The 144,179-nt window shown below is 39.9% G+C and overlaps 2 protein-coding genes and 1 pseudogene across 2 annotated transcripts; 2 read left to right on the top strand and 1 right to left on the bottom strand.

Annotated features, from left to right (window-relative positions):
* Positions 1–18,050: 18,050 nt before the first annotated feature.
* On the bottom strand, positions 18,051–21,724 carry LOC122747218 (annotated as a pseudogene).
* A 7,663-nt stretch (positions 21,725–29,387) lies between these two features.
* On the top strand, positions 29,388–71,285 carry OBI1 (ORC ubiquitin ligase 1). Its single transcript, XM_043998245.1, has 6 exons — positions 29,388–29,562; positions 39,525–39,660; positions 42,149–42,240; positions 44,517–44,759; positions 51,714–51,802; positions 68,102–71,285. Exons 1-6 carry the CDS (start codon positions 29,491–29,493, stop codon positions 69,645–69,647), a joined length of 2,178 nt encoding a protein of 725 aa, XP_043854180.1. The 5' UTR covers positions 29,388–29,490; the 3' UTR covers positions 69,648–71,285.
* A 10,799-nt stretch (positions 71,286–82,084) lies between these two features.
* Positions 82,085–84,403, top strand: POU4F1 (POU class 4 homeobox 1). Its single transcript, XM_043997915.1, has 2 exons — positions 82,085–82,634; positions 83,279–84,403. The coding sequence occupies exons 1-2, from the start codon at positions 82,512–82,514 to the stop codon at positions 84,401–84,403; spliced, it is 1,248 nt and encodes a 415-aa protein (XP_043853850.1). The 5' UTR covers positions 82,085–82,511.
* Positions 84,404–144,179: the final 59,776 nt, after the last annotated feature.

Here is a 144,179-nt window from a genome sequence, read left to right as displayed (position 1 = left end):
CAATCAATCAATAAACAATTATGAAACTCCTATTATGTGGCAAGTACTCTACTGAATTCTGGGGATACAAAAAGAGGCAAAAATACAGTCCCTGCCCTCAAAGGGTTTATAATCTGATGCAGGAGATAGCATGCAAACAAATTTATGCAAAGCAAGCTATTGCCAGGATAAAAGGTTTGTCCTTCGTTCTTGAAGAGGACCGTGACGTCAGGGGTGATGTCATGACTTGCAGTGAATTGGATTTAAATGAGGGAGGGCTGTGCAAAGTCACCAACCTCACTCTCTCCTCCATAGCCATCTGGGTCCAGTGGCAAGATATTATATATCAGAACAACTGGAGATGGCCCCGGATGTTTTAAGGCAGTTGGGGGTTAAGTGGCTTGCCCAGGGTTACACAGATAGTAAGTGTCTGAGGTGAGCTTTGAACCAGGTCCTCCCAACTTCAGGGCCAGTGCTGTATCCACTGTGCTACTTAGCTGCCCCCTGCCAGGAGAAATCGGAAATAATTAGCAGAGGAAAGGCAATGGAATTAAGAGGGTTTAGAGACATAGGATTTTAGTTGGGACTTGAAGCCAGGGAGGTCAATACTCAGAGTGGAGGAGGAAGAGCACAGGGGAGAGCCAGAGAAAAAGCCTAGAGTTGAGAGAAGTCTCTTGTTGGTGACCAGCCAGTATCCCTGGATTGAAGACTAAGTGGAGGGGTTTTAAATGGAAGAAGACTGGGAAGGTAGGAGAGGGCTTTGGATACCAAACAGCATTTTATATTTGCTCCTGAAGACAACAAAAGGCACTGGAGTAGGGGAGTGCCGTGATCGGGCCTGAGCTTTGGGAAAATCACTTTTGGGGTGACTGTACCTTAAGGTTTTTTTAATAGAATTTTATTTTCCAAAATATATGTAAAAACAAAATTTTAACATCAATTTTAAAAAAACTTTGTGTTCCAACTTCTCTTCCCCCCTCCATTCCCACCCCCCACCCACAAGAACTCAAGCAATTCAAAATAAGCTATACATGAGTAGTCATGGAAAACTTTTGACTGTTTTCTCTCACAACTACCTTGTTTTTAATTGAACCTGCAGAAATTAGTTGTCATGGATAGCTTTAAATTTCTAATTCGCCACATTGTTCGCACACAATATCCAAAACGTTCCATTTCACTGGCCCATCCAGAGGTATTTTCATTACCCCTCCCTCAGAGAAGGCAGCTCCGTCATTCATTCAGTCATTTTTCAGTCTCGTCTAATTCTTCATGACCCCATTGGGAGTTTTCTTGGTAAAGATACAGGAGCAGTTTGCCATTTCCTTCTCCGGCTCATTTTACAGATGGAGAAACTGAGCCAAAAAATAACTTGCCCAAAGTCACACAGTTAGTAAGTGTCTGAGGCCAGATTTGAATTCAGGATGATGAGACTTTCTGACTCCAGGCCAACCACTCTATCCACAGAACCACCTAGCTGCCCTGTATGATTTAGTGGCCCCTATTTCTTTTTGAGTTGGACTCTACTGTTTTGGACAATTAGTACTATAAGTTCAGGAGAGTGAGAAATCATGATGGACTAGGAAGTACAGGAAAAGCTTCACTGGGGAGGTGGGGTTTGGAATGGCCCTTTAAAATATGCATAGAATTTCCATGAAGGAAAAGACCAGGGACCAGACATACCAAGGAGGTACAATCCATGGGTAGGAAATCAGAAAAGCACACAGCGAAAGAGACAGAGAGACAGGGAGAAAGAGAGGATAATTGAAATCACCAATTTGGGAGAAAAAGTAGGTTAGGACCAGGCCATGGAAAGCCAGAAAAATTTAAGGATTTAATCAGGTAAGCAAAATTGTAAACATTGGGGTTACTTTTTCCACTGCCCATTACCTTTTAGGATTAACCCTTTATCTCTCAGGTCTGTGCTAATGTATCTACTCTTCTAAATCATCAAAAATATAAAAAGACTTGAACTTTATTATAACATTTTGTTTGTTTGTTTTTTCTGGGCAGTTGGGGTTAGGTGACTTGCCCAGGGTCACACAGCTAGTAAGTGTTAAGTGTCTGGGGCCAGATTTGAACTCAAGTCCTCCTGACTCCAGGGCCAGTGCTCTATCCATTGTGCCACCTAGCTGCCCCTTATTACAACATTTTGAAACAAGCCATTCTTCAACTACACTCTAAGTCAATCATCAAGCATTTAATAAGCACTTACTATGGGCCAGATATTGTGGATACAAAGACAAAGCTGTCTTCAAGGACAGTTTCCTAATGGAAACAACATATTAACACATACAAACATATATGTGTATATAGATATACATCTAGATGTATACACGTGGATGTATATACATAGTACTTACATGCACAGATGTGCATATTGTGTAGGCATATGTGTGTGTGTGTTTATGTAGGTTCAAAATAGTCTTCCCATCAAGGATGGAAGTGAAGTGAACTTGGTCTACTCAATATCTATCCATCCTGTGTAGGGACTCACCAATCAGAGAGCATGAGGACTTCCCTTGGTTCCCCAATCTGATAGCTCATTCCCTCCTAAGGATACCTTGTCTGTTGTACATTCATGCATACATACACACATACATACATACATGCATACACACAGATGATGGCCTGTTGCTGAGGAGCCCAATCTCACTTCACTTCTAACTCCATTTTTTGATCCCTCCTTCCTGCCTCTTTCCTTCCTTCCTACTTTTCTTCCTCCCTCTCTCCTTTCTTTTCTCCCTTACTTTCATCCACCCTTCTTCCCTCCCTCTTTTTTACTTTCCTTTCTCCCTCCCTCCCTTCCTTCTCTCCTTCCTGCCTTCCTTCCTACTAGCCACAAGATGGTGTGCACGTGATTTAACCTCTCCAAGCCTCCATTTCTTCATGTGGAGGATGAAGTACCTACCTCGTAAGGTTGTTATAAAGCTCAAATGAATAGTCTGCATAAAATACTTTTCAACCTAAAAGTGCCATGTAAATGTTACATATTATAATTTGTTTTCAATCCTTTCTAAAAATTAACAACAACAACAACAAAAGAAAACCAAAGAAAATTGCATTTGTGTCCTATGACTAAGCATCAGAGAAAACCTTCACAGGACCTTGAAACCCACAAACCACAAATGACTTTGGGGAGGGACTATAGATTTGGAGCTAGGAGAGACCTTAGAGGTCATATAGTCCAACTGCCTCATTTTTTTTTGTTTTGGTTTTGGTTTTTTGCAGGGCAATGGGGGTTAAATGACTTGCCCAGGGTCACACAGCTAGTAAGTGTCAAGTGTCTGAGCCCGGATTTGAACTCAGGTACTCCTGAATCCAGGGCCGGTGCTTTATCCACTGTGCCACCTAGCCACCCCTCCAACTGCCTCATTTTACAGAGAGGAAATTGAGGACTACCTGGTAAAAGTTATTTTCCTAAAGTCACTCAGGTAGCAAGTAGCAGAACTGGGATTTGAACTGAGGTCCCTGGATTCTAAAACCAGCATTATTTCCACTATGCTGTGCTGTAATAGTAATTACCCTCTCTGACGCCCCTCCCCTGGCACAGAACACTAGAAGAAGATTTCTCTTGTGAAAAGAAAGCCTAATAAGTTTGGGTTGTATAACTATACCAGGACTCAGCTTTTCTCTACTTGGTGTGGATAATTACTGCTGCTGGGCTAATCTAATAAATGATGGGGCTTGGCTGTTTAGATTCAGGCCAAGTGAATGCCCAACCACCTGGACATGTCATCTAATTGTCACCTGCTGCCTGGGAGTTCCCTTTGGCTCATACTCTCAGAGCTTGGGCAGCTTCCAGAGAGCCATGGTACCATGTAAGAGCCCACCTCAGAGATTGGCAGTCATAGCCAGAAAGGGTCAAAAATAAGGGGAAACAAGAAATCAAATGCAGGTGTGACTCAGGGTTGACCAATGCTTAAGCCCTGGAGAACTGTAAGACTGTAATTGAAAGCTACTGCACCCCCAAGAAAGAGGGGAAGAGCAGAAAATGACAAATGAGGGACAAAAAATAAGAGAATTTCCATGTAGATAGAACGTTTCAGCTAAAATTCCTAAATTTTTACCTAGCCATAGCCCTTTGTGAACAAAGGTGATGCTCCCTGTTGGTACACTGGTCCCTAGGAGAATGGCTGTAGCAAAACTAATCTATTTGCCACACTGCTTTTTTGAGTGAAGCAGCCTTATGTCGCTGTGCATGCTCCTGTCTGGGAGGCCAGATGCTACTCAGGACTCTGTTGTTTAGATAGAATGTCACTTTCACTTGTACTGAGCCGGCCTGTCCCTGACAGCAGTGTGCCAGCAGGGTCTGTCAGATGCAGCTGTTTTCCAGCTGTTTACAGCCATGCTGCATAGCTTCAGGCTGAGCGTAAGTATATCCTGGAAGTGGTTTTGTCTGTCTACATGGGCTGACTTCTTCCATTCACCATTTTTTTTTAAATAGAATTTTTTTAAATGTTGGGAGTATTAAGGATCTAACATTCTCCATATAGTTGTGTAACATTTTTGGTGACCCTCTGGGGTGCTCTTGGGGATCTAGAAGGCCAAGTGAATGCCCTCCTATCTGGACTTGCCCTCTAATTGTCACCTGCTGACTAAGAGGTACCTACCTTTGGCGAATACTCTAAGACCCTGGGCAGCTCCCGAGAGCCTCTGCACAACTGGCCTCACCCAGCAAGTCCTCCTCATTTGTACTTCCCCTCCTCTGTTTGGATTGGGCATAAAGGCCGTCTTCTGCCCCAATCTGCTCAGTAGTCCCAACCATACTATCTACTCTAACCTCCAACTAGAGTATGATTTTACTACACTATGCCTGGTAAGTACTCAATATCTACTTGCTGAAATGGATAGAGTAGAAGATAGATTATTTCATAGGTTAAACAGAGAAGTCAATGGAAATAATGAATGTTATTCAACAAAAGTAATATCATTTTCAATTTTGGTAGCATAGGGAAATTATGGCACAATTATTTTATGGAAGCCACGTGGTAAATTTTTGACAAAATGAAATCTTTTTTGACAAAATTAGGTCTACAACGTTGATTCCCTACTAATCTGTTCGTTTCAATTCAACAATCCAACAAAGATTCACAAAGAGACGACTAAATGCAAGGCAACATTATAGGTATGAAGAATACAGAAATATGATACAGTACTTGATGTCAAGGTGCACTCTAAGAGAGGCAAGGGTAGATATGTGGCCAACCTTAGGACCCTTTAAAATTATTTATACATTGTATTTCAACACAATAGATATTTCCCAATGAAAACCCAAATAAGTCCCTCTATTAAGTACTTCCCTGGGAGGATCTAGTGGAGAGGTAGGGAGGGAAGATAGTAATAAGAAAAATTAATTGACAGCATTATTGTAACTGACAGAACATTTTCTACTTTAGTCATTTACTAATCATTAATTTAAAAAATAATATGAGGGGCAGCTAGGTGGCGCAGTGGATAGAGCACCAGCCCTGGAGTCAGGCGTACCTGAGTTCAAATCCGGCCTCAGACACTTAACACTTACTAGCTGTGTGACCCTGGGCAAGTCACTTGGCCCCAATTGCCTCACTAAAAAAAAAACAAAATGAACTTTAACTTTGGCAGTATAGTCCCAATATTGTCCCTTATATTCAACCCCTTTTGATATTAGTCTTGTTCTTATATACATTGTTGTAGTCACCGCATATACTGTTCTTTTACTCAGAATCATTTATGATGCATCAGTTTGTAATCTTCCCAATTTATCTGAATTGTTCATATTTATCTTTCTTTATGTCTCATTACATTCATCACCATAGTTTGGTCATTTATTTCCCAATCATTGGGTACATACATTGTTTTTAATTGTTTGTTACCACAAATAATGCTGTATGAATATTTTTTGTATGTGCATATATATAAAATATATATGTAATTTCTTGATTTTAATAAACTTCTTTCAATATAACCCCAATTGTGCGATCTTTTTAGATGAAAGGATATGAACAATTTAGTAACAATTTTTGTGTGATTCCAAGCTTTTCAGGATTTGAATGTATTGCTCCATTAGAAGTAAATTAGAGCACCAGTCTTCCCGCTGCCCTTTCAACATTGAATTTTCCCACTTTTGTTATCTTGATGGATGTAAAGGAGGGAGGGAAGAAGGGAGAAAAGGGAAAAGGGAAAAAACGTGTATTAAACACTTATTTTAGATCAGGCACTCGAGTAACCACTGGGAATTCAAAAAAACAAACAAATGAACATGACAGAACTGAATACATGGTGGGAGGGGAGTTGGAGGAAAGGGCAAAAGTATAGTGTGGAGGGGGCAACATGTCATGAAGATGAAGAGGTTGGTTTGAACAATTCACCATTCCACCAGCAGTGCATGATTGTGACTATTTTCTTGAATGCTTGCCAACATTGATTGACCTTTTTCTATTTTCTATCATCTCTGACAACTTAATAGGTGTAAAAGTGATAGTTGAGTTGCTTTAATTTGCCTTTCTCTGATTATTAGCAATTTTGAGAGTTCGTTAAAGAAAACTGTTGATGGTTTGTTTCTTCTTTTGAGAACTAGTTATACCCTTAGACTTGGGGATAGCTCTTACATCTTACACATCTGAATTTAGTCATATAGTCTTTTGTCAAATTTTATCAGAAACATTTCATTAGTTTCCTTCCCCGAGTTCATATTCTTATTCTAATTTAATTTAATCTATTTGCTCAAAAGCTTTAAAAAAATTATATCCTCAAAATAGGAATGCAATTTAACATAGTAGAAAGAGGGCTTCACATCACAGTTCCCTGAAACACATCATTTGCTTGAGGGGACAGGTGGCTATTCAGACTTCCCCTTAGGGAACAAAGAGTTTCCTCAACTAGTTTACCTCTGTCAAACCTCTCGGCTCAAAAAATGTTAAGCAAAGGGAACCAATTAGCTAAAATAGCATGTGGGAACTCTGTATTATATATGACTGTCTTCCTATCTAGATATCTAGCTAGCCATCTCTTTGCATAAAAATAAATGTGCATATAGCAAACTCATTATGGGGTCACAATTACCTAGGCAATCAATCACTCAGCAAGGATTTATTGATCCTCAGCATGTGCTCAGCATCAAATCCTGATTAAGGGAAGTATTATGGGAGTTAAAGAAGGTTAAGACATAGTCTCCACCTTTGAGGAGCTTCTATATCAGCTGGGGAGGCAATACCTATTAAACCATGAGAACAGGGCAAAAAAAAATTCCATGATTTTATATATGTACATTGTGTATTTATGTGTGTGTTAATATATACATATGTAAAATCACAATTATAAATATACAATTTTGTATATATGTATCCATAATCATCTATAATGTTATTTCTCTTCTCTGGGCTTCCTTGGCCATGCCCACTTCTAACATGGAGATGCCTCTGAAGGGCATTTTTGAGCATGTCCAGTTTGACTAACATGGATCCCACTGTGTCCCCTATCCCATGGATGTGGGTAGCCTCCTTTGATTGACTGCATCTTTAAAATGGGAAAGATTGAGCCATTCATTGGCCCCTTTCTGCCACCTCCTTTTTCACTATGCTCTTTCAATTCTTTTTTTAATTTATTTTTTGTGAGGCAATGAGGGTTAAGTGACTTGCCCAGGGTCACACAGTTAGTAAAGGTCAAGTGTCTGAGGTCGGATTTGAACTCAGGTCCTCCTGAATCCAAGGCCGGTGCTGTATCCACTGTGCCACCTAGCTGCCCCTCACTATGCTCTTTTTCTGCCATCTTTTCAGTGACTCCTATCTGCTATGCCCAATGTAGATGCCATGAACTGAACTAGTGAAAGGGGAAGGACTTGCCTTCCTTGGCATCCTTCTTTTACTCCAGAGACTTTGCGAAATGGGCTCAGAGATATTTATTTTTGTTCTGTGTTGTTTATCCTCAGTTTCAGGTGCTGGAGGTGATCTTCATATTACTCAGAACTTTGCATCATGGTAACCTTGGAGTGGGATTACAGGTGGGGTAGTGCAGCCACCCAGCCCAGGATGGAAGCCCTGAGAAGTCAGGGTGAGTGGGATGTGAGTGTGAGTGGGATTTTGGATTTGCTATTAGGATTGGGCTCTATAGGAATTGACCTAATGTATGAATCTAATACCCTTCCCCTCTCCAGAGACTGTGGTAATGCAGAGAGGGAGAAGGATTATGTCTCTTGGATATTTGAGGAGTATATTTGTGATTATACTCTTTGAAGTAAATATCTTTTGTAAAAGTAAATCTAATTGTTAGTGGCTAAATGAAACTGGGGTGCAGAAGACCACTCCCTGCAATTGATTGAACAACATCAGTTGGGGCTGGAGCCAATGACACAGAGCCTAGACCTCCCAAATCTCCTTAAGGATACTAGAGAATGGGGGGGGGCAGGAAGAGGGGAGAATTGTGAAATTTAACATAGCTGGCTAAGAGGGAGTAGAAGCCAGAGTGGTCTGTGGTTACATATACACAGGTATATGCATATATGCATACATATATTCACATACATGTAATTAATGACAGGTATAAAAAATCCATCCTTACCCTAATGAATTATTCAATAGTAAACTAGGAATTAAGGAACATATAACCTTAGCACAATTAATAAGTTCTTAGTCAATTTGAAAGGACCATAAACTTTGGACTGTTGGATGAAGGTTACTTAAGAAACATCATATTTATGGTTGAGAAGATCAAGTCATAGCTCTTGGGTCATATATAAAAACAACAAGTCAGATAAGCATCAAGTCAGGCAAACAGTGAAGCACAAAACTGGAACAAAGTCCCTGGGGAAAGGGGATAGGGAGAAAAACTTTTTCTCTCTCTCTCTCTCCTTTCCCCTAAATCACAATGGCCATGTTATTAAATGCATCCAGGCAGGAGTAGAAGGAGGAAGGTAAAAGAAAGGTCTCCAGAGAAAAAAGAGAGGCAGAACCTCTTCTTACCTTTCAACTGAGTGGAAAGTGATGAACCTCTGGGCTTATTACCTAAGGAAGCTAAAGGGGAAGGACAGCTGCCCTGCTAGTGCCCAGTCCCAAGATCCTGTATCTGTAAGGACATGGAACCTCTACTTTTTTTTGCATTTATTCTTTCTCAATCTTAAGTGGATGGGTATTCTGAGATGGCAGTTGTGAGGCAGCCTAGTGGTTCAGAGATCCAGAGGTCCCATCACAGGATCACAACTGGAGGCAGTATCAACGAATACTTCAGAAGCAGATGACAAAAGATGCATCAGAAGAAGGATGTGGAAAGAGAATCACCCAAGGTTGGTGACAGCTTGCTATGAACTCTAGAAGGCATTGATACTCAAAGCACAGAAGAGAGCCATACCTAAGTGAGACTTGATAAAGACTCCACAAAAGGGGGAAAAGACTTCCAGTGCCAGGACTTGCAAGGTCCCATTTGGCTATATGTGTTCCCATTATATGGACCTCATGAACTTTAAGTTTTAGTCCAGTCTTCCAAGGGATTGTGTGTGCATAGGAAAGTGATCTCCTAGTTTTGTACCGACTTTTCTTACTAGGGTACCTCAATAGATGCCTTTTTCTAAAAATTCTAATGAACCTTGATTGGTTATTAGTGGGAAGCACACTGATAAGTGCTGTGTACTACTGGGTGAGGCTCTTTGATGTCAAATATTCTGGCCAGTGAAGGGGAAGAGAGAAACTTCCCACTTCCCTCTTTCTACTAACAAAGTTTCTATTAAGGAACTGTTGGCCATAAGTTAACAATCAGTAAGCATTAGAGTGCTGACTATGGACCAGGCACTGTGCTAGATTTTGAAAAGGCAAAGGCAAAAGCAAAAAAAAAAAAGGAATTCTTGCTCTCAAGGAGTTTACTTTCTATCATAGGCAACATCTATCATCTATCTGTCTATGAGTCAATCTGTCTATGTATATATACATATAGATGTGTGTGTATATATATATATATATATACACATATGCATGTATAGAAAAAAGGAATTCCTGCTCTCAAGATTACCATCTATTAGGGAAGACATCTATCATCTATCTATCTATCTACATATCTATCATTTACCTCTAGTTAGCTAGCCATATGTATATCTACCTATATATGCATATAGATACATATGTGTATATATATATATATACATGTGAGTATAGAATAAATATAAAACAAGTACAAGATAGATAAATACAAATGCAGAGCAGGTACCAATCTGCATTGATAGTGTTTCCTCACTAGAAGTTCACTAGACCATTAAAATCACAAACCAGTCAAAAAGAAAACTGTGGTAGAATGAGACATGATGTAAGTGTTCAGAGGAAAGGAGTTCAGAGGAAAACAGATGATAACTGGCATAATTAGGAAAGACTGCCTGAAGAAGATAATATGAGCTTAACATTGAGAAATAGATGGCATTTGAATCAGAGGAAGGGACAATGTAAGCAATGTCACTGAGGTAGGAATACAGTTGCAGAGTCAAAATTGTATTATGAAAATAAGGTTACATTTTATAACAAGGCAGAGGGGATTTGGTCTCCCTTTCAACTCAGTTGATAGTCACAAGATATATTCATAGATGAATAGGGTTAACAAGGTGTTACTACCCTGTGTTTCCTCCCCACCCCCACCCCCACCCCCCCAAACCTCTTTCTGTTATGTGGCAAGTCTTAGAGTGGACCAGCTGCCTATGGAATCCTTTAAAATGCTAATCCTGAAATTAATCAACACAGTGATAACTCAAGGTAGTCCAAGCTCTGAACAGTTGTGGCCCTTTTATCTATGTTAGAAAGCATCTGGGAGGTGAGGGGACAGGGAGGGTCATTTTCTCTCCTCTCCCCACATTGTCTGGTCTAGTAGAAGAGATATCCTCCCCTCCAGTCACTGAAGAGTCTGTATGAAATTCAGTGTTTGAGTTTGAGAGAGCATAACTGAGGGATCAAAGAGACACACTCTCCAGATAGATATTGATATAGAGGCAGTCACTAAAGACCAGAAGCAGCCTTGAGAAACTGGACCTCTGGCTTCAGAAAAAAGAAATCTGCCTAAGGACTCAAGAGCAAGCTGGCCCTGGCAATTGAGAATGACGTTTTAGAGAAGAGGAAGGACTTTGAAGGCCTACAGTCTGGAGTTTTAAGTTGCCTTGGCCACATATGTTTTCTTTATATACCTCACTAGTATTGTCTTCTAAGTCTGTGTCCACACTTGCCAAGATTTTTTTATGTTTTTGTACTGTGTATTGTTTTATCTATGGTTCTCTTACTAAATGACTTTGTTGAAAGCTAATTGTGTCTATTGGCTGACTGTTAATGGGAAGGAAACCAATGGAGGCTTCTGAGTTTTAGTTTTAGGATTGGGTGCCCTTAAGGTACTCCTTGAACCTGAGAATGTCAACTGCTCTCCAGGACCCCAACCAGGGAGTTTGTGTGCAAGTCAACAGTGTACCCAAGAAGAGTTGCTACACTATTAAACGATATTCTTAGAAAATAATTCAAATGATAAAATAATGACTACTAAAAGAAAGAGGTGCTGGGCCCATCCCTAGATAAAACCAAATAGAATCCTATAAACATGGGATTGGCATGTCTTCAGCCTGCTGTTCAAGGGCTCCATGTGGTTCAGATGCAGGATGCTGTTGTGGGCAATGGTGGCCACACATAGGATGTAATTATTTGTCTTGCTTCACTACCAAGGATGATTAAAACATGTGCTTTATTTAAATAACCCTCATTTGGATTCCTATGTCATATCACTGTGGTATACTTGCTCTAGCCCAACAGAAAACTAGAAGACAAATGAATGTGTTTGTTTTGATAAATTAAAGAAAAATGTAAGTCAGGATTTCTGAGCTCGATTCTCAGCTCTGATCCTTAGACAAGTTTAATTTTCAGTATCTAAAATAACTTTTAAAATCCTCTCTGTAGATGCAGAATGATATATAGTAGTAGATAATACCTAACATCTATATAGCAGCTATTATGTGTTGATCTGCATCGATAAAGGGTGTTTTACAAATGTTATTTCATCTGATCCTCACAATAGCCCTGGGATGTAGGTGCTATTATTATCCTTAATTTAGTGTTTACAAAACTGAAGCAGAGAGCAGTTAAGTGACTTGCCCAGGGTCACACAGCTAGTGTCTGAGGCCACATTTGAATTCTGGTCTTCTCTTCTCCAGGCCCAGTGCTCCATCCACTTCACCACCTGGCTGTCCCTAAATAGATAGAGGGTAGACCTTTTAATCAGAAAGACCTTTGTTCCAATCTTATCTCTGCTACCTACCTGTGTTACCTTGCAAAGTCATTTAATCTTCAGGGCACCAGGTAATTAAGACTTGGTTACACATAAGTTGCTGATATATTTCTGTGGGGCAGAGAGACTTTCTACCCAGAAATTCCTCTACACTGATGAAATCACAGGCCTATATACCTCAACTTCCACCACAAAGAAATTTTCTCAGGGATGTTATTTTATATATTCAGTCAATCAACAAGTATTTAACAGTCTACATTGTGCTAGGTACTGAGGATACAGAGACAAAAATGAATTGTTTCTGAGAAGTTTACATTCCATTAGGTAAATTATACTCTAGACAGACATATAATACATTTATCAAGTACATAATACTTGTATTGAATGCCACTTTGCTTTCCTTGGCACCAGCATATTTCCATATTTCAAGGAGCTGACAATCACATTGGTGTGGTAGTCCATTAAGGCATATTCTTCACCAACCAAACCATATCATTTTTGGCATTGTCTACATCTTCCTGCAAATCCTCTTTAAAGAATACATCAAAAATGTTGGAGACTTTCTTCTAAATCTTTTAATATTTGGGAAGGGGGAGAGAGGTTTACCAGTTCAGCACTGAGGTTGTCTTTCTATTAACCCATCATTCTCACTAACATTGTTGAATATGGGTTTTTTTACATTTCATATCATACATTGTAACTCACTAAGTAAGGAGGAGTTTAAAAGATAATAACAACATCAAGCACATGTATTATTTTTAGACAAGACAGATTTCATTGGCATAGTTATCCCTTCCACATCTAAGGGATTAAGGGTACAGGGCCTCCTTGATCTGGAAAATCCCAGTAAAATGTTTCGGCCCTCCCTTCATACCAGAAAAGAAGTCTGAATTATTATGATATTAGATGATAAAATATGTTGATATTATACACTATCATACATATATTTTATGCATTTCTGGATTTCTAAACTTTTTCTGTGTCATCTGTTGGCCTTTGCATGTCATTTGCAGTTTTTGCAAAACACAAAAATTTCCATTTAATTTCTTATGCTAACCCTGTGATATATCAAACCTTCCAATGGGAAAAGTTGCAATGTGGAAGGGATAACTGTATAGGAAAATCCCAATATGAAAACTCCTTCTACCAATGCCAAATTACACCAGCTTTGAAATTTATAGTCTCTTAGATAATTAGCCTGGAGGCCTAAGAGGTTAAATGACATGCCTGAAGTTCACAAAGCCAGTATTTATTAGAGATGAGACTTGAACCCAAGTCTTCCTAACTCAAAGGTTTGCTTGATGTCCACCAAACCACAATGCGATTCTAATCTAATAGACATGCAACAAATTAACTGCACTCATTTGGTCCACCAGAAAATAAAAAGTGTTAGTGATTGTAATTAATTCATGGATTCTGTAAATTTTACACTTCATGACTGACAACCTCTGTTCTCTAAGCTAAGAATTAACAATAGTTAAAAATAAATTCAAGTTCTGATGCCAACATTAAATAAAACATTTCAAGTCATAGACACCAATTGCTTTAGACCAATCATTTCTTCTAAATTCTTCCTGACAGAGTGGCACCATGTATGATGGTCAACTCTTCCAATTAATTTTTAATAGGACTTTATGAGGTTTTTTCAGTATAAGCACAATGCAGGTGGGGGAGTGTAAATAAAGAGAGAGAGGAGAGAGAGAGAGAGAGAGAGAGAGAGAGAGAGAGAGAGAGAGAGAGAGAGAGAGAGAAAGAGAGAGAGATTGTCTTTCTTTTAGGAATGAAAAATAAATGCAATTTGAGATCAATATTTATGAAGTTGTGATTAATTGACTGATGACCAAATGATTACAAAACGTCTGTCTGAAACATCTACTCAAATTTATTAGCTTTGACCAAAAAATTAAAAAACAATCTGAACTCGGTCAATGAAAGAATAATGCATTCCTAATCAATTTTTAATAGCACTTAAGATTTTATATTTTTTAACTTGCTTTTAAATAATTTATCATAAAAATGAATCTGATTTAAACAAGGGGTAAGAGGTGTTCCATGGCTACTTGATAGGTTTCTTAAAAAAGGAATTCAATTAAGACTGACTTTTTATTATAAAAGTATTTTATTAATAATAATAATAATACATTTTGTACTTACAAGAAGGCTTTGAGTCAACCATATCAAAGTACTTGTCAAGACCCAAATTCTCACCCAGGCTCTGCCATTAATTAATTCTTTTTTCACTTCATTTCTCTGGGCCTCATTTTCTGAATGTGGGAAACAAGGAGGGTAGACTAGGTGATTTCTAAGGTCGCTAAAAAATATCCCAGATTCTAAGGGAATCAGGAACACCTGTTTTCCTCATTCTGTGGTAGAGATCATCTGATCATAACTTCCCTGATGGGGGATGAACAGGAAGTCTCGGAGCCATATAGAAAATTATCTGTATGTATAATCCTCCTGTTTTCTAATGCAAAATGCATTCATGTGCAAAATTTTGTTCTTTAATTTTGCAGAAAGAGAAGAAATGGTTTCCCCAAAAGCTTGTATTTTATGAAGGAAGATTAACTAAGATGAATTTTCATTTTTCCTAAACATTATTTGCCTTTAATACATTCATTATTGCACATTACGTTTATTCATTAATTTACAAACAGTCATAGGATTCAGGGTGGGATGAGACCTTAAGTGATCTCCTAATCCAACTTTATCACTTTACGGAAGAGGACATTAGAGCCCAGAGAATTAGCTGGCTTGTCTAAGATTGCACAGGAAGGGAGTGTGGAGTAGTGGAATAAAATGATGGACAGGGAGCCAGGAACCTGGGTGAAGATCCCAGTTCTAACACTTAATAGCTGTGTGACTTTTAGAAAATCACTTAATCTCTGTGTCATCCCATTCCCTCTACCATGTGGAAGAGGGATTAGGCTTTATATACATATACATATATATGGTCCCAACAGCAACAATGGGTGGAAGTTGAAAAGATGCAAATTTAGGCTTTATGTCAAAAATAAAATTTCCTATCAAATAGTTGTTCTTGTTTGATCAAATTAGTTGCGTTGGCCTCTCCATGACTCCATTTGCAGTTTTCATGGAGAGGATACTAGACTGGTTCGCCATTCCTTCTCCAGCTCATTTTGCATATGAGGAAACCAGGTCAAACAGGGTTAGGTGTCTTTCTCAGGGTCACACAGCTAGTAAGTGTCTGAGGCTAGATTTGAACTTAGATCTTCCTGACTAGAGGGCCACTTCACCACCTAGCTGCCAAAAAAATTGATTCCTGTGTGCAGACAGAATGAATTATCTCAGGGAGGGAGGTAGTAGATCATTTCTCTTGAAGGTCTTCAAGCAGAAGCTGGATAACCACTTTAGGGGCATATTGTAGTGGGAGGTTTGGGGTTTTGTTTAGGTACTGGTTGGACTGCTGAGGCCCCTTCCACCTCCGAATTTCTCTGAATTTGTAATCTGTAAATACTTGTGCTACTTATCTCATAAGATTGCTTTTAAGGAAATTTTATAAATGCTGAATCACTATATGACTAGTATTAAGTAGCAGAGTCCAGATTTAAACTTATATCCTCTGGCTCCAAATCAATTCATTCATTTAACAACCACTCATTAAGGACCTACCATGAATAAAATAGTGGTTAGGCACTGGGAGAGATACAGAAACTATATGATTCAGCAGGGATGGAGTTTACAATCCTGCCACATACTCAAACTATGCAAAACTAATGCATAGAATAGGTTGGAATGGAATATAACACAATAGAGTAGAGAATAGGATGGAATGGGATAGGATGAGATAGAATAGAATAGACTGGGAAGGGAAAGGATGGGATGAGACAAGATAGAATGGGATGGGATGAGATGGGATGGGATGGAATGGGATAGGACAGAACAAAATGGAACAGGGTAGTTGCTATATAAGAATTGAAGCAGAAAAAAATCATATGAGTTGAGAGAAAGGAAAAGGGAGATTAGCAAATATTCCACAGAAAAGTTACATTTGGGCAGGATTTCAATGACTGAATGGGAAGGGGGTCACACAAAGGAAATAGTGTGAATAAAGGTGAGTTAGCATGGAAGCAATGGACATGTGCAAAAATTGGGGAATGGTTTAATTTGGTTGTGTAGTATAATTAGTGCAGCTAGAGGGAAGTCATTTGAAATTGGTCTAGAACGATAGTGTAGGGCTTTGAGTGCCAGCATAAGGAATTTGTCATTTGTTTAGTAAACAATAGGGAGCTATTTAAAGGTTCTGCAGAGTGACCCAATCAGATCTATGCATAATGAAGATGAATGTGGAAGCAAAGATGAATTGGAGTGGGGGGAAGTGGAGAAAAGGAGAGTTTGAATGTCGTGGCAATCATCTAGGCCAGTAGCATCAAATTCAAATAGACATGGGAGTCACTAATCCATACACAAGGATCTCTATAGGCTGCGAGTGGCCTCTTCATGTTTGACACCTCTGATCTTGGCAGGGAGTAAGTTGGATCTGTACTAGGGTAGTAGAGATGAGGATAGGGACAAAATGGCATTAATACTAGTGATTTTGAGGATATGTGATCCAGAAGATCCACTTGTCAGTATAGTATAGTACAGGCTGCAGAGGGAGAAGAAATCACCTTCCACTATGCAGGCGAGATTAATCTGAGAGGCAGAATAGTATAGTGGAAAAGAAGATTTATATTTGGATTTGGAGTGAGGATGAGAGTTCAAATTCTAGCTCTATCACTTATATGAGTTCTTTGCCAATATTCTGACTACCTGACATCTACCCTTTTGACTCTGTAAAGAGACAGAAGTCAGGGCTGAGAGGCAGATCCCTAAGGAGAAAGTACAGAGATGCTGAGACAACAGGGGGCAAGTTGACAGCACGGACAGGCTGGCACTTCTATCTCTGGTTCCAAGGACACTTCAAGCAGCATCCCTTTCCTAGGAAGGGATACCTTGGATCAGTCAGACTGATCCTGTGTTGTAGTGTGCTCTGGCTCAGCCTCCCAGATCCAGAGTGGCTATATCTGCCCCTTAGAGATCTACGATACTCTGAAGGGCTTGAGGATCACTCTCTCCACTACAATCTTTGGTTTGGGGCCTCACTGGCTCTGTTTCCTTCCCCTCCCCACCCCAAGCCTGTGATTAATACCTCAGCACCATTTAACCATCTGTCATCAATTACTTCATAGATATAGCAAGAACAAATGCACAAACATCTTCCCCAATATTTGGGGGGCACATTCTCCCCTTAATCTCTTTAGGAAAGAGGCTCAAAACTTATCTCAGTTGCTAGAAGCATTGTTTTCACTGAGTTCATGGCACAAAGTGGCATTTCTGCCACATGAGTCCTTGTCTTAGCTTCAGCAGGACAAGGATCACTCAAAGTCACTCCCAAAGATCACTCCTTGTTCCACTGGCATTGATGTCTTGCTTACTTGCAAAGGAAGTAAGACAAATATAGGAACTTTTAACATCTACCAATATCTTCAACCTTTAGAGAAAATTTTGTTTTGTCTACTGTAATTCATATGGAGTTCTTGTTCAACTGGGCTTTCATTTATTTGGTAAAAGTGTGATAGGGTCTTTTTAATTTGTCCATTTCAGTATTTTGGACTATTTTAAAAATGTCAAGCTTTTCAATGTTTTATTCACTTTTTTGGATGTACTATAAATGAAGTGTTTCCACTATGGAAAAGAATGTTATGAGCACAACACATGTGACTGGGAATAGATTTGCTGTAGACACCTTTGAAAGGGTAAAAGTTTAGAAAACAACCTGGAAGCTGGAATTCAGTTCTTTATATAAAGTCCCTTTTTAAAAAAATGAAACAAAAAGAAAGAAGGCAAGGCCCAAAGATGATTTATTGCAGCAATGAGTCCTGGTCCTGGGTCTTGCTTTCAGGCTCCTGGAGCTTTAGGCTGCCTTCCTTCTCCCCCACCCCCAGCTCTAAGAACTTCGACACTTTTTTAGCTCTGCTCTCTTTGCCTGCTCCTGCCCTCTTTTCTCTTTCTTCTACCTCATTCATGCATTCTTCAGATTTTGCCTTAAACTTCTGGGTATTTTCTGCATTTAGGAATCAAATCCCCAGAAGTTTAGGCTTAGAGCTTTCATCAGCAAAGTCAGTATGTGTGTGTGTTCCAGACCTAGGCCCATGTGTTGCCTGCTTTGGGCTTCGACTCCATCTGGGGTATAGTGATTTGCAGAGTTTTGTCCCTTCTCATGAGGAGGAAAATCTTCCCTTTCTCCTTGTGTTTCATCAGTCTCATGTCACCTGTCCCTTGCCTCCTTCCCTTCTAGAAGGACATGCTAATATGAACAGCTTGGCTCCAATCTTAAAGAGCTCTTCTTCAAGGGTCTTAATCTCCTGCTCAGGAAGAGACATTGTGGGCTCAAACTGGATCATGGTTTCAGTCATCCACATTCTTACTGGAGGTGGCGTGCTCCTCATGAGCTTCTTTGGGCAAACATAGACTCTCTGGGCCTCATTTTCTTCTTTTTAGAAAAATTTGTTAAGATTTTATTTTCCAAAATACAAATTTTGACATCAATTTTTTAAAACTTTGTGTTCCGATTTCTCTTGCTCCCTCCCTTCCTACCCCCCACCCCCAATAACTCAAGCAATTCAATATAAGTTATACATGAGTAGTCGTGGAAAACATCTCCACATTAGCTAGGTTGTGAGAGAAAACAGATAAAAACAAAACTTCAGATTAAGGAACTATCAAAAAAATTATGCTTCAATCTGTTTTCACATACCATGTTCTTTCTCTGTAGATGGATTGCAATTTCCATAAGTCCTTCAGAGTTATATTGGATCATTGCATTGCTGAAAATAACCACATCCTTCCCAGCAGATCATCTTATACTATTGTTATTATTTTGTATACAGTACATTTCACTCTGCTTCGGTTCATGTAGGTCTTTCCAGGTTTTTCTGATAGCATCCTGCTCATCATAACCTTTATATATTACTTTAAACTTAATGAAGAATTTTCTTCACAATGGCCCAGCAAAGTAGGTACCATATGTTTTCCCATTATAATCCATCATCATAATTGTTTCCCTCCATCCTATTTCCTTCCCATGATATTTGCTCTATTTCCTATCTTTTACCCTATTCACCCTATTCCTCCTCAAAAGTGTTTTGCTTCTGACTGCCCCCTCCCCCTGCTCTGCCCTCCCTTCTTTCACCCTGCCTTCCTTATCCTTTTCCTCTCCTACTTTCCTGTATGGTTCGATAGAATACTCCTCCCAATTGGGTGTGTATGTTATTCCCTTCTTGAGCCAACTCTTATGAGATTAAGGTCTTCGACCTAATTCTGTGTTTTAAATTTTCTTCCTCCCTCCCTCCTCAAAATGAAATCAAGCAATTCAATATAAGTCATACATGGGCAGTTATGCAGAACATCTTCACCTTCCTCGAAAGTGTTTTGCTTTTTACTGCTCCTTCCCCCAATCTGCTCTTCCTTCCTTCCCCTCTCCCCCCACCCCCGCTCCCGCCCCCTTATCTCCTTCCTCTCCCACTTTCCCTCGGGGCAAAATATATTGTTATACCCACTTGAGTATGTATATTATTTCCTCTTTGAGACAATTCTGATGATAGTAAAGTTCACTCACTCCCCAACTCCTTCCCCCTCTTCCCCTCCCCTCCACAAGCTTTTTCTTGTTTCTTTTATGTGAGCTACTTTTCCCCAGTCTACCTCTTCCTTTCCCTTTCTTCCAGTGCATTCCTCTTACCCTTTAACTTTATTTTAAAGATGTCATGATGGGTTAGCTAGGTGCCACAGTGGACAAAGCTCCAGCCCTGGACCCAGGAGGCCCCGAGCCCAAATCCCATCCCAGACATAAGCCATCTCACCCTGCCTGCCCCACAAAAAAACAAGGATAAACAAAAATTAAATGTTTTACAGATAGCATCCCTTCATATTCAGTTCAGACCCGTGTTCTATGTATAAGTGCATTCCTTTAAGCTACCCTAATAATGAGAAAGTTCTTAGGAGTTGGAAGTATTATCTTCCCATATTGGAATGTAAACAGTTTAATTTTTTAATATTCCTCATGATTTCTTTTTCCTGTTTACCTTTTTATGCTTCTCTAGGGTCTTGTATTTGAAAGTCAAATTTTCTATTCAGTTCAGGCCTTTTCATCACAAATGCCTGAAAGTCTTCTTTTTTATTGAAGTTCCATTTTTTCCTCTGAAAGATTATACTCAGTTTTGCTGGGTCGGTGATTTTTGGCTGTAGTCCCAGTTCCTTTGCCCTCTGGAATATCATATTCCATGCCCTCTAGTCCTTTAATGTAGATGCTGCTAGTTCTAGTTTTATCCTTATTGTAGCTCCACAGTATTTGAATTCCTTTTTTCTAGCTGCTTGCAATATTTTCTCCTTGACCTGGGATCTCTGGAATTTGGCTATAATATTCCTGGAGGTTTTCCTTTTGGGATGTCTTTCAGGAGATGATTGGAAGATTCTTTCAATTTCTATGTTATCTTCTTCTAGAATATCAGGGCATTTTTTCCTGACAATTTCTTGGAAGATTCTGTCTAAACTCTTATTTTGGTCATGGTTTTCAGGTAGTCCAATGACTTTTAAATTATCTCTCCCGGATCTATTTTCCATGTCAGCTGTTTTATCTAGAAGATATTTCATACTGTCCTCTATTTTTTTATTCATTTGGATTTGCTTTACTGTGTCTTAGTTTCTCATAAAGTCACTAGCTTCCATTTGTTCGATCCTAATTCTTAGGCAATTATTTTCTTCTGAGAGCTTTTGTACCTCCTTTTCCATTTGGCTTTTCAAGGTGTTGACTTTTTTCTCATGTCTCTCCTTCATTGCTCTCTTTTCTCTTTCCATTCTTTCCTCCACCTCTCTAAATCTTCCTTCTGTCTCTCCCACTTTTCTCTTCAAAGTCCCTTTTGAGTGCTTCCATGGCCTGAGATCAATTCATATTTTTCTTGGAAGCTTTGGATGTACGGGCCCTGAGGTTGTTATCCTCTTCTCAGGGTGCACCTCGATCTTCCTTGTTGCTGAAGAAACTTTCCATAGTTCTCAACTTTCTTTGCTTACTCATCTTTCCATCTCTTACTTGACTTTACCTCCCTCTTACAGTGGGGACCTACTTCCAAGCTACACTGTCCCAAGCTTCAGAGGGTCCCAGGTGTTTTGGTTTGAGGGAGGGCAGGTTTTTCTCTTGTTGGCCTATTCTGTGGTTTGAAGATAACCTCAAACCAACTTGCTAATTAACCAGCCAGCAAAATTTTGCATGCTCTGGTGGTTCTTAGCTTGGAGGAGCCTGTGCCCCTCCCCCACCTGGGCCTCCCACCACTCAAGAATTTTTCCTGGTTCCCTGATAGGGTGGGATAGCCTAATTCCTCCTTAGGTCCCGCAGACACCCCTGTATTTTCTCCCCTGGCCAGCCTTTCCACCCTCTCACCCACCCATAAGCTTAGTTCCAGAAGACACTGGTGCTGCAGGTGATTTGGAGGCTTGGGGATAAGTTTCTCTGGTGCAGCCTACCTGGGGACCATGTCAGCATGATCGCAGGGTTGGACTCTTCTTGCAGCCCAGCACAGCCCCCTCTAAGCTGTCTTTGGCTGGAAAAATAAGTGGGTTTTGCTGCTCCAGGGGTTGTTTTATTGCCGTTTTGGGGATAATTGTGTCAGGATCTCTGTGCATTTAATGTCTTTCCTCTGCCATCTTGGCTCCACCACCAGAAGTCTCCAGACCTCATTTTCTTAATCTGTGAATTAGAATGAAATCAATCCGGTAAACTCTGATGATCTGCCAGCTATGTGCTGGGTACAGGACAAACAAGGGGTTAGTCCCTGTGTAGTGCTTTTTCTGGATCCCCATCTGGCAGTCCCCCCTACTACAAAGCTTTGTGGGGGAAGACTCTGCAAACTACTTCTTGAGTGACCTTGAGCAAGTCTCCCAGCATCTCAGGTTCTTTAGTCCTCAGTATATGAGGTGATTTGAATGATAGGAGAGAGTGGGCCCAGGAGCCAAGTTTGGGAGTAGGATTCCTCAGGTGGTCCTGCCACTTCTCTCAAGCCAGGCTGGGAGGTCAAGGAGGCCCCACTGCTGGCCTGCTCATGTGTCCTGGCTTCCCTATTAAAATTTTTCAAATTTTTATGAAACATTAAATAAAAATATCCCAAAGATCACTGCTTCTTGAGGCATTGATGCCTCGCGGACCACAGAATATGAACTGTACCAAGTCTGGATGCCAGAGGGCCTTTCTGATCTTTTGAACTCATAAGATCATAGGATCCTTTCTCCACCTAAAAGGAAACTGGGAAGCCAACTACTAAGCCCCATTCATAGGGTCAAATGGTCCCATGACTTCTCCTCTTATAGCATTGTCTCAACTTAGGAGTAGAGTCACCACAAAAAGCGGAGAAGAGGACACTGAGGCTGATAGGCTTTTTTGAATGCCTCTGCCTTCAATCAAAAAGCCTCTTCTTCAACATGTGGCTAATGGACCAGAAACAGTTACAGAATGCCCATGTGTGCTCCCTAATCTCTCCAAGCTTCTTCCATTCCCCATAAGCATAATTCTCCTGGAAGAAAGCTCCTTAACTTCTTCCACAGGAGAGATACCATCTGAGGTACTCCTTGCATGTGTCTGCATTATATTTGCTATCCTGTTTGCCCCAGCAAACATGAAGATTACCCAATGCTTCTATGCTATTCTCCAAGTCTTGTTTAAACAAATAATGATTAACTGATTGTATCCTGCTCCTGTTTCAAAAGGAAATGGGAGGTATAATACCACATACTGTGTTGGAGCTTACTTCTTTTCCAATCCCATGCACAAACCAGCAAAATCCCCTTGTTCAGGAAACAAAAACAAACCCTATAAAAAAGAGAAGTTGAAGGAGGGAATCTCAGAAACCAAAAGGGAATTTGTTGGTGTAAGGATTTCTAGCTGTGAAGTCACACAAAGCTCCTCTTTTACTTTAATACTTCTTAGAAAGCTGAGAGAAGTAACTGGTCAGATCACCAGCATCCTAAGAGTCTGTGATGCTGAATATTATGGTGCCAGGCTGGCTCTTGGCACAGTGCACAGGATAGTTGATAAAAGCTCCAGTTCCTGGGCCTTGTTCCTGCTTCCTGTAAGAGCCCCCGCTTTCTCCCACTAGCCACTACAATGGCAGAGTCTGGCAAATGTAATTTCTTGGCAGGTGTGACTTTAACCAAGACTCCACCCTCCCACCCCCACCTATTTGGAGCTCCTGTTGTCAGCTGCAGTGAATGTGTGTGCTGACAGAAAAGAGTTAAGAGTGACTGGTAGGGCAGCGAGGTGGCACAGTGGATAAAACACCAGCTCTGGATTCAGGAGGACCTGAGTTCAAATCTGCCCTCAGACCCTTGACACTTACTAGCTGTGTGACCCTGGGCAAGTCACTTAACACTCATTGCCCCACAAAACAAACAAACCCCAAAACAAAGACAAACATAAGAGTTACTGCTTATTATAGAATCACTGGATCCATATAATCATACTATATAGTTCTCCAAAATTAAAGCATGCAAGTGGCAAAACAGTCTATAAAGACACAAGATCTAGTGTAAACAATTGGAATTACAGGTAAAATACTAGAGATGTTAATAAAATGACCCCAAATTTTCTTATAGCTCAGGCATAAACTGCATAATAAATATATTTTCCTTTTTTCAACCTGCATATGCAAGGCTTCTGCATAAACTTGGGCTGCTAGATAAAACCAAACAAAGTACCAAAAATTCATTACATTATGTTAAATTTATTGTTTAATAATAGGTGGGCCCTTCCCATGCCACAGCATGATTGACTAGCTTACCATAGAGGGTAAAAAAAAAAACCCTCAAGCCCCCATGTCAAAGTTCCTGCCTGAGTTCATTGTATTTAGGTTGACTGAACTGTTTTTGTTGACCCAGTCTGAGAGTTTCATTTCACATCTCTGATGATTGCTAATACCCCCAAGGTATTAGCTTAGTATTTCCCTAGGACTTTGATTGACACATTGGTGCATTTGTCTCCCCCTGCTGTCACCTTGATTTTGGATTATCTTTGGTGAACTGGAGGAAACCAGCAATTGGCCATAAACCCTGACACCAGGTAGCCTAAGATTTTTAAACTTCTTAGATATAGGATAAAACAATTAACCAGGGAAATATATGCAAGTGACCAAACTATAAATCACAGAGTGGGGGGGGGGGGGGGAAACACAGGATTTAAATCCCATTTTTTTTTTAATGGCTCTACCAGGAATTTTTGGCAGACTGCCTATTTCGTACCTACTCTATCTCCACTTATTTCAGGACAAATAGTTAACACCAGCTTCTGAACCAATTAATTTACACAGTCCTTGGTGATAACATTTTCACATCCTACCTAACACATTTGACTGAACTACTTAAGCTCATATTAATTCTAGGAAAGAGTAGTTCAACATCATTAGAATTGCCCCCTTTCTGTACTGGACTCCCAGCCTCATTCTCAAACCACTTTCCACTGCTGAACCATATACATTTTCACATTCATATTACATATTTCCCACAAGTTTTCTCATTTTACTTTTGTGACTGTCTTCTATTATAGAATTAATTTATCCTAAGCTTGTATGACAGTAGCTTCTCATTTCAATTCAGCCAGTCTTTAATAAGCTATGACCAAGGGCACTATGCTAGATATAAGATACACAAAGACAAAATTTTAAAATAGTGCCTGCCGGGGCAGCTAGATGGCGCAGTGGTAAAGCACCGACCCTGGATTCAGGAGTACCTGAGTTCAAATCCAGCCTCGGACACTTGACACTTACTAGCTGTGTGACCCTGGGCAAGTCACTTAACCCTCATTGCCCTGCAAAAAAACCCAAAAAAACCCAACCAAACAAACAAAAAATAGTGCCTGCCCACAGGAAGCTTATATTCTATTTAGGAAAACATAACATTTACAAAGATAAATGAATGCACTATAATTTGAGGAAAGAGTTTTATTTTAAATTTTCATGAACTCAGTTTTCTTTCCTTTTATCTCTTTAATCTGATAGAAAAAATAATTTGTTTGGATGAATCAAAAAGTTCTGTAGCCATTTTTGAATAGATTAAAGAAAACATCTTTTAAAAACCTCTTGCAGTCTAACTTTCTCTTCTCTTCCTGTTCTGAAATAACCATTTAGGTCACTTTTTACTAAATTCCACTTTTGCAATGTCTAAATTGTTTATAACCTTTGACTCGGATTCTATTCCTGGGCCTATGCCCCAAGGAAGATGTTGACAAAAAGAAAAGTTCTACATAAGACAAAATATTTGTAGCAACACTTTTTTGGTAGTAGCAAGGAGCTAGAAACAAAATGTATACCCACCTATTGGGGAATGGATACATCAATCCTGGTACATGAATATATAGGGATATTATGGCATTGTAGAGAAATAAAGGGAAGAATGGAAAACGTGTAAACTGATGCAAAGTCAAGTAAGCTGAGCTAGAAAAGTAGTATATATAATGAAAACACTGTAAATGGAAAAACAACAAAACCATTGAAACTAAATACTGCAAAAATTACAGAGAACAAGTATGTCTCCAAAGGGGGGAAAAATAGAGAGAGGGAGAGGAGGGGGTTGTGGATAAGGAACATTGAATATTGTGTTACAAAGACTAAGCTAATGTAAAGAAAAAGAATAACATAAGAAGGTTAATACGATGTATGCAGTATAAGTGATGAAAAAGTAATATTATATCCTGATTCCACAACCTTCTATCAGGCTCACTTATTCATTCAATATTAATCATATGAGAATGATAATGTTAATAATAACTTGTTTCTATAGTGCTTTTAACAGGGCAGCTAGGTGGTACAGTGGATAGAGCACTGGGCTTGGAACCAGTAAGACTTATCTTCATGAGGCAAATCTTGCCTCAGTCATTTATTAGCTGTTGTGACCCTCGGCAAGTCACTGGACCCAGTTTGCCTCAGTTCCTTATGTGTAAAATGAGCTGGAGGAGAAAACTGCAAACCACTCCAGTATCTTTGCCAAGAAAACCCCAAATGGGGTCATAGAAGAGTAGGACATGACTAAAAACTACTTAACAACACTGCTTTAAAGTATACAAAAGTAGTTGGTATTGCTTGAGCTTCTATATTGTTCTGAGTCTTTAGTTAATATAAAGATGAATAATGCATTACTGTTGGCCTCTAGGAGTTTACAATCTAATAATCTCTCCCCTTAGGTCATTGCTAAATGGCCTGAGCACTGTTTTGTTGTTGTTGTTTGTTTGTTTGTTTATTTGTTGTTTCCTTGTTTGCCAAGTATTCATCTTATTGACAATAAAACCAATTAATTGTTAACTGTTTTAGAAGCCTTCAATTGTTTATTCAATAGTAGCTGTGGGGGGCGGCTAGGTGGCGAAGTGGATAAAGCACCCGGCCTCAGACACGACACTTACTAGCTGTGTGACCCTGGGCAAGTCACTTAACCCCCATTGCCCCGCAAAAAAAAAAAAAATAGTAGCTGTGGTTCGGGTATCAGTGGAGTATTTCCGTTTTTAAAGGTGTTAACTAAATTTCATTTCCTTTTACCTTTCTTCTAGCCAATACTCTGCTCCTTTGCAGTTGTTGTTGTTTTAATTAGTCAACTAATCAACAAACACTTAATAAGCTCCTAATAAGTGCGTGTCTGTGTGCTAATCACTGGGGATACAAAGAAAAGGTTGTTTGTCCTTTGTTTTCAAAGAGGATAAATGACATGACAGGGTGATGTTTTGACGTGTGTGTGTGTGTGTGTGTGTGTGTGTTGTCAGCCTCATTCTTTTCCAGAATCACAGAAGGCCCCGGGGTGCAGGGGAAGACTTTAGCATGTTCAGGGCCTGCTTCAATTGTCTTTAGGGCCCTTAGAATAAATGGTTCACATCCACTCATTTCTTGGGGGTAGTCTTCATGTGCTGGGGTAGATATTCCCCTAACTCACTGAAAGGATTTGAGGTCTGTTGGTTACCCTCAATCTGGTTTGGGCCATCTGCCTAGACAGTTTACAGGAGTGTGGCTGATAGGTATGCTACAGCTTCTTGGAGCTGTATTTGAGAGTTGAGTAACAGGTAGACACCAAAGGTAGAAGATTGACCTTATAGGTCAATAATATCCAGTAGTTCAGCCAACTGGATTTATTTAGCTACTCTCAATATATAAAGATATAAATATTAAATTAACTGCCAATAAAAATTAGATGAAAGTGGAAGGTTATAGTTTTAATAACCATGAATGGGGCAGGGAAGGAATTTCCATTAGCCACTGTTATCAATGAAATAAAAAAAGGTAAAATAGAAAACCCTATGTAAAGTTTCACACAAATAAAAGTGATACGTATAGAACAGGAAGGAAAAATACAGACTGGAAAAATCTTTGCATTAAACAACTCTGATAAAAAGCCAACATCTCAAATCTCTAAGGAATCAACGACTATTGGAATTATTCTCCTCTCCAGAGGCAATTTCGATGAGTCAATAGATAGCAGGTCTCTAAGCCAGGGAGGCCAAGGGACCTCTGACCCAAGGCAAGTCACTTTATTTCCCATTGCCCCAGGCAATTCTGCAAAACTTTTCCCTAAAATGCAAGGCAGTTGGCCTTCTTCTCTAGTTGTAGGTGTTATTTCAGAGGGGGTTCCCCCCACCAGTAAAATCACAGGTTTCAATCAAATACCACTCTTCCCACCACCCCCAAAAGAACTATCCTCAAACTAAGGTCTTCCTGACTTCAGATCCAGCACTCAAGACCCACTCTGTCATTTAATTTTAATTATAATCATACCCATAGCTAGCATTTCTATAACCCTTTAAGGTTTGCAAAGCACTTTACAAATATTATCTGATTAGATCTTCTGAACAACCTTGGGAGGTAGGTGGTGTTGTTACCCGAATTTTACAGATGAGGGAAGCGAGGCAAACAGAGGTTTAATGACTCGGCCAAGTTCATTCAGCAAGTAAATATTGAAGGTGATATTTGAAATCGAGTCTTCCTGGAAACTAGGTATTTAATATTAGCGTGGACTAATTTTGTACTTCGCCCCCCCCCCCCAGTGCTTCTCCTTTGGACTGCAGGTGGTAGGAAAATTTGAAGTCATTAAAGTTATGATTTACATTTGTAGGATCAATTTACAAACCGTAGGTAGGATTTCTTCCAGACTGTCCTTGGAATTCGAACATTCAAATATCTTCACAGTTCAAGGCTTGTTTGCTTTTTGCATGTTTCTTACAATGTTCCTTGTGCTATGGAGAAAGACATAGACTGGTCAAGTAATTGATTTGAGGGCCTATTAATCTCTCACCCTGACCTCTCAACCACTAGTAATTAATTGCCTTTTCACTCTTCTGTGAATATGCAGATGATATTAGGCATCTCATAACCCTTAGTCATATCTGGCCACTCCAGGTAATAAGCAAGCAAGAGCCAGAAGAACGGATGCAAAGACAAAAAATTTGATCTCCAAGGAACCACCGTCGGAAGAGCTAAGTTCCTCTAGTTCACCATCCATTAAGCATCTGAGAGCCCTGGGAATTTGGCCATTCCAGGTAGTAAAGTGGATGTGCAAGGAACCTGATCTCCAAAGAACTGTTCTTGGAAGAGCTCTCTAGATCATTCTGGAAGGAAAGATGCTTATTGTTTAGGCTCTAGGGGGAGGGAAGCAATTCCCAACCCTCTCCCAGCTTGCCCCACTGGAAATCAATTCCACGAACACCCATTAAGCGCCTACTATGTGTCAGGTACTCCTAGAGTGGAGAGGGGGCAGGCATATTGAAAGGGCTTTATTCGGCTGAAAACAGGAAGATGCGTTTCCTCATCCCATTCTGACTGCCCTCAAGCGTTTGGTTCCTGCTGGAAGGAGTATGGTGAAGTTTCAGCTACTTTTTTAGGTGGTTAAAACCCCTACGCTCACTTTTCCTCCTTTCACTTTTCTCCCTTTCAGTCTTTTCTCGTAAGCTTGCGGCATCTCCTCCACGTTCCCTTACTAGTACTTTAGTCCCCTCCCCCAACACCCCTCCGCTCATCCCCCTGGATCTTTATCGCTTTTACATTTTCCCGGGATGGGGGGGAAGGGTAGGGCGGGAAACTCCCTCTCCCTCTTCTCTCTCCTCCCTCCTTCCCCCCTCCCGCCGGCTCCACGTTTCAGAAGCGCGTTTTCGGTTCCTGGCTTAGAGAAGGCTTTGGCCCCGAAGAGCCGCCATAGCCCGAACCTTCCAGCGCTCGGGAGCCGCGGCGGCCGGAGCTGGCGGCTTGCCGCGGGTGGTGGGACTTCCGTGTTGGCGGGATTCTAAACGCGGCCATGGCTCAGAACATTCAGAACGTTACTTTGTCTCTCACGCTGCCCATCACGTGCCACATTTGCTTGGGGAAGGTAATGGAACGGAGGCTGTGCGGCCCGCGGAGGCGCCTGGGGTGGGGGTGGGGGGGGACCCAGCCGACGCCGGCCGAGATTCTCGAGGAGGGCAGCGGATTTGGGGGGGGCATGGGGAGCCGAGCCGGTGCCCATCAGCGGAGGATTTCCGTAAGGGGATGTTCTGTGGGTGTGAAGAAGAGAAGTGGGGGGGGCGTATGTTTCGGGGAGGGAGGGAAAACTGGGGGGCTCTGGAGCACGGGGGTCCCCGGGATTGCGGACGCAGATGGAGCCGGCAGCGTGGTCGGCACCCTCTCGGGCCCGGTTCGCGTGGGCGACAGCTTGTGTACGCGGAAGGGGGGCAGGCTGCAAAATGTGGCCCTCCCCCGTGGAAGCCGCCAGCCCTCCCCCGCCTCCCCCCAGGCGTGGGCACGAGCCCGGGCCGGGATTGTGGCTCTCGTTAATCTAGATGCTAATCAACGTCCGGGTGCACGAGATAACAATGGTCAGTTGCACCCCACCCCCACCCCGACCTGGGGCTGGAGGCATTGGTTTTTAACTCGGCTTTTTCGCGATTTTTTTAAAAATTAAGAATGGCTTTAGGTTCAAAGCGTAAATCCTGAATAAATAAAAGGAGCCCCTTACGTGGTGTACTCAATCATAAGCCTTCTCTAAAATGTGGAGGAGCCTCTCTATACTCTAGACCTCTAAGAGATTCAGTAAATGCCCTTGTGCAACAAGGTAGATATGATCAGTACGTTTTAATGTTTTTAAGCCACCTCCTTTTCCTCTTTCTTTTCCCCTCCTTAAAAAATTGAAAAGCCCTTCGAGTCATATATTTATCGAGTGTTTCCTGTATACAAGGCACCAGTTCATGCCAATGATAGGCGGATCTATCTTTTCTCCCACTCCCCAAATCCAAACACAGACTTTATGAAACTACAGTTTAAGCCACAAAGTTAGGCCATGCAAGCCCGCCGTAAGATTTTTAAAGGCCATTTAAGTCATATATGTATTGACTACTTACTGTGTACTAAGCACCAGTTCACGTCAATGATTTGAATATCTGTCTTTTCACCTTCAAATACAGATTTTGTGAAACTGCAGTTTACGCTAGAAAGTTAGACCACGCAGGCTCACTGTCAAATTTTTCAGGGCCACTCAGCCTATATACAGACTTTTTGAAACTACAGTTTAAACAACAGTGAGGCCTGGTAAGCTCACCGTCAGATTTGTAAAGACTGTTTAAGCCATATATTTATTGAGGGCTTATTATGTGCAAGGCACCAGTTCGTGTCAGTGATTTGTAGGTCTTTTTATAGATTCTTTTACTCACCACCCCTCCCATAGAGAATTAGTGAAACTGCTGTTGAAACCTCAAAGTTAGGCCATGCAAGCTCACTGTCAACCCAGATTGTGGTGCTCTCCTGCTCCCCTAGATCAGTCTTTCTAGAAAAACCTTGGGTGAGGATTTAATGGTTATCATTCATTATTTATTAAGCTAATTCTAGCCTTTAATTCTTTCATTCAGGGAACAATGATACAAACTTTTATAGAGGGCTTTCACAAAAATGCATTAATCATCTCATTTGGTCCTAACAACCATCCCTTGAAGTAGGGTAGGGCAAGTTATTTTTATACCCATTTTTTAAATGAGGAAACCTGGGCCTAACAAAGTTATATAACTTCCTCAAAGTCATCCAGCTAAGTGAAGGATAGAAGTAAAATTCCCACTGACTTGGGTCACCTTAGAATGGGTGTGTATGCAAGCACAACTAAGGCCTTTGACAGTAAAGAGAAAGGCCCCATACCATTTAACGGTAGTAAAAGTAGTCATGATGTAATTTCCTTACATCGGAAATTAAAGTTTAGCTGAAACAGCATGAGAAATATTGTTTTCTTAATTTTGCATCATGTTTTATTTTACTCATTAGGCTATTTTGCAAATATGCTGAAAAACCTTGCTATGGGTCAGTTAAACAGGGAGCACCTGTGTGGGAACCAATCTGCTAATAACTGCTAAAGTCTAGACATTGGCTTTTGTATCTGTAGTGAACTCAGAATCTCAGTTACTCTGCTCAAAATCTATGTTTGTGGTATAATTTTATATTAGATTCCTGAGAAAAGCCAGTCAGTCAGTAAGCATTTATTAAAGGCCTGCTATGTGGCAGACACTTAAGTGTTTAGGGATACAAAAAAGGGGGGGGGCAAAAGACATTGCCCTGCCTTCAAGGAGCTCACAGTCTCGTAGGACAAATTGGGAAGTGATTAACGGAAGGCACTAGAATTAAGAGGGATTGAGAACGGCTTTTTGTAGAAGCTAGGATTTGAGTTGGAAGGAAGGAAGCCAGAGAAAAGTTGACTGAGCAGATGACAAGGTGGTTGGGTTTCCAAGGCAGCATAGTTTAGAACCTAAAGCAGCCCTTCTTCAGTCACTGTTCATCTGGACCCTAGTTAATAGGTGGGGCTGAAGCTAATTTCATGAGAGCTTGCACTTCAGAGTGGCTGCAGGATGAATTTACTGGCATTAGAATAGCCAGTTCATCTATGCAAGGTCCTGCAAGCATAGAATATTGGAGGAATCTAGTCTCATGATAATAATATTGCACATTTATAGAATCACTAAGGTTTGTTGAACATTTTACATTATCTTACTTGATTCTCATAACAGCCTGTTGAGGCAGGTGCTTTTATATCCATTGTATAGATATGGAAACTGAGGCCAAGAGAGGATACCTTAGTTGCCTGAGGTAACACAGGTCATAAGTAGAAGAGGTGGGATCTGAAGCTCAATTTTTATTTCAAAGCCAGCACTCTTGGCAGTCAGTATACTCTACTTTAAATAGCCAGGAAGCCACTCCAGGCCTTTCTTAATCCTTATTCTCTCTCCCACCCCATTCTACTAATCCATTGGGTACTGGAGGAGTATCATGGTTGTGAAGGCACCCAGCAATTCTGGCATCTACCAATTAATAAACATTTATTAAGTGCAAAAAGAAGCAAAAGACAGCTCCTGCCATCAGGGAGCTCATATCCAATGGTTATTCCAACCTGAAATAACTATATTCCTCCCACCCCTTGTTTACCAGTGTTTAAGTAATCAGGTAAATTGAGGGCCATTCATACATAGGTTCTTGCCTGTGTGGTATGCTCAAGAGAGGTATCTATCTCATGTCAGCAAAATATCTCCACCAACAGTGACACTCCAGCACTCCTTTTTGAAATGTCCACCATTATTATCACATCCTTGGACTATGCTTTTTTAAGGCAAACATTGTTATCTTAAAGGATAGAGATCTAGCATTGTTTCTTGGTATATTTTATTACCATAGATTCATGTAACAGTTAAACTACTTGTCACTTGGAAGACACTGACATTGTAAACCATTCAGGTAAATTTCAATGAAGAAAAAATAGAAGTCAGAAGAAATTTGGATTGATTTAGTATGTCTTTTGGTTCAAATCTAGAATTTTGTTTGGAAGGCCTCCAACGGCATTTAGAAATTTTATTATGACATTGCTGTAATTAGCATTTCAACTAAATTCAACAAAATTAGCAGTTCGCCTAAATGTTCAACATTTAATTACTGTTCTCCCTATTTTTTAAACACTTGCATATGTTTTTTACACAGATGAGGGGAGTATAGCTTCTCTACCAGGTGTTATCTAAAAATTCTAATCAATCTTAATTTAAGCTATCAAGTTCATTAACTATTGGTAAAAATTATTAGTAGCCTTGTGGCCAGATATGCAGGTGTCATTGCATTCCCTTCTTTTCCTTTTATGAGTCCTATTCTAACAGTTGTTAATTACCCGGAATTTCCAGCTTTCTAATCAAGACTAAGATGTTATCTCTTTGCATGGGCTTTGGGCTTCTAAGGATGATAAGAATTGGAGTAGGTTTTGAGCTGTTCCTCCTTCACAGATTCCTTAAAGTATCAGGATTAGAATCCTAGAATTTTAGAGATTAGGGCAATACAAACGGAACACTTCTCCAGATGTGGTTTTACCAATGAAGAATATAGTGGGCTAGGTGACGAAGTGGATAAAGCACCGGCCCTGGATTCAGGAGTTCCTGAGTTCAAATCCGGCCTCAGACACTTGACACTTACTAGCTGTGTGACCCTGGGCAAGTCACTTAACCCCATTGCCCCATTTAAAAAAAAAAAAAAATATAGTGGACTGTTATCCCCTTTGACATTTTTATTAAGCCCATGAATTCAGTAGCCTTTTGAAAATTATATGTTGAAAATATTTCATACTTGTACTTCTAACAGACTCTGAAGAATTTTTATCACAATGATATTCTTGATGTTGGAAGAGCACATTAGTAATGTTAGTAAAAACAATTAGTAAAAATGGGAAACTGAAACAAAGAAGGATAAAGTAATTTACTTGGTTCACTCAGTTGTAGATTATATACTCCCAAGTCTCCATCACAGGGTCCCTGCTGCTAACTGAAGTGGTTTTTCAAAAACAAACAAAGGAACAAAAAAACAAACAATTCTTGTCCAAGCCATGTTGGAAGTTTATCTTGAAAAACAGGCACATTGATGAGAAAATGTTAGGAACCAGAGAACAGTCCTTTTGGGAGTGTTCCATCCTTTTTCTTTCCGAAAAGTTCTTTCAGTTGTCTCCTGGAAAAACTTAAAATGTAATATTTGATCATAAATGATAAAATGAGTATTTTCCCAGCATCACGTAACAGCAGCACATGATAGACTACAAGAGAGGTATAGTTAAAGTGCTAAGAGTTTTGGGAAAGGATCATTTCCAGTGGATGGAATGGTGAGATAGGGAACCTTCATGAAGGAAGTAGCATTTTTAACTGAGTGCTGAAGGATAAGTAGCAAGGATGTTCTAGGCTCAAAGAATAACATAAACAGAAGTACAGAGATGACATGGCGAAAGTGAATATAGTCTGGTCTGATGGGAACAAGGTGAAGAAATGTGGTCTAGATGACCATAGGGTTAGTTCAGACCCAAAGGATAGTCATTAATAGTTCTGTGTCACCTGGGAAAGTAGACTTTGGTAGAGTAACCCAGGGATCTGAGCTGGGCTTTGTATCATTTAACATTTCTTTTTAGTGCCTTGGATAAAGCTATATAGGACATCCTAATAAGATTTGAAGAGGAGGATACAGTGCCAAGGAGGCCTGGCTAACACACTGGATGAGTAAGCCAGGATCCAAAAAGATTTTGCCAGGCTGTAACATTGGACTGAATCTAATAACATGAAATTCAATAGGGATAAATGAAAAGTCATATAATTGGGTTTAGAATATTGACTTCACAAATATAAGATGAGGAGACATAGTTCCATAGCACTTTGCCTAAAAAGAGAGGCAGCTTGGCAGAATAAATAAGAGTGTTAGACTTGGATTCAGGAATTCCCTGAATTCAAATCCCACCCTGGGTACTAGTCATGTGACAGTAAGGCCAACTCACTTAACTGCTCTTAGCCTCAATTTCCTTACCTGAAAGATAGGAATGGTGATAATAGCACCCACCTCCCAGTTGTTGTGAAGATCAAATAAAATTACATCTGTAAAGTGCTTTGAAAACCTTAAAGTGCTATATAAATATCAGCCTTAAGCATTATTATTTTCACTACTATGACAGCCAAAAAGCTTAGTTAATCTTGGATGACATTAAGGGATGCATAGCTTCTAGAAAAAAAGAGGTGATAATCCTATTGTACTGGGTCTGCTTCATATCACATCTGAGTTCTTAAGTAGTACAGCTGGACTATTATTATTTTTAATAATTATTATTTAGCAAAACAAATTCTCATAGGCCATTCCTGAAAATGTATGTCTGTTGGCATTTTCATCATCCCTCTCATTTTACAGATGAAGAACCTGAGGAAGTCAAGATATGAGCCCAAGTCCCAATTTCATTATCTCTGATCACCTTAAAGATAATCAGAGCTGTGTATCAGGAGGATGAGTCAGGTACTGCTCTGGAGGTTAGATAGGAACACTGAAAAGGGGTGGAGAGACCAGGAAGGAAGCTGTTAAAGGAGTCTGAGAGAGGGGTATGGAAGTCTTGGGCCTCAATTTGGTGGTATTCTAAAAGAGGTGGCCTATTTGAGAGATAGCAGAGGAATAATAGATTCTATGGGGGAGAAATCAAAGATTTCTGGGTGATGGAAAAAATGGTGGCTCCTTTCAAAGAGATTGGCAAGTCAGAAAGAGCAACTGGTTTAAGAGTGAAAGTAATTTTGGTTTTGGATCTATTGGGTATAAATTACTGGTGGAGCATTAAGAAGAGATATACAATAAGCAGCTAGAAATGCCATTTGTAGTTCTGGAAAGAAATTAGGACTGAAGAAATAAATTTGGGGTTCAACTGATGAGATTCTGAACCCTTAGGAGTAGATGGCATGCAGACAGTGAAAAGTACTGCCTCTCTTTTGAGAATGGCACTGGGCTACTTAAGAGAAGATTGTGGATCATTTAAATTTTAAATGAGCCTGAATTTATAAAAGTTAGTTTTAAATTAAAAATGGTGGCTAACTTGTTTCAGGAACTTAAGATACTTCTCATTGCTGAGTTTGTGCTCTCCTAAACTTTGTTAAAACTGTTGACTAGAGTACATTATTACAAAATAAATGCATGATACAGAACTGGTAGCAATAGGTGTGCATCATTCCTTCCAACATTAAAAATGTAAATGACCCTTCACAATCATGGCAGCCTCTCTCCCTCTGTCTATGCTATGCTGATTTGACAGGTGAAGTGAAAGGACTTACACCTCATCACTGATTTAGCAGTGCACATGGCTTTTTTCAGACTGAGAATGCTCTCAGGAAGTTACCTTAGGCCCATGCTTCACAGAGGCTGGTAGATTTAGTAGAATAGAGAATCATGGAATCAGAGAACCTGGGTGCTTATCCCTGTACTGCTGCCATGTGACCTCAGTTACTTTGCCTCTCTGGGACTCAGTTTCCTTACTGTCAAATGGGGGTAGAAGGTTGGGTGGACTCTAAGGCCCCTTTCAGAGCATTGTGTTTGGAATCAAAGCAAAGCAACCCTCCCCCCCAAAACAAACAAAAACCTATGCTGTATGTGTTCGTTTAAAAGGAAATTATCTCTCTGAAGCTGCAGAGAGAAGGCAATTCCTTTCTTAACTCATTTTCCTCAGGCCTGGACAATTAGATGAGCTGCTTTTGTTAGGATTATGATTTTCTGGAGGAAACCCCAGATCTACCACTCACCAAGCACTCCTTTCTGCTTTCTGTTTCCCTTGTGTTAATGGGCTTGACCAAAACATTGGTACTTTTTAAAAGTGGCTGCATTAGGAAAATGGTACTCTGAAAGGGGCCACATTTCAGTCTTTGGAATGTTACTCTCCAAAGTCTGTGTGCTGTCTGTTGAGAGGAAACTTGTACCTTTGAGAACGTGTAAGAGCAGGGTACAGATTTGTGGCTTCATTCTAAACTACTGGCATGTAGCTAAGGGAACGGTAGATTATTCTTAAGCTTCTGGTTTTCCTCTGAGACAAGGAAATGCGTCTAATTGCCTTGTACTTGAAAACTTTGGTCCTGGTAACATAGCTTCCCTTTTCTTTGTTTTGCACTTTTCTTTTCTCTGCTAATTTCCCATTTACTTCGTTATTTTCTTGTTTGGGGGAGCTTGCTTTATATATTGGAGATCTATCTTTCTGTATGTTTATCTAGATCATAAAAGTTCTGGGGAATTTCTGTTTGTTGAGCATTTATTCAATACTTTGTGTAGGGCAATGCGCTAGGCACTGGGGAGATAACACCCTAAAAGAAAAAAGAAAAGGCCACCCTGGCCACCCCAAAGAAAGCTTTGGCCCCCAGTCCAAACAGAACAAGGCCAGGCCTTTCAGATACTTGAAAACAGAAATGACCAACTATTACAAGTCTTCTCTCCAAGCTCAAGGTGCCTAGTTCTTTCAACTCATCAAATGGGATTCAGACTTGAGGACAATTCCCCATAGCTTGCAAGTGACAGGACTCTCTCGCTCTTCACTTACCCATTGCATCTGTCTGAGTAAATGAGTTCAGGTGGTGGCAGTCATTTACTAGAAAGAGCCTTCTGAGTTGATTACTTCTGTGTTGATTACTAATTACTGATTACTTCTTTGACTGTGGACAAGTTACTTCCTGATTGTGGACCTGAATTTCCTCAGTTGTAAAAATAGGAAGGATGACTAGACAGCTTCTAAGGTGCCTTCCTGCTCCAGCTCCAAATCCTGTGAGCCTGTGTTCTTATTATTCCTAAGCATTCATTATAAGAACACAAAGATCACAGGGTCTGGAAGAGATCTAGTTCATCACCTCCTTTCCCTTTCATTTTACAGATGAAGAAATTGAGGCACAGATTTGTATTTGTCCAGAGTCATGCAGATAGTGAGAAGAAGAGCTGTCAGTCAGCCAATAAGCATTTCTGCCTAGGGTCACTTAGCTAGTAAGTGTCTGAGGTCAGATTTGAACTTCGGTCCTCCCAACTTCAGGACCAGTGCTCTGTCCACTCGGACACCTAACTGCCCCATAGTGAAAGTATTGAACAAAAGGAAAGCACTAGCATTTAATAGGGAACAAGAAGAGCTTCTCATAGAAGGGAGGATTTTAACTGAGATTTGAAGGAAACCAGAGAAGTCAGAAGGTAGAGATGAGGAGAGAGCAGTCCAGGCATAAGGGCATCCAGTGAAAATGACTTCAGTCTGGAGATGTGACCTGTTTGAGGAACAAAAAGGAAGCCAGTTTCGATGAATCGCAGAGGATGTGTGGGGTCCCAGGTGTCAGATTAGAATTGGGAAGGCAGGTTAGGAAAGCCAAGTAGAATATTTGTGTATTTGATCCCAGAGGCAAGGAGGAGCCACTGGAGTTTATTGAATAGGGTGGTGACGTGGTCAGATATTTGCTTTAGGAATATTGATTTGACAGCTAAGGAGAAGGTTAAACTGGAGTCGAGAGAGACTTGAAGCAGAAAGACCAACCAACTTGCTATTTCGGTACTTTGGTTTAGATAAGGGATGATTTAGCTAAGAGGTGTTTTAAAGGCAAAATCAATGGGTCTTGACTATAGATTGGATATGGGGGTTGAAAGTAGAGTTGAGGATGATAGAGTTGATGGAGAGTTGAGGTTGTGAGCCTGGGTATCTTGGAGGATTGTGATGAAAGTCTGGAAGATGAGACCTTGGAAGGAAAGATAATAAGTTCAGTTTTGGATAATTTGAGGTGAAGATGTCTACAGAAGATCTAGTTTAGAATGTCTGATGATTAAGTCTGGAAGGTTAGGAGAGAGGCTACAGCTGGACAAGCAAATGTGAGGTTTATCAGCATAGAGATGATAATAGAATAGTGGGAGCTGATAAGATTGCCCAGTAAAACAATACAGAAGGAGAGAAGAGGGTTGATTTGAACTTCATCAACACCCAGTCCTAAACTCTTTCCAGCCTATCTCACTAGAGGAGTAAATTGTATCTTTTTAATTTGATCTGTGGCATTCTGGATTCAGAGAGGCATTTAATGATTTAGGGTCATGGTATCACCTAGATCATATTAACATTTAGAAAATTGTATTCCTAATTTGTATTGTTTCATTGTTTAACACTCATTGATTCTGTAGCATATGGTTGAAAATCAGAATTGGAAGTAAATTTTACTGAAGAGGAAATGGCTTTAGATAAATTGTTATGTATCAGTGAACAAAGAGCCACAGGCCTTATTGGCCACGATTTTAGCCACAGAACAAAGCTCTTCATACTTTTTGTAAGGCAGAGATTGCAGGATATGTGTCTGGTGGTTTCAGTCAATTTCATATATGTAAGGAACAGCATGTTTGGTAGAAGCAGCTTCTTTATAATTCCTTGGCAGCACAGTACCTGTGCTTGGACAAGAATAATTGGGATAATTTAAAACCTAATAGAGATTTGAATGAATGAATGAAATTGGAATTGTGATTGCATTTCTGAACTTAGATATTAAAGCAATGTAACTTTTTTTAAAGGTCCGCCATCCTGTCATATGCATCAACAATCATGTCTTCTGTTCTGTTTGTATCGATGTATGGTTGAAGAACAATAGCCAGTGCCCAGCTTGCCGTGTCCCCATCACCCCCGAAAATCCTTGCAAGGAGATTATTGGTAAGGGCGCTAAATATTTGCATATACACACATATACAGATATACACATCTGTATATGTGCATATGTATGATTCAATTTTGGTTATGTATTTTAGCTAGAGACTAAAGTGAGTATATTACAGCATTGTTTTCTAGATGTTGTCATACCCAAATATGAATCATTTGTTTATCATTGTTGAATATCAAATGATCAACAAACATTTACTGAATACTTCTCACATTTGCTAAGCACTTTGGGTGATAATAGGGACTGAATGTGTGACTTTAGTAGAATGGGAGATAGCAGCTAGGTGGGTGTAGTGGATAAGGCACAGGCCCTGGATTCAGGAGGACCTGAGTTCAAATATGGCCTCAGATACTTGACACTTACTAGCTGTGTGACCCTGGGCAAGTCACTTAACCCTCCTTGCCCCATAAAAAAAAACAACCAAATATGAATGCAATGGAATACTATTGTACAATGAGCAGGAGGAGTTCAGAGAAACCTGGAGGGTCTTGCATGGGCTGATGATGAGTGAGATGAGCAGAACCAGAAGAACATTGTACACAGTATCATCAACATTGTGTGTTGATCTACTGTGATGGACTAGATTCTTCTCACCAGTGCAATGGTACAGAAGATTTGGAGGGAACTCATGACAGAAGAGGATCTCCAAATCCAGGGGAAAAAAAAAAAAAGAACTGTGGTGTATAGATGCTGAATGAACCATACTATTTCTTTTGGTTTTAGTGCTGTTGTTTTTCTATTTTGAGGTTTTTCATCATTGCTCTGATTTTTCTCTTATAACATGACTAATGCAGAAATATATTTAATGTTATTATGGGTGTGTGTGTGTGTGTGTGTGTAAGAGTCTGAGTCTAAATTTGAACCTGTCTTCCTAACTTCAGGTCTGGTGCTCTATCCTCTATGCTGCCTTGCTCTTTCAGTGGGTGGAAGTATAGCATAGGTTATTTGAGGAAGAAAGAATTGTATGAACAAACACTAAAATATTAAGGTTGTGTTCTTTCAGAGAAAGTCAGCTAAAACTCTAAAGGTAAGTATTGACTGTGTAGGGACTAAGGAACTTTGATTTTTTTATATTTTAGGTAGTGAAGAGCCATTGAAGGTTTTTGAGCAAAGAAGTGACAGTCAAAGTGATAATATAGGAGATTCATCTGTCATTAAAAAAAACACATTGTATTGAAACCGGGAGAGAAAGGGACCTCATTACTGGGCTCCATGGTTATTTGTTTTTGTTACCTATGATTTGTTGCCTATAATGAACAGCTCATGATTCTACCTCTCTTTAATAAAGTGACCTTTGAAAGGTAAAATAACAACAGTCTAGTCTTCAAAGAATTTTTGTACAAATTCAGAGCATTTTATTTCACCTTGCATGAGTGTGTATCATTTCAGGGGAATGTTTAATCAGTGCTAATAGGTCTTTGATTATAAAGGAACCACAGGCATCAGGTACTATGAAATAAAACTTCCTTAAATAAAAGAAATCTTCGTCCTCTCTACTGTGAAATAGAAAATAGCAAGGCAGAATAGGACAGAAGCAAGGGTAAGCTAACATCTTTTAGAGAGTATTTATTTTGAGTGTATTTGTAACAAGTCACTCTGAGTTTACAATTAATGTGGTGACTCTTAATCCATTCTAATTGGTTTGTTAGCATACTGCATGAAAGCAGACATTAATCTTTTCAATTGTATTACCAATAGCCAAGCAAGTTTGAGGAGCTAATTGGTTTTACTCTTATTTAACACCTGATAAGTGCTCAAGAATGTAATGTATATGATGTGTAATAGAATCCCAGTCCCTGTCCTTGAGGCAATTACCCATGTATGTATGATACTGCTTTTAGTATGACGCTTTCTTAGAGTGAAGGAGGCATTCACCACTTGCTCTAAAGTTTGTTCTTCCAAAGTTGGGGTAGAAATGCTTTTGTTGGTCTGGGGGCCAGTAGCATGGGTGAAAGGGAGAGCCAGTGCATCCTAATGGATAGAGTGCTGGACTTGGAGTCAGGAAGACCTGGCTACTAGCAACATGTAGGACCTTCAGTATCTTCATTTGCAAATTGGGGGTGATAAGACATACAAAAAATCTGTAGAGCTAGTTACAGGATCCTAGGTTTAGAGCTGCAAGGATTTTTCAGAACCATCTAAGTCAGCTCTCGTTTTACAAATGAAGAACTAAAGCTCAAAGGCATTAAATGACAGGCCAGAGGTCACGAAGGTGGTACTTCACAGATTTGGGATTTGAACTCAGATCTTCTGATTCCAAATCTGCTGCCCATTCCGTTGTCCCACAGAGGTGTTGTGAAGCCCATGTGAGATAATGTAGATAAAGTTCTTTGTAAACTTGAAAATGCTTTATACAATCCAGTCACTACCATTATTATTAAAGGTTATGAGAAAGGGGAGGTGTGGGTATTACTGGAATTCTACTCTTCAGTGTCATTTCTGCTAGACTGCAAAATTTTTAAAAATGATTTTTTTTTTTAGGAGGAACAAGTGAAAGTGAACCTATGCTTAGCCACACTGTCAGAAAGCACCTCCGGAAAACTCGACTTGAGTTACTTCATCGAGAATATGAGGTAATTCAATCCACTCCCAACACAAGGCTTCCTTTAAATATCTGCTCTATCCAAGGTATCACCCTAGGCTTAGCACCCAAAGACAAAACTGGGCATGCTGAAGAAAATGGTGGCAGTGGTCTGGTTGAGGCAAAAGATCATGCCTTCAATGGAACAGAATGAAATTGTCCACTTCTCTCATAGTATCAATAACTTCCTGATGGCAGTACTTTTCCTTTTTAGGAAATAATTTCTCATCATCCATCCATGTTAGTAATATTTTTTCCATTCTTACCACCCATAGTGGAAGAAAGTCCATAGGGGAGGTGGAAATACTCTGAGTGTGGCAGCAGAATAAGCCAGTTTTATTTGTTTGCTATTATTTTTAGTAGTAGTAAGAGTAATATTAGTACTTAATATTTATTTAGAGCAAAGCACTTTCCAGAGTAAGTTTCTAGAGACTGCTTTTCTTTTTCTTTTAAGTTAATATATTTTATTTTCCCCGAGTTACATGTTAAAAAATTTTTAAACATTTGGGGTCTCTTTTAGAGTTTTGAGTTCCAAATTCTATCCTTACCTCCCTCCGCCCCCAGATGGTAAGCAATCAGATATAGATTATACATGTGCAATCATGTAAAACATTTCCATATTAGTCATTTTATACAAGGAGACTCAAAAGGAAAAGAATGAACGAAAGTGAAAAAAGGCATGCTTCAGTCTGTATTCAAACAATAACAGTTCTTTCTCTGGAGGCAGATCATATGCTTCATCATTAGTTCTTTGGGATTGTCTTGGATCATTTGCCCAGGCCTAAATTCAGAGGGTGGTCATTTAATGTTTGGAATGCCTGGAATGTTTGAGCTGTTCATTTAAAAATGGCATTCAAGAAAAAACTACCAGAAAAGTTATTTATCCTATTCATGTTATTTCAGAAGTGAAAATTCAGAGGCAAATGGAGAAGATTGTCCCTCCTATTTCTGGGCGGGAGACTTTAGAGGCAAAAGTTTCAAAAACACTAGACATGACTATGAGTATATAATGCTTATTAGTGAACTTCTACCCTCCTCCATCCCCTCACCCCCCCCCCCAGGAAATCTGTAAAGCCATATTTTCTGAGACTATTCTTTTATATTAAAAGTTGTTTCCATGCTAGAGATCTAACTTTAAAAAACACACACACAAACACGATTCAATTTGATTTTGCATCTGCTTTGGGGCAACATTGTGCTAAGGTGTAGGCAAAATACAAAGACAAAAGTGAAAACAATCACTTCCCTGAAGGAACTTTTTTCCTTCTATGCTGTGTACAAAAATAAGTAAATACAAACTATGTACAGATGATTTTGGTTATATGGAGGGGAAAAGGCCTTATGTGGAAAGGGTTCCTGAGCTGAGCCTTGAGTGGGGATTGAGGTGTCAGGGGGCAGAGATGAGGAGGCATGAGGGATGTGTGCAGAGGCAGAAGTCATGACCTCATGGACAGTAGGTGGCAAGGAAGACAATTTGCTGGAAAAGAGAGTGTGTGAGGGGAATTCAGACTAAGAGTAGATCGGTGCTAGATTGTGAGGAACTCTAAATGCCAAGGAGAGGCATTTGTATTTGATCCTGGAGGCAGCATGGAATCGCTGAGAAGGGAGTGTCATGATTACATTTGTGCTTCAGAGGCTGAATGCAGTCAGTCAGCTAGCATTTGTTACATGCCTGCTGTGTGCTAGGCACTGGAAATACAAAGAAAGAAAGGCAAGACAGTCCTTGCCCTCAAAGGGCCTTCAGTCTGACAGGGGAGACAATATGCAAACGGCTGTTTCCATGCAAGCTATGTACAGAATGAACTTGTAATGATCAGCAGGGAGGGAGAATGTTCCAGGCATGGGGGATAACCAGTGACTGCTCAGTCTGGAAATGGAGTGACCTGTTCAAGGAATAGCAATGGAGGCCAATGTCACTGTATTGAAAAATAATTGGGGGTTGAGTGTAAACTCGTGCCAGAGTAACAGATCATTAATGTTATCTATAAGATCAAAGAATTGAAATCCTTTATTTGAAATCACAAATTCAAATTGGGTTGTCTCAAAGTCAGCTCAGGTGATAATTTGCCAATTCAAATTTTGAAAAGTACCACTGAACTTGGGGCTCCTGGCCGGGGAAAGGATTCTGAAATGTCAAGGTCTTGTCTGCCCTTGAGTCTTTTGTTTAGATCTTGCCATGTTTTCATGGCATTTCAGGATTTCTGTGTACATCTGAGCTTTTGGAATGTTTTGGCTTGATGAATGGTCTCTCCTTTTGTCTTTGCCAAGGATGAAATAGAATGCCTGCAGAAGGAAGTGGAAGAGCTTCGAGGGAAGAACCTCAGTCTGGAGTCACAGCTGAAGTCTGTTCTGGATCCTTTGACCCTGGTCAGCCAGAATGAAGAAAGGCGGCCGGCTGCAGAGGAGAGAAGTCAGCCTCCTCTCGAAACTGTGGCCGAATGGAAAAAAAAGCTGCGGGCAGCTCACGACATATACGAAAAAGTGAAAGATGATGTGGACAAGCTCAAGGAGGTAAGCCATGTGTAAGTCTTGCTGAATCCTGGGATGGGGTAGATTTCCTCTTGGAGATTGTCATGGCAGATCCGAAGCCATATCATGTAAAGCTATTAAACCATTTGTGATGGAGAAAAGTTACTGAAAAGTACTTAAAAGAACCCAAAGAAGAAAAACCTACAGCTCCTTTTCCCCCCTTTCCTTCTTTGTGACCTGTTCTTGTTATTTTATTGATGTGGTCACCTAATAGTGAGTTAAGTTTTTATACGAAGTCAGATAACCTGCTCTGCAAATTAGAGTCTTTGTTGCTTGAGATGTTGAGAAGTTAAGTAACTTGCCCAAGATCACATAGCTGGGGGCAGGGGGGATGGGGAAGGGGAAGGGGAAGGGGACAACTAGGATCCAGGTCTTTTTTTCTCCAAGGCTAGCCTTTCTATTCTATTTCTATTCCATGCTTCCCTTACTAGCATAGAGAACAGAACAGTGACCCCAGAGGTGGCTTCTGATATTGATTATTTGTGTGATCTTTGCCTAGTGCCAAGGTCAAAGGACCTCTGTTTCTTCATATGTAAAATGAGGGCGTTGAACTAGAGGACCTCTTGGATCCCTTCTAGCTCTAAATCTGAGCCTCAGAAAATCTCATTTCTGTTCATAGTCATCACTGGAGAAACTTCTAGGTTGTACTAGAGCTTGGGTCCTCATTTGGGAAAGTGGTATCAGGTGAGAGGGTGGTAGCTGGGTTTTGTTCCACCACTGTCACTTAAGAAAAAAGAAGTCTACATGGGCCTGTGCTTTGTATACGTAGGTTCGAAGATCTAAAACTAGAAGGGACCTCAGAAGCCATTTGGTTCATTCCTCTCATTTTACTGATGAGGAAATGAAGGCCCAGGAAGGCTAAGTGCCTGCCAGAATCATACAGGACTAGTGTAAGACATGTAAAAGGTAGATTCCTCTCTTCCTCTGACTCTCTTTAGTCTCATAAGCAGTGTGCGTGTCTTTTTACATTTAAATATTTTATAAATGTAAAATTTTATACATAAATTTCATATATATATATATATATATATATATATATATATATATATATATATATATATCCCCCTCTGTAAAATAGTAAAGCATCACATATAAATTTTCTCATCTGATCCTCACAGTAACTCCTGTGAGGTAGGTAATACAAGTGGTAGCATCCCCACTTCACAGAGGAGGAAGCTGAGGCTCCAATCCAGGCAGCCTGCCCAAGGTCACAGAACTAGTGAGTTTTGTAGGCCAGGAACTCTTATCTCAGAATTTGAGCTTGAGTCTCCCTCTCATCCCGGGGCTATTCCATGTGAAAGTTGCCTAGGGTGTAGCATTGTAGTCTTGGAACTGGACAGGACCTCAGAGGCCATCTGCTCCAAGCTCTCTGTGGACATTTCCTCTGCATTGTCTCCCCTAAGTGGCCATCCAAGTTCCCCATTTTAGCTCTGCTCTGAGGGCGGGCACGCACACAACCTCCTACTTTGGATTGGCTTTGGTTTTGGTCTTGCTTTGGACACAGGCTAGCATAAGGTAATGAATAGAAAGCCTGCCTTGGAGTCAGGAGCAATGGCTTTGAGGGCTGCCTCTGCCGCCCGTTGCTGACTGTCCCCCCAAAACTTTCCTCCTGCTCTTGTTTCAGAACAGGTGTAGATCTGTGTTGGTGAAGTAGTTTCCGTACCAGCAATTCCTTATACTAATGAAATCACAGGTCTAGTCTTTAAAAAACATTGTTAGGAAGTTTTCTACAAATCAAACTTAACTTCTTCTCCAGCTTTTACTCGTTTCTTCTTGGTCTGCCTCCTGGCGCCGGATGACGCTTTGTCCTGGCTACATTCCAGTTGCCACTCAGGTCCCATCCTCACCTTTTTGCCCTAGGCTATTTATTTGTCAGTCAAGTCAACAGGCATATTTGTTTACTATGTGCCAGTCATTGTACTACCTACTGGGAATACAAATACAAGCAAAGAGAAAGACAGTCCTTGCCTTGAGAGAGCTTAGATGAGAATAGAGAAAGATAACACAAAAAGGGAGATGAAAAGTAGGGGTGATGGGAGAGTGGGGAGAAGAAAAGGTTCTTCTGCAGAGGCATGGGGACAGTGTACAGAGTCAGGAGCTTTGCTGGGAGAGGCATGGAGGACAGCTGGCCCGGGCATTTACTCAAAATGAAGCTTCTGGTAGGAACTAACCAATGGGAGGAGTGGGTAGGAAGGTGGAGGAATCTTCCAAGGTAAGGAGGAAACTGAGGTGTAATAGTAAAGTCCACATCGTCAGGAGCAAAATCAGTATTCTCTTAGATTCAGACTTGCCCTAAGAGACTTTGTGACCATTTCAAAGTCTGCCACAGTAGATGCAGTACAGTATTAAATGAACCTGAACTTCAGAACTGACCCCCAGTCTGCCACCTCTTCCACAGAGGCCTGCTCCACTCCCATGAGTTGAAATGGTGGTGTTGGCATGGATTAGATGTGTTAGGTGTTCGGCCATTGTTCCTTACATTGACTTTCTGAATCAGCCTCCTCCTCCTACAATCGCCAAAGAGCTCCAGATGAAATTTTAAAGATGAGACCTTAGGTTTGGCTTAGAGAGCAGAAAAGGGCCTAAATCCATTAGCCTGCTTGGCCTCGAGCTGTTGTAACCCAGTTATCACCATATACTCACATACAGAAGATATGCTTTCTTGAGGCATTGGTGCCCAAGATGAAAGGAAGGGAATTTACTGCTTCCAGAGAAAAGGGCCTGCAGACATAATCACGCTGAGTGTGCCTCAGCTGTAAGGGGGGAGCATGTGTTTTTAAAACTCTGCATTGACTGCACAGTCGACATCTTGGGGCTTTTTGCGTGAGGAGGGAACAAAAAAAAAGATGAAGCAGTGGCAGCTGTGGTCTTACAATCCACTGACTTGCTCACTGACCATTCCCTACTGGTGACAGCAGACAGTAAAACTGCATCTAGGCTCTCTCACTTTTCTTATCCTTCATTATATTTCCTGCACTAAATATTTGTGTTTATGGGATATATTCAGGAAACAGGTCCATTATTTGTACTTTTTATTAAAAGAAACACATACATAGCATACTTGGTCCTCCCTGTTTGTTTAATGTTCATCCATTAAGCCATTGTGGACCTAAAGCCATTCTGAATGCGGGAAAGACCTCAAAACTGTTTTAGGTAGTTAATGAGGACCTAAGAGACAGGCAGTGTACCTTAGCTAGTAGTGATCTGGCTGGCCTTCAGCCTGGCATCAGGACCCTTCTTTGATACATACTGGCCAGGTGACTTTGTTCAAGTCACTTACCTTTACTAGCTAAGTGACCCTGGGCAAGTCACTTGACCCCAATTGCCTCAAAACATCAGGGGCCATCTTCAGTCATTCTGATCTCTATCTTGCCACTGGACCCAGATGGCTCTGGAGGAGAGAGTGAGGTTGGTGACCTTGTACAGTCCTCCCTCACTTAAATCCAATCCAGTGCAAGTCAAGACATCACTCTGCTGCTATGGTCCTCTGGGAGCGAAGAACAAACAATAACAACAGCAACAACCTTTCAGTGCTCTAGGCCAGAGGTATCAAACACAGGACCACGGCACTCCCAAGCATGGCCTGAACAGATTCAGAAAGATGTATTAATTAAAAAAGAAATATAGAAACATGTGGTTTTCTAAGTCAGTATATGGCCCACAGGGATCTTTATGTAGGCTTTAGTAGCCCTTGTTTCTGTTTGAGTTTGACAACTCTGCTCCAGGCTAGACCATGAATTACTGAGAAGATGCTGACTTGCCAAGAGTTCCCCGCATCAATGAAATCACAGGCCCATTCCCTATCCCTGTCCTAATAAAGACCCAGAGTCTATGCAAATTACTAAGTTGTTTTGGGGAGTGGGGGTAGACGGGAGGAAATAGAAAATAGAAAATGAAATCTCTGCCTTTTTATCAAAATAATGTGCATGAAGATGTAAAGATTCGGTTTGGAACACCGTGGTGTTGTTTGGGGGACAGCCTTAATTTGAGATGGTCTTATGGGAGAAGCAGGTTTGAGTCAGGAAGGGAGAAGAGCAGCCCATTCTGAGAGTTAACTGATACCAAGCCAGTGAGAAGTCCCAGTCACAGCATAGAGCCGTAGTGAGGGGGTGGGAGAAAGAAATTAAACGAGTTAGTTTCTAATTTAAGCTTGTCAGCATCATCAAAAAGCATTTGCTAAGTGCTTCTCTCCGCGGTGCCATGCTTGAGAACTTAATTCATTGTCTGTGCATATGAGGAAGTAAATGGCTTTCTCTGTATCTTTGGAGGGTAGGTCATGGTGTTTATCAGTCACTTAATGAATTAACCCTCAGTGGTACTGATTGGTTTATAGCTAGGCAGATAAACAGGTGTCCAGTGCTCCAAAGAAACAAGTATAGGCCTAAGGAAAAATCTATCTCTAAGCCTAAAAGAACTAACTGTCCATGACTCTCCCCTTCTTATCATTGCTCATTTCTTCGATCATTTTGGGGATTTGTATTCCTTGGGTAGGGGTGAGAAGGAGGAATGAGACAGAGAAAATATAACATGTAGTAGGAGGTAGGGACTGATTAGGAGAATTAGGAATATTGGATACAGAAGAGGACCTGTAACTTTTGTGAGCCTACTGTAATTTTTAACACAGACGGCTTCGGAATACTTTCTTCAAGGCTTATTTAATATATCTTGCTGGTGGCAGAGCTATCTTCACAGATTTTGACCATATAAAATTAAAAGGAGGAATTGGGGGTGGGGAAGAGAAATGAGTACCGTCTATAAGTGTTTGAGGAGATGTCTTGTGTAAGAAGGATTGGACATCTTATGTTGGGCCCCAGAGGACATCTCAAGCAGCCGTGGGAGGAAGGTCAGAGGTTCATAAAATCCTAAGTTTAGAGCTGGAAGGCACCTCTGAAGCCCAGGGGGATTGAGTGACTTGCCCACGTGTGGGGCAGATAGAGGCTGATTTTAGTTTTAGGTAAGAAAAAACTCGGTCATGGAGCTATCCAAAGTGTGCAGGGTCCAGCCTCCTGCTTTAGTGGCTTCCCACTCACTAGAGGTTTTCAAGCTAATGCTGGATGGTCACTTGCTGGGGCTCTGGTAGAGAAAGACACTTATGTAGGTACAGGTCTGTATAGAGCAAAGGTTCTTAACCTTGGCTCTGAAAACTTGTTATTTTTAATATTTCGATAGCTATGGCAATATAATCGATTTCTTTTGTAATCCTATGTATTTTACTTTAGGCTTTTAAAAATCATTCTGAAACAAACGTCATAAGCTTTGCTAGATTGCCAAAGGGGAGTCTGTAACACAAAAAAGGTTAAGCTTAAACACTTCTAGATAACCTCTAGAGGGTGGGGTCCTTCCAACTCTGAGATTCAGGGAATATGTAAATCTTCGGGGTCCAAAGCTTAGTTTCCAGCTTGACATTGATTTAGGCCCTAGAAAGTCAGTTTATGGATGTTACAAATATCTCATTTGTTTAAAGGAATGTGTCACCCTCCTTTTTTCCCCCTTCCTCTCCTCGTGGGGTCACTGAGAAATTAACTAGCTGAAGGTCATACAGTCAGGGCCTGTCAGAGGAAGAACTTGAACCTTGGTCTTCTGCCTCAAGAGGGCAGTTCTCTATTCTTTCAGCCATGCTGACCATCACACTTCTGGAAAAAAGAAAAAAAAAGGAAAAAAAGTTGTCTTTTTGTTTTTCTAAAACTGGAAATGGGGCAGCTAGATGGTGCAGTGGTTAAAGCACCAGCCCTGGATACAGGAGTACCTGAGTTCAAATCCAACCTCAGACACTTGACACTTACTAGCTGTGTGACCCTGGGCAAGTCACTTAACTCCCATTGCCTGCAAAAACAAAACAAAAAACTGGAAACAAGCACTCCAAATCTTGAATTTCTCCTCTTGAGATGAGTGGGGTTTTTTTTGGTATTTCAAGAACATTATAAGATTTAAATAAGAAAGCATATTAATTGAATGTTTTGTGTCATGGAGTCTTAGCTTTAGAGCTGGAAAGAAGCTCAATGGTGATCTAATCCAATTTCCTCATTTAAATTTTGAGAAAATTAAGGCTCATCGAGGCTTCAGTTTGTCCAAAGTCACATCATAACTGTCAGATTTCAAGATTGGAATCTAGGTTCAGTCATTTGAGAGCATATGTTCTTCTTGAGTCCAAAACCTTCTTTTTACAGACAAGGCAACTGAGACAGAATGGTGTGAAATTATTTAGGTAGAGTCACATTCCTGTCCAGGGTTTCAAGGATAGTAGATCTTCTGACTTGAATCAAATCAGGTGGTCTTTCTTTCTGTTCTGCCTTGCTTTCTTTCCCTCCTAGAGGGTTCCTCCTGAAGCCTCTGGTCACAGTTTATCGAGTCAGTCATAGGGTCTTAGACTGAGAGCCAAAAGGGTCCCTAGAGGCCATCCATGCCAACCCTCTCCTTTTATAGATAGGGGGAGTGACTTGCCCCATATCACGCTGCTAGTTGGGCAGCAAGGAATATTGCCTATTGGATAGATCTTTCCTGGAAAACTTTTTCTGCAAACAAATTTTTAAAAAGACAATCTTGTTGTTTGAAGGAAAAAGAATCCTTCAGAACTAATCCTGCTGATACATGCACGTGGTAGTGTTATGATGCTTTAAAGTATTAAGTCACATTGAAAAACAAGAAAAGAAAACAAACATGGCTTTGCCATTATGACATTCCCTTAATAACCCTGTGCTAATGAACATCACACCGTGGTTTTCTTCTCCCTCAGTAGGAGATTTGCTCTGTATTTTGGGAATATGAATAAAATATGTCCTGTTGAATCTCCAAAAACAATTCTCAGTGGTGATTTTACGTTGATGGCTTTGTTTGTGAGGACACAGTTCTTGCAGGTAGTTTTCTGGTGTCTTTTTAAAAACAAAAACATCACAGGTGACTTACTGTGTTTTATTATGTTTCACTTTCTTTCTTTAGGCAAATAAGAAGCTAAAATTGGAAAATGGTGGCCTGCTGAGGGAGAACTTGCGGTTGAAGGCTGAAGTTGATAACAGATCACCCCAAAAGTATGTATTTTATTTACAAAACATGCTTCAGCATTTGCTGAAAGCAGTAATTATAGTTGCCACTTGGAGCTTTAGGGCATATAAGGTGGTTTGCACATTTTCTCACTTGATCCTCACAACAGTAAGAACTTGAAGAACCTATTGAGTCTGGGAATGGTTATATACTCCATGAACTCAGTTCCATCTTAGTCCATCTCATAGTCTGTTTCCTCTTAGGAAATGGTCTTTTTCAATTGCTGTGAGAAAATTCATCATCTGATTGGCTGACTTTGTGGTGATGAAGGTACAATTCACCATTCTGGATAGTGAGTCTCAGTGAAATGAAATGCTTCCCCCCAGGTGTCTGAGTTAAAGGGAGTCTCAACCAGGTCTACTCATTGCAAATCTACTACTCTCTTCAGTCAGCTCATGGGGGCCATTATGGCATATTGGGAAGTGTGTTGGACTGTGGATTTTTCATTTAAACATGCATGCTCGTCCTAATATTCTTGTCTGTCTAATATTCAAATGCATAACTCTGATGAGTAAAATCCCAGTCTCAGCCAAAGGCTTTTGGTCATTCCATTGCCACTACTTATATTTTAAGAAAACAAAAACAAACTATAGTTAACTAAATAAACCTACATATTAGTCATGTCTGAATAAACTGCCATAATCTTTCAAAGAAGAATTTCATTCTGGAGAAGTTTATCTTCCTCTTCTCTGATGAAGGATGGTTTTACATGGCCTGCAAAGGGGTAACCTTTTTTTTCTGTTTTACATTTTAAGTATATAATACCAAAGTACAGGCAATCGCCTGCAATATTTCCTGAGGCATGTGGAGGACAGTTCATCAGATTCAGGACTGATTTTGCACTCTAGAATTAGCTGTTCCTTTCTTCTGAATGTGCTGTCCCATATACCATCTAGCTGAATGACAAAATATTGTAACAGAAGAATCCCTTAACTGGGAGAGCACTTAACTCTCCATTTTAAGTGGTGACAGAAAAATCAGGACTATGGTTTAAGAAGGGAAAGAAGGGAGAAAGAATATAGTTAAGAGGGTACTTTCTACTTCTTGTTTTCATGAGGGTCTCAGTGCTTTTAGGAAGGAAGTTTCAAGGGAGAGGCTACTGAGCTCCCAGAAGTCAGGTGCCATCTCTGAGGTTAGCAGGCCAGGACTCCTGACGCTCTGCAAACCACTAGCATTCACTTCTCCCCATTAGGAAGAAAGACAAGGCAGCAGACGGGAGACAAAGCAAATTTATCCCGCCAGAAATAGCCTAGCTTGTCAGCTGGAGAAGAGAAAGTGTTGCCTCCAGGAAAGCCAAGTGTGGTATCAGGAAATGGCAGAAGGGAGCCGTAATTATCCACGGCCAAGCTCAATTATCAGTAGAGACAGGAGCAGAGCTTTTACTTTTAAATAGTTCCTTCCCTTCCACTCCCCATCTCCATTTTTCTTCCCCTCGGTTGGGATAATGTCCCACTTTGACAAATGAGTGAAATAAGATTAGGAAATGTTGTTGTTGTTATGTGGTGGCTTGGATCTCAGTGATGATCATTGATTGGCAGTGCTCCCCTTCAGTCAAAGTAATGGCTGTCCATTAGCTACTTCCCACAACACACTGAATGGAAGTCAAGCTATTTTGCAGCTTTTATTCCTTGAAAAGTTGCCCACCAAATATTTCAGATCTAATGTCAGCTATGAGAACTGTGTCTTTTAAATATCTATGGCGCCAACTTGATAAATTACCAAGAATCTAAAGAATCTCACCTGAAGGAAATCTGGCCATGCTTCTTAAATAGCCAAGTAGTCTTTGGAACCAAACACAACAGGACTTTGAATTTCTTTTCTCCCTCTCTTCCTCTTAATGTGACATGTCTCACTAGAAACGTGACTTGAACTCAACAGTATTACAGATCAATTTGCAATGCATTGAGGTATTAAATGCATTGCATTTGATTTATAGCCTTGTTTACTCTGCATCTCCAAACCTACTGGGATTCAGAAAAGCAGCTGACCACAGCTGAAAATACCCAGGTCTGGTTCATCTGAGGAGAGAGTTCTCTTTTTGTATGGTCAAGAACAAGAAGATAAAAATGCCATTCCTTCCTTGGGATGGATAAGAGGGTCTTTTTATAAACCAAACAAAAAGTACCCACATTTTTCCTTTTATGTGTCTATTCAGTGAGTGTCTCCTGAGGCATCTTCTGGGCCTTCTTTCCTCTTGGTTATGGGTCTAGGTGTGATGTTCTGGTTTTGATTGCTGTTTTTGCAACGTCTTACCTGTTGAACCTTACGTGTTTTTCCATTTCCAAATGAAGGAGCTTAAGTAAATAAAAATTAGAGATGATAAATTTAAAAGGAGAAAATGGCTTGAGAGATTGAGTATAAACATTCCTTTAAGTAGGGGGGTTTTAACCTGGGATCCATACACCCCCAAAGGGTCTATATGTTTGGGGTTTTTTGTTTGGTTGTTTTTTTGTTTTGTTTTGTTTTGTTTTTTGATGGGCAGTGAGGGTTAAGTGACTTGCCCAGGGTCACACAGCTAGTAAGTGTCAAGTGTCTGAGGCCAGATTTGAACTCGGTTCCTCCTGAATCCAGGGCTGGTGTTTTATCCACTAAGCCACCTAGCTGCCTCGTGGAGTTGATCATCATTGCAACATAACTGTTACTGTGTACAATGATCTCCTGGTTCTTCTTACTTCACTTTGCATCAGTTCATATAGGTCTAGCCATGTTTTTCTGAAATACCTCCCCTCTTCATTTCTTTTAGCAGAATAGTACATCATCACAAGCATATGCCACAGCTTGTTCAGCCATTCTCCAATTGATGAGTATCTTCTCAATTTCCTGTTCTTTGCCACCACAAAAAGAGTTGCTACAAATATTTTTGTACATGTAGGTGCTTTTCCTTTTTCTTGATTTCTTTGGGATACAGGCTTAGGGTCAAAGCATAGTTTTATAGCCCTTGGGGGCCTAGTTCCAGATTATTCTTCAGAATGCTTGAGTCAGTTCACTACTCCACTAGCAGTTCATTAGTATATCTATTTTCCCTCATCCCTTCCAGCATTTGTCATTTGTGATAGGTATGAGGTGGTACCTCAGAGTTCTTAATTTGCATTTCTCTAATCCAGTAGTGATTTAGAGCATTTTTTCATATGACTATAGATAGCTTTGAGTTCTTCTGAAAATTGCTTATTCATATCCTTGGATTATTTATCAGTTGGGGAATGGCTCTTATTTTATAAATTTGACTTCGTTCCCTATATTTTTAAGAAATGAGGCCTTTATCACAAAACTTGCTGTGCAAGTTTTTGATATCACATCATTGCTTGTCTGTTACCTTTTAGCAAAATGTAGTTTTCCTGATTATCTCTTTTAATTATGTCTATTTTTGCTTTTGCTTTTTCTGAGATCATGATTGCTACTCTGGTCTTTTTTACTTTAGCTGAAACATCATAAATTCTGCTCCAGCCCTTTACTTTAACTCTATGTGTGTATTTCTATTTCAAGCATGACTATAGTTAATTGTAGGATTCTGGGTTCTTCTGATCCATTCTGCTGTCTGCTTCCATTTTTTGAGTGAGCACATCCCATTCACATACACAGTTATGATAACTGTCTGTTTCCCTCCATCCAGTTTTCTTCTGTTTATCATTCTCTTTTTATCCTGTCCATCCTCAAAAGTCTGTTTTGCTTCTGACCACTGCCTCCCTTTCTCTGCCCTCCCTTGCCCCCTCCCCCATTTTCTCTTATCCCCTTTCCTTCTCCTTCATATTTCTTGATTGGATAAGGTAGATTTCTATACCCACTTGATAAAAATTAGGTTCAAGCATTATCCACTCCCCATTTTACCCTTCACTAAAAAAGCTCTTCCTTGTACACCTCTTTGATGTGAGAAAAAGTTCCCCATTCTACTTTTCCTTTTCCCCTTCTCCCCCTCCCCATCTTCTTTTGTGTGTGAATGTGTGTTTGTGTGTGATGGGAGGGTGGTGGAAATCATCCCAACACAGTTGACTCACACACATGCCCTTTCTCTATGTCCTTTTAACTATCATAATAATGATAAAGTTCTTAGGAGTTACATGTATCATTTTGCATATAGGAATGTAAACAATGTAACCTTATTGAATCCCTTATCACCTATCTTTCATGTTTCCCTTTTTATTATGTCTTGTGTTTGAATGTCCAATTTTCTATTTAGCTCTGGTCTTTTTATCAAGAATGCCTGGGGGCAGCTAGGTGGCGCAGTGGATAGAGCACCGGCCCTGGATTCAGGAGTACCTGGGTTCAAATCCGGCCTCAGACACTTAATACTTACTAGCTGTGTGGTCACTTAACCCCAATTGCCTCACTAAAAAAAAAAAAAAAGAATGCCTGGAAGTCCTCTGTTTCATTAACTATTTATTATTTTAAAACCCTTCAAGATTATACTCAGTTTTGCTGGGTAGGTTATTCTTTTTTTTTTCCAGGCCAATGAGGGTTAAGTGACTTGCCCAGGGTCACACAGCTAGTAAGGGTCAAGTGTCTGAGGCTGGATTAGAACTCCTGCATCCAGGGCCGGTGCTTTATCCACTGCGCCACCTAGCTGCCTCAGGGTAGGTTATTTTTGGTTCTAATCCTAGCTCCTTTGCCTTCTGGAATATCATATTCCAAGCTTTCTGTTCTTTTAATATGGTAGCTCCTAATCTTATATGTTCCTAACTGTGGCTCCATGGTATTTGAATGTTTTCTTTCTGATTGCTTGCAGTATTTTCTCCTTGACCTGGGAGCTCTGGAATTTGTCTATAATATTTCTGAGAATTTTCATTTTGGGACCTCTTTCAGGAAGCAGTTGGTAGATTATTTCAATTTCTCTTTCACCTTCTGGAGCTAAGATACCAGGGCAGTTCTCCTTTATAATTTCTTGAAATAGGATGTCCATCGTTTATATTGATCATGGCTTTCTAACAGGCTAATAAATCTTTCGGGGGGGGGGGGGGGAGGGCAATGAAGGTTAAGTGACTTGCCCAGAGTCACACAGCTAGGAAGTGTCAAGTGTCTGAGGCTGGATTTGAATTCAGGTCCTCCTGAATCCAGGGCCAGTGCTTTATCCACTGGGCCACCTAGCTGTCCCATTCCCCCTCCCTCCCCCATTCTAATTTTTAAGGAATTATTTTCTTCAGTGAGCTTTTTTATCTCCTTTTCCATTTGGGCTAGTCACCTTTTTAAGTTCTTTTCTTCAGTGAATTTTTGTGCATCTTTTACCAAATTGTTAATTCTCTTTTCATGATTTTCTTTTTTTAAATTTAATTTGAGGGGCAGCTAGGTGGCACAGTAGATAAAGCGCCAGCCCTGGATTCAGGAGGACCTGAGTTCAAATCCAGCTTCAGACACTTGACACTTACTAGCTGTGTGACACTGGACAAGTCACTTAACCCTTATTGCCCCACAAAAGAAAACCCAAACAAGCAAACAAAAATTTAATTTGATTTTCTTTTTTTTTTTAAATTTTTTCCAATTACATGTAAAGATTTTTTTTTTGTTCCAAAGTTTTCTTCCACCCTCCCTTCCTTCCCCACTCCTGAATCAAGCAAGCAATCTGATATAGGTTATACATTATAATCATTTTCATGATTTTCTTGTATCACTCTCTTTTATTTCCCAATTTTTCCTTTATTGATCTTAATTTTTATTTAACTCTTCCAGGAATACTTGTTGGGTTTGGGTCTGGTCAACATTTTTCTTTGAGGCTTTGCTTGTAGCTGTTTTTACATTGTTGTCTTCTGAATTTGTCTTCCTTTGATGGTCAGATGGTCAAATTCTTTTTTTAATATCTGCTCATATTCCAGCATATTTCTTGACTTTAAAATTTTATTTATTTATTTATTTATTTATTTATTTATTTATTTATTTATTTAGCGGGGCAGTGGGGGTTAAGTGACTTGCTGACTTGCCCAGGGTCACACAGCTAATAAGTGTCAAGTGTCTGAGGCCGGATTTGAACTCAGGTACTCCTGAATCCAGGGCTGGTGCTTTATCCACTCCGCCACCTAGCTGCCCCCGACTTTTAACTTTTTGTTAAAGTTGAGTTCTGCTTACCCAGTGCTAGGGAGGCATTGTCTCAAACTTCAGGTTTTTTCATGCTACTATTTACAGAGCTAGTTTGGGGCGGGGGGGGGGGGGGGGAGAGGTATCTGTAAATTTTGGGTGCTTCCAGGTTGTTGTAATACAGGAAGAAGTGTAGTCACTGCTCTCCTGGTGTTCACAGCCACAGGTGCTGTTACTTCTTTTGGCCCTGGAATTGTGACCTTGTTCCCTGCTCTCCTTCAACCAGAAGTATTAGTCTTCTTTCTGCCTTGGAACTTTGACTGCCCCATTGTGTGGATTACCAGAAGCACTCTGCTCTGCTCTGGAAGTGTGACTCAGAACTTAGAAGCAATAGAGTTACCATGCAGCTACAGCTGCACTCAGTACCTGCAAAGATTCTGCTGCAATCTCTTTCGGGACTAGTTGTCCAACCCCCTTTAGTTTCTCTGAGTTAAGAGCATCAGAATTGTGTTGCTGTCAAGCTCCACCCAGCCCCTGCCCATGTAGCACAATCCTCTCATGCCAACCTCCTAAATTGCCTTAGGCTAGAAAAATGTTTCACTCTACCCTTTTGTTGGCTCTGCCACTCCAAAATTTGAGGCATTATTTTGAAGTTCTTTGGAGGGTAATGTTGGAAGAATTCAGCTGGGTTGCTGCATCTAATTTGCCATCTTGGCTCTACCACCACTTCCTTTTTATTTGTTTGGTTTTGTTTTGTTTTGGTTTGTTTTGGTTTTTTTTGCAGAGCAGTGAGGGTTAAGTGACTTGCCCAAGATTACACAGCTAGTAAGTGTCGAGTGTCTGAGGCTGGATTTGAATTCAGGTCCTCCTGAATCCAGGGCTGGTACTTTATCTACTGTGCCACCTAGCTGCCCCCACCACTTCCTTTTTAAAATGCAGTTTTTGAAATATTTCATTTTGACATGATGGATACTTTAAAATAAATAGTCAAATGAAATCTACAGAAACTACATTCCCTGAAAACAGTGACACAAAACTGCCTAATAGAGCAGCACTACTATTCCATTTGACCCTCGCCTTGACCCAGCCCCTCACACTCTATCTGGCTTGCTCTTACCAGGGGAGCTTTGGATGTTCCACCCCATCTCATTTCCAGCTTAATTATTATGGTCTTTACTTTTTTATGAGTATGTCCAAGAATCTTGCATATTCAAATAATGTCTTGTCTTTGAAACACTAATATGTGTATCTCTTAATACCAACATCCTTGGATATCCCATGATGAGGACTGAGGGACCTTGAATACATACACAGATCATTTTACTGCTCAACACTCCCAAGGCTTGAATAGGCCAAAGGGCCATCCCAAACCAATACAATACTCATGCCTCATTGTGGAGTGGTTCATGGGAACAGAAATTCCAGAAATTCCCACTGAATAGTCCTTTTCTCTGGTTAGTGGATTACATAGGCCTCTCAGAAGAGCATTTGAAAAAATAGCAAGTCTTCCATCTTCTCCATAGAGACCACAGGATATTTCTCTCTGTTCCATAGTGGTGAATCAGATGATATCTAAGCCCTTCTCCAGTTCTAACATAGTTTTTTTTTTTAATTCATTGATTCATTTTGTTTTTAACACAGTAGAAGCTTCCCAACAAACCCCTTTACATAGCATATTCTCCATAAACCTTGATTATTAATAGGAAGAAGGAATGTGATCTTTATCTTTAATATTATGGTGCTAACCATTGTATCTGACAAGAGCTTTATGGTCTCCCCATGTTATAATAATAGTAATAATAATCATAACAAACATTTATGTAGTGCTTTAAGGTTTACAAAGCACTTTACTATGTCCCTTATTTGATCTTCACAACAACCCTGTGGTAGGAGCTATTATTATTCTCATTTTATAAATAAGAAAACTCAGCCTGAAGGGGGTTTAGTAATTTGCCCAGAATCACACACCTAAATAAGGGTCTGAGGAAGGATTCAAACTTTGACTTTCCTTGCTTCAAGCCCCAAACTCCGTCCATTACATCATCACTTTTGTGTTCATCCTGTATGTTCTTTTGGCTCCACCTCCATCCATGCAGATCTCTTATTGTATCTCTTACGTCTCTGATCCCATTAATCTTTATAGTGTAGTCATATTTGATTACATTTCTACATCACAATTTGTTCGACTACTAATCAACAAGCAGATGTTATATTTCTTCCCTCTTGTTATCACAAATAATTCATCTGTAATATTCTTTGAAGTATCTCCTTTCCACATTTGAATTCTGACAGGGTAATAGCTGAGTTGATGTCCAAATATACTTAGGGACTGTAAAGGCAAACAAGTAGAGTTTTTTTGGTACCTTTCAGCAGTGTAGAGAATTGGACAAACACTTATACTTTAAGCTGTAAAGATCCGAACGCTAAGACCTACCTGATTCTTCTTTTTTTTTTTTTAGTGAGGCAGTTGGGGTTAAGTGACTTGCCCAGGGTCACACAGCTAGTAAGTGTTAAGTGTCTGAGGCCAGATTTGGACTCAGGTACTCCTGACTCCAGGGCCGGTGCTCTATCCACTGTGCCATCTAGCTGCCCCCGACCTACCTGATTCTTGACCCTAATTTTCTTGCACCCTTCAGAATCTCTGCTTTTTTAAAAATCAGCAGTTGTCTTTCTGACCTACTTGATACCAGTGTTCCTGACCATGCTTGTCTTATAGGATTATAGCTATGGAGCTGGAAGAAACCTTAAAGACAATCCAATCCAACCCCCTCATTTTGCAGATGAAGAAACTGAGACGTAGAGAAGTTATGAGACTTGACTAAGGTCCTATAGTAAGTAGTATTTTATGAGCCCATGATTTGGACCTGTTCCACAGTTCACTGCTCTCAGGAAGTTCTTCCTGCCTCCTGAGTCTGTTCTAGCTCCATAATTCCTGGCATTTGACCCTGGCCCCATAAGATGACTGATTTTTGTTATGCCCTATGGTTTCCCTGCAAGGGGATCTTATAGACTGTCAGGGGAACCTGATGGTGCCCTGGGGCCAGACTGTGACAGCAAGGCACTCAAATGAGTTGTTTGCACAGGCCCCTCAGCTGCCTGAGGGGCCCATCTCTGAAGGTACAACTGATTGGGAATGAGCAGAATGACCACAATATCTCCTCATCTGCTTGTCCTTATTCTCATGATATAATAGTAGAGTAGTACTCTGTAACACATGCTAATGACCAGATAATTAGATTGTCAAAGAGATTTTAAACAGTCAAAGAGCTGGGTCTATAGGGCTTAAAAGTGTGTGTGTTTTTAATCTCTCATTTGCCGGTTTGCCCGCTGTCCTCCCGCACCCAGCATAGAGTGGGTTCTCAAATAAGTTAAGGCTATCTTATGAATCATGGTAGATTTTGGGTTTTTTTTAAGTTTTTGGCAAAGATACTATCTTCCATGTGGCCTATTGCAGTATACAGTGTAGAAACATCTAGATAGTTATTAATCTGAAACAAACTTAAATATTAAGTGTGCCCTTCTCCCTCCACCCACTACTCCACATCTTTTACAAATGATGTGTTATTGCTGGGGGCTTATGGGATAATTGTACAAGAGGGTCCTTTATTTGGTATTGGCAATGGACAAAAAAAAAAAAAAAGGATTGATTTCTGAGCATTTCATTGCAGCGTGCACTAGTTTGCTGAGAGTAAATTTGGTCCACAATTAAAGGTTAGGATCCCCAAAGGACAGTGGTGCACTGATCCATGAAAATGGCAAGAATATTATTGGAAATTTTCTGTGCAGTTTAGGTCTAAGAGTTGGGACTCAGAATTTCAGGATTGTGGCCCAAACATTATTTTCCCCACTTTGTACATCAAGATCACCAGATAGGTTACTATAGTTCTGAGTGCCATCAGCTTTTATGTCTCTGGTTGAAGTTGAAGTAAAATAAATATAATTTAAAAGCAGAAAAGATGCCATGACAAAGTAAGCAAAATATTCCCTTCTTACCTGCAGTGCAGAGAAAAGCTGGTTGCATGAGGTCAGGCTGCTACGGTTGGTAGCACATCACTTTAGGAACAAGGCCAAGAATAAGAGAATATTGGAAATTGGAAGCTTCCTGAGAGATTCCTCCTTTGTCAGTTCCAGAGAACATTTGAAGAAGAGGAGAGCCATTACTGAGTCTAGGTTCCACGGTTACCCCTGCAGTAAGGCCATCCGCTTACACCTCCCTGATTGACTCACTATCCTGCTCACCACAGCAGCTCCTCCAGACCTTTTCATCCCTCCTCAAACCTCCATAGCTCCCCTTCCTCCCACCATCTCAGCTGAGAACTGTATCTCATTTCACTGAAAAAATTGAGGCCATTTGTCAAGAACTTTCTCTTTTCCCTTCTTCAACTCCTATTTCCCAGATGCTTTCTGCTACTATCTGTGCCTTCGGCCCATCTCGCTTGAAGAGGTGCCCCTTCTCCTCACCAAGACAGACCCCTCTACATGTACACATGACCCCATTCCATCCTATCTTCTCTAGCAGATTGCTTTCTCTACCACTCCATTTACAATCTCTGTCTACTGAATGCTTCCTCCTGCCTACAAACATTCTCCGTCTCTTCTATCTTCACTTGATCCTTCCATTCCTGTTGGCCTGTTATCCCATGTTTTTTCCACCAGTTTGTGGCTAAAATCTTTGAGAAGACTATCTATAATAGGTAACCTCTGATTAATTTTCTTTCACCCTCTTACCTCCAGTCTAATTTCCAACCTCATCATTCAACCAAAATTTCTCTTTATAAAGTTAATGATCTCTTAATTTTAGGATCTAATGGCCTTTTCCCAATCTGCATCCTTCTTGAATTTTCGACAGCCTTTAACACTGTCCATTACTCTCTTAATCCTTGATAACCCTTTCTCTGGGCTATTGTGATACTATTCTCTCCTGGTTCTTCTTTGCTAGTGTTACCCAGATTGTACTTAACCATAGATGTCTCACAGGACTCTGTCCTGGGCTGTTTTCTCTTACCTTTCTATATTGTTTCATTTGGTGAGCCCATGAGCTCCTTCAGAGGCTCAGTTCGAGTTCTGTTAACTACATGAGACCTTGACTTGGTCCTGCTCAAGAATTGCTAGTTTCACTCCCCCCAAACTGCCTATACTTACGTGTGTACATGTTGCGTCTCCTTCGAGAATGTAAGTTCCTTGAGTGCAGCAATGGTTTTCATTTTTGTCTTTGTATTTCTAGTGTCCAGCACATGATAGGTATTTAATAAATAATTGTTCATTGATTGATGCTACTGACCTTTTAATAATCCAAGTATTATTGATCCAAAAGCTTGATGATCTCTTGTCCACAATATTCTAAAGATTTATCTATCAGGAAGCATATTAGACTAGAACCGTACAATCTCTGAGCTAAAAAGGACATTAGGCTTCACCTGGTTTATCCTTCTCATTTTATAGATGAGAAGACTGAGTCCATGAGGAAGCAGTGAAATAGAATCAGACTTAGAGATGGAAGACACCTTCTTGTTAGTCTAGTCTCACCTCAATTTTCAGATAAAGAAACTGAGGCCCAAAGATGTTAAGTAACTTGCACAGAGGCGCAGAGTTATTATGTATCAGAAGTGGAATTTGAACCTAGGACATGCAACTTGCCTAATCTAGCCTTGACTAGAATTCAGGTTAACTAAACCATGATATCTTTCTTGGCTGAAACATCCAAGGGATGTTTATTGCATTATTTTCATTCTCTGGCTTTTGTCTCAACATGTTGCCTTACTGTAGGTTTCAATAAAGATGTTGGCATTTTGGCTTCCCTTTAGTGAAGCTGTTGATGGGTGTGGGGTTTTTTTAAGTAACTGAAGCATTAGAACAAATAAATAATCATAAAATTATATCTGAACTTGAAATCTAATTATATCATGGCCATATGTTTATAGTGTGCTTTACCATCACAGAGCATTTTCACATTCTTGTCCTCATTTGATCCTGGCAAATACCCTTCAAAACAGATAGTGTGAGTATTATTTTCCCCATTTCACATTCTAAGAGGTAGAATTCCAGAGCCAGAATCTGAACTCATCTTTTGCCTCCAGCTATACCACACAGCCTCTCATGAGCTAAAGTCTTCTGAGATTGGGGTCTTTGTAATATTTCTTTATAAAAGCCTCTGATGCCTTCTCAAACATCCTTCTGCAGCAGTTCACATATTACCTACTAGTATTGCTAGGTTTTGAGCCATCTGATTTTTCACCTGAGGATACTCGTTATAAAAATTACACTTGAGGATGCAAAGTTTTTTCATGGTTGGCAAATTGGATGGTTCCACTTTTCTTCTTTACATTAAATAAACATGTTACATTGTTCTTCCATTAAAAAAAAAGAAACTTGCTAGGTATATATGTAAATGGAAATGCCTTTTCAAAAAAAAAATCTCATTTGAAATAGTCTAGAAAATTTATTGCTAGGCCGACCTTCAAAACTTTGGGGACATTGATCCAGTATTGACTTTTAATATGAGGGTTTAGTGTTTTGAAGTGTCTGTTAAGGAAGCTGAAACATGTATTGGTGTTACAGCTAAATATTCCAGTTAGCAAACTTTATCTTCCTTAGCCTCCCCATCCCTAAACTATATCCTTCTTGTCAGAAAGGCCAGTTTGAAGCTAAAAGGAGTGTGCTTTTCCTTGGAAATATCCTTAACTTAAGAGAGCAAATCAGTATTTAGATGTCACATGTACCTCAGACCTCTTCTTTTAGGACGACACAAATAGAAGCTTCTTTAACTCTTCCAGACTAAATAGGAACAGCAGGACACAAGACCCTTGGTGACCTGAAAGACTACTTGTTGCCTCTAAATTAGAATGCAGTTTAGCATGAGAGATAAAGGAAGATTTGTTTTAAATAAAAATGGAAGGATGTATTAGCTGCCTCTTGTGTATAAGGAGTTAGAGGCACAAGGGTGTGTGTGTGTGTGTGTGTGTGTGTGTGTGTGTGTGTGTGTGTGTGTGTGTGGTGTGGTGTGTTGGGAAAGGGTGGGAGGGGTGGTGGTGGTGTAATGATAGTTGTGATAGTACCTGCTCTCCAGGAACAAATACTTTATTTAAGCAAAAGTTCTCAACCTTTTTTTTATGTCATTTGGCAGTCTGGTAAAGCCTATGGACAGACCCATTCTCAGAATATGGTTTGTTGCCTACAACATACATTCATAATTGAAGAACATGATAAATTTCAATCAGAGGGTTAGTGAAAACATCATTTTTCCCATCCTAGTTCACAGAACCCCTAAAATCTATCCACGGACACCTTAGTGTCCATCAACTCTAAGTTATAAACCCTTGTACTAAGGGGATTCTAATCTCTACATAAATAAGTCATAGGGAGTGATGGGTGGAAAGGACAGGGCCAGAAAAGGCACTTGAGCAAAATCTGAGAAGGGAGTCCATTTTGGTCCTGTTTGGTCAAAGCAGGGGAGGCAAAGGGGGTGGGGAATGAAGAAAAGGTATATTTCAGCTATGGAAGATGGCCTTCAAAAATACATCAAGGTTGGAGATGTTATATCAAGTTCTGGGAACAACTAGTAGTTGGTCTCATGTCCCTTTGCCATCAAAATAATTGATAATAATTTGCCATGATAAATAATGTATAACCTTATACTAAAATAAGGTCAAAATGGATATATGATTTAGACATAAGATACCATAGATAAATTAGGAGAGGAAGGAATAGTCTACCTTTCAGATCTTTGGAAAGGAAGACAATTTATGACCAAACAAGAGATAAAGAATATTATGAAATGCAAAATGGATGATTTTGATTACATTAAATTAAAAAAATTTTGTACAAACAGAAGCAATGCCTCCAAAATTAAAAGGGAGGCAGAAAGCTGGGAAATAATTTTTCTGGCCAATACTTCTGATAAAGGTCTCATTTCTAAAATATATAGGGAACTAAATCAAATTTATTTAAATCCAAGTCATTCCCCAATTGAGAAATGATCAAAGAATATGAACAGGCAGTTTTCTGATGAAGAAATAAAAGCTATCTATTCCCATTTGAAAAAATGCTCTAAATCACTATTGATTAGAGAGATGCAAATTAAAACAACTCTGAGATACCACCCGACACCTATCAGATTGGCTAATATGACAAAAAAGGAAAATAATAAATGTTGGAGAAGCTGTGGGAAAATTGGAACACTAATGCGTTGTTGGTGGAGCTGTGAACTGATGCAACCACTCTGGAGAGCAATCTGGAATTATGCCCAAAGGGCTATTAAGCTGTGCATACCCTTTGACCCACCAATACCACTTTTGGGTCTTTTCCTCAAAGAGATCATAGAAAAAGGAAAAGGACCCACATGTACAAAAATATTTATAGCTGCTCTTTTTGTGGCGGCAAGGAATTGGAAATTGAGGGGTTGCCCATCAATTGGGGAATGGCTGAAAAAGTTGTGGTATATGAATGTAATGGAATTCTATTGTGCTGTAAGAAACAATGAGCAGGAGGAGTTCAGAGAAACCTGGAGGGACTTGCATGGGCTGATGATGAGTGAAATGAGCAGAACCAGAAGAACATTGTACACAGTATCATCAACATTGTGTGTTGGTCTCCTGTGATGGACTAAATTCTTCTCACCAAAGCAGTGGTAAAGAAGAGTTCCAGGGGACCCATGATGGAAGGGGATCTCCAAATCCAGAAAAAAAAAACAAAAAACTGTGGAGTAGAGATGCTGATTGAACCATACTATCTCTTGTGCTTTTGGTGCTGTTGTTTTTTTCTATTTTGAGGTTTTTCCTCATTGCTCTGATTCTTCTCTTATAACATGACTAATGCAGAAATATGTTTAATGTTATTTTGTGTGTGTGTGTGTGTATGTATATATGTATATATATATGACCTATATCAGATTGCCTGCTGTCTAGGGGAGGGAGGGAGAAAAATCTGAAATTGGAAAGCTTGTATAAACAAATGTTGAGAACTATTTTTACATGTAACTGGAAAAAAAAATACTTTTATCAGAAAAAAAAAATAATGTATAATCCACTGTCAGATACTTGTTACCCGTTCTGATGTAAGGTTAGGTTTATATCAGAGTAGGATCGGAAGTAGGGTAGGGAGAAGTGTAGAGTTATCACGGAAGCAAGACAAGGCAAAGACAGTAATACCATAGGTTCAGATAGTTATAAGAAATTTTGAGAAGTCACCTAAGGAGATCATAGCCCTCCCACCAGGCAAGGTGCCACTGAAATATCCCAGACAAATACTTATTTGGGAAAGGAAGTTCCTTTTAATTGGAAGTAGGGGAGGATAGAAGAAAGAAAGTAGAGTGAAGGTAGGCTTTTAAGCTCATATTCATTATTTGATCAGAAAGCCTTTGATTCCCACAGGATATATGGATTTTCCTGGTACCCTTGTCAGTGTGCTAGTGCATTTAGTGACTAATACCTGCTCTTTGGGGGAAAGGTCAGTGAAAACAAAGTGATGAAAGGATGATTCTCTGATGTGTTCTTTTCAGCCTCAGTTTTAATTCTTATTCTCAGGAAAAGTATGAAAATGTTTTTATGTGGAATGTATCAGAGCCACAAGCACAGATTTTGTATTTCAAAGTTGGAAGAAATGAGATTGATGTCCCACACAATAGTAAAATGCCAAAAATAAGTAGCTCTAGAATGAGTTAAAGCACAGTTCTCGGGAAAGCTGAGTCAAAAGCGGTAGATCTAGGATGGCTGTAATTGAAAGGGACCAAATAAGTATTTAAAACCACCTCTCTCAGGACTGTTAAGGTTTCTGAATTTCAAATTGGCATTTTCTATTTGACAAGGTGACATTGTGTAAGAAATGTATTGTAAAACACGGCTGTGCGATAGGAAAATGATTGAATGTAAATATTTCAAGATGTGGACTACTGTTCAAATGTTATCATAAATCTTTGCCATTGTTTTAGGGGATAACTCTTCATGCATATTGGAACTGAATTGATAGGTCTAGCTTTTGGAAGGCTAATCTTCAGATACTTTCCGCCTCAGTGCTACTAATGGTCTGATTTGATTAGTGAAGAATACTGTTAGCTATTCACCATTGTTATTTTCTACATGTTAGTTTATAGGGAATGTCATTATTAAGTAAGAAAAAAAGCTATTGGTGCAGTCTGTTTATGTCCCCATTCACTGAGGGGTCTGAAATTTCACTGTTATCTATATGGAATCAGGATGCAATTATTTGTGATCTTAAACTTTTTAAAAGGGAAAAAAAGTATAAAAACCTCACTTCAGTTGGAAGATTAATTGTCCTTCCATTTCTTGCAGGTTTGGCAGGTTTACAGTTGCTGCTCTTCAGTCCAAGGTAGAACAGTATGAGAGAGAAACAAATCGCCTCAAGAAAGCCCTAGAACGAAGTGATAAATATATAGAAGAATTGGAATCTCAGATCTCACTGTTAAAAAGCTCAAGTGAAGAAACTGAAACGACAAGCGCCATTAGCCAAAGAGTGCTTTCTACAGAAAGCCAAGGAAACAGTCGCCCTGAGGAAAGTGCCACAACTTTAACAAATCAGGTAGATGGCGTCGGAAAGCAGCCTATTCCAGCCAACCCGACCTCTACACACCTTACACAGTCTTCAGGCAGTAGACTCTCAGATGTTAACCCTGCTCGTCAAGAAAGCTCAAGTGACAGAGAGACAGAGTGTTGTAAGAACAAAGAACTCTTCCCAGAACAGTTGAAAATCCTGTTAGATGCCACTGATACAAGGATGGATGCCTGTTTGGAAAGACAGTGGAGTACAAAAACTGGGAATTGTGAACCTTTTAAAGATGAAGAACTTTATGATCTCCCAGCTCCCTGTACCCCCTCTTTGTCTCTTAGTTGTCTTCAGCTCAATACCCCAGATAATAAAGAAAGCTCTCTGGTCAAAATGGAGAGTAGCAGAAAGCACTCACACCATCTAAGAAAATTGGTGTTTGATGACTTTTGTGGCACCTCAAGCAGTTGTGGCAAAGATTCCCTCCAGGACAATACAGATAGTTGTGAACATGGAAAGAAATCGGAATGTTTCACTTCCCCCAAGTCAGTGTTTTGGGATTGTTGCCCTACCAATTTTGTCCAAAACTTAGATTTTGAAAGTTCAGAGCAGAACACAGTTGCAAGTTCATCTGGAGATCTGTCATTGAAATCCAGTGAGAAAGCAGGCTCCTGTTTATCTAAAAGGTTAAATTCTCTTCGCTCCTTTGAAATAAATCGCACTAGAACATCCAGTGAAGCATCAATGGATGCAGCTTACCTTGATAAGATCTCCGAGCTGGACTCCATGATGTCTGAATCGGACAACAGTAAGAGTCCCTATAACAATTTTAAATCAGCTGACATGGAAACCCCAACAAAGTTAGCACAAAGTAGCGAATTTTTGGCTGATTCTGATAAACTGGAAGAAAGAACTAAGCCAAACCTTACAAAATGTTCTCAGCTGCTGGATCAGCAAGGCAATAGAAATGACTGGAAACCCACTTCTTTTTTCATCCTTTCACCATCTGACCAAGAGATGAATGAACAATTTCCACTCCTCCACTCTCCCAATTCAGGAACTAGTGAAATCAAACCCCAGAACTGTTTGTTTCAGAGGGAATTTTCCCAGAGTTTTTTGTTTAGTAACTCACATAGGCTGTTTGATGATCAGAGGTTTGGGCCATCCTTTTTCAAAATGTCCTCAGAGATGCACAATGTTCACAATCACCTTCAATCCCCATGGTCTGCCTCCTTCGCACCTGAAAAGAGGAATAAGAGTATGAATCAGTCAGCAAAAAGAAAAATCCAGAGTAGCCTTTCTAGTGCCAGCCCATCCAAAGCAACTAAAAGTTGATTCAGTTCTCTTGAAAAGATACTTTGTCCTGAGAGGAAAATGGAAGTTTATGAAGTGTTGGTTTCCCCCTTGAACCCTCCCCTCAACCCTCCCCCTCAGACATCCCAGCTAGTTTGGGTTGATCCTTTTGACCAAAAAAAAAAGTAAAAAATGAATGGGCTAGTCTTTACTTCTCCTGAGAACCCCCTCTTGAATAATGCCAGAAGTGTGGCTGTCATTTGGCTTTTTTTTCCTCTTAAATCATCATCATCGTCGTCGTCATCATTATTTTTTGATATATCAGGGTGGTTTTATTTTGTATTCTTGTATTTTATTTGTCATGTGCAGTAGCCTGCTGGTAAACAGCAGCTTGTAGATCTTCTTAAATAAAATCTTTTGAGTTATCTGCATTGTCCATAAAACATTTGTTTTCATAATGCTTCTCTCTCAGTATGTAAATTTCTTTTACCTGACACTTTTATCACAGTAATGACCTGACTTTAAGCAAGGCCACATGTTGTGAATTAGCACTGTAGGCCTGACTTCAACGGAGGTATCATGTATAATTTTTGAGTTTGGGTTTTTTTTGTTGTTGTTGTTGTTTTTAACTGTCCTTTGACTAGCTAGCGTAGATACAACCTCAAAATTACAGAAGAACGGACAATGGTTTTAACTTCAAAGTGGTTGGTTTTGGTCTTTTGTTTTTCATATGGCTGAGTCTGTTTATTTACCTTTGTGGAAAACCAGAATTTCAGCTCATTCTGAGTGGGAAAATATGGTGACTTCATGGCTTGGATAAAGAGCACTCTTAAGTTCTCAGTTCCAAATTCTAGCTCTGATGATGCCCCAGGGCTACTTACTGAAGTGCTGGACTTGCTGTTTGCATGGCACTGTGCTTTATTGAAACCACAGTCTTTGTGCATGCTAGCATTCTTGCTTGCTCTGTTTTCCATGCTAAAGAAAGTTAAATTTTGGTTAGTAATAGAATGGCTCTCTTATGTAAGATACAAGTGCTTTTTTTTTCTTTTGTGGGGAGTATGCAGGGGGTGGGGGAGGGGAAGAATGAAGCACAATTTTTAATTTAGGTTTGGAAAAGCATTTGTTATTCCAAACATTCAGTATCCCTATACAGGCCTTTAAAAATGGGTTTGTATGCTAATGACTTGTTTACCTAATGTGCACTGAACATTTTACATTAATACTGTACTGTTTTACATTAATACTGCATGCTTTTCTATGTGAATTGAATAAAGGATGTCATAAGCACTGTAATCCTTCATGTTGTCTCAGATATTGAAATAACATACTAGGACCAGGAAAGCTGGCCTTCTTATCACTTTTAATTGATCTGAAAGCCTGAAATAAGCTGTCATAAATCTTTTCCCCACATTGAAAAGTTCTCAGTTTCCTTATGTAGGAGTCCTTTTTGATTGGTCATTATGGACCTGGGTAAGATAAAACATTATTTTCATGTTGCCAGATATCTTTCCAATAAGTGTTCTTGATCATTTTGCCTCGATACTATGTTCATAAAGCAACTATGTGGTGCAGTGGATTAAAGCACTGGGCTTAGAATCAAGAAGACTCATCTTCCTAAATTCGAATCCCGCCTCAGATACTTACTAGATGGGCAAGTCACTTAACCCTGTCTGCTTCAGTTTCCTTATCTGTAAAATGAGCTGGAGAAGGAAATGGCAAACCACACCAGTATCTCTGCCAAGAAACCCCCCCCCCCAAAAGACTAGAACAACTGAAATGACTGAACAACAACAACCATGTTGATGAGTCTGAGCTTTAGGTAAAGTATTCTAAACTGTAGTGACAAACCTGGAACAATATTTCTAAAACTGGCACTCAGAAGCCAAAGGTATTTTCCTAATTCTGTCTATGGTTAAAAGCAACAACATTTTATTTGCTAAGGACATATCTCTAAAATGTTATGACATCTACATAATGAATTAAAATGTGTCCTTCCACACTTCCTTTATATGTAGTGAGGTTCTGTCATCCGATTACCAGTCCCTTTTCCCCCTACCTGCTTCCCAAAAGTACTTCACAAGTATTAATTAAAACTAATACATCCATAGTTCTGGAAACTGGGATATAATTTAATATGCTATTCTTATTTTGACTATTGGCTTTTTTAAAACAGCAAGATCACCATACTCTGATTTGGTTTAATACATACCCATGCTTGCAAAAAGAGACAAAATGGTTGAATAATTACATAATGGAAAGACATATTTCTCGAGGATTCTTTTTAAAGCAAATCGATTTCCTTGAGCATTCTTCCCAAATGGTTCAAATCAGAGTGCATTTGAAATGCAGAATATACTTTTAGAAGAAAACCATTTAAATCACAAAATCTGCATGCTACATACAGGTACTATTTTCTTCATTCTCGAAGAGGGGAGGTTGGGAGGTAATGTCATGACTTGCAGTGCATTGGACTTTTTTAGTGAGGGAGGGCTGTGCAGAGTCTGGTGACTCTCTCTCCAGAGTCATCTGGGTCCAGTGGCAAGATAAACATCAGGATGACTGGAGACGGCCCCGAATGTTTGAAGCAATTCAGCTTAAGTGACTTGCCCAGAGTCACAGTGTCAAGTTTCTGATGTCAGATTTGAACTCAGGTCCTCCTTACTCCAGAACCAATTTTCTACTTATTGAGCCACCTAGCTATCCATACAGGAATTAGTACTTGGTCTACTGCTCCAGTTTCTGCATCAATAGACTAGTTCTTGCTGGTCAATAGCTAAACTGATTTGCTTACATTACAATTTTTTTTTGTTGTTTTTACCTTATGACCCCTTTAGCAGATGTCAAAAATTCTTGCACACATAGGTTCCTACATAGTCAAACCACTAGAATTTAAAATATAGTGGAATTTTTAAAGTCCTCCTATTGGTTAAATAATGCTTTTGAACAAATGTTATTTCTCAAGTAGCACTTTATGTTGTTCTACTCATTTACATCCAGCTTCTCTTTTGGCTTTATGTGATACAATAAGTTTACATAAAGATTCTTTAAAAAAAAACTTTATATCAAAGTCAGACATCTTAAATTCATTCTTTGCTATTAATTTTCCAATGACAAATAACTAGTAATCAAGGAATGTTCATACCAGGACCTATATAAAAACATACTACTAATTGAATTTTTTAAATGCCATTACAAATCCTCAATAGGTAATTTGTCTTCAGATGGGAAGTAAGAAAATGATACTTGATTTGCTTGATTGTTTTTGGTCTTGGTGGAGGATATCAACCTTCATTCAGTTCAAATATATCCATAGTGTGTACTTTCCATTTCAAGAAATCAACTGAGAACAAAGTTGAAAAGTATAGAGCTGCTTCATTTTCTCAGATGTTTTGAGTTCCAACTGTTTGTTGAGTAAATTTGAATACTACATTCCTTTATTAATGAAAGCTTCTTTAGTAGAAATTAGTCTGTGATTTGATGTCTGTTTAGAAATGCCATTTATCTCATCCAGTTTAGCAATTCATTTCCAACTTACACAGTCTTAAAGGGATCCCTTACAAAATGAAAAATAAAGTCACTTGTCCACAATCATGCATGTAATATGAATTACAGACAGGACTTGAATCCAGGTCCCCCATTCTTTGTGTATGTTTATCTACTATACCACATTCCCTCTCGTTTTTTCCTCCAAACACAATTTGGCTTATTGCTTAACATCCTGTTCCATATGGTTCGATCGAGTCTGATTCTTTGTTATCTTATGGACCATAGCATGCCAGTACTGTCCATGGAGTTTTCTTGGCAAAGATACTGGAGTGATTTGCACTGGATTAAGGCAAACAGGTTAAGTGACTTGCTCAGGGTGACACAAGTAGCAAGTGTCTGCAGTTATGTTTGAACTCAGTTCTTCCTGACTCCAGGCCCAGGACTCTATCCACTGTACCATCTACCTGTCCCTATCATCTTCTATAACTGACTGTTGAGTGCCTGTTATGTATGTGCTACTATTTAAAGTGTTACAAGTTTTAAAGAGAAAGTTGATTCATGACCATAATAAAACATTTCAAGAGCTATTGCTAATTTTTTGTTTGTTTTGCTAATATCACCATTTGTGATAACAGGATATTCAGTTCAGTGGAAAGGGGTTATTAGGTGAAAAGTGAGAGGGAGAAGGGGGGTAGGAGGAATAACAGAAAGGGCCAGATAGTTCCAATGGGTCTAATATTTATTATCAATGGGTAATTGATTGAATCATGATTCCTGGAGTTTGTAGGGGCTTTGGGTGAAATGTGTCAACAACTATTGTGCAATGACATTGGCCAAGGTACAGTTATGCAGGGTATGCCTCTGTACATGTTCGCTACCCCTGTATGAGTCAGGACCTTGAAACATGCATTAGACCTTTCAAAAAATCCTTCACTGTGGTTGGTACTTTAGGATGATGCCTGAAGTCAGTCTCAAACTATGCAACATAAGTTAGCCCTTCGGTTAGAAATGTTTCCTAAAGCCTCCTATGGATATCTTCTATTCCTATTTGTGGGGAGTTCTACAATTCAACCTTTGTCCATCATGTTGAAACTCTATCCCCTTAATAATACTTGGCAGATGGAATGCCTTTTAAGCAGTGATCTCAAAGTGCACTGTGAACATTTACTGCCTAATTCTCGGAACCCCACTCTGAGCTAGAAAGCATCTATTATCATCCAGATTTTTTAAAGAACCCATCTATCTTGGAACAGAGGTGCTCTGAAGCTGTTCTGGGCCTCTGTTTTAAAATATGGCTGAATCATTCTGGAACGCTTTGTACTGTGTTTATTTTACTTTCTATCCTAGTCTTTGGTATTTTAGATGGACTTTGCAACCTGCTACCTGCTGCTGAAGAAGAAAGAAAGCTTCTGTGTTTGTCCCCCTCTCCCTCCCTTTTCCTTCCCTCCTATTTCCTACTATCTCCTATCTTTTTATAACCCTGAATATAAATCGCTAACTGCCACCCCAACATCTTCTCCCCGCCCCGAGAAGGGAATATAGAAAGAGATCCCTTTTCAAGCTATCCTTGGCTTGGCTCTACTTTACTTAGGCCTTAACCTCCCTTTTCAAGTAGATAGCCAAGGGATTTGCTCCTCTTGGGGGTGGAGGAAAGAAAGACTGGTAAGGAGTGTGATGTCACCAAGGTATAAAAGTCTTCCCAGAGACCACGACGAGGAAGAAAACTCGCTCTATTTCTCTTTCAATTGCGTGTGTGTGTGTGTGTGTGTGTGTGTGTGTGTGTGTGTGTGTGTGTGTGTGTGTTTCCCCTTCCCCTCCCTGCTAATGGTCCCGTGTTCACTGCCTGGGGCAGGCGGCCTGGTGGCTAGACAGCTGTTCCCTGGGCTCTAGAAAGGGTCAGGCGGTGGCCACGCTTGCAAATCACTTTCTCCATTAAGCAAAAGCCTGCTCTCCTAGGGAGTAGAAGGGGCGCCCCGCCTGGAAGACGTTTATTATCTTCCGAGGTTCAATGTGCCTTCGCCTGAACCAATCTGGGCCATCTCTGGGGTCAGTGGTTGGGATCTTGGGCTCTTCCGTCCTTTCTGGAAGTAGCTTCGCCTACCACGAATTCCACGGAAATCTTCGCCTTTCCCTTTGGGAACCTTCAAACTTTATTCCAAGTATTGCAGGCGAGCCCGCCTCCGATCCGCTCTCTCGCTGTCAGGCATCCTCGCTGCTTACTTTCCGCGGACAACCCCCTTGACCACTCTGTCCTGGGACAGACCGACCTTGAACTTGCTCGGGCACTTTCCGTACCGCGTGTTCGCAAAAACTCCAAGAATCCTGTCAATGCCCCCCCCTCCCCCTAACCCAGAAGCCTGGAGAAGTCCCTTCTGCGATTTATTAGTATTATTTTTACTGCTAACCAAACCTGGTGATTAAGACGCGGAACTAACAAAGAGTTTTCCTTCCACCTTAACCTTGCACACAATCCTTTAACAAATTAATTAATCCTAATGAATTAACACTTCATTTATTTAAACGCGCTACAGTCCATGAATTAAATTTTCATGCAGTGATTAAAGGCTGTTAAAATATGCATGATTTCGTTAAAATTTTATAATAAATCAGGGCAATGTGTTACATGACAAGGCAACTATTTCCCAGCCCCTCGGAACGGGCTTTGATTCGTGCGGGGAGGAAGGAGGGGGTTGCTAGGGGAGCGCGCAGTTGCTGGCTCTTCTGGCGACGGAACTCGACTCAGATCTCTCTCTTCCTCTTAACTTGCGGCGTCATTGTTCCTTCTTCGGGTTCCAGACCCATTTCCGAGTCTTACTTACTGAAGGAGAAAGCTTCGTCTGCTTCGGGGTGCCAAGCAGCGTGGGTGGGGGAGGGGGAGACGAAGAGGGAGGTGGTGCTAAGAGGGGGGCACGAGGCAGAGGACTCCACCAAGTGCAACTCCCTGGTTAGGTGTGCTCAGTTGGTGTTGAACTAAATAGCTGCATATTTACCTAAGCAGCTGAGAGGCTCCACTTCGGGATCCCGGGAGCTGGTTCTTGGGGGGCTCTTCCCTGTTGTTCTTTTAATTAGTCCATATTTGTGTCAGACTAATAGTTTATTTGGGGGCGGCGGAGAAAAAGGTTAAACTTTCACAAAGATCTGCAGAATCACCGTATCGTGGGTTTTCTTTTTACCCCGGGACCTCCAAGTAGGTCCTCCAGGCAACTTACTCTTCAGCCTTGAGAGGGGGAGGAATTGCGAGGGGGAACTTCTTGTCTACCAGGGGACCTAAATCACCAATCAAGCTTTTCCATTTTTAATAGGACACCATTCTACACTTTGGCTGCAAAAGCAATTATGGCAGCGTGTACACCGGTAATTAGCAGGCCTTTGCTGATGTAAGGAAGGTCCTCATTAGGACATGGAAATAGTTTTTTATGCGTTCACCCATAGGGCTTTCTGAAGGTAGGTTGGTTTTGTTATACGCAGGGGAAGAGGTTTTTATATATGTCTACTTTAAATAGCTAAATTGGATATAGTGAACTTTACTTTTTAAAAAATCCCTACACGTATATTGTATTTTTTTTTAATGGTGCTAGCTCTAGTAATACTTTGGGAAAGCTCAGGGTATGCTTCACTACACTGGGTGGTGGTGGGAAGTGGGAAGCACCTAATGGAAGTTGCATTTGAATAAAATGAGAACTGGAAACAGAAAACAGCAGCCGCTTATTCCAATAGATTACTCACGAATCCCCAAATCACTCCTTTTTTCCTGAGTGTAGCAAAGTCTTGTATGAGGTGTTAGTATTTAATATTCTAATCTGTAGTATATTCGTCTTTGGGGAACCTTAAAAGAGGAAATCAAATACAATGGGTTACAATAACATATAAATCCTTATGCTTTGGGAATAGAGGGTGAGTGGAATGGTTACTGGTGACAGGCAGGTAGGGTACAATAGGGAAATTCGACTCTGAAATTTGGAGCAGAACAAAACTAGTGGAAAAGTAGGTGCTTTCTCAATGCCTGCATCTCTCTCTCTCTCTCTCTCTCTCTCTCTCTCTCTCTCTCTCTCTCTCTCTCTCTCTCTCTCTCACTCCCTCTCTTTCTCTCTCTCTCTCTCTCTCTCTCTCTCTCTCTCTCTCTCTCTCTCTCTCTCTCTCTCTCTCTCTCTCTCTCTCTCTCTCTCTCTCTCTCTCTGAAACTGCTGGGACATTAAAATAGAGTTACTGCCCAGGCGCTTCCCTAATGAACAAGACCCTCAAAGCTTCCGATTTACTGCGAGGAGTAGGCTGGCGCTTCTCTCCATGAATGCGAATGTTCCCGGCAGGAATACGGTGAACAACGAGTTTTGAGGAGGCATTAAAAATGCACCACCAGAATTGTGAGCCGGCCAGAATGTTGCAAACTTGGAAGCCAGCTTCGGGAAAAGAAGGAGATGAGATCCATAGTAGAGGACTTGAAAGGGCAGTAGAAATAAAGGGAATTGGGGATGGGAGGACGGATAAAAGGCTGGGTCAGTCCGGAAAGGAAAACTGAGGGTGTCGGGAGCAGAGAAGTAGAAGCTTTTCCCTAGAGAAAGAAACAGAGACAGAGAGAAAGATGGAAGGGAGAGGAGAGGAGAGGAGAGGAGAGGAGAGGAGAGGAGAGGAGAGGAGAGGAGAGGAGAGGAGAGGAGAGGAGAGGAGAGGAGAGGAGAGGAGAGGAGAGGAGAGGAGAGGAGAGGAGAGGAGAGGAGAGGAGAGGAGAGGAGAGGAGAGGAGAGGGAGAAAGGGTGAGCAAGAGGGAGGGAGAGGAAAGAGAGAGGAAGAGGGAGAGGGAGAGGGAGAGAGAGAGAGAGAGAGAGAGAGAGAGAGAGAGAGAGAGAGAGAGAGAGAGAGAGAGAGAGAGAGAAATGTCTGAACTAGTCTTCTCTTTTAGCCTGTCCCTCTCTTGCCAAGAGAAAAGCATCCAAGTAAGGGAGTGTTCCAAAATTTAATGTCCCTCAGGGGAACTGACCAAGATAAGAATTTCCTCCACCTCCTTCCCTTTGCTTAAACCTGGGATTTAAAGGAGAAATTTATTGAGTTTTAAACAAATGTAAAATGGCCTTTTAACTTTTTCCATATTGTAAGGGGCTCAAGTTTTGTGTCAGAAAGTGATTGCTTTGACAAGACTAGTACCACCAGACAAACCTGAGAAACTACCAAAAAGAAATGGTCTGAGAAAACCACCCTAAATCAGCTCTGTAGCATTTTCAGGATTCCATATAATTAGCAAGAGTTCTAGTCACAAAGACTTTGCTGTGTTCTGTCACCAAAGAAGAAACCAAGTTATCTGATTGAGTTCTGAAAGCTTTTTGAATGGGGGACACTGTCTAGAAAGGCAACTTCTGACATCCTTGTCTGACATTTCTTGTTCCTACCCCACATAGTTCTTTACGGATACTAGAAAATGAGAGAAAGCCAGTCAATAACTCTTGTGGTAATTTATTTTAGATCCTTCCCCCTTTGAAAAATCAAACTGCATATTCACATTTGTCAGGTAAGATACTTCCAAACTCTCGTGAAACCCTGGAAGGGAGAACTTTTTTTTTTTTTTTAAATCTGAGCTGGCCAAGAACTGAATGTAATCCTCATCCCTGTAATAGAAGAAAAATCAGCACTGGAGAGTGGACAGCAGCTGTCACTTCAACTGATAACTGAGAAGGTGGGGGAGGGGGCAGAGGGAGCACAGTACAGACGGGGAGACAATTTGGACCCCCACCCAATTTGACAAGGACTTTTCCCCCTCTGAGAATGAAAAAGAGGCTGCCAGAGGAAATGTGGCATTTGGTCTGCCACAGGAGGAGGAGAAAATTAATTAATGAGGGAAAGAAATGTGTCTCTGATCCAGCTGATAGACTCCCTGCCCCTAGAGGCGGAAATTCCTTAGAAATCAATAGCTGGTGTTCTTGTTATCCCCCTATTGATAAGATACAAGGCCATGAGATTGTGGGTTATTTTGGTGGTGTTCATTAAAAGGGGATGTTCATTAAAAGGGGTAGGGGAGGGGGCTGGAATCTGTGCCCAGTCTGAGACCCCATGCTAGCATAATTAGCACAAGCAGGGGCTATGTGAAGCAGTGCATCAATTGTAGCTTGTCCATGATTGCCAAACCAGTGGAAACAAAGCAGTAAAATATTACTAAGTCATGCCCAGGCCTTACTGTCCTTTTCTTTCCATCACATTCCCACCCACAAATATACAAATCCCACTTTTCCACACCACTGGAAAAACCTGAGAAGGGTGAGACAAAGGGAATAACAAGATGGGAATACATAAATTAGATTCGTAAACCATAAATTAACAGTTGGATGAATCTAGTTCCCATTAAAGATATACCACTCACCCTGAGCCCAGCTTCCAAATCAGAGGATAGTAATCCACATACTTAGGGAACGAAGGAAAAATCCTATCTCTATTCCAGTACCCTTTCCATCTGCTCCTTCTCCTCCTATCAACTAACCAGCAAATATTTATTGAATGACTATTGTGTACTCAACAGTGTACTAAGTGCTGTAGATCAATAAAAAGATGTATAAGACTGAGTTCTTGTACTTGAAGGGCTTACAATCTAATTAAGATATGACAAATACAGAGCCTATTATTAGTCACAACAAATACTACCATTCAAGGGCTTGCCCCCTTATTTGAAGAGAATTCTGAAACCCCATTCTTCCTTGATACCTTATTCATCCCTCCCTCCAGCAGTTTATGTGATTTTTCGGTTAGCCAAACAGAAGTGAATTGGGAGAAAGAACAAAAGTGAGTGGCACAAGTGAGAAACAAAGCCACAATCTTCTCATCCTAACTTTTGCCACTCTTCTCTGGAAAATGTCCTTCATAAATATATGGTGATTCATGGACATAATCTTCTCCCTATGTTGTGGCTGACCAGAGATGTTTGTTGGAGCCCCAAGTCTTTGCTTTCTCTACTAATGTTCTCCAAAAAAAAGGGGGGGCTATATTGTTTTGATCTCAATCATCTAGCCACTCTTCAGTTTCTGAAGCTCCAAATGTCACCTGAAATATTTGCATAGTTCACATCAGGTTGAAAAGGAGTCAGAGTTCCAGACTCCCAAATTCCAAGGTTGTCCATTTGGAACAACTCTTCTTTTCGTAGATTGGTATAGTTCAGATGAAACTAGAGTAGATTTCATTAGGATTTGGTTGATCTTGTACACTCATAATGATGAATACCATGGAACTTGCTCCCCTCAGCCAGAAATGTTGTTTCTATTCCATTCCCCATCGAGATAAAGTTGCATTCAGTGTTCCCAGGGGGCACCATAATGGATGAAAACACAGCTCCCTCTTGACCAAGTAATTGAACATGCTTCTCAATTCCCTTTTAGGCTGGAAGGGTAACGGAGAAAAAAAAAACATGATAACAAAAGTGGACTTTAAATTTTTTTAGCATATGAATGAGCACATATTAATGATACCAGTGTGCCTAGGGACATAATGCAAAGGGGAAAAGAGCCTATGAATGGATTATTTGGGTTTGTAGAAGTGCATATATACATATGTGTAGATTCATCTAGATTTATAACATAAGAGCGCCAGCTAGTCTTTTTGAAATGACAGCAGACTCATTATCTGATCATTGCTTCTCAAAAACAGTCCCTTGCCCTTTCCTTTTAACACTTCTGTTACAGATATGATAATATCTAGATCGTGATTATCACCTAGGGTAAGCATTAACATCCCTTAGGGTCCCAGCCACCTAACTGTTGTTTCCCCAGGGATTCATTTCACTTGGGCTAAATAACAGGTTGGATAATTGAAAGATGCTTTTGGTTGTCTTTGGTCTTAATTTATTATTCTTATTCTTATTCTCATCAATACTAATGATTAAAGATTGGACCAGGGACAATCTTTTTCTAATTTGTTTTAAATTAATATTCCGATTTAGTGGGGTTTTTTTGAAAGTAGGTTTGTTCCAATTTTCTGTTGAAGAAAAAAAGTAAGCCAGCAGACAGGAAAAGATACAGAAGCAACTAAATTGATTTGAAAGTTGCATTTCCATCTGTTTATTCCTTTACACTGTTTTCTTGGAGTTCCCACTACAAGAAGTGGTATGTGCATGTGTGTGTTTTGAGGGGGGTAGGGAGGAATCCCAACTACATACTGTTAAGTATTTTTCCTTTTGATTACTCCGTGCTTCAGATCACCTACAGCCCGTTTGAAATGTGGGTTTGTACACGGTTAAAGGAGACAAACAATAAAGAAAACGCCCAATTTCACTTCAACAGCCGTTCCCAAGTAGAAAGCACATGCTCCTTCCTTGTGGCTCCTAAGTGGCTGTCACTGGCTGTGCCTGATACAATAATAATCGCAACAAAAGTATGTGGAGGAAATTAAATTATATGGAAATCAATAGCGTCTGACTGCTTCAAACAAATGTCTGTCACTATGATTATTCTCAAGGAGCCCATTTATAATTCTTAAAAGTAACAGGTTCTCACCGAAAAGACATCACCTTCTACATTTATGTGTTGTTATTTATACTGTATACAAAGGAATGTGCGGGCATAATTTAGCATACAAATGCCCAGCTGTATGCATTGTATAACATCTCGTTAGACACTCAGGCATAGATATGTACCTAACTAATGGGTATATGTGTGCTTAGATATGTAAAAATATATTCAAGATATATAAAATTTTGAACATATCCAGAGATATGCACATGCATCTCTCCCTGTTTCTTTAAAAATAAAAGACTATAAACGATACATACAAAGAAGATAATGTTTCCTTTCTGAACCTACAGGTTTGATCTTTATAGGATAGCTGTGGGAAAAGGTGATATGTTTAGTGCGCATGCCTTGCAGCCACAGGTGTAACACCTGCACTGTCCTTTCTGGTGGTCATTATAAGAGCAGCTCCCACGCTCCGGCACCCGCTAGACGTGCAAGTGCGCAAGAAGATGCAACAAGGCACTGGGAGAGGGAGGGAGAGGGAGTGAGTGAGAGGGCGAGAGACAGCCGATGTCTATCAAAGCGGTGGAGCAACAAGCTCTCGCGAGAGATTGCCGGGCTCTAGCAACGAGATGTGGGGGCTCAGGTGTAAGAGGAGCGCATCTCATCCCAGCACTAGGATAGAGCAGACAGATAAGTGAGACCGAGAGGCTGGAGGGAGGAACACTGTGCGGTCCTAGGGAGCTCCAAGCTTCAGTAGCAGCAGCAGGAGCAGCAGCAGCAGCTTCAGCAACAACAGCAGCAGTAACAGCAACAGCAGTAGCAGCAGCAGCAGCAGCAATAGCAACAGCAACAGCAGCAGCAGCAGTAGCAGCATCCGCCTCCACCACTACAGGAGCTGGTACTGCTTCTTCATCACCCTCCCGAACAAGAGGAGAGTATCAAGAGCACTTTCCCTTACTTTAGGAGTGTTTTTGGATTTACATGCAAAGCCTTCAAGATGATGTCCATGAACAGCAAACAGCCACATTTTGCCATGCATCCCACCCTACCTGAACACAAATACCCCTCTCTACATTCCAGCTCCGAAGCAATACGAAGAGCCTGTCTACCAACTCCACCGGTAAGGAAACCCCCCAACCCCCACCTCTAGTCGCTGAAACGCCTTTCCCTCGCTTTCTCTTTTTCTCTCCTTTTTCCACTCCCTCTCTCATTCCTGTATACTGCATGTATGTATGTGCATTAATAAAAAAACCGCTGCGAGGCACATTTTGACAAGCGGCGCTTAATGTTTTTTTCATGTCTTCCTCTGCAATCATCTGAGCGCCTGTGATCTTTTTTGAAAGTGGTGTTCACACGAGTCTCCGACTTCATCCACTTTCTGTATTAATTTTTATGACTCGGCCTCTGAAAGGAATTTTCTTTATGTGCTCTTGTGTTTGACACAATTCCCCAGCTGAGAGTTACATATCCATTTCTTCTTCTTTTCCCCCTTCTCCTTTCCCCCTTTCTTCTCAATGTTTTCATTTTGCCCCTTCTTTGACTTGTTCTTCTCTGTCTTTGCCTCTCCTCCCTTCATCCTCTCTCCCTTTGCTCCCCCCTCTCTTTTAATTTGCCCCATTTCTTCCCGTCGCTCTTATTTTAATCCCCCTTTCTTGCTTTCATCCCTTCCCCATGGCCTACCCTTTGCCCTTTATTATTATTATTTGGTTGCTTTTTGTTTTGCCTTTTTTTTTTTTGGTTCGGTTTCGTTTATGTTGATTGCAGCTGCAGAGCAATATCTTCGCCAGCCTGGACGAGACCCTGCTGGCCCGGGCCGAGGCTCTGGCGGCCGTGGACATCGCCGTGTCCCAGGGCAAGAGCCACCCCTTCAAGCCCGATGCCACCTACCACACCATGAACAGCGTGCCGTGCACCTCCACCTCCACCGTACCGCTGGCGCACCATCACCACCACCACCACCACCACCACCAGGCGCTCGAACCCGGCGACCTGCTGGACCACATCTCCTCCCCTTCCCTGGCGCTCATGGCCGGCGGCGGGGCCGGCGGCGGGGGCGGCGGCGGCGGCGGGCACGAAGGGTCCGGCGCGGGCGGCGGCGGCGGCGGGGGCGGCGGCGGCGGCGGCGGGCCGGGAGGCGGCGGGGCCGGGGGCGGCGGGCCGGGCGGCGGCGGCGGCCTCCTGGGCGGCTCGGCCCACCCGCACTCGCACATGCACGGCCTGGGCCACCTGTCGCACCCGGCGGCGGCCGCCATGAACATGCCCTCGGGGCTGCCGCACCCGGGGCTGGTGGCGGCGGCGGCGCACCACGGGGCGGCGGCGGCGGCAGCGGCGGCGGCGGCGGGCCAGGTGGCCGCAGCGTCGGCCGCGGCCGCCGTGGTCGGAGCGGCGGGGCTGGCCTCCATCTGCGACTCGGACACGGACCCCCGGGAGCTGGAGGCCTTCGCCGAGCGCTTCAAGCAGCGGCGGATCAAGCTCGGGGTGACGCAGGCCGACGTGGGCTCGGCCCTGGCCAACCTCAAGATCCCCGGGGTGGGCTCCCTGAGCCAGAGCACCATCTGCCGCTTCGAGTCGCTCACGCTGTCGCACAACAACATGATCGCGCTGAAGCCCATCCTGCAGGCGTGGCTGGAGGAGGCCGAGGGCGCGCAGCGCGAGAAAATGAACAAGCCCGAGCTCTTCAACGGAGGCGAGAAGAAGCGCAAGCGGACTTCCATCGCCGCCCCGGAGAAGCGCTCCCTCGAGGCCTACTTCGCCGTGCAGCCCCGGCCCTCCTCCGAGAAGATCGCCGCCATCGCCGAGAAACTGGACCTCAAAAAGAATGTGGTGCGGGTTTGGTTTTGCAACCAGAGACAGAAGCAGAAAAGGATGAAATTCTCCGCCACCTACTGAATTTGGGGCTGGGGGAAAGGGGGGGACACCTCGGGAGGGAGGGCGTGGGTGGGGGGAGATGAGGCTCGGGCGTGTTTTGTGTTGGGGGACTTCTCCCCCTTCCTTCTTTCCCCTCGGTTTGATTTTCGTTATTCTTAAAAAAAAAATTACTTTCCCCTCCCCATCCCCCTCCTCTTTCCCCACTCTGTTCTCCTTTGCGCTCCTCTCCACCCAATTTCCTGGTCCCCTCCTTCTTTCTCCCTCCTCTTTTCCTCCTCCCCCCCAACCCCCTTCCCTTGCCCTCCGCCCGGAGGAAAGAGAATGCTGGGTGTGGAGAGGAGGTGGGGAAGTAGTGGTGGGGGAGGGAGGGAGGAGAGGCTTTACTGGGTGGGAAGCAGGGGTAAAAGGAGAGACAGAACAGAGGAAAGAGGAGTTGTGAGGAACTGGGCTGGGGGCTTTTGGGGGGAGGCTAGGTTGGGAGGGCTGTATGGGAAGGGAGGGGAAATTGACTTGTTCTTGACCAGAGACACTTATAAAAATATCCTGGGGACCAAGGAACAATGTATAAAAACCAACCAACCACCAAAAAACAAAAAACAAAAAAAAAAAAAACAAAAAAATCTATAGAAATAAAAAAACACTATAAGCAAAAGCAAATGCTTTAGAAATCTAACTCCGGGGATCCGTCCTCTGCAGCTTGATTTCCTCCCCGCCCCCCCCCCCGCCCCCTCAAGGAAGAGAGTTAACACCACCACTACTACTACCACCGCCCAAATCATAAACACACACACACACACACACACACACACACACACACACCACATCCGCACACAAATGAACTACATCACAAATTTAAAGAAAAACAATCAGAAGGTGAAACTTGGTGTCTGTGCTAATACTAATTGTTTTGGGCTTTGATTTTATTTTTCTAAGTTTCACTTCCACCCCACCCATTTTGGCTTTGATTTAATGAAATCTTCTCCTTTCATGAAGCTTCCTGATGGTAGTTCTCTGTATCGTGGGGATTTGGGTGGGTCAAGGGCGGGTTGGAGGCTATTGCATGGTTATAAAGGGTGACAATTTTCAGGTTGCCTAGCCTAACCTTGACAGGCTATGACTGACAAGGGTTGGCTTTGGCAGGGGTTGGCTAGAACTGTTCTGGTGAGATGGGACCCCTGGAATCATCTCGTGGAGACTAAGAGGCAGATCATTGAGTATCGATCACGGATTTTACTCTGGGTGGGGGAGGGGGGAGTAATTTTTTTTTCCCTTCTGCCCTCACATTTGATTGAGATCTAGAAAACAAAACCATTTTAAAATAGTTTTCTCTAAGCGAAAGTTACCTCATCGTTGCTCCCTTTTTTTCTTTCGTGGGTGTGGTTTGTTTTAAAATATATCTATATATTTATATATTTTCTAGCTGTTCAAATATACATATTGCAACTGTTAGCGGTAGAGGATGACAGGAGGGATGCTCTGCCCACATTGAGGCCGAGGGACAAGATGCACTCCGATCCTGTAGGTCCCCTTTCCAATTTGCTCAAGAGGTTGAAGAGGATATTGTGATGTTAAAAGTTCCTGATTTCCAGCTATAGGACAGGACCTAGTTATTATGAAACCAACGAAATCAACAATTGAAAGAGGCAATATTTGATGCGGCTGGTTTGTTTCTGAGGGGTCTGCATGTTGCTGGGGGGGGGTGAGGGAAACAGAGTAATTGGATTTCCTTTGGAAAAAAAAATCGTTTATTGTCAGTAATAAACGTTGGGTAGTGGAAACTTTTTTTTATTTGCACTATCAGTCTCCCAATGAAGAGAAAAATATGTATAGCATTTCACAGTAATAATGAAGGTACATCGTGAAGCTCCAATGGAAAAATCAAGACAGAGGTAGTTAAAGGTGGTTCGTTAAATGCCAGCTTTGTAAAGGCACAAAGATGCTCTTTGAATCTCTTGATATGTTGGTGTATAGTCATCCTTTACCAAGGATAAGGAATTTCTAAAAACAGAACAAATAAGGGGGAGGTGGTGAGAGAGGCTGTCATTTAAGAAATCATGCATGACCTGAAAGGCACAGAAAGAGCCGTGATTAGGTCTCACTCTGATTACTTATTATTTATTTATTTTGTGTATCATTGTTTGCAGCGCAAACATTCTATGCATTTGAAACTGAGCACTAAATAGACTAGCTTCTGGTAGACCTTTTCGTGGGTGGTGTGATTTCACAGTTTTACTGCCTGTTTTCACCGAAAACACAACATTCTTGTCACATTCTTGTACTTAGAAAAGAAAAAAGGAAAATTATTGTAAATAATTTCTTTGATGCACAAAAAAAGAGAATACAAATTGCAACCACGTGTAGCTCCTGAAATGTCTCACTGATTTATCTACCTGTCCATGTATGTTTGCTGAGCTTTCTCCTTGGTTGTGTCATTCCTATATTCCTTTTTATTTCTATCAGAGATATTTCTGTAAGCCAAAATACAACAGGGAGATGTGTCCCAGCACACTTACAAATAAAACACAATTGAAAACAGAACAGTTTTTTTATTATTGGCTGCATTTTTGTTTCTGATGCAGGGCTGATAAAGTGTAGAGCTGTTCAACAAATGAGACTTAATTCAACCAAAAAGAGGAAGAAAAAATGAAAGGGGGGAAGGAAAAAAAGGGGGGAGGGTGGTGAAAAGATGTATTTTTCTGCCGAATCAGAATTCATTACTTTGAGATAGCTCTTATGTGAAAAGCGGTGCTCTGAATAAAATGAACTATATATTAGCTGCCTGTGTTTCTTGAACTTTATTTTACCTGTAGAAAATTTTAACTCAATCTACCAATCAAACCACACCACTCTCTTTGGTGTCTGGAAGGCAATATGAACCTGTGAAGCCAGTGTTAAGCTTTGGTGGTTTGAGGTTTTATATGTGTTGTTTTGGCCTAATTGCACTTCTAATAATGATGTAACTAAATGCTTTATTTTTATTTGGGGGCTAACAAATATAAAATCCATTAACTGCTCTGTCCTGATACGTTGTAAGACACAAATTGTTCATTTGGAACGTACAGGATGCCACCTACTGCTTCAAGTGATCCAAGACCCTCTGTCTATTTTCTGATGACCTGTGACTAGATCAGATGCCAAATGTACAAAAGTTTCTTAATAGCTGGGATTATTTCTTCTGGAGACATCCTATTTTAGCCAAATCTTTTTAATTTCACCGGTAAATCTGTGAGTCAAGACACTTGATGTTCAGAAAAGAATAATACATCAAAAAAAAAAAAAGCTGTGATTTTAAACAATTGTTGATGTTTAAAAAAAAGCACTAAAGGTATTTTTAAAATAGATCTCTTCCATCAGAAATTGACTTGTTTCTGTTGTTATTGACTTGAAATGTCATCAGAGTTTTTAATAAATGAATTTGTAAAAATATTATTTTATAGAAAAAAAATATGATGGGGTTTCATTTTTGGAGAGCCAGGAATGAACAAATAAAAAAAGAATTACAAAGCTGTTTTTTTTTAATCTGCCCAAAACTGAAATGTTGCAGGAAAACACAATTTGTATTATACAATAATGAACATTGTATGTATTGAAAACTTAAGAATCTGTTTTGTATTAAGTAAATCCTTACCAATTACAAAGAAAATACTATGTTAATAAACAAAATGAAAATATATGATTTGCAGAGTTTCCTATTTTATGTAGTAGGAAACTGTGCAAAACATGAATGTTTTGCTTTCTATTAAATGGATGAGTATTTAATAGAAGACTTAAGTTCTTTATTAATATCTTTAATAGGAAATCTTTGGGATATGTGTTTGTATATACATAAAATATATGTTACAGGAAAGTGTTCAGTGATTTGTCACAGTAGTAGCTTTGCCTTTCCATGTTTGCAGTTTTAAAGAGGTTGAAGAGAGGAAGTTCAACCTGTTATGGTTCAGTCACTAGACTAGATTGTAAATAGATGGCTCAAAGTTTCTATGAGAGTAGCCCTGAGGAAGCCACAGTGACAGGAGAGGAATAGGCAAGTGGATTAAAATGGACACCTGATCCTCTCAGGAAATCCAGGGAAAAGGAAAAGAGTAGGCACCAACGTTTCCATCCACTTTATCTCAATTCTTTCCCCTTCTCCCTGTCCCCCTTCTCATATTTTGGCTTTAGGACTTCTGCCCTTTTTCCCTGCTAGGGTCTAAACTGAAGTCCCTTTGACCCAAACTGACTTGTGGAATGTCTAACACTTGTTCTCTAGCTGTTTCCAACTTAGAATGCTAAACACCCTCTGCTATGATGGTATTGATTCTCTACCCACCCATCCCCATGTGATATTAAGACTAATTCGGTTTTTTTCTTCAATAAGTTAATTTCCTAGAATCAGGAGGAGTGTCTAAATAACAGAGGTTTATGCTATGGTGGTCCATTCTCCTCTTCCTCCCTAACTCCATCCCTTCTTTTTCTTTCTTCCCCTTGCAAAACAGCTTTGTTGAAAGGTAATTATTATTTTTCTTCCGTGGGGCTGATCTCCAAGCAAATTCATCTCGTTTGCCCTGTGTTTATGTGGGCTTTCTTTTCCCAGATCATTTCAACACCTCCAGTATAGTTGGCTGGCGAAAGGGTTCTTTATTTAATACGATTATACTATTCATATTGTTATTGCCATAGTATTATCATCACGAGGGAAGCCTACTGTATTTGCTTGCTGTTTCGAAGCAGATGACAAGCTTAATTGATTTTTAAAAAGAGCAACCGAATTTCGATTCTCTTGGGGATCTCTTCCCACCTGCGAGATAAGCTTATTCTCAATAATTACATTATTTAATATTTGATAAAATATTCGCTCTTGCTGCTGTCTAGGCCCGCTTCACGGGCTCAGTATTTATAAATGGGACTCGCTCCAAAAGAGAACTCCACTCCTGGAGAGCCCGAATCCAACCACGTGCCCTACGAAAGGATCGCTGCAAATACAATTACTGAGTGGCCTTTAATAATTCATGGCCAGAGATCCTGAAAATTAATAAAATGAACTATAACAAGAGACTAATTAAAAACTTTAGTAATTGTTGTCAAGTCAGCTTGATGGGAGGTGGACAGCACACCTACCTCCCTTCTCTCACTGCAAAATTCTGCTGGGGAAGGGAGTACAAGGCTCTGGGAGGCGCAAGATTGGGGCTGGAGAAAGTGTATTTATTTCCTTTGAAAACTTCTAAAGTGAGTCTTTTGAAAACGTGCAGAGAAGGCATCTCTAATTCCCAGAGTTATTTTCGAGGTGGTCTCTATGTGAGCCACTGTTGTTGTCCTTCCTTCCCCCCTGCTCCCACCCGCACCTCCCACAACTAGTAGGAATGTGACAGTCAAGTTCTCAAGTTGCTTAATAAAAATGCTCTCTGATGATCAGACTGGGGTTGGGGTAGTAGTTGGACTTTTTTTTTTTTCCCGAGGGTGGAGGGTGTTGTTTGTTTTGCTTCAGCCCTCGTAAAACACACAGCTGACGGGGGGGGGGGGGTGTCATCTAATTTCCACCCAGGAGCACACACTCCAAAACGAAGTACCTTTCCCGCTCCGCTCCAGAAATCTCCCTTAAGGGTCATTTGCCCCAGAGAAAGGACTTCCCTCCCTGCTGTCCATTCTTGGCCTCAGTCTTGGACTCGTCGGTCTCTCCCACTTTTGTAAGGTAGCGCCTACAAGTCCGAGCTTCGTTTCCTTCCTCTCAGTTCTTTGTGAGCAGCTCCCGTAGGGGAGGGGGAGAAGACAACGTCTCACTGCATGCAGTCTCTTCTTGGAGGTTCTCTCTGGAAGCCTACAGACCTAACGGCTTTCGGCTCCGTGACCGCAGAGACGGGGCTTGAATTGGCTCAAGCGGGGCTGCGGATCTAGCTTGGCTTCGGAAGAAAGCAGGCGCGGAGCGCTAGAGGTTCTGCGCTGGCTAAGCCCGCCGGGTCCGTGGCTTCCTCTCTGTCTCAATAGCTGTTCGAGAGCGTTTGCCATAGCAGAGAACCCGTGGAGAACCAGAACGGGTTAATCGCTACCAATCACCCGATTTCCCGGGTCCGTGCATAGGGTGACTGATTTGCGAGAAATGAAACAGCAGTGCCCTGGACTTAGAAGGGGGATGATCGATCCCGTTCAGGGAAGATAGTGCAAAGGTAAAGTCAGTTCGCGGAGCGTGCCAGGCTGCTGCTATCTACCGCACATGCGCGGCGTGCACCTTCCGTCTCCTTGTCAAGGTAGTCGCCTGAACGCCTCCCGGTCACTTCTAGCTTTTTTAGGTGGAGGTTGTTTGAAAAGAGGCTCCTCTCTTTTCCTCTGCCCCTCTCCAAGTCCTTCCATTAACATCAGAGTTCATTCCGCGACAAAAACTGAATTTGGCATTTTCTTATTGAAGATAAATATGATCACCCTCCCTCCCCCAGTTAGCAAGTTAACAGAAGCACCCCCACCCCCACCCCGTCCGCTCGTCCCTGACACCGCCTCCAAACTTCCACAGCCATGGTCCATTTAAAGACAAGAAAGACCCAACTGCTAGAAATAAAAATCTTGTGGGTTGTTTCAGTAGTCGTTGCATTTGCTGTGGTGGTTGTTATTGTTGTTGTTGATTGTGTGTGTGTGTGTGTGTGTGTGTGTGTGTGTGTGCGTGCGCGCGCCCGTGTGCGTGTGTTTAAGGTTGAGACAGCGGGGCCAAGTTTGGCAAGTTTTATCTTGTTTGTGAATAAAGTACTCAGATTGGGGCAGAAGGATGTACAAGGAAGTGTAAAACGGGAGCCCTGGCACAGACGTGAGATTAACGGAGTCATTGTGCAAGGGCCTGCTCTTGTCACAGAACTGAGATAAAAACCTGTATCTTAAAAAAATGATCTAAGAGAAGGAGGCAAATCTAAGATCAGAAAATCCATCCATTGGCTCTTGATAAGGCAAAAAGCCTTCAGGAACCAAGCTGGAGTGATCTGAACGTTGGAGGTGGGATGTGTTGGAGGATGGGTCTTGGATTCAGAGGAAATTCCCTCTTTTCTATGATTTAGGCTTATGATTTAGATTTAGGTTTTTTTCCTTTAGATTGCGGCACTTTGAAACAACGTTTAATCCTTTATGGGGGGGGGAGGGAGAGGAAAAGGAAGAGAGGGAGGGAGGAAGAGGAGGTGGAGGAGGAGGAGGAGGAGGAGGAGGAGGAAGAGAGAGAGAGAGAGAGAGAGAGAGAGAGAGAGAGAGAGAGAGAGAGAGAGAGAGAGAGAGAGAGAGAGAGAGATTCGTTAAGTTCATTTTGTAAAGCAGTTTACAAACAAAAGTTTGTTTGGTAACTCTAATTATCACACTAAATCTCCGCCTGGCTTCAGTTCAGCATAATGTATACAAACTTTTGTACACATGGATCAGAATAAAACAAAGTGTTGACAATATCCAGCCGTGGAAATTCACTTACACCAGACTTTTTTTTTTTTTCACTGAAGTGTTGACAATAAACATTTAATGAAGGCAGAGACTTGAATGTCTCCAGACAGTGTCAGAATACTTTAAACAGACCATTAGCATGGCTTCTTGTACTTCAAACACAGCACACTATACCATAACATTATAAAAAATACAAAGTATGAAACAAATAATCTGTTTATACAGAGATATCTTAAGTGGTTTGCACTAGTTCTGACATCTTCTGTACTTAGGAAGAGAAACTTACTCATTTCAGATTACTCGCGCTTAAAAATGTTAAATACAGTTAATGCAATATTAATCGCCCTTTGGTGATATAAAATGCAATATTTTCAGGCAGCTATCGAGCTTTTCTAGAGGAAGAGCTGATGAAAAGAGTCACAGCTGAATAGTGGAGAGAAAAAAGCTCTGTATTTATTGCTTTTGTTTGGCTTTTGGCTACAGAGACAGGAACATTCTAATGGGGTAAGGACATTTATTTTATCTGCAATCTATTGCTGCTAGAGCCGGAGTGGCAGATGGGGTTTGGTGTTATATTCACAGAGTAATTTAGAGCAAATCCTAATAACTAATAATGATTTATGTTAATTCTGATCACTTATGTGACTTTATTAAAGCAGTGTGATAAAACGAGAAAAAGGGAACGAGACAGGAAGCTCCGAGGCTGAAGTGCAAATCCAATTGCCATATACTTTGAGAAATCTTAAATGGGCATTATGAATTATAAGAGAAAACGCAGGCATTAAAAAAGCAGGTAGGAATTATTTGAAATAAGGAAACGGAGGGTCCCCTACCCTCCAACCTTGGAGTCTCCTGAAAATGGATTTAAATACGATGGACTGTGAAACCTTAAAAGATGAGTAACTTTCATCTGTATTTAAGAGAAATCAGATTTTCATTATTTCAGTTGCTTGTATCCAACCAAACAGTTATTTGGAGGGAGCTGAATAGTGTGTGTGTGTATGTGTGTGTGTGTGTGTGTGTGTGTGCCTGTATTTTCTTCCCCATAAAGTATAATAATAGCCAGAGGTTTCATATGAACTCTTAAGTTTTCTCTGAAAAACAGGAGCATTCCCTCAAACTTTCATAACAATGTATTCAAAAGTTTTCTTACTGGGTACTTAAATGTGGTTCTTTTCTTCATCTACAACTTCTGCCTGCAGTCAATTCCCCTCCTTTCAAGATTTTTGTTTGCTTGTTTAACATTATTATTATTTTCCTGCCTAAAGGTTGGTGGGTTATATGTGTGTGAGTGTGTGTATACATCTATCTATCTATCTATCTATCTATCTATCTATCTATCTATCTATCTATCTATCTATCTATATACTATATGTAGTATACATAGTGTGTGTGTGTAGAGAGAGAGAGCGAGAGCGAGAGAGAGTAAAATGCCTTATTCCTTTTCCTTCTCATTATAAAAGTAGCAATGATTCAAACTATACCAGGAATACTCGTATTTCTGGGGAAAAAAATGACGGATTTAGAGCAGAGTAGTTTTTTTTTTTCTACTGCGGTGCAGCTTAATAGGTAGCCTGGGCTAGGTTAGGCTAGGCTAGGCTAGTACCGGACAGTGCGACTCCATATTATATTGAAAGGGAGGGTGATCTTTGCTTCTGGCCATTTATTTTTCCGTTACCTTGATGCGTTTTATTGCCTCAGGGCTATAACAGTTCGAAAGTAAGGCATCATCAAAGCTCCTTATTAATACTGTTTTCGTGAAATCAGAGAAGTCTAACTTAAAGGTTTAATCAGGCGGAACACCATTTATTTGCTAAGTAAACAGTCAGAATAAAGTTCAAAAGATGCAGAACAGTTTATGCTCAGCAGAGTAAAGGGAGAAGAAGGTGGGACCTCGGTTTTAAGCTTCAATCAAAATGCTGAAATAGATTAAATAAGCCTTAAAAGGGGTGCAAGCTTTGATTTAAAATCATCACTTTAATATCCAAAGAACAGAAAGGAATGACATACAAACGGAATGTTTTCTCCGCCTTTCAGAGCTACTGTCTTCAAGTTTCGATTTTTTCCCCAGGACTTTTTCAAAACTTTAAGTCTTCAAAACTACTTACAGTATTGTTTCCTCTTCTGCAAAAGCTAGTGATGGCAACTAAACACATTGGGTTTTTTTTTTGGGGGGGTTATTTCTTTATATTTTCTTACGAGTTTCTGTTGTAAAAATACGTTTTAAAGGGGGGGGGCATAAAAGGCAGGTTTTAAAACGATGTTTTGCAATGTCTCTATCTCCAGCTACCCCCTGATCGGTGTTTTACAGAGGTCTAACTTAACTCCCTCTGTTACTCTTCTTAGTTCTAGAGGACTTTAGGAAAGATAAACCGATGGAACTGAGGTTCACAATTCACTCATGATATTTACGAACTGTTGGTATGGGAGCTTGTATTTCTGTATGTACATGCATATACGTATACAAACATATGTAAGCACATTTTTGATGAATGTCTTTTTAAAAACTTTATTTGGGTTCTGCTCCTGTGTTTCTCAGCACTAGGAGCAACTCCCTTAAAATTGAAGAGTGATGCATTATTGAAAGACTATATCAAACAGCTCTGGGGTGCAGCCTTTTCTATGTTGGGCTCTAGATGAAGTCTGACTGTCTGACTGCACATAAGCCTCTAATATGTTAATGGCCGTAGGGGATGCCTAAGGTACCATCTCAAGCTGCTTCGCACACCATATGTCAGGCCGTTAGCCACATGGATCTATTAATCAAAAAGGGGGAGAGAGGGAGGGAGGGACGGGAGAGGGAGAGAGAGGGAGAAAGAAGGGAGGGAGGGAATAAGGGAGAGAGAGAGAGAGAGAGAGAGAGAGAGAGAGAGAGAGAGAGAGAGAGAGAGCTAGTTTTTTAATACGTCACCCTTCGCATTTCTTTCATTAAAAATGCGAAGATGTAAAAACGTAGATTTTTTAAACCCATGACAAACCATTTTGTCAAGTTAAATACTCTTTCATATATTTCTACATAACTAAGATGCAATTTTATCTAGTTCTTCTGAAGAAAAGAGAGGAATTTTCTCTCCAAGGGTCTCTTTTAGTGTTTCTTTATTGTTGAACTTTTATACGAAAGACTATCTTTGTACCCAAAACGTGTGTGTGTGGTATGCATGTTTGTTCATATGTGTATTGTTTGGGGTGGGTGGGTGAGGATTTGAGAGAAACAATTTTCAAGGGAAAAAATGGGGAAAGGAGAATTGGGAGAATTGGGGTGTGTAAAGGAAAGAGAATTCTCAAGGTCTTAAAAGCAAAACCCTAGCCACAAACTCTTCCTTTAATGTGTCTTTGTGTGTATGGTTTTCATCACTTCTAGGTACTCAGTAATTTTATGTTTTTCTCCTTTAAATTGATTCTGTGATGAAGAAAACAGAATGCGAAGGATAACAAAATGTATTGAATTCACTTGGGATAGCATATATACCACTTGCTCTGTAAAGGAAATACTTTATTTTGAAAGGGAGAGAACATATCTTGCCCCTGAATGATTAACATACTTTTCAAAGGGACAACTCTATCTATTGAGTTTCAGGAACATGGATAGTTAGAAAGCTTGAACAACCTGGAGTTATTTGGAGTTAATTATACATTCAACATGGAAACGGGGACAAAACACTTTCTTGAAATGGTAAATATGCTTAAAACTCTAGGCATACAAATTCAGAGGCCCCAAATGTATTTACATATATAGAGGGTCTCAGAAAATATATGAAAATTGAACCACACACAGATATATAGTCACAAACTAGAATAATAAATATAATACATAGGAATAGAGAAAAGTTAACATTACAAGTAAATTGAGGGTGAAAGTGGAAATGGTTTCCTTTTTGCATTTAAAGTTTAAAAATTAAATTTTATGGATAATTTATCAAGATGACTTTGGAGCATAGCCTTGAAAATGTCTTGAGACATTAAGTTGTAAGAAAGATACACAGCAATAGTTCATTTACATGATATAGAATAAATAAGAGTTTAAAGGTTCTTGCTATTTAATACCCAAAGGACCTATAGCTTGTGAAGCTCTATGATACATTCACACTATGTCTATCTATTTCACCCCTTTCCTTTCTCAACCCAGATACATGCTTCTTTCTATGGACATGCATATGTACATAATGATCAAGGAGAGAAATTAGTAAAATCTCCTACTTAAGTATCTTAGAAATACATGAGAAAAGGAAAACAGAAGAAAACATTGTGTGAAGAGAGCCAAGAACAGAGTGGTACATGGAACAGGGGAGAACCTTACATTAGATATGTACATTTCATGTAATCTTTGAGCTGTAAGTTGACTTCTAATAAATTATCTATTTTATATGTGTCTATGTTTCTTTTATATGAGGAAGCAACTTATTTTAGAGCAAAAAGTTAAGAGGAGTAGGTATCTTTTTAAATTAAAAAGAAAGTTTAAGGTCTTGAATTTGTCTGGAAAAGACTGATACCTTATAGAACATATGTTTCTGTGTATATGTGTGTGTAAGTATAATTTTATTAAACGCAGTCAAGGGGTAAATACCAAGGGTCCTAAAGTAATATATTACATCATGAAGGAGATAAATATGTGTGTTACAACATGATAATCTTGCATTTCTAGCCATAAAAAAGCACCGATTACCTTTAAAATTTGGTACACTCTATGAACCATCATTTCTTTCCTTTTAGTTAAAAGGTAGCTCATATATCTGTCGCTTTAGGTTTCCAAAGACTCGTAACTTAATTCCTTCAGGCTATTCATCAGCACAGTAATTAAACTAGCAAATGGATGTAAATAAAGTGAAATTGGTTTCATGACAGATGAGGCGAAGAGGCCTCTGACATGAAGCAAGGCAGGACAATAATGATTTCTGCAGCATCAGGCTATAGAAGGAACCCATCTGGATTTATTAGGTGCTGCAAGTGATTTGCTGGAAGCGGGCAAGACAGGAGGACTCACTTTAATTTGACAGAATTTTTGCATCCTAAAGAGGCTGTGAAATGTAAATCCTGGAAGGAAGTTGAGCCAAACTGTAAACATATGTATTGTCCCAATGAAAGTACTTGCTATTCATTGTAAAACAAACAATCAAAACTCTTTCAATTAAAAATACTAATTGGAAAGGCATTAATTATACAACTTTCCCCAATATTAGGCAGCAATGAAATGATTAATATTATTAATTCTAATGTTGTCTTTAGGTTACTAATTTTTAGGCTTCATATTCATTTGCTGAAGCAGCCATCTATGAATTACAATTATTTTTTAAATGGCAAAATGAAAAAAAAAAGCTTCCTTCCTATTTTGTGTATGTGTCTTTTTGTGTGTGATGATAGAGAGGGTGGGAGAGAAAGCCCTGTGGTTGGGATGGGGTGAAGGGGGCACAGCTAAATTACTTTGATATTTGTTTTGTCTTTACTAGTTATTCCCGAAGATACATACAAACTGGGTTGGGAACAAGATAGCAGTTGTTTGCCTCTAGCACTTTGGACTTAGCTGTCCAGAAAGCAAGTTTTTAATCTGCAAAAGGAAAGACTTTGAAGTCCTCTTTCAGAAAAATGCCGTCAAAATCAAATTAGGATTTCTAGGGACAAGAAGAAATGGGTCTGATAAATGAGGGGGTCTAGATATAGTACTGAGTCTCTGACGGGGGGGGGGCGGGGAGGTGAAGTGTGGAGGAAGGAGAAAAGGAGACGTGGCTGGTTTCAACAAGACTCAAGTCAAATTTGACTCACCAAGTCCACAACAAGATGGATGTAATATAAAGAATAAATACAAGGAGAATTTTCTCTCAGCGGGGGAAGATTAGTCTCTTTCTCCCTGAAAAGATGAGAAACGAACTGCTTTTTGTTTAAATGTACTTTCAATTATTTAAGCTCCTCTTCGTGATTAGCAAGTGAAAGTAATAGTACAAAGTGCAGAGAGGGGGGGGGGGGGAAATCTAGGTAAGTAAGGCCAGTAGGTTTTCAGTACCCAGGCCAGCTCCCGGTGACTCTACATCCTCAAACCAGTATATTCAACTCAGTTAGATCTATATAAAGGTGAAGATGGAAAAGCCCGCGGGAGGAAGGTGAAGTCGATCAATGTATCAATGAAATTTCACAGCCACAGAGGCAAAGACACTTATATTTCACCATGGATTTGCGTCTTCAAGTTTGGGGCTGGGAATGGGAAGAGCACTAAATGTCTCAGCCCTTATAAAGCTTTTGGACTATGGCAAAAAGATGCTTTAAATTGAAATTGTGGAAGACACGATGATAAAGAAATGTATCTGAGACATAGTCTTTTGCAATTATATGCCTTAAAAAATGCCACCATCCACCCATGGCTTGCCTCCCTGTGGGTAACTTTTAGAATACTAAGGCATCTGTATTTATAATGGAACTCAGTTGCTCTCTCAGACTCTGCTTTTTAAATATAAAAAATAGCCTAATTATTTTAAAGTTATTTTAAAATCAGAAGACATAGCCCAGTCTTTTAATTAGAATATTGTATGAATTAGAGGTAGCATATGGAGGAGAATGTCAAGAAGAGGGTGCCAGGGGCAGATCCTCAGAAATCTGTATTCATTTCTGTCTCTTATTTGTTCAGTAATCTCTACCATCATAACTAAATCTTGAAGCACTGATGTAGTTCGAGTTGTTGTTGACTCAACGTCAAAATTCAATCACTGGGGGTTTTGCATCAGCCGGGCTACTTATTTGTCTAATAAATCCGTCATTTTGTAAGAAAAATATTTGAGCAGCCGTACTTGACCTCTTGGTATCCACAAGTCACATTTATTTCTACCAGTTTACAAATGAAAAATCGAGATGATCATCTAATGCCTGGAGGAACTGTGTTGATTTCTGATTGGATTTTAGATGGAAATGTCTATTTTAAATACCTTGTGATTAAATTGTACATGTAATAGAATTCATGCATTTAAAACTGATTCCTGCTTTGAAACTTAAAAGCCTGAGTTGCTACACACACATATCAATGCCAAATTAAAACAAACAGAAAAACAAAAACCTAAGTCAACTCCCACTGTAAGACTTTATTAAAGCCACAGATCTATTGCGAAAGTTATTTTTTCCTACAAATAGTTCTTTCACCCACTGATGTTAGATAAAGAAACACCTAAAAGTTTCAGGCTTTGTAAGAACAGCATCCACTGGTGAATTCACTGTTGATATTTTGAATCACTGCTACAATGGTAGACTTATTGCCAATGTGTGTTTAAAGTATTAGTTAAGGAAAATGATGCCCAAATCAGAAAGTTGATCATCTGAAGGCTCATTAGGCTACCTTTTTGATTGGATTGTTTTTACTTCTCAATTTACTCCTCAGATAAGAGGATTAGGTAACTACTTAAAAACAGTCTATCCTTTCTTTCTATACTCCCCTCCAGAAGTCAAAAAGACCCTTGTAAAAATTCAGAATCTTTCTGGACAATTTGGAAAGGGCAAATCATTCAATGCGGATCCATTCTGTGCTGTGTTGGAAGAAATAAAACATGATAGTTCTCTCTCTATATATTTTTTTGTATTCACAGTGCACAATCACTTTTGAGTTTAGAATACCACATTAAAGCTGCACTAAGAAGTGTCTTTTTCCTTCAGAAAAGAGAAATGGAAGATCAGCACCAAGCTAATGAAAAAATCTTGCCAATTTGGAAAGAGGACTCAGCATATCTGGGCCTCTAAAATCAAGGAAATGATGAGAAAATCTGGGAGGAACTCATGCAACTTCCACTGCCTAGTGAGTCCATGCTTTTGGGGGAAACTTGAATGCATCATCCTTTGGGGGAAATGGGATGGAAGTGTGGGTCAGGGACTGGTGGAATGTGATCCCAGAGAAAAGATGGATAAAACTGCTGGAGTTGAAGATTATCTGTGGAAGTTAGCCTATACAGTGATGTAAGTTGTCGGTGGTGCTGGGCAGTAAGCAGCTCTCTTAAGCTCATAGAACTAGTTCAAACTCCTTTATTTTTAAAGATAAGGAAACTTACACCCAGAAATCTTAAATGAGTTGTCCAGGTCATATAGGTTATAAATAGGATAGTTGAGAGCCAGGGTTTTTTTGTTTGTTTGTTTGTTTGTTTGTTTGTTTTTTGTGGTACACCACACAATTAGTAGCTGGGCAAGGGCAGAAAATGTATATACATTTTCTTTAGTTTCCTTTTAACTTAATCTGTCTCTGACATGAATTTAGTAGTTTGACATTCAAAACTTAGGAAAACTGGGCCAAGCTTAGCTGTCATTTTACTCTAGCCTAGCTTAGACCAACCTCACCTGAACAAACTCCTCCACAGCTTATTCTTCTCAAATCATCTAATACTCTTAGTATTACTCTCGGGGTGTGTGTGTGTGTGTGTGTGTGTGTGTGTGTGTGTGTGTGATTTTTCTTTCCCTACCCCTAGTCCTCCAAGAGTTCTCTCTCATTGTCAGAACCTTGGGCTTTTGGATGATGAAAGTTGAGTTGTCCAAAGTTCAGGAAGGTGAACATTAGTGTAGAGGAGAACAAGTAATGCAGTATCAGGAACTCCACTACAGTACCCTAGTCTGGGAGGGTAGAGATACAAAAACCTTAGTGTAGAACATGGAGATCATTTTCTTCCATCTTCTGAAGAGTGGAGGAGGGAGAATTTAGGAGAAAGAGGACCGAAAGGAAATGTTACTTAGGAACCCCTTGGTCCTTGCTGAACAGCCAGGAGCTGGGCTGAGGTGTCTCAATAGGATTGTGCTCCTTAGTGGAACTGGGGATGAGGGTCTCTGAAAGGCTGTGACTGATCTGCCCCTGTTCCCCACACCGAGTCACTAGTGATCCCCTGAACTTTTGAAGAGCTAATCCTCACAAGGGTTCAGTGGGTTCAATTTCTAATGTTTTGCTCAGTATGTTATATGTTTTCCCGAATAATTTTATTCCTTTGCTTCATTACATCTAAACTGCATGTCCAAACCTCCTTAGTATTTAGCTGTCAGGGCTCCATCTCACTGATAGTAATGACTGGGATCTGGAGAACAATTGTGGCTTTATGGGGGCAGCTAGGTGGCATAATGGATAAAGCACTGGCCCTGGATTCAGGAGGACCTGAATTCAAATCTGGTCTCAGACACTTGACACTTACTAACTACATGATCCTGGGCAAGTCACTTAACCCTCATTGCCCCGCAAAGAAAGAAGGAAAGAAAGAAAGAAAGAAAGAAAGAAAGAAAGAAAGAAAGAAAGAAAGAAAGAAAGAAAGAAAGAGAGAGAGAGAGAGAGAGAGAGAGAGAGGGAGGGAGGGAGGGAGGGAGGGAGGGAGGGAGGGAGGGAGGAAGGAAGGAAGGAAGAAAGAAAGAAAGAAAGAAAGAAAGAAAGAAAGAAAGAAAGAAAGAAAGAAAGAAAGAAAGAAAGAAAGAAAGAAAGAGATAGATAGATTGTGGCTTTATTCCTTCTCATACTACTAACTCCTGAGCCTTCTTCCAACTCTCTTCACCTATATATGCTTAGCTTCCTTCTTCCAATCCCTAATCCTCTAAACTGTTCTGCTGGGAATAATACTTCACTCCTGGGACATGGGGGTGGGACATTTACAATGTTTTTAATAAACCATTACAAGGACATTCATGCAAAATTGTAAAGCACTACCTCTTCCCACTTCGATAGAATACTACAGGATTGTAGAAACACACTTTTATAGCCTTTCTCCCTATTCAGCAAAAAGGACACAAGGGATCTCTCAAAGCACATATAGGCAAGGAGGTAGTATCTTGTAATGGAAAACAGACTGAATCTGGAAGTCGGAAGACCTGGGTTAAAATCCCATATCTGGTATTTACTACCTGAGTAAATTCATTGATTTGGATTTCTGTTTTCTAATCTGCAAAATAAGGCAGTCGTAGGAGATGACTTCTGAGGTTCCTTCCAGTTCTAGAGCTATGATGAAACAACTTGTGGATAAGGAACATGCAGCCTAGTGAAGTGGTATGTCCAAGGTCATACAGGTGGTTTATCAAAAAGACAACTTTGAGCCCCAATCTTCTTATTACATTTTCCAAATTGTTTTTGTGTGGTGTATATAAAGAGTATTTTGTTAGAAATGAAGTGTAAGTACAAAAAAGTGAAAGAATAAAATCATTCAATAAGCCTTATTATCCATCAGACTGACATGGTAAGTTACTGGTTGTTGGTATGGTTTATCTCTGCTTACCACCCCTACCCAGGTCTTGTGAAGAGATGGTGTTGGATGATCCCGGATTTTCGTCTCTAAGTCTTTACTTCATCTTGAGGCTTGTAGGCTAACTCAGAAAACTGTGTTGGGCACAGATGGGAATCAATTTGATTACAGCAATTTTAAAGACTACAAAAAGGTCTGACCCTTCTCTTGGCTTTTCAATTATTCTTTTAACTTGGCCTAACTTAAGAGTTTCCTTTTGTATCCAGTGTCAATGCATCAATCAACAAGTATTTATAAGTATTTGTAAGACATCTGGTTTGGCATGGTGCCCTTTGTGGCAGATAGCAAAGAATGAAAATAGGGGAAAAGGTGAGTGCTAGATTTTCCCCCCCTTTCCAATGTCCAGGATGTCATTATATGGTTGCATTAATTCCACAACAACATGACATTAGATATCATTGCTCAGAAAAGCCCATTCCACGTATATAAAAGTGCTAGGACAAGGTTGGTTTCTTTTGAAATTGAATTTCCACAGCCTTAAGTAGTTGCCAGTGTGAACTTTTTAATGAGAAGAAAACCAGAGGAGAAAGGAGGAAATGTTCCAGCAGATTGAAAATATTAATGTTAGCTTGTGGAAATAGATGTAATAGGCTGCAGTTATTAACAACTTATAAAAGCTTAAATCAATATAAATTAATTTAATTATGATTTGTAATTGCATTATGCATGATCAATTTGAAACACTACATTAAAGATAATTAGAGCTGGGTGCCAGTCACTCATCACTCCCCTAATAGCTTAATGAAAAGGAATGTCATGTACCACCTTTGGGTTGAACCTGTAAATTAGGATAAATGCTTATTTTCCAATAAAAAGTGTGGTAAAATAATTGTACTTTTAATAGACATTTTTATGACTCAATTGTAAATTTGTAATGGATTTTTTGTATTTTTTTATTATTATTTTTCCATGAACTTAGTTAAGTATTTATTAGGCTTGATTAAGCTGTTGGAATGTTTCAGCATCAGACCTCAAGGATTTGAATGAAGACTAACTTTTATGTAAAAATATCATGCTGTCCTCGGGAAGCTTGTGCCAAGAGGTCACTGCAGATGGAGGTCCTAACTTAGCATAATGGGTTTAACATTTCCATGACATCATCAGGGAATCTGAAAGGAGTCTAAGGATAATCAGAGTGGTCATTCAGAAGAACAGTAAATATTTTATGAGGATATATAGAAGACAGGAAAGATGGTCAGAAAGGTGAATCTATGCTCCTTAGTGCTCTGTGAAGGAGGCTTTTCAGTTACTATCAGTGTTGAAAGAGCCACTGCATATTCTTGTATTAATAAGACATAGCTTGACTCGATGAGCAGGACCAAGATTAGTTTTTCATTTACACAGGCTAATTTTTATTTCCTGAACTCTACATTTTGGTGAACTTTACGTATGCATCTTGGGATATGAATATAGGGAAAGAAGTCTATTCATTATCTCCCTCAATACTTTATAATACAACTTGCTGATCACCCAGGAGTTTCTAACTTTGCAATAAAAGACCATTTACTGTTAAATTGATAACAGCTGATATAAACTTATAATCTAAAAGGTATCAGGCTTATGACTTGGATTAATGCAGTAAGATGAGTCAATTTATTAGTTCTATTTTCTTACCATTTATAATTGATTTAGTTACAATACATTCCTAGGTCTGACATTAATTTTAGCACATTTTCCAAACGTTGTAATGAGTTTTTATTGGGAAAATCACAGTCACTAACTCTTGGAACTCTCCCCTCTTAGTTTATAGGGTCTTTGTATTTCAAAAAACGAAATCAGACATGAAACAATGGTAAACATTTTACAAAATCATTTTGGTATTTGAAAAGTCATCCTTTTTTTAGTGTTCAAATGTCTGCAAAAATCTAATGCCGTTGCTTCTCACCCCTGATATTAAGATTCTGAGGTTTGCTTGTTCTTTTCAATAAGCTTTGCTAACATGTTTAATATTAAGTTTAATTCTATGGTTAGAATATAATAACATTAAAGTAATACAGTTTTTTACAATTAAAGACTAAATAGTAATATTAGAACTTCCAATTGGAATGAGCCTTGTTTTCCTTGAATTTAACATACCTCTTCTTATAAAACATCATATTTATGGTTCTCTGTAAGGGATATTTAAAGAAATAAATCCAGAAAAGAGTTAGGGATTTAAAATTTCACCAAAATTAATGAAGTTTCATTTTCTCAACCACTATAACAAATTTCAGTTATTACCTCTATGTCAATAGCTCTCAACATTATTATCTTGTGCCCTGACTTCTCTGGAGCTTCAGCAACATGCTGGAAATCATCCGAATGTTCTATTCTCAGCTCCAACTAAACATGTAAAAATTGGAATCATTATCTTTTCCCCAAATCAGTCACTTCTCTATTCTTTATTTTTGTAAATGATAACTCCATTCTCTTTTTTATTTATTTTTTTTATTTTTGCTGGGCAATGGGGATTAAGTGACTTTCCCAGGGTCACACAGCTGGTAAATGTCAAGTGTCTGAAGCCGCATTTGAACTCAGGTACTCCTGAATCCAGGGCTGATGGTCCACTGCATCACCTAGCTGCCCCTGCAGTCACATTTTTAATGGAACTCATCCCTCAGGCTCTCCTTATTCCAATCTAATCTACACATTGCCCTCAGATTATTTCTCCTAAAGCATCACTCCAAGTTACTCTTGTACTAAACACCCTCAAGTTTTTCTCACTGACCTGTTAACTTAAGACCAAACTGTAAAGTCTGGCATTCAAGGCTTTCACAGTCTGACCCCAATCTCCTTTTCCAATAGCACACGAATGTGTGTTTTCTCCTATAATTCCTTTAATGTATACTTGTCTTCTTACCCTTCTGCCAAACTAGTTAGGTTATTTGCTATTTCCCAAGCATATACATTGGTCTTTGCTACCTCCTGCCTTTTCTAAAACTTTTTCCCTCCACCTGGAATGCCCCACATTCCATAAAGGAATGCGAAGCATCCTGTCTTTCAATAACTAACTGAAGTTCTGTCTCCCTGGAGTTTTTGCAACTCAAAATGATCCTCTTCTCTGAATTGATCTAGTACAGTGCTTTGCATTATATACTTCTTCACATTTTATCTTTCCTGCTAGACTCTATGAGCCTTGTTGGTGGAAATGAACTTTCTTTATCCTTGTGTCTTCTAGTAGTGCCTAGCATGGTGCCTTGCACATAGAAGACACTGAATAATTTTTAGTCAAAGGAATGAACGAATGAACAATACTTTCCCCAACGCCCTTACAAAACCAGTGTAAATACTATAGTCTCATTCTTCCATTTTACATTCTCTCCTACTCTGATGATTTTATATTCAGAAGGACAAATGGCAACATTGACCTTTTCAAACCTGAGTTATTCTCCTCTTTATATTTATATCTTATAATTGTATTTTGCCAATGAGAATTCAGTCCCCATTGAGTTTTTACTTTAAAACGATTTAAAATAAGTTAATATTACAAATGTTATAATTGCATTTTCTTCATTTATGGGAACATGATTTAAACAATTATAATTTGTCATTATATTCAATTTTAGATTGATTTCATAACTCAAAACCTAATGAACTTTACTCACTGTACCCTCTCCTTTGCTCCCTTTTATGAAAGTCTCTGTTCTTGAAATCTGGTCCATTTGCCAGATTCTAATTCAAGACAATCTCTGCTTGATTAATGTCTTCTTTCTCCCCTATGCAGCCACTGAATATTGCAATGCAATGGTTTCCAGCAAGTGGACTAGTCAAAAGTCAAATAAATCATTTCTTTATAAGACTCAGATTTGAAAGCTCCAGTTAGAAGGTTTTGCTTCTTGGCAAAGGGACTCAGCAAATTTTTCTGCCTGACACGTTTTATAACTCTTCAGAGCAGATATGTCACTAACTGTAGATGACAGTACTTTTCTCCTTTTGCCTTCCCTACCTGCTTTGGTACCATGCTATGCAGTAGGACATTCTAATAATGCTTTTTGATGGCAACCAACTAATTGTTCTTGATTGAGCCTATCATCTATTCAGCGTATCATATGCTACAGTGTCATTTTACAGGACACGGGCACCTATTGGTTTTCAGTAAGTAAAAATAGCCTTGGGTAGCTGTCCTTTAAATGGCTCTCCCTAGTGCATCACCAACATACGGCATGGTTTACTGTGTCTGTTGTCACATTGTGAAACACAAACAAATCTCACTCTGGCTTAAAAAATGGGGAGAAGTCATTATCAGTTTCACGTCCTTTTTATTCCAATGGCTGTATTTAGGATGTGGTTTCTGCTGTTCTGAGGGTTTTTCTTAATATGGAAATTCAAAATGCTTTAGATCAAGTTATTTTCATATTAAACAGGCCAATCAGAAAAAAAAAAATAAAAGCAAAAGAACTGGTCTATACCCCTTCTACAAAATGTCACGAACAGGAGCCACAGCTACCAAATATTTTACTTAATCTAAATCAAGGTTTTCTTCATTATTGGAACTGTGCTGTGCATTGTAGATGCCAAACAAAGAGAATATAAAAAAGGAAAAAGAGGAAAGGAAAAACCCTCAAAGCTACATCTCTACAGTAAAATGTAGAAACATTAAAAAATGGAGTAGGAAATAGATGAATATAATGACCTTCCTTACTCTCAATCATATGCTGCCAGCTAAGTGTTTGAATCTGAAAAATTGCACTAATGAAGCTATTTGAAGGCTTTTGTGGACAACTGCTTCCTCTTTGAAGATTAAATGAATGATGTTGATGTGATTAATCTTAGTACGGGGAGTGATGCAGCAGCCAGAAAATACCTTGGTGATTTTCATAATTAAACTGAATCAACATTTCAAAGAAATGCCAGTGTTATCACTTGTATATTAGAATTACATTCATTAGACAGAAGAAACAAATAATTTGAGCAAACAAGATTTCCCTTTCGATGTACTGAGACTTCTGTCATGTCTCAGAGTATCTGACTATAAATCATTATTACTGTTTCATTTTAGTCTGACCTTTGTAGTTGTTGTTGTTGTATTTGTTAATGATTCAAAACCGTTTTCATGTTCCTTATTTTCCTTATGTTTAGACTCATGATTTTTCTCCTTTCCCAAACCCTAACTTCAAACTTTATGATGACATTCTTATCTGTAAAATGGGGTGAAAATCCCTACCAATCCCACAGGACTGTGTGTAGAAAAGCATTTACAATCTCTAAAGCACATCATAACCTTGGTCTTTTGCTATTATTATCTTTCATTTGAATCAGATGGCTACATTAGGTAGTATGTTTAGCCTTGATATGGTCATTTAAAAAAATAAAGCATTGTTTGAAACATATTTAGTTTTCTGACAGGATATAAAAATGTAACTGTTGGCATCTTTGTTTTTATATGTTAGGGTTTGTCAGTGAGAAGTTATTGTCACCTTTTTACTTATTTGCTATTAAAGTTTTTTTAAAAGAATCAAGAACTTTCTTCCCTTTTATTTGAAACACATAAGGAGAGCAATCTGGCAATGGGCCAGATTTCCAGAATGCTTGGTAGTCTAGTTAATCTGGAGAAGAAATCACGCTCTCCATTTCCAAACTGAGGAACCAGAGGAAATTGATTTGGCAGACGAACTGGAAACAATCCTCCTACCATCTTAATGGAAGTACAAGTGAGGTACAAGGGTTAATGATTGGTGCATCAATAGAAATCCAGTCTATTGCTTGTTCTATCATCACTTTAAATTATTTTAAAGGTTTCTGGGTGACTTTTGGTAACCTTGATATTTGCAGTGTTCTTTTAGCTATTGCACAATCTTTCCCTTCCTAGTTGTTTAATAGAAAAAGAGGAATGATTTCTTTAACTTAGTAGATAAAGAACTGGTGTTCCTCTTCAGGAAGCCCAATTTCAGTTCAACTTAGAGTCTTAAGTGAAATGAGTTTGGGCTGTTGTCTCCAAGTCAATTGTGGTTGGAAAGCCACAGACACAAACTATTTTTGCCTTGGCCTTAGAAGAAAAGAAAATGCTATAGTGATAAGATGCAAGGCTTTTCCATGACAAGTAGCTCTGGAACAAAACTTCTCACATTACACGCCAATGTGATTGAAGATGCCTGTGTATACACATGCACTGCTAGAAGGGATTGGCTAAAACATCATCTCACAACCTGGAACCTGTTGGGATTCTTCAGGTATTTGTCTTCACGTGTGTGCCTGTGATGCCAGACAGTCACCCCATACCTAGAAGTTGCCAGTTAACCATGACAGCAGATGAAAAATGAGACCTAGCTCACCATGTGCAGGACCATGGGATGCTCACTTGAAACAGCCTTTACAGCAAACTCAGGCTACTCAAATCAGATCAGAACTGTTAGGGTATGAGAAACTCAATTTTACAACACATCATTCCTCTCTCTTGCTAAGCATCTCATCAGCTGCAACAACAGCAATCTAGAGCGAGAAAAGTATAATAGGGATCCACAGAATGCTGGAGTGAAGAGTTGGTAATGACTAACAGAGAGCATATAGCTCAGGCACAGCACACTTTAAGTGGTGATCTTCAGAGCAGGATGGAGAGGCCAGATAAGAGGTCTAATGGGCTGGAAGACACTACCTCACTGCACAGAAATGAATAGGTGCTATGAATGAATAGGCCTTTGCAAAAAAAAAAAAAAAAGAAGAAGAAGAAGAGTGGGCTTATCTGTCCCTTCCCAGCTCAGAATTCTGTTCTTCAGTGAAAAATGCTCTGCTCTGCTCTCCTTCAACATGAAAATTAAATGTCTGCCCATGTGTCCTTGGTTTACTTAAATCCAGCAATGTATTAAACATACATACCTATAGTCAACAGAAGAACAGAGTGTACAATGTGTGTGTATTTACATACACACATACACATATATTGTATATGTATATGTGTGTGGTGCTATTAAACCAGTAAATTGTCATGCCAATTATATTTATAGTTGTATGTTTATGTTATTTAATACAAATGTCTCTATTTTTACTCAAAATTTCCTCCATAGGTTTATGTTTCTTTCAGTTTCTCAGCATCATTACATTGATATCCGGACCTATAAATTGTATTCTTCTCATAAAGAGTTTTTTCACCAGGGCCTCCTCATACCAATGAAAAATCACAAGCCCAGAGGTCAAAGCTCAAGACTCATGGATGATTAAAGAGTCATTTATCTAGGATATTATTTATCACCAATTATAAGGAGTATGGAAAGATTTTTATAGGGATCTTATCTGACCAAGTAGAGACAACCCAGCCTAGAGTTGTTTGGGAAAAGAACTGAAATTGGAGTATGAGTGGTTTTGTGTATGAATGTTTCTGTTTGGGTGTATGGGAGAGAGTAGTGTTTGTGGGGATAAAATTGGTCTTAATTTGAAAGGGGTAGAGGTAAGCAGAGCTGAAAAAGGGAGGGATGAAAAGTATGTTTAGATAGTGATCCTTCCCTCATTTAATAAAGATAGAATAGCATCCTGCTCAAGACATTCCCTGTCTGGAAGGTTCTGCATTTATCTAAGGGAAGCCCTTCAGGAGACCCCCACAAGTATAATTTACCAGAGTTGTCTGCTGTCCAGTGCCATAGAACAGAGGGAGGAAAGAGATAATTGCTCAATAAATCATTCCTACTGAGTAACATTTTTTTTTCTTTTCTGGAACACTCTAAGAAGTTGGAAGCAATCAAGAGGTTATGAAATTGCTCCTTGTTTTCCATCCAATATTCTCTTAATGCTCGTGAGTTTCCGGGCTATCATCCTAGTCCCTTTATCTTAGGTTCACCATTAGTAAGTCCAACATTCAATGCTTTCTTACTCTTTATCCTGTCTCTTGCTAGGTGTTTCTGTATGTGAACATTTTCTCTTTGAAGATTCAGATCATTTCCATTTAACATACCCTTCCTTCCCCCTCCCTCGCCAAATCTCCTGTCCTTTTTCTGTTGGGTTGCATTTCACTGCATTTAGACTGGAGTTTCCTGAAAAATGGTCTTTGGGAAAAATAATTTATGTTGAAAACATATCTGATCCTTTTATCATCCATAACTTTGGATAAACACAAAAATCTTGGCCTAGTCTTCCAGCAGTGCAAATAGCAAAAAGCATCTATGACTTAGCATCTTAGTCCTAGGGAGTTCTCTAAGATGCACAGAAGTTCTTGGGTCACACAGCTATTAAGTGTAGAGATGATTTTTAACTTAGGTCTTCCTGATTCCAAGTCCATTGCTCACTCTAGCCATTATACTCTTTTGTATGTATGTGTGTGTATATATGTGTGCATATGCATAGTCGTATATATGTATATGTGTATATATGCATATATGTATATATACATACACATACATACACACACATCAATTCAAGGTCTATGTTGAGATTAAGAGGTAACTGTAGTGAGTAAAGATGATAAAATTTGACAAATGATCAAATAGGTGGAAGGTGTCTATAGAAAACATTCATGCCAAGCTACTATTTCCTTCTACTTTTTCCTACAGATGAGCTTTCCAATAATTGAGCTTTTTTTTGTTATGTTTCCCCTTATTTTCTTTGCAGTTGCTAAAAAGGTAGGAGGAGATAATGGAAGTGTTTCCTCTGCCTCTACAATCCTTCCTTTTCCCTGGAAGGTGAAGACTCCTCCCAGAACCTCCATTTAAAGAAGGTGCCCTGGCCAGCCAACCCTTCATTTCCCACCAGGCTGCCCACTTCTGGACTTCTCCATTGTGTCCCCACACCAGGCACCTTTACTTATTTTTAAAATTCATTTTGTGTGTTGTCCTCCTTATTACAATGTAATCTTCTTGAGAGAAAGGACTTTCTTTTTGCTTGTAATTGTATTTGCAGAGCCTAATCCTGCCTGGCACATAGTAAGCATAGTAAATGTTTGTTGACTGAGTGAATGAATGTAGCTATTCAGAATATCCATTGTCCATATTGTAGATTAGTAAAAAAAAACATGCTCTCAGGTGGATGTTTTATAAACCTGTTTTATGTTGAGTCACCTATAAAAGTACACTTAAAAAAGACTTATAAAAGCTTTCCATTATTTGTTCTCATTCTTCCTAACAAACTTGTTTTCCAGCATTTCCCATCTCACACAATCCATTCCACTTAGTCTTATCTTACTGATGCCCCATGAATACACTATGCTCATTCCCACCTTTGTGACTTTACATGAATAAATTCTCCTTAACTGAAATATCAGTCTGCCTCCTCTCTACCCATTCTTCAAACCAAGCTTAGTTCCTGACTCCTCAATAAAACTCCCCCCCCCAGTTCCTACAACCCTCATTCATTTTCCCTCAACCTCCTGCAGAAATACAGAAGTACTGACTACAGTCTGTATCAAGGCCTTAATTATAGGTTGCCTTATATAGAATGCTCATTTGTTTCATGCATGTAATTTTTTTTAGCTTCTCAACTAGATTTTAAACTTGGGGATAGAAACCATGTTTTGTGGTTCTCTGTAATCTACAGAATCATTCTAACACAATGTTGAGCATCTAGCAAATGCTTAATAAATGCTTTCTAACTGATAATTTATTATGTAGATAAATCATTTCTGGAGTACCAAATAGTATGGGAAATTTACCCTCAATACCATTTTGAGAATCACTTTTTATTACTTTCATTCTGCACAGGGCTAAGCCTTCTGTTCATCCATTCTAGGAGATTGACCAAAATAGGGGCTATAAAGAATTATTACATCTATCATGGACACTTATCTTTTCATTTGGGGATCAACAATAACTTCCTGCCTCAGCCCAGGGTCTAATGATAAGCTCAAGAAATTTGTGAGCATTAAAGTATTTTTATTTAATTTTTGTTCTCTCTTCATGTTTCCAAAGAAAAAGGATAGATTACAATCTAGGACCAAAAAGAGGATTGAATTGGAAGTAGTGAAAACTGAACGTTAGCCGCTGGCAATACTTGTTTCACTTTTAAGGTTTTTATATCTTTGGATTCATTTGTTGATTACAAAAGCAACATTTGGCCTGCCACTGTCACTTGAAACATTAAAATAAAAGTTAAAGAAATATATCTGGTCCATGACACAAGGACACAATAGAGAGATATAATCATGCCCCCTTGACTGACCAGAATTATCTTTATATTTTAGAGATTTCAATGCTTAGCATCCACTAACGTCCTACCCTGAACATCTCATTGTGACGCAGAGGTGAGACAGGCTCTTGTAGGTTATAGATCATAAGCTGTGGTAAGCCAGAAGAGCTGAAAGTACAGGAAAGGCAATGGATTGTATGTCTAACATAAGAGAAGGCAGCAAGATAGTTCAGGGTTTAGAAGACTTGACTTGGAATCAAGAAGACCTGAGTTTAAATCTGCCCTCAGACATGTTCTATTTCTGTGATCCTGGGCAAGTCACTGCCTCAGTTTTCTCATCTGTGAAATGGGTATAATAATAGCACCTGTCTCCCAGGGTTATTATGAGGATAAAATGACATAATATTTATAAAGCATTTTATAAACCTCAAAATATTTTTAAGTGATATGATGATGATGACCCACCTTGCTAAACTCAAAGCTTATTGCCACAAGGTTGGCCACCAAATTATTATGAATTACTTCCCCCTCCCCCCAAAGAAAACCTCACAGAGAATATGTATCATGACATGGAGATGTTGAACTCTTCATTGATGGAGGACGTGTCCAACACAATTAAATCACAGGTCCTCAAAGTGTTAAAATTGCAATACTTTAGGATCTTGATCTTGACCAGTTTGAATAACATGTCTCTGGGCATAAATGTGGAATGGTAGTGCTTTTATCCTATAAAGGATATAGTTGAAATATGACTATGCTTGTTTTCTAACAGAGCAGTCACCTTTAAATGCACTACAAACAAAGCTATTTCTTGCATCAACAAGTTTTTTTTTTTTTTATCTTGGATCCATTTATAGTTTTAACTTAGAGAACAGGGAAACACATCTATCAGGCAAGAATCACAAATGAATAGCTCACACAATAATCAGGATAATCCTAGTTCATTCTTTAACAAAACATTTTTATTAATATGTTTCATTTTCAAACCCCTCACATTTTTCCATATATCCCTGTGGCTCATATTTTCATAGTGTTTTACAGGTTACACAGCACAACCAACCTTATCAGATGAGTATCAGAATTAATATTCACATTTTCCAGAAAAGAATGGTTGAGAATAGAGGTTGTACTGCAAATCCTGTATACTGTGAGGTTTCAAGACCCACTTCCTCTATGAAAAGGGGAACAATTGAATTCATGATCTGATTTAAGCATCATGATATTCCTGTGAAGTGTGTAAGGCAAGTTGTTGCTCACCTATGCTTAACTAATTGAGAGAAACTAAGGATGGGGATAAACCAATTTAAATAAACCATTGAACTGGTTAGTAGCATCCCAGGTTCAGGTGGGTGATTTCATAAGGATATGTGAATTGACATGTGAATTGACAGTACAGCTCAGAAAAGTGATATGAATCAGGTAAAGTGTGTGTACGTGCATGTGTGTTTGTGTGTGTAGGCAAGGGAAAGGGCATAAGGGAATTAGGGGAATTGAATGAAATCACTGTCAGGAAAATCGCATGTCAAGCTCCTGACTCTAGCCTCCACCTTCAGCTGGGCACGCCATCTCCTGCCCTGGGCTACTGATTGGTGAGTCTTTATCACTTCCAGCTCAACTCAGAACTATACCTCTGCTGCTCCTGAGTCATCTTCATGCAGTGACATCATGTCCTTTTGCTTTCCCCCTCCTATTCTACCTGTAGCTCTGGGAACAATAATAAATTAACAACACCATTCTGCAGAAGGACTTGTCAGTCAATTAGCCTATGACTTCATTCACCAACACCTTGACTTCCCAGAACAAATCACCTTTCCCTGGACAGTTCTTAAGGGTTGGATCTATCTTTTAAAATTATAATTAATTTATTAATATATAATTATGACATATTGTAAATTATATAACTATGATACAATTTTAATTTGTGGAATAAAACAAACATTTTCATAACATAATATAACAAAAATGATTGTGCATGAAACTGAAAAGTGATTATGTGCATTTTATTATTCCCTTTAAATATATAATAAAGCTATCATGTAATTACAAAATTTTTTTTCTTCCCTTCCCCTTCCCCCCTCCAGAGATAGCTAACATTAGATACAAATAGGTATGTGTGTGTATACACACATATATTAAGAGAGGAGAGAGAGAGAGAGAGAGAGAGAGAGAGAGAGAGAGAGAGAATGAGAATTCTATACATACTTCTAGTTAGCAGTTCTTTCTCTGGCTGCAGATAGCATCTTTTTTATAAGTTCTTTATAGTTAATTTGAGTATTTGCAATAGTCAAAACAACTTGTTTGCTACCTTACCTCTTTCTTTTCTTGTTTTTCCCCTCCTTTCTTTTCTTCTTTTTCTTTCTTTCTATAGAACTTTTAGGTTTGCAAAATGCTTTACAAAATATTTTCTCATTTTATTCACACAACAACCCAGGAAGTAAGTGCTATTACTATTCCAATTTACAAAGAAGAAACTGAAGCAGACAGAGGTTAAGTGACTTACCCAGAGTCACACAGCCAGTGTTTGAAAGCAGAATTTGAACCCAGGTCTTTCTGACTTCATATCTAGCACTTTTCATGTTGCCACCTACTTGTCTTTGAATCTGTATTCCTAGCAGTTAGCACCATGCTTGACATGTCATTAGCACTTAATACATGCTTTTAAATCTATTCATAACAATAATCCCTGACTAAAAATGGAATAGACTTCCAAAGGAGGTCGTGAGTTTCTTCTCATTGGAGGTCTTTGGAAGTCTGGATGACCACTACTTGGATATGTCTTAGGGGTGCTCCTGCTCTGACATGGTATGGACTAGATGCCCACTAAGGATCCCTACAACTCTGACATTCTGTAACTCTATGCATCTATGGTGGCACATGGCTATTTCCTGTGTGAATTCACAAAATTTGTTGCTTCTGCATATTCAGTAATTTTTTGCAACTTATTACAAAAATTATTATTAATACAATAAAAAATGAAGCCCTAGTCACTGCAGTAAGATTTATGTTTGTGTTTGATAGTTTGGTTTATTCCTTAAAACTTTTTATGCATAGAGGAAAGGGGGAAGAAGGGAAGGGAATGTGAATTTATATAATGCCTACTGTGTGCCAGGAGAAAGAGGAAGGCTGTCCAACAGAAGGGTTTGATTTGTCATGGTCTAAGATTTTTCATTCAATAGGATGACCTATTAAAAACAAGCGCCATTTTCAATCACACAGTCTGGCAAAATGTGTCTAAAAATATGTTACAATTTAAATGGCCTTTGCCATAGAACCCTCAAATGGTACTAGATTTTTACTTAAATCCAATCAGACCCTGTTATCTAATGTTGGTAACTGTGTAGCTCAGACCTTCCTCTTATTTCTTTTTCAGAACACATGTATCAACATAGCCCTCTATTGAAGCTGCTGCTAGAGGTCACACAACCAATTCGGCTTCCTGTCTCTCTTTCCCAGCTCAACCTTATTCCCTGACCTAAATACATTTCTGCTGGACTTCAAGATTCACAACATCTGTCTACAACCTTTTGCGGAGTCTCTCTAGAGGCCTTGTTTTGCTTTTTTTCTTCTATATTTCTGACCACAGAGGAAACCATGAACACACTGAGTTTCTCTACATGTGTCAGATTGCCTTACTGTTAGTGACAACAATTTATGCCTTCATGACCAGTCTCTCTGCATGTTCCTGATCTGTAGCATCACCCAGTACATCCGGGGATGGTGGAATAGTTTGTCTTGGGGAACACCTCCATTTCCTTCACAAATCCATCTACAATGTAGATTTCCATATAACTCTTTTTTGGGGGGGTATGGGAGAAAGGAGGGTATTTTATCTTTTTTTTTTTTCCAAATCATTAGATTGAAAGTCAGAATACTTTCTAGGATTATTTACCCATATTCATAGAACTTTTTGGAAATGTGAAAAAAAGGAGGCAAGAGTGATAAAAAAAATTGAATATACCTGACATTTATGTAGTCCTTTAAGTTTTGCAAAGGACTTTAGGTAACATAATCATCAAATCTTCCTGATAGCCTTGTAAGATAAGTAGGAATAGGTCCTCTTATTAACTTCATTTTACCAATGAGGAAATGGAAACATTAAATGAATTGGCCAAAATTACACAGATAGTAAATGTCAGGGGCGGGGGCAGTTAGGTAGGAGCTTGGTGGTGTAACAATTGGAATAACGCCACCTGCTGGAGACTTACTGTAGAAGAGTTCTGCCCATGAAGCGAAGGTCTTTGAGGGCAAAACCAGGAGTCTTTTCTTTGGCGTCAGGAAGTGATGCGGGCTAGTGGGAGGAGGAAGGAAGAGACTGGCGCTTGGGTCAGGCTCTTTTTCCTCTGGACTCTGGTGGAGAGCGGAGCTAGAAATGTGCTCTCCCTTTAATAGATAGGAATCTAGGCCTTTCTCTCCCTTTACCAAATTCTTATTCTCCTTAATAAATGCTTAAAAGTCTAACTCTTGCTAAAGCTTATAATTTATTGGCGACCACTCATTAGATATTTTAGACAGTTTAGCTAGAATTTTAGCCCTTAACAGTGGCAAAGTAGATAAAGTGATGGACCTGGAGTCAGGAAGACTTACTCATCTGAGTTCAAATCTAGCCTCAGATACTTAGCATCTCAGTTACCCTGGACAGTTTCCTCATCTGTAAAATGAGCTGGAGAAGGAAATGGCAAACCAGTCCAGTATCTTTGCCAAGAAATGCCAAATTGGGTCATGAAGAGTCAGATGTGATTAAAAATGACCCAACAACAACAACCACAACAAATGTCAGAGGAGGAATTTGAATCCATATCTCTCCTGACTCTTGAGTCCAGCTCTCTATCCTCTATGCTGTGCTGTGTCATGACATAAGCAAAATAAATGATCCAAGGTGAGGACAAGACAAAGGCATTGATTAAGCTTTTCTATGGCATTGCATGTTGATAAAATCCACAGGATCATATCACAGAGTCAGAGCTGGAAGGGAGTTTAGAGGTCATCTAGTTTTTACTTTATAGATAAGAAAACTGAGGTCCATTTTTTCTGAACTTGAGTGACTTTTCTGAGGTCACACAAGTACCACTTGATAGATAATATTTAGCGTAACACTGTGAAGCAAGACATGTTGGGTTATTCCCATTATTCATATGGATAACCTAAGTAAGCCACAAGATTATTGTCATTTCCCTAAAATCTCTCCAGAGTATAATAGCTCTGAATCAGAATTCTTTCTGCTCTTCTTGCTGCTTAGTCTGCTGAGCCCTGCCCTCTCCCCCCTTTTTTCCGGCAAGAAAACAAACTTGGGAGAATGAAGGAATCCTAGGAAGTCTAATGGGAACTATCGGGATCAGCACCATCTGGTTTTGAGCATGGGGATGAAAATCAAAACCCCTGAGTGTGAAAAAGGGTTGGTGTATACTAAGAGACGCTTAATCAAAGCAGAGCCAGTTACAATTCCCCTGAAAAACTAGAATCCAAAGAGCAAGAGACATCTGATGTGACTTTTTGAAGGCCTGCTCAAAGATTTACGGTAAAGCAAAGCCCATTGGGAATGGAAAAGAGGGGAAAGAATCAAACAAGGATATGCTGCATTAGTTAAAGGCTTTAGGGAAAGTATGCGGGCAGCTAAAAGCAGAATGGGTTAATGCTAACAAAGGGGGTTACAGAGCTTAAGGACTTTCATGAATACAGTGTATCAAGGGATAAAGAAGCACTAGAGGTAAAATAGGCTATATATGTAGGTCCATGAAATTAATAATGATGCTAAGATGGCTGGTGTATTAAGCTCAGGGAAATACAGCAGAACCTAGCAGGTAGGAAAATAGATTGTCATTTCAGTGAGATGGATTCTATTACTCCATCCACTACTAATTGTCTAAACAACCAGGCAAAGGCAACTCACCCCTTTTGTGGCTCAGTTTTTCCAACTGTAAAATGAGACAATACCTCTTTTTTTCCTGGAATTTCAAGGATCAGTGAAATCACATGAAGAGAGTGCTTTGAGCTCTTTGGAAGATGCTATTTAAATGCAAATCCATCTGTTAGAGGCATCCTTCCTTGTATCAGGAAAGAAACATGATCATTAGGAAGTAAAGAAGACCTTGAAATAAATAGGGGTAAACAAAAGGCAAAGGGGGAAGTGTTAATTAATCATTTAGCACTCTGATGTGAATGATAATTTCTAAAATAACAAAATGAGGCTTGTCTAGGGGAAAATGAAAATGGACACATCAAAGGTGAATATTTTCAGGAGATTAAGAATTGTGTTGTATATGTTTATTTCTTTTCATCTATTAATTGAAATAAATTCCTTATTTATTTTTGCTGTTCTTTGGATAAACTGATGTTCACTGGTATGATGCTGTTCACACAAAAAGAGCTTTGCACAGTGAGTACTTCCTTCCCATGGTTTTTGTAGAGGGGCCTAGAGAATTTAAGAACTAGAGAGCTGGAAGGTCTGCTCAGGTCCATGACTCCAAGAAGGTCTAGCCTCAGTCATCCTGGGAAAGTAAGTGCCCATCAGCTTTCAGGAAGGAGATTTCTGGAGAGGTGGCTTAAGCAGGTTTGCTTCCAAACTCAGAAGCTCAGATGTTTAGTCTGGTCTCTCTCACCTCTACTATTAGGAATGATTTCACCCTCCAATGGGACAAAATCTGTCACAAAGTCTGCCTTTTCATAGACTTCCTCTTTACCTCAGCAGTCTTTCCCTTCCTAAACCAAGGACAAAAGACAAGGCCCAAGACAGCTGCACATGTCCCCAGTCCATCATCAAAAGCCATTAGTAGGAGAGGATGAACATCTAGCTCTGTATCTAGCAGGCACTCAGTAAGTGGTTGCTGAATGGAAGGGTGAATGATGCTTCAATTATCTTGTTTCTGTAAATTCATTATTCTATTCAATTGAAACACATCAGGCCCTGGAGTCAGGAGTACCTGAGTTCAAATCAGGCCTCAGACACTACACTTACTGGCTGTGTGACCCTGGGCAAGTCACTTAACCCCAATTGCCTCACTAAAAAAAAAGAAAGAAAGAAAGAAAGAAAGAAAGAAAGAAAGAAAGAAAGAAAGAAAGAAAGAAAGAAAGAAACACATCAGTAGTAACTGAACAGAACCTATTGCACAAAATCTTTAACCAAAATATTCTCCAGGGTCATAGAAGCCCCTTGGGCCATTTGAAGGAGTTGTTCCTGTGATACAGGATGACCTGAATAATAAAAAAAAAATTGTCTTTAGTCTAGAGCCTGGATCTTTTTGGCCTCTTTTGCATGACTACTGGCATACAGTGTATCAGGAATTGTGTGTTTGTGTGTGTGTGTGATGTGATCAAGGACATGAGTGTAAGAGAGGTGGCACATGATAAGTACTAGGCTACAGGATCATAGTATGTAGTAATATATCTTGCCCTTCTGGAAAGTGGGAGGGGAAGGAGATAAGAGGGGAGAGGTGAAGGAAGGGAGGGCAGATTGGGGGAGAGGTCAGTAAGAAGCAAAATACTTTTTGAGGAGAGATAGGGTGAAAGAAGATAGAAAATAAAGTAAATATCAAGGGGAGGGAATAGGATGGAGGGTAATACAGTTAGCAATGGTAACTGTAAAAGAAATGGTGAGCAGGATGTTATCAGAAGAACTTATGAAAAATGCAATCCATCCACAGAGAAAGAACTGATGGTATCTGAATACAGAGTGAAGTATATTTTTTTAGTTGTTAGTTCCTCTTTCTAAAATTTTTATCTGTTTTCTTTCACAACCTGACTAATGCAGACATGTTTTGCATGACTGCACATGTATAACTTACATTGATTTGCTTGAGTTCATATGGAGGGGTGGGGAGGGAGGGAGGAAGAGAATTTGGAACACAAAGTTTTACATGTAACTTGGGGAAAATTCTAAATAAATAAATTTATTAAGGATCATAGTATGCTCAGGAGTTCATCTAGTCAATCCTCTCATTTTACAGATGAAGACACTGAGGCCCAGAGAAAGGAAATTATTTTCCCAAGGTCACTAGGCTAGTAAATAGTAGAGCTATTTAGAGCTATCAACACAGGTCTGATGTCTCCAGATGCAGTGTTCTTTCTATTGCATACTTAATGATGATAAAACTATATAAAAGACAGATGAGAATGACCTATGAATATGGTACTAGCTATCATAAAAACTTTCATTTTATATAGTAGTTTATAGGTACAAATTTCTGTCTTTTAAGGAAGAAATATATCAAGAAACTTACAGAAATATTCCTAGGTTAGAATATAAATTTATAACAGAAGGGGCTTGCGATCTTGGCTTTTCTACATGAAATTATTTATTTGAAGTATTTCATTTGATTCTCCCGAATACCTACTTGAATTGGGCAGTGCAAGTATCATTATCTCCATTTTCCAAATGAAGAAACTGAGGCCCTTAGTGTCTAACCGATTTATCCATGCTCAGTCAGCTAGAAAGTACTGGTACAAGCACCAATTCCCATATTTTGTGACTCTAGATTTATTGCACTTTCCCCCATATCTTGCCACCTCTATGATCATGTATAATTGTATAGTAAATATCATTCAGGTATATATTGACATTGATATTTGCTAATTAATTTATTAATTACATTAGTTTAATATATTAATATATAATATAATATAATGCATTAAGCATAAGCTTCAAGAAATTGATTCTGAAGTTTGGGATGATGAATATGTCAGGCTTCGGAAGAATACTATTGATCTGTCTATTTTATATGCCATGGGGGTCGGGGTCCAAAATGACGTCAGTATAGGTCTAAAGAGGGATTATAGACTATTAGTGAATGATAAAAGCTTAGAAATAATAGACAGAGGGGCAGCTAGGTGGCGCAGTGAATAGAGCACTGGCCCTGGAGTCAGGAATACCTGAGTTCAAATCCAGTCTCAGACACTTAACACTTACTAGCTGTGTGACCCTGGGCAAGTCACTTAACCCCAATTGCCCCGAAAAAAAAAAAAAGAAATAATAGACAGAACTGGAAGGAACCTTAGACAATATCTAGTCCAAGTTCCTCCTTTTATGATGAGGAAACTGAAGCCAAAAGAGGTTATGTGATAAGAGGTTGTGTGACTTGCCTATGGTCACACAAGTAGTAAGTGATAGAGTTAAGACTTGAACACAGGTCCTTGAGTTCAAAATCAGTACTTTTAACCTACTGTACAATACTGCATCTCTATTGAATGAATCCTTTCCTGGGCTCTTTGAAAATGATCACAGGTTTAGAAAATAGGACATTTTGAAACAGGAAAAGAATTGAGCCCTGAAAGATTATAACTTTCTCAAGAACTGAGCTTTCTGAAGTGTGTGTGTGTAGGGGGAGAAACCTAACTAAAACTGGGCCCCCAGGTCCCCAAGAAATTTATTATTAATAATTATTTTCTCGCAGGCTGTTTAGCCTAGAGATATTTTTTAAAAGTCCAAACCATACATTTTTATTCTTTGATCTTATGAAAGGCGGTATATAGGATATGGTGACCAACTAGATCTTCCCTGAAGGTGGAAAAAGAAAATCATTGCCATTTGATTAAAAAAAAGTTTCTTCCATCACTGAGAAGCACTGATTCTAGGAAAAAAAAATTGAATTAGGAGAATCAAATTAATTCTTAGAATTGTGCTAATTTAGTTGATTTAAATGGTCTTTTACAATATTGCAATGATTTAGAAGATTATGAGAGGTCCATTTGAATAACTTCAGAATTTGGGGATTGAAGTTGCTGCTAGGAATGTCCACCATTGCTTTGAATAATACAACTATCTGCTTAAAGGAATAGTTCCTGAGGACTCTGAACATGCTGTATCTATGGAGATGCCTTTGCTTGACCTAAGGTTGCCTGCAGTATTCATTGGTAAAGTGTCTGCAAGTCATCATCAGATTCTGCAAGCACCTGTGAATTAAGGTAGTTTGCCTTAAAGCACTAGTCTGAGTTTATATCTGTGATGAAACGTTAATGACTTGGCTCCTGATTTGGGACTCTGACTTCCTGAATTTTGTATTTAAGGAGAGGTTGCTCATTCTTTTGCATCTGTACTTACTTGTGAAATGTACCTGTGGTAGAATTTGGAACATTTCAAACTAATAGCTTAGCCTGTAGTCTATAGTTTTGTGAGAGTAAAATTGGAAATTAGATCATAAATCTCCCCTACTTAACCTTTCCCTTAATTTATCTCCCAGAGTAGTAAATGGAAGAAGCTTCTGGTTTTCTAGTTAGAGCTTTTATTGTATGGTAGTCACAAGGTGATGTTGATTAGAAGGATAGGAAAGTAGAAATACAATACAAATCGTCTTAAGTCTAGGCTTAGTCTATGTTCCGTATAAAACTCACCAAAACCTAAGGCCACCAAGGCCACCTTCGGGGAGAGAGACTGAGTCAAGCGAGTGCTGTTAACCGAGAGCCGGCCGAGTCAAACTCCAGTCAGCGTCTGTCTGTGCAGCGCAGCCAGGAGACCAGCGGAGCAGGAAAAAAAGTCCCACTTCCATTCTCTCCTTGCCTTTTAAGCTCGCACCCCGGAAGTCAAGTGCTCAGCAGGCAATCTGGCGTGTGTTGCAGGCGGACTGGTGTGCATAGCTCATGCTGTTGGTCTCCTCCCCAAAAGGGTGGTCCTAAAAAAACCCTGGCATCTCTCCATTATCTAACTGACTGTTAAAACTTTTTACCACAGTTTCAAGAATATTTAGGGAAAATGTGAGTTTGGGGACAAAGGATAAGATCATTTTTAAGGGAAATGAACGATAATACATAGAAAACATTGATTTATTAGAGAAAATACTTAATGTTTCATATTTAATTTAATTAATTAAAATTCACGTTATATACTATTATTTAATGTTTAAGATTTGGGGATATTTGTCAGCATACAGAAAATTGTTTCAGGACTGCATTTTAATAGATAGATAAAGCATTTATTAGATGCTTACTATATACTGGAAACCCCAGAGCTTGCCTTGCATGGGGGCTCTGTGCACCAGCTGGCCTTGGGGGAGGCCCCCAGAGGTGCCAATGAATTAGCTTGGGGTGAGTGGGTGGTTGGTCCGAGGTTTCTGAGAGAGAAGGTTTTTAAAAGAGACGCAGGGAAACGTAGAGGGGACAAGAAAGGGAGGATGTTAGACAGGAGAGATGGAGAAAGGAGACAGAGGAGAGGAGGAGATGAGAAGGAGACAAGGAGAAAAGTTCCCAGTGGCAGGAGAGAAAGTTAAAAGAGAAGCAGCTGAGGTTACAGGTCGTATATCCTGCTTTTCTTTGTCCTTATTTCTAAATAAATACTGTTTTGTTTTTTTTTTTTTGTTTGCTTTTATTGAAAGGAGGCTTTTTAAACTCGTTTCTTGTTAGTCTGGGAGAAGCAGTTGGGGAGGGGGAAGGCCTTTACAGATTGGCCCACTCGGGGCTTAACGAACCTGGGAGATCCCTTTTAAACCCTTCCCTTACAGATTGGAAGCTTTAGCCAGGAGTTTACAGATTGGCAAGGCAGCTATAGCCTTACAGATGTCAAGCCAGCTAATAGCTCACAAGATGGAATGAGAGCATGCTCGTAAAGAGAAGGCCAGGAAATTTGGAAGTCCACATTCATACCCATGGTACATTTTGTAATCAATAGCATAATAAGCAAGGCATAGCAATTTTGTTATCCTTTGGTGATCTGTAAGCATTCTCCTCCAAAAAAATATTCTATTAGCAATCCCTTTTACATATACTATCTAGGAGTATACTTAAATACTCAAATACATGTACTATCTTAGTGCACATTAATTTTTATTAACTATGGCTCTCTGGTAACTCCTTGGAAGTGAGAGAAATGTTTTGTTTTTCCTCTTTATCTTTGCCACATATGGTAATTTTCTGAATTCATTATTTTTATAGCATGTCATTTAAATATGAATATTTTAAAAGTTAATTGCAAGGATCATAAATGTGATAGCTGAGAAAAGCACGCTGAAGCAAGTCACATAATTTTAATCAAAGGCAGCATCTGAAGAAAATACTTTTTCTTCCTCAGGATGTTCATCAGCCCTTATTTCTTACCCTTGGATAGGACTTCTGCTAATGGCTACAAGCATACCTTTCTTTCCCTTCCATGAATGGTATCCACAACTTTCCACTCACAATACTCAGATGTGAGAAAATTTAGAGTAGGTTCATTTGTCAAAATCCTTTCTGGGCATGGTTGTTTGCATTCAGCTATACTGACCAAGACACAGATTTATCACAACTTTCATCAGTAACAGATTTTTTTAATGGCTAAATTATTCAGATAAATTTGTCAACTCTCCACTCACCTCGGGTGTGTATGTGCATGCTATTTTAGTTAAGATTCTCAGTTGCACTCTACCTATAACTGTTAATTAAACTCAGTGAAAATCTGCAGCTCCTACTAATATGGTATTTGCCTACCATCTATTTCCATCCAGATTTATGATTCAACTACTCAGCAGAAGGGCTGAAGAAAATGTTCCTAGTTATGGCTCAAACTACTTTTAGAATCAGACAGATGGTACCTTAAATATCATTAAAGGGAGAAGAGACAATGTGGTGTCATAGGAAAAAGTATTGACTAAGTAGTCCAGAAATTTGGGTTCTTACTCTGACTTTGCATAGACCTGACTGTGTGACCTTGAACAAGTCACATATTCCTTTGGAACCTAGTTTTTTCATCTGTAAAATGGAAGAATTGTAGTAGAGGCTGCCCAGAATTCCTTCCTTGAGAGGATCATAAGTTTCAAACTGGGACTTTAAAGAAGGGACTCTACAAAAAAACCAAAAAAACTAGTTTACTCTTCATTTTATATATTAAGGATACCCAAAGAAATCAAGTGATTTGCCCGAGTCTCACAGGTAGTAAGTAGCAGAGGCACTATGTGATGTTAGGTATTCTAGTCTTCTGCCTCTAGGCAGCTAGGTGGTTTAGAGGATAGAGTGCTGGGTCAGGAGAAACTGAGTTCCTATCCAGCCTCAGATACTAACTAGCTATGTGACCCTGGGCAAGTCACACAACTCTGTTTGCCTCAGTTTCCTCCTTTGTAAAATGAGCTGGTGAAGGAAATAGCAAACAACTCCAGTATCTTTGCCAAGAAAACCCAAAAGAGGGTCACAAAGAGATAGATGGGGGCAGCTAGGTGGCATGGTGGATAGAACACTAGCCCTGGAGTCAGGAGGACCTGAGTTCAAACTCGGCCTCAGACACTTGACACTTACTAGTTGTGTGACCTTGGGCAAGTCACTTAACCTCAATTGCCTCACCAAAAAAAACCTATAACACACACACACACAAAACAAACAAACAAAAAAACACCAAAGAGATGGATGAGACTCATCTAATAAACACTGCCTATAAACCATATTCCAAACTATATTCTCAAAACTATATTCCAGCATTCATTCAGCTTCTTTCTCCAGATTTTGTAGGTTTAGCAGTCAGTGACAACTAATTTAGATTGGGTTGACCCTTATTTAGTTTTCCCATCAGGAATATGTTGTCTTTAATGTATAAAGATGACATTAGTGGCTCTGAGCTGTTGTCCAGTATCAGGTACACAGTAGATACTAAATAAATGCTTTGTTGGATTGGATTTTTGTTCCCATCATGATGAATTTGTGTAGATTCACCTACACTGTCACTTAGTTTCTCTTGTAACTGATATAACACATTTTTAAAATCATGATAGCATTTTTAAGAGAATGCAGCACTTTGAGGGCTATATAATGGGCACATTCTTTCTTTTGCTCCTTGTCACAGCCCAATGTGAGTGCTTTTATCATCTCCATTTTTCAGATGAGATGGCTAAAGTCTTTATTCAGCAATTACTAAGCCAGGGACTGTACTAAGATGAAAGAAGCTCAGAGAGAGCATTTGACTTGCCCTTAGTCATACAGTCAGTAAGATTTTGATGTAGGTAGGTCCAGTGATTTTAGCACTAGACTATGATCTCTCAAAGGATTGGCTGGGGTTCTCTCTGTGAGTCTGAAAAGAACAAAGCCAAGAGTCAAAAAAGGAATGGATTTGTTATGGGGAAAATGGGGTACGGGGTTTGGGTTAGGGGTAGGGATTCTTAGGAATTCCTCTTTAAAGAATTACACCCTCTTGCACACAAAAGCAGTTAGAATAAGATAGTAGTTTATTTTGGGGCTGAGGAAGGGAAGGGAAGGGAAGGGAAGGGAAGGGAAGGGAAGGGAAGGGAAGGGAAGGGAAGGGAAGGGAAGGGAAGGGAAGGGAAGGGAAGGGAAGGGAAGGGAAGGGAAGGGAAGGGAAGGGAAGGGAAGGGAAGGGAAGGGAAGGGAAGGGAAGGGAAGGGAAGGGAAGGGAAGGGAAGGGAAGGGAAGGGAAGGGAAGGGAAGGGAAGGGAAGGGAAGGGAAGGGAAGGGAAGGGAAGGGAAGGGAAGGGAAGGGAAGGGAAGGGAAGGGAAGGGAAGGAAAACCAAGAGAAATCCTTGGACTTCTCTTGGGGAGAAAGGCATAGAGCATGGCTCTGAGATACCAGTCTCCCAGAGCAGGAGACTGGCAGGTACTTTTATAGAGGACTGATGGGGGGGGGGGCGGGGTTGTGTGACCATTTGACTGTGGAAAGTTCCTTTAGTGAGGGAGGACCATCCCCTACTGGTGGTGACTGGAGGAACTGGGTGGGGGGTGGCTATGGATCTCTCAAGCCATCTCTCTCTTCAGGACACAAAGGCCGAAGCCACACCCAAGTTTATCTCCCCAGGGGTAAGGGAGATTAGAATGAAGGGTGGAGGTCCCAAAGCTAGCTCAGTCTGATCTGGTTCCTCTTATGTCTCTAGGCATATCTGTCCTCCAGTTTAGTTTCTCAAGACAAGATTCCTTGATGTGCCCCAGAGAACTTCTGGGGTACTCTGGGCCCCATGACAGATTCCTTGACCTTGGCCTAATGAGGAGAGGCATTATAGGATCATAGATTTAGAATGGAGAGGAACTAGGGGACAGCTAGGTGATTCAGTGGATAAAGCACTGACCCTGAATTCAGGAGGACCTGAGTTCAAATCCAGCCTCAGACACTTGACACTTACTAGCTGCGTGACCCTGAGCAAGTCACTTAACCCTCATTGTCCCACGTCAATAACTAAGAAATTCACAATAGAAAGGATGCCATGACCTTGGTCTTGTTGAGAGAGGGCTCTTAGCAGCTGACCTAAACAGCCACTGACCATAAGAAAGCTAGGGATTTTCATCATATCAGTCATTTTCAGTAAACATTTATTAAGTGCCTACTCTGTACCAGGTGCTGTGTTAAGTTCTGGGGGCTCCAAGAAAAGGCATAAGGCTGTTTCTGCCCTCAAAAAGGTCAATCTAATGGGGGAAGTGAACATGTAAAAAGAAGTTGAAAAGGGTCCTCAGGTAAAGGGGGCATGATGAAGGGTTGCACCGAGGGTAGGAGATGATGAGGGAAATTCCCTGGGCATTCTCTTTGTTAGAGGATCTAGGAGGAGTCCCTCCTCCACCCTCTCAAGCAGAGGGAGGCTGTGACCCCCAGGGACTAGAGGTTCTGAGGAACTCAGAGTTTCGGAGTTGATTTCATCTTGCAGAATGATGAGTTTCTAGAGATCACAAAGTTCAGGACAACAGCTAGGTGGGAAATGATGAGCAAATGTCCAGGTGAAGTCTTTATGAAAAGAGTGGGCTAGCTGCCATTTCCAAATGAGAGCTTTCATAATAAACCTCCACGGGGCAGCTAGGTGGCACAGTGGATAGAGAACTGGCCCTGGATTCAGGAGGACCTGAGTTCAAATCTGACCTCAGACACTTGACACTTACTGTGTGACCCTGGGCAAGTCACTTAACTCTCATTGCCCCACAAAAAAATTAAAACAAAAAACAAAACATAATAAACCTCCAGTAAACCTTCTGTACATTAAGGGAAACTGCCCTGTTTTAAAATTCCTCCCAGGAAGAATTTACCCAGGAAGTTGAAATCAATGGGTGCTTGTTAAATATCCCTTTAAATGCTCATTTTAATTCAATTTAATTCGGGCTGCCAGGATCTGGACACTCATTTGAACATATGGATTGAATGTCTCATTGTGGTAGACTGGGAATGAAGAGGAAGTTCCAATACTAACAGGCCTCTGAAGTGGCCATCAGGTGTGCTGAGACTGAGTGATGGGCATCCCCGTAGGTTCTATTACACTGGGACAGTGCCTGGGTCAGCCACAGGTTTTAATCACTTACCCAGGAGAGAGTGATTGAATGAGTGGAAAGCATCAAGGTTAATTTGTTGATTAAAATTATAATTCGGCATTTACATTTTCAAAGAGCTTTATAATTGCTAATGAGCTTTTCCCTCAAAGCAGGCCTTCAAGGAAGGTCAGTGTAATTGTCCCCATTATACAAATGAGGAAACTGAGACACTCAAATGTTAAGTGACTCTCCCAAGGTCACACAGCAAGGTAGCTAATGGGAAAGCTGAAGTTAGAACTTTAAAAAAAAATAAATTCCATTTTAGTGCTAGGCTTAATGTCACTGGCTCTTTTTCAAGTGCAGTTTCTTTCTCCTGAGGCTTTTGCCCACATTTGGCTTTGATATGGGCTCAAGAGCCTATCATAATTTAATCATAGATCACATTTATATAGAATATATATACAAAGCCTTTAAAAAAGGAGGCAGCGGGAAATACATTTGAGAAGAATCTAATACAATTGGCAGGTAAATTTCTTTTTCTGACAGTTGAAAAGGGTAATCAGAAAGGCACTGTTTTGTTTTGTTTTTAAATTCTGATGTTTGATTATGTGGGACTATGGAAATTCACTATCTTCTCCATGTGAGATTATTCAAAAGGATATGGGATGAATGTTACCTCCTGTAGTGATGAATGATGGTGACAAATGATCATGTTTATATAGCATTTTAAATTTCACAAACCACTTTCCAGGCAACAACTCAGGATTTAAAGCACGGATTTGGAGCTCGAGGGCACTTAGATGTCATCTGGTCCAACTAAATTTTACAGAAAAGGAAACTGAGGCTCAGACAAGTTAAGTGATTTGCCTAAATTGCTATGTAGCTAGTAAGGGTTGAATCCAGGACCCAAAGCTGGGTCTTCTGGCTTCAATGCCTAAGCTTCAATTACATTGCAGTTCTTACATTGGTAGCAGTAATAGAGGGACTGGCCCTGGATATGGAGTGCCAGAGCCTAACTTTGAATCCTGGCTCTGCCCTTCATGTACATGGGGAAGTGTTTACATAGAGTGTGGGATTTGGAGTCAGGAAAACAAGAGTTCAAATCTGGTCTCTGACACTAACTAGCTGTGTAATCCTGGGCAAGTCACTTAACCTTGTCGACCTCAGTTTCCTCAACTATAAAATGGGGATAATAACAGTACCTACCTCCTGGGATTGTTGTGAAGATCAAATGAGATAATATTTGTCAAGTGCTTAGTACAAGTGCCTGGCACACAGTAAGTGCTCAATAAATGCTTGTTTTACTACATTCCTCCCCTTTCCTGTGGGCAAATGAGGGAGTTGGATTTTATATTCTCTAAGATATCAGTCTTTTGTTTTTTACCTAAACAATATTCTTCCAGTTTAGTTTTTCCCACTGCCCAGTAATCTGGGAATAGTTATATGTGCTCAATAGTTATATGATGCTTTTTAGGTTCACAATGAATGCTCCTGCCCCTTCCCCATCCTCCCCCCCCACACACACTGATGCAGTTTTCAACCCCTCTGCTTATCAGTTTCTTTGACTGAAAGAAATTCCTCACCTGGTGACAAACATAATGGTAAGAAATCCTTCTGATTTTTCTTAGCCACTTTGTTTTTTTAATTTTATTTAATTAAATTTTTTTTTTTTTAGTGAGGCAATTGGGGTTAAGTGACTTGCCCAGGGTCACACAGCTAGTAAGTGTTATGTGTCTGAGGCCAGATTTGAACTCAGGTACTCCTGACTCCAGGGCCAGTGCTCTATCCACTGCACCACCTAGCTGCCCCTTCTTAGCCACTTTGGTCCTCAGACTACTGATCTCTAGCAAAGACCATTGCTAAGTCTATACTTTGAATGGAGGCCCTGTCAGTGACCTAGCCTCTAAGATCCCAGGGACATCTCCATACCATCTTGTGGCACTGATGGGGAATTTCAGTGGAAGAATTGTTATAGTACTTTACAAGATTGTCTATCTAACAAGTAGAATTAATAGACCTTTCAAATAATGAAAAAATCTATTGGTACTTGTAACAATTGGAATGACACCACCTTCTGGAGACTTACTGTAGAAGAGCTCTGCCCATGAGGTGAAGGTCTTTGAGGGCAAGACCATGCGTCTTTTCTTTGGCGTCAGGAAGTGATGTTTGCTTGTGGGAGGGAGAAGGGGGAGCCTGGCGCTCTGACTCAGGCTCTTTTCCTGGGGACTCCGGTGGAGAGCGGAGCTAAAAATGTGCTCTCCCTTTAATAGCTAGATGAATGTAGGCCTTTCTCTCTCTCTTTACCAAATTCTTATTCTCCTTAATAAATGCTTAAAAGTCTAACTCTTGCTAAAGCTTATAATTTATTTGCGATCACTCATTAGATATTTTAGACAGACTAGCTAGCATAGGGTATTATTTTTGGCTGTTTCATTGAGCAAACTCATTCATTTTTTCAAATGAAACAAAGGGGGGAGTGTGAAAAAAAAAAAAACCCAGCATACTACTGAAGCAGCTTTTGAAGGACGGCCCTTTTGGGGAGGAGACCGTGACAAACAGCCATGCCCCTGCTGCCCGGGAGAGCGTGGCCAAGCATGCATACTTCCGGGATGCCAAATTAAAACGGAGGGTAGAACGGAAGTTGGCGTTCAGTCTCACACACTTTGTCTCGTTCACACTAGTGGTGATGGCATGCTTCTGGTGATCTGCTCTGGTTCTTGGCCTGGCAGGCAGTTTGGGGATTCGGTGAGTTTTATAAAAGAATATAGACTAAGCTTAGATCTAAGACTATTCATTTGTAGTTCTACTTTCCTATTTCCCTAATCGGTATCACCTGTTTGTTGTCTAAACAATAAAAAGTAATCCCTCACTGATTAAAGCTCAGAGGCTTCTTTTCTTATTGGTCTGGAAGATATATAAGGGAAAAGTTCAAAGGGAGAGTTTAATGCTTTTATATCCAATTTTAAATCTCACACACTATTCTATGGGTTGGGGTTTATTTTTTCAGCCATATTCTCATATCCAGAACCTGGTTATTAGCCATACATCATCCCTGGAAATGAAAGGAAATTGGCTTGGAACTGCATTTATTTGGAATTGTCAGGAATTAGTTTTCTATACAAGCACGTTTTCTGGGTAACTGAAGCTGACCCTCCTGAAATAATCATAACCATTTGGATGGAAATCTTTCTAAAATTTTCATGTTTTTCTTCTTTCTTTAACCAAGGATACTGAATATAATTTAACCTTTCCTTGATGACTCAGGGTCCTCATTCTGAATATAAATTTTTGTAGTCTGTTGGAACACTGATGACCTCAGGGCCTATTAGAATGTGTAGAGTTATTTGTCCCTTATTATCATAATTATATTTGTATATGAATATATTATATTATATATCATATACTATATATTGTATATGAATATATATTATATTAATGTGTATATTATTATATACACATTTAAAAATATTATTTACTGTTTCTTTCCTTGCTTTATGGATGTTAGGCTGTCAGCTATCACATACCACAGATATAAATATGGTGTGTCTGCCTGCCTCTTAGCAGTCAGTCTCTTGATACTTTATTATGCTGAATTTTCTATGGTTGGAAACCCAGATAACTCTGTTAAGAATGGTATGTAAAATATGAGTAAATAGATTTTGACTAAAGAGATGAGGGACTGTTTTTACACCTATTTTGGTGACCTATGGGACCTAGGGTTGAAATAATTAATGTCCCTTCTGGATCTAGGGTATGGTTCTGACAGCTATGGTCATCCAGTAGGATCTTTAGATAGTGAAGTACTCAGATATTATTCTCTGTAATAATAAATTAATAAAACATGTTGGTTTCAATGTCTTTAATCTGTGATTATCAGCAGTCAGTTTCTATGGGAGGATTTTTTGCTTATACTTACTGATATGTCTCATTTTAATATGGCACTTGGCTTTACTCTGGTCAGAGGGAGGTATAGAATTATTTACACATTTTTCACTTTGACAACACATCAGAAATTTATTGGTATTTTCTTTTTTAAAGTGTTTTTATCTATGAGTGTGAATAACTGTAGTATTTAACACACATGCATATTTGATGATTAACTTTGCTTATGAGCTACCCTACCTCGGTTCACATCACAAATTCAGGCAATGAAGAAATATCTTGGACAAAACACTCAGACTAGATCTGAGCAGAAATAACTTATGATGTTTATTTTATATTCCATGATGCAAATGTAACCTAGTTAAATAATCTAAGATTTTAAAGAAATCAATAAACATTTGGAATTCAGGGAGAATTTTAATACATCATTTCATGTTGTTGGGTAATGTGAAATCTAATATGCTTTACCATTTCCAGGAATCCCTCTCCTGGGCTCTGTTTGCCCAGAAGGCGCTCAGTTATTACATACTCTGATTGGTGGGCCCTTTGGAAAAAGTAGTTGAGTAGTTGGCCCTGAGCCATCACACCTCCCCCACTTCTTCAACTTGACTATAGAGTAAGTGGCAATTAGTAGTCCATCATCTTTTATAGTCTTCCTCTGACGGTACAAGTTGGACACAGACCTCTACCTCCTAATTCGGCCCCCTCAGCCCCCACCACTTTCCTCTTTTTTTTTCCCCTCCCCATGCTTGTATTGATTTGGGGAGTTATTGGATTTTGAGAGGTAGGTATTCAAAGATAGGAGAACTTTTTTGCTAGCTAACTAGTCATTTTCTTAAGTGTCTATTGATGTTTCATGTAAGTGCTAAAAAGTCATTTATGGCAAAAATCCTGATGGATTAAAATACACAGGGAATAAGTGTCTAATTTTCTTGTTAACATTTTCCCTAAATCTTAGTCTACTTCTTTGCCTTAGCAAACATGTAAAGGATCTGGGAAATTCCTACTCTAAGATTTAGTTGTAACATCCTAAGGATTTGCCCTGGGGCACAGAGAGGTTAAAAAAAATTTTATCCAGCATCACACAGCCAGGATACATCAGAAGTCAGATTTGAACCCATATTTTCCTGACTCTAAGTCAAACATTCTACCTCCTGCTTCATGTCTTAGCAAATACACTATTCTTAGTTAACACCATCATTTATTCTTGATGGCTTAGAGACTTTCAGTGCTTTATGGTTATCTTTCTGAATAATAATTTTCATTGTACCATACTGTAGATGTATTTGGAAAAGGAACAGGAGATTTGTTTCAATTTGATTGGCCATTTGTTTGAATTTGATTGGCCCCCTATACTGGGTAGAGCCCCATAGTTTGATGTCCTGGATTCAAATCCACCTTTGCCACTCACTACTTTTGTGCCCTTGAGCAAATGCTTCAATCTCAGGGGGCCTTAGGTAAATCAATTGTAAATTGAGGGAATTGAGGTAAATGGTCTCTTACATATCTTCCACCTTTAATCCTTTAAATGCTATGAACTGACAGCCAGAACCCACAGACTGGTATTCTACTCCCCTCTCTCCCCCCAGCTTTCTCATTCTTCCAACACACAATAAGCAGTGTTGCTTTTGACTCCTTTGGGAAGAGGTAAGATTCAGTTTGATTCCATTCAATTTTTACTTGTTGCTGAGCTTTGAGGATAGCCTATGTCAAATATTGCTTTAAGGATCACTGGGATTGCAGGTCAGAGCGAGGAAGGACTGAAGAAGTCATCTGGTCCAGTTTACCCTTTTTAAGAATAAAGCTCTTGGGGGGCAGCTAGGTGGTGCAGTGGATAGAGCACCAGCCCTGGAGTCAGGAGGACCTGAGTTCAAATCCGCCCTCAGACACTTAACACTTACTAGCTGTGTGACCCTGGGCAAGGCACTTAACCTCAATTGCCTCACTAAAAAAAAAAAAAAAAAGAATAAAGCTCTTGGGGGCAGCTAGGTGGCACAGTGGATTAAAGCACTGGTCCTAGATTCAGGAGGAACTGAGTTCAAATCTGTCCTCAGACACTTGACACCGACTAGCTGTGTGACCCTGAGTAAGTCACTTAACCCCCATTACCCTGCAAAAAAAAAGAAAGAAAGAAAAGAATAAAGCTCTTAGAAGGGAGTTGAAGGCCAAGTGGGAATTAAAGTTCTAGCTCTTATAAGAGGTGTTTCCTGGTAGCCCTAATGAGTGCAGTCACCCCCAATCCCAATTACTTTGTTTTTGGGGTGTAGGGGGTATTCAGGGAAGACTAGTACCTCTGGTGTGAGGGCTTGTTCATCCACTTGTGGTGATCACTTTTACCTTACTTTCACCTGTGGCTCCAAGAAGTTGTAAAATGTGCAGCAGCCAGAGCTGGTAAAATTGTCTCAGCAGATGGACTAAACCAGGTTAGGGGCCACCAAAAGGCCTCAGATTCATTGGTGACTTGGGGGGATGTTTACCCACACACACTTCCCCTTGATGGAATGAGTAGATGAGAACAGTTTGTTCCAACAGCCACAATGGCAGCACAACTAGGCTCTGTGGAGTACTGAGAGCTCCTTCAGACATTGAGGACACACCAAGGTCATCCGCTGCACCCCAAGTCATCTCCAGTCATCCTGATTTTTGTCTTGCCACCAGCAATGACTCTGGAAGAGAGTAATCTCATACAACTCTGTCCCACTTAAATCCAGTTCATGGGCAAGTCAAGACATCCTGTGATGTTATTGGTCCTCTTCTACAATGAAGGACAAACAACAACTTTGCATTTATTGTTTTTGTCCTGTATTTTCTTAGATGTATACATTCTTTAGTTTTCCATTACACACGATGTCAGTTCCTTAAGGGTAGTGATTGTTTTGTGTTTATCTATGAATCTTCAGTGCCCATACAGTGCCTAGCACAGTGTAGGAACTCAAGAAATGTTAGCTGAATAATATGTGTGCTGGCCTTTGGGGGGAAAAGAGCAACCTCTGAAATAGTCAGAGAGAGGGTAAGGGCTGGACTCAAGGGTACTTGTGAGATAATCAGGATACATGTGGTATGGATTTCTCTATATTGTTGTAAATTTGAGTTTTGTATTTGAGCTATACAGGTCTAACCTAATCACTCTTCAACTTAAGAAAATATGGTGGTTCCCTATTGCCTTTGGTGGTATCTTTGGTATGGTTTTTGATGAAAGGCTAATTTTTGTGTCTGGGTAGAGATATCAAAGAGACTACCAGAGCTCTACCAGTAATAGGACAAGGACTGCCATTTCCCCTCCTCTTATACTTAGAAAAACATTCCATTTAATTTAACTATTAAGCTGTTGTTTGGCCTTCATTTTTTTTTTAAGAGGACCAATGACATCACAGGTGATGTCTTGATTTGCCCATGAACTGGATTTAAGTGAGGCAGAGTTGCACAAAGCCATTTGCCTCACTCCCACTTCCAGGGTCACAGAAGTTCAGTGGTAGGATGACTGGTGACGGCTCGGGATACTTGGTGTCTTCAATATCTGAATGAGCTCTCAGTGCTCCACAGAGCCTGGTTCTGCTGCCTTCATGGCTGTTGGAACAAATTGTTCTCATCTAACCCATTCCATCAGGGGAAGTCTTTGAATGTGTGTGGGTAGACATCCTCCCTAACTCACCAGTGGGTTTGAGGCTTGTTGTTTACCCTCAACCTGGTATAGCCCATCTTCTGAGACAGTGTGGCTGCTGAATATGCCAGTTTCTTGAATCTGAGAGTCTGGTGGCTGGTTGTATATCAAAGGTGGATGAGCATCCCTCACACTGGAGGTTCTAGTCCTCCCTGAATAGCCAATACACTTCACTATTAAGCACCTACTATGTGTCAAGCACTGTTGTATTTACTGGGGATACAAAGCCCAAAATAAAAACTAATTCTGCCTTTTTAATATTATTCAGTTTGTTTCCAGACCTTCCAATTGTTGGAACTTTGCTTGAGATAGTTACAGCTCTGTGAAAAGCCAGATAGCAAATGGAGAGGGCAGGGTGAGAAAAAAAAAAAAAAAGATGTTTCTCCATTCCCCACCCCCAATCGTGGTTACAACATTGCCATATAGGTATTGATTGGCTGACTGATTGACATATGCTCTGGAGTTATATGACTTACATAGAATATTAGACTCATTCCTTGTGCATTTCCATTTGCTTATCTTTAATTGCAGATCTATGGTATTCTTTAGGATTAAAGATCTTGGGAGTTTCTATTTAACAACAGGAGTCCAGATTTTTCTTTCTTTTTAAAGCTATAGCAGAATATAGATTCTTGAGCTTAAAGGCTAGAGATATTTTTGTTCAGTCTGACAGAAAATAGAGAATATATTGCTACCATCCTCAATTTAATAATGTTAAACAATTTTAAAAGAAGTTTCAAGGTGATAGCCTAGTGGAATGGGAAGAGCACTTACTAGATTTGGAGTCAGGGGACCTCCTTTCAAAACCCATTTCAGACTCTTCCAGTGAGCCTTTGAGCAAGTCACTTACAACCTCCTTGGAACTAAAGTTTCTTCATCTGCATAAAAAGGGAGTTGGAAGATAACCTCTGAAGTTGCTTCCAGGTTTAGGGACCTTTTAGCATTAGGACCTTTGTCATTATAATTTTTAATCTGATATTAACTAATCCCTGTACCTTGGAGACACCATTTTCCAAAATACTAATTTTCTTTATTTTTCTTTGACACTACCTCACACCTCCTAATCAATCCTTCTTAAACTGTAGAGCCCAAACTGCATTGCAGATATTTGCATAGATCCCTACTGATATTTGATGTAAAGGCAAGGATGACCTTGTACAAAGGGATAGGTTAGCTGTCCCCAACTTTTACTCTCACTTGCTGGTTTGGTCCTCAGGCAGTGGTTGCTATTCTTAGGTCCTAGTGTACCCTGTACAGCCATCATAAACTATAGTTTCCGAATCCTTAATTGTCCCCAACAAGAAGCCCATAAACACAATTAGCAGGTTGCAAAGCTATCTACAATGAGGCATAATAATTATAATAATAAATAGCTACAAGAAAATATCTCCTTCTCTTCCTCCCCCTCCCCCTCCAAATTGGGAGACATTCTCCCACAAACATACATGGTGTCTATGGAATAAATCAATTTATCAACAAATATTTATTAGGTGCCTCGTATGTACTAGGGAGTGTATGGGGTTCTCAAGAAGGACTGGCACTTGCCAAACCCTTTCAGTGATGCTCATTCACTTTTTTAAAAAATTAATTTATTATTTTTTTTGGCGGGGCAATGGGGGTTAAGTGACTTGCCCAGGGTCACACAGCTAGTAAGTGTCAAGTGTCTGAGGCTGGATTTGAACTTAGGTACTCCTGAATCCAGGGCTGGTGCTCTATCCACTGTGCCACCTAGCTGCCCCTGCTCATTCACTTTTGGTGTCTACCCGTCACCCAATTCTCACCTGTGGATTAAAGAAGCTGTAGCACGAGCAGTAGTTACACCCCAGTAAAACCATCTAGGCAGATGAACTAAACCAATAGGCCTCAAACCCATTGGTGAGTTAGGGTGATGTCTACATCACACATGTAAAGACTTCCCCCTGATGGGAATGGGTGGAAGAGAACAATTTGTTCCAACAGCCATGAAGTCTGTGGAGTGTTTATTGCTTGGTCAGACATGGAAAATGCCAAATTCATCCACTGCATCCTGGGTCATCACCAGTTATCCTGACTATGATTCTGGAAGGGAAAGTGAGGCTGATGGCTTTATTCAGCTCTGCCTCACTTAACTATAATTCATGGACAAGTCAAGACATCACCCTGTGACATCATTGTTCTTCTTCAAAAACAAAGGATGAGGGGCAGCTAGGTGGCGCAGTGGATAGAGCACCGGCCCTGGAGTCAGGAGGACCTGAGTTCAAATCCGGCCTCAGACACTTAACACTTACTAGCTGTGTGACTCTGGGCAAGTCACTTAACTCCAATTGCCTCACTAAAAAAACAAACAAACAAACAAACAAAAAAACCAAAGGATGAAGAATAACAACTACATATCAGGTACTGTGGGATACAAGAGTAGACACAAACTTAGAATACAAAGGCAACAAAATATATATGTGTATATATATTATATATGTTTATATGTTATATATGTGTATGGTATGCATGTGCATGTGTGTATGGAACATATGGGCCAGGTCAATATATGTGGAACGTGTGGGCCAAGTCAATTTACAATTCCAGAACTATAGGGCCTGAATACATTTCTCTCCTCATGGAGTCCTCTGGCCAAACAAACTCTCTTGAGTCCATATAGAGCTTTCTACTCTGTTGCCAGAGTTTATGTTGCTTAAAGATGTTTCTCTTTGGGGTGGCTGTCTTTCCGTATCTGTGTCTGTCTGAAATGTGTGTCTTTACTTTATCCACTGGGCCACAAAGTCTTGAAATGACTTCCTAACTGCTTGATGAATGTCTCTTTCGGGGCAAGTAAATCTGCTGGCTAATGGAGGGAGACAATTTCTATTTTTCTCCCTTCAACCTTCGACTACTCTGACCTTTCATTGCTGTTCACTCTTGAGATACTTGATGGCTTGAATTTATGTGTGTGTATCCAAATGGATATATTTTGAATATATGTCCATGTATATTTACATATATATGGATATATACCTATACATATATACATACACATATTTGTCTATATCTATATTTATATCCCAAAGGACATGACTGATTCTCTCAGGCAATTACCAAATGTGTTTTTCTTTGTTTTCAGGGGCCAAAGCCCTAGATTACAACCATACTTTGATTAAGAAACTTCTTTACACATTGTTCTGAAATAGTAAGAAAATTCCTTTACACCAGAAACACGGAACCTAAAACTGAACACAGAATAATAATTGTGCTGTTTATATTCTGTGTTGTAATTACAGAACACTTTCAAACACATCTTAGGTAAACCTCACAATTATTTTAACAGGAAAGTAAAGTAATGCCAACATTATTACAGTACTGCTATTTTCCAAGTGTGGAAACCAATGTTCATAGATTAAGTGATCTGCCCAAGGTCATACAGCTAATGGCCGAAAATCCTAGGACCGAAACTCAGGCCTTCTTATTCTACCAAGTTTTCCTTTTCTTTTCTCTTCTTTTCTTTCTTTTTCTCTTCTTTCTCCCTCTTCTTTCCTTCCTTTCTTTGCTTTGTCCTTCCTTCCTTCCTTCCTTCCTTCCTTCCTTCCTTCCTTCCTTCCTTCCTTCCTTCCTTCCTTCCTTCCTTCCTTCCTTCCTTCCTTCCTTCTTTCCTTCCCTTTTTTTTTTTTTAATAAATTACCATGTCTCCCTAAAATGGGCAGATTTTTTTTCTTTTTGGTGGGGCTATGGGGGTTAAGTGACTTGCCCAGGGTCACACAGCTAGTGTCAAGTGTCTGAGGCCGGATTTGAATTCAGGTCCTCCTGAATCCAGAGCCGTTGCTCTATCCACTGCGCCACCTAGCTGCCCCATGTCTCCCTAAAGAGAACACTGAGTGAACAATTAAAAGTTCTGTGGAAATTGAAACCATAATCTACAACAGTGGTTCCATATAGAATTAGAATGCTAATATTTAATACCAATCATCTCTGGAGAGGCAGTCTGTCATAGTGGCTGGATGGTCAGTCTTGAAGCAAGGAAGACCTGAGTCCAAGTCCCACCCACCTCTGACACATATGGTCTGTGTGACCCTGGAAGATCTTGGTGCCCTAAGAAACCTAAGACTATAAATTCCAGAGAAAGTGACTCCCTGCATTGGTAAAAGGAGCTTCTTCATCCGGCATTTCCCTATACTAATGAAATTACAGAGCCAGTCTCTATCCCTCTCTGTGTTTATTTTTAGGACACTTGGAAGAAAAACTGATCTGACCTTTGACTGCCAAAGCAGTAGTTACAGTAAGTAGTCCCCTGATGAACTTAAAGAATTGATGTACCAAGAGTACCAAGGGGCTGCCTGGTGTAATGGATAAGGCCAGTCTTTTGGTCTGGCCTCTGATACATACTGTCTGTGTGACCCTGGACAAGTCACCTATTTCCCAGTGTTTCAGACAGCCTACTAAAAGGAACACTTATGAGGCAGATACTGACATGCATTGATAGGATTTCCATTACAATTTTAATGAGATCATAAGTACAGTTATTGTACCGTTCTAGCACCTAAGTTACAGCTAGGAAGGGCCTTAGCCACTGGGAGAGAACCCATCTCATTAAGGAATTGGCTATTTAGGCTCTCCAGCTTCTTCTGAGGCAAAGTCTGCCTTTTATGAAACTGAACTCACTAAACTTGGCAGGTGTTTAATAAATATTTGTAGAATTGACTTTTTAATCTTTGAAGTTCTATGTTACAGCTGCAACTGCTGAAGATCCAGGAATGAAAATTCTTGCCACCACAGTCTTTGACGTTATCCAGTGATTCAATATCAGAGCCTGATATGATTTTATCAATGGGAATGATATTAAAGAGGAGGTATTACCCTTTGCTTTGCTGCCACACCATGGGAGCTTTCCATATCACTTGGAGCAGGAAGTGTGAGCTCTTTGATAGCAGGGATTGCCTTGCTTTTCTGTCTGTATCCCCAACTCTTAGTACTCCTCAGCTCTATGTGCTTTGTACACAACAAGCACTTCATAAATGCTTCACTCATTGATTCTTTCATTTAACTATTTATTTGTAGATAGACTATTTTATCCATTGGTATCATTCATTAGTTCATTCAGCAAATATTTGAAAGTGTGATGGGTTTGAGAGATGGGAGTGGGAGAGAGTTGGAGGGATTTGCTTGAAGCAAAAGCAAAAAAAAAAAAATCTGTGATGTCTTTATCCCTGAAAGCAAAGGATTTAGTTAAATTCAGAGCTTCTTTTCCCTTGTACTGGATTGTGTTATGGTCCTGATAGCCTAAGGCAAGAGCCAGTAGACAATCTTTCAGTAAAGGCTGCCAAGCCTTCATTTATTCATTCTCATTTGTGGTATCAAGAGCCAACAATCTTTCCTCCTTTCCTAAGATCCTTGTGAATTGGGAACTTCCAAGTCAGCCTGGAGCCAGGTCATTTGGAAAGTAATTGCATTATAGATACGCTAATGTTTATCCTGAAAGGACAAAGAGTCCCCATAAGGGAAAAATGTGACCTCTTGGCCATGAGGTGGACTAATGGTGTCAGACCTGGACAAAATCATGAAGTAGGCACAACTTGTGTGTCAGTCTCCTTGACCCCCTCCTTCTGACTCTGAGGGATATTTCCTTGTTCCCTGCTTAGGACTCATGTTTCTTCAAGCTCCTCCCACCCCAAGTGGAATCTCTCAAAGAGAACCATATAAGTATGTTAAGGGCTGATAATTTAGAGTCAACTCTCTTAAAGGATTTAAATTTTAACAGGGAGTAGAGTTTCTGGCATCAATGAACAGGCAAAAGAGTCTCTTCCAGAATCAGTGGAATTGTTGTCCATAAATAGTTGCCAAGAGACAACATGGAGTAGAACAAAGAATTCTGGACTTGGAGTAAAGAGTAAACTGAGTCACATTTCTGCTTCTAATGCTTAGTCCAAAGGCAATCCATTTAACTTTCCTTGCCTCAGTTTCTTTTTCTTTTTTTGAGGGGCAATGAGGGTTAAGTGACTTGCGCAGGGTCATACAGCTAGTAAGTGTCAAGTGTTTGAAGGCAGCTTTGAACTCAGGTCCTCCTGAATCCAGGGCTGGTGCTTTATCCACTGCACCACCTAGCTGCCCCCGCCTCAGTTTCTTTATCTACAAAATGGTGGTAATAATGGCAATATTACTAGGTTGTCTTGAGTCTCAAATGAGACAAAGTAAATCTCACTTCTGCTTTTGGAGAACCTGTGGATACAGGATTGGAAGAAGAAATGTAAAGGTTGTGAAATGTAAGAACAATTAGAACAGTTAGGGAATCTACCCCCTGCAGGGCAGATTTTCAAGGAAAGGGGAAGAGTCTCTCCTTGCCCTTTTTCTCAACCTTCATGGCAAAGCTGCTAACTTCTTCTGGGTCTTCCTTGATAACATCCACAGAATGGAAGCCTTGGGCTACTTGTGATGTGTTTCTATTGTTCTTGGTGTCATTTTTTTTTTTTTTTACTTTTTCTGGTGAAGTGATATTAAAAATCAGTTCATGGAACTACTCATCTTTAGCAAGCTCCTCCCAGGGAGTATATAGGAGTGCCAATTTAAAAGGATCTATGAAAAAAGAGAGGTGCTTAGATGAATGGCATTCAACTTTTCAGTAAAAATGGAGACAATAATAGCACCCTATCTCACAGGGTTGTTGTGATGGTCAAATGAGATATTTGTAAAGCCAGGTCACAGTGTCTGGCACATAGTAGGTGCTTAATAAATGCCTGAGTCTTCTCCCACTTTAAAATATGAAATTAAATAATCCATTAGCATTTATTAAACATCTATTATGAATACTATGGTGTTATGCTAGATGCTGGGGATAAAACGAAAAACAAAACAAAACAAAAAAACCCAAAGATGAATTGCCCCAAGGAACTTACATTCTATTAGGAGAGAAAACATGTATTGATGCATATAAATATATAAAAAGTAAATCCAAGGTATTTTCCAGGGGTTGAAAGCCCTGAGGTCAGAGCACCAGCTCCTAAGGGTATCAGGAAAGAGCTCCTCTAGGAGGCAACCTTTGAACTGAACTTTGAAGGAAACTAGGGATTCTCAGAAGTGAAGATGAGGGGGGAATACATTCCAAGTATGGCAAGCAGCATGTGTAAAAGAAGTGATATGGGAGATAGAATGTTTTTTGTGAAAAGCATCAAGAAAGCCAGGTTGTTTGGACCACGGGGAATGAGACAATTAGGTCATGAAGCAGATAGAGTGTTGGATCAGGAGTCAGGAAGACCTGATTTTAAATCCTGCCCCAGACTCCCTAGCTGTGAGACTTTGGGCAAGTCACTTAACCTCTCTCTGTGCCTCAGTTTCCTCATATGTAGAATGGGTAGTATAGCAAAAGCACTTAATTCCCAGGATTGTTGTAATCAAATGAATTAACATATTTAAGGACTTCATAAACCTTAAAGCCCTACACGAATGCTAGTTATTATCATTGTTATTTTTAATATTATTGTAATTGTTGTTGTTAAAAAGACTGCAATGGAGGTTGGAGCCAAGTCGTAAAGGGCTTTTAAAGCCAAGTAGAAGGAGTTTATTGATCGGGGAGGGGCAGCCAGACCTAAGTTTTAGGACTTTCACTTTGGCAGCCTAGGGGAAGAACATTTTGTAGGACACATCAAAACCTATTGAGAATGTCTTTCATTCTCAAATTGTTCTTCTTTTTCTTTGGAGGAAGGAGAATAAAGTGTGTTGACTTCATGCCTCGGACATTAAAAGCCAACCAAAGTATTCTCAACTACTAGTCAAATAATGCCCTCGCTAAGGAGTGCAGTATTTATATGAGTATATAGCCTCCTTGTGAAATGGATTGGATTAAAGACTGTTAACAGTTTAAAAAAGTCTGATAAAAAGAAGTACCCCCCCCCCTTTAAAGGAAACTCACTTGTGGTTTTGAAGTGTATTTTAACTGGTAAGATCACAGTAAGTAAATTAGCTGAAGTGTAATAATTGGGTTCCAAGTGTTATGATTGATACATTTCATTGAAAACAGCACCCTGAGGTTTTTGCAAATTAAAGATGAAATCTAAATAAATCCTTAAATAACCTATGTGGAAATACTTTATTGTAGTTAATAACCTAGTAAAAATACGCCTATCTCTAGAATCTTTCCAATAGAATCTACCTATTGTTGCTGCCATGCAAAAGCCATTATACTTACCTTATGTAAAAATAATAGCATTCCTAACTATTAATAGCAAATAGAGAGACATTTATGGTCATTCATAAATCATTTATAAATGACCCTTATGAATAAAGTGTTACTATGATTTCTATTAGCATAAGTTTGACAATCCTATCCTGTATAAAAGGGGCTTATTCTTCTCTTTTGAATGCAGATATAAAAATTTATCATTTAGCTTGGTAAATTAGGCTCATAAACTTTCAGTAGGTCTTTATGTAGCTATTCAGCCCTTCATTGAGAATAAACCCACTATAAACATAAATGAATGTACATACATATCTAACTTAGAATGGGATATGGATAGTCATGAGAAGCCTAACTCACCCCAACTTCTGGAA

This window comes from Dromiciops gliroides, chromosome 3 (genome assembly GCF_019393635.1).
Source record: "Dromiciops gliroides isolate mDroGli1 chromosome 3, mDroGli1.pri, whole genome shotgun sequence".
Taxonomy (NCBI): Eukaryota; Metazoa; Chordata; class Mammalia; order Microbiotheria; family Microbiotheriidae; genus Dromiciops; species Dromiciops gliroides.
This window is presented reverse-complemented; position numbering and strand designations above follow the sequence as displayed.

Bases quoted from the DNA above. Each gene is read 5' to 3' on its own strand.
- OBI1 (XM_043998245.1), top strand. From the start codon at position 29,491: ATGGCTCAGAACATTCAGAACGTTACTTTGTCTCTCACGCTGCCCATC. The intron at 29,563-39,524 runs GTAATGGAACGG...CTTTTTTTAAAG, and splicing joins GCCACATTTGCTTGGGGAAG to GTCCGCCATCCTGTCATATG. The intron at 44,760-51,713 runs GTAAGCCATGTG...TTCTTTCTTTAG, and splicing joins ATGTGGACAAGCTCAAGGAG to GCAAATAAGAAGCTAAAATT.
- POU4F1 (XM_043997915.1), top strand. From the start codon at position 82,512: ATGATGTCCATGAACAGCAAACAGCCACATTTTGCCATGCATCCCACC. The intron at 82,635-83,278 runs GTAAGGAAACCC...TGTTGATTGCAG, and splicing joins CCTGTCTACCAACTCCACCG to CTGCAGAGCAATATCTTCGC.